Source organism: Tasmannia lanceolata, unplaced genomic scaffold, assembly GCF_043159265.1.
Source record: "Tasmannia lanceolata isolate RefF3 unplaced genomic scaffold, GAP_Taslan_0.1 ptg000012l, whole genome shotgun sequence".
Classification (NCBI taxonomy): Eukaryota; Viridiplantae; Streptophyta; class Magnoliopsida; order Canellales; family Winteraceae; genus Tasmannia; species Tasmannia lanceolata.
The window spans coordinates 32,672,834-32,787,432 of NW_027518689.1; the positions used below are offsets into that span (position 1 = coordinate 32,672,834).

The following is a 114,599-nucleotide window of genomic DNA, read 5'->3' on the forward strand; positions in this document are numbered from 1 at the left end:
GAGAGAGGGTGCCCATTCCCTTATAACCCATCCACATCCTCATCATTTTTCCGATGTGGGATTAGTTGCTTTTGCGTGGAACCCCAACAATCTCCCCCTCCACGCGGAAGCAACGTGGTGGCGGCAACGTGGGAACCACGAGATACTACACCGGGGCTTCCAAGATCTTTTCTCGAAGAACATTCACGCCCTCAGAGGCAAACTGGGGTTACCACGCCCTAAGCTCTAATACCATTTGTTAGGGAATTTTAACAGGGTAGAACTCACGCCTAAAAGCTAGCCATTAGAAGGAGGGTGTACATTCCCTCATAACCCATCCCCATCCATTTCACTTTACCGATGTGGGACTATTTTGCTTTTGCGTGGAACCCCAACAGAATTTAATTGGGGTAAGACTCTATATCATGCTTCCCTCATCTCCTTCAATTGAATTGAATGGAAAGGAAATTCCATTAACCTATAGTTGTTACAAGTGCTCCATTTGATTAGAGACTATATTCGTTACAGTACTCATACGGAGACAACAATACATTATGAAGATCACTCCTTTGTTTATTTCTTATATTGGGCACATAAAAACAAACATAAAACCAGCAATACTAAGAAGAAGAATATAGAAAAAAAACTTACTTCTTGTCCTTCTCTTTCTTGCTACCCTCTTTCTTTTGGTTACCAATGTCAAGGTAATCATCATCATCACCACCATCACCATCATCAATAGCATCATCATCATCATCTTCATCGGTTGGAGAAGGATCAAGACGAGCTGCATCCATAGCCCATTGCATTAGCCTCTCCACCTCCCTCTTCGAGACCCCATCTTCATCAACAACATCATCCTCATCTTCTTTATCAACTTTAAATTTAATGGAGGGATCCTCTTGGAATTCTCTAGAAGTAGAAGAAGAGGATGAAAAGGAAGAACCCTTGAGAGCATAGAATCTAGCAGAGAGATCAGCCCCAAGAATCCTCCCCAATTCCTCATCCCCTTTTTCTTCTTCTTTTTCATGACTGGGAGCAATACTAGTAGTAATCTCCTGTTTACCCAGTAGAAGTGGGGCCTTGGGAGGAGGAGGAGGAGGGGAGGGGGTTTTGAGGGCTTTGAAACGGTGGAGGAGATGTTGATCGAGAGCTTGGCTGCGAGTGGTGTGAGCGTCGATGTTTATTTTGAGGAGGGCTGCGTCCTCCGCCGCCCTCAGCAATTCCTCCACCTCATCCTCCGACTCCCTTCTTCCCTTATTTCTTCTCCCACTCATCATCATCCACCGCTGCTTTACTTTAGTTTTACCAAGATTGAACCAAATAACCTAAAAAACAAAAACAAAAAAAAAAAAAAAAAGATTCAACCAAATAGAGGAAATGCTGCATTTACACTCGGTGGTAGTTTCAACTCTATTTACCGTGGAAGGGCACCATACAGTCCAAAAGACTATTTTGCCGTCCCAAGGTCTACAAACTTCGTATTTGTTCTTGTTCATCTCCACTTTCATTGTACTGCCAGCAGAAAGAGGAGAAAGAAGAATCGGCATTGAAAAATGGAAAAGAAAAAGGAGAAAGAAGAATCGGCACCCAAAAAAATAATGAGATGAAAAAACAGAGAAAAAATAAGGATATGAAGTGGCCTAAATCAGGGTGGAGCCAGGAATTAAGAGTTGGGGGAGGGGCGGCATGGCCACTAAACTAGTTAGGCATGCATGTATAGTCCATGCACCCATAAAAGGAATTTTGCAAGTCATGGGGGGTATATATATGTGCCTCCGCCCCTGGCCTAAATGGTCTTTCGAACCGTAAGCACCATTCTTGGGTGAAAAGAGTTGAAACTAAATATATATTGTAGCATCTGAATGTGATTATTTTGTCTTTTCAGACTTTTAGTACTATTTTTCACTTATCGTCACCTTTTCAATGATATTATTATCGTTCTGCGACTAACTTAAAAACACAAACAACAACAACAAAAAAGATATAAGAATCTCTCTCTCTCTCTCTCTCTCTCTCTCCTCTTTAAGTAGTTTCACAAGTGATTTGGTAATTGGTTTTCACCAAGAAATCTTCAGATTAACTACATCTTCCACACAAAAATAGGATAACAAAATTGATAGCAAAATTTTGGGGGAATTCTTACTGAAAAGTTTCTATCTACGGGATTTTTGGAAATTTTCTAAAAAAATGTAAAGAAACATCCCTGGTAATTTCCCTTCATATATTTAAGAGCACACCACCAAAATAGGCAATGTGCTTCAGAAGGCATGCAGGTAGATGGTTTTGATCATTGATCACATGTTCCGATATGAAGACACCAGGGCCTGGATGCCCACTTCCTTCGCACCTTGCATGTGGGAGTCTCCAGATAACAAAACTTCAAGATTATAACATAAATAAAATTGGGAAAATCTCTCTACATCCTTCAATCTAACACCATAAAGATGGCAAGCACGGCCAAGATCTGGATCACTTATAATGTATACCCAACAGTGGATGGACCATCCAAAAAAATCACCTCTTTATAGTGTCACAAAACAGTTCGCATTAAATGGAAAAATCCTTCAATGAGGCAGTCAAGTTGTTTCTAGGTCAAAGTGGTTTATTGGGTTAGTTGGTGTGGACAGTGGAGGTGAAACTCAAGAATGTTCATGGTCCAGAATTCAATGACTTAGTTTACGATGTCCACGGTTAGAGTTTTGATGGGATTTTTCAATATCAAACTAACTTTGAGATACAGGACGTGGGAGATTTTGCATGGATCTACAATGGTTCAACAGTTAAACATGATATGGAAGTTTAACCCAATAATTCAGCAGCCGTTGTGAAGGAACCACATCTTATCATTATAGTTTCAGATTTCGATTTTTTTGTTTACTCTGGATCTGTTTTATAGTCTAGAGTCCCGTCATGATGGATTTCTAAAGACTAGTGTATTGCTCTTTTAGGTATTAATAAAATTTTCGGATCCGTCCGGGGCCTGGATACACAGTTGCGAGTTTAAAAATAACGTGTAGATATCATTTCCATATATATCTATTGATGAATCGGAACTTGGAGAATAATGAAGGTTGACATACTTTAACATTTTTTTATAACTTCACTTACATTCTAATAAGGCAGCAGCATCCTTAATGAAATGATGCTTATGACATGAACACCACTGTGAATACCTAACTGCTTCTATTGATTAACTATTTGTTTACCACTTTGTTCTTCAACCAAGGAGGCAGTCTTTTCGACATCCACCCACCATTCATAATCTTCGTCGAAACTCTCATCATCCTGCTTGGTATAAAACATAGAAAGCGAAAAGAAAAAAAAAAAGCCCATAAGAAGGTGAAACTGTTAAAAATTTTGGCGCTGAAGGCCAATAAATCATACACGTGGTCATGTAGAATGGACTAACCAGTTTGTAAGGCTCAGGGACTTTTCTCATATTTTCAATCCCATCAGCAATTTCTATGGCTTCAAGCCACCAACCCCTATCCTTCTTGCAGCTATCAGTAATCAGTTCATCCTTATCAAAAGATATACGCCCCACATTTTCATCAAGTTGAAGATTAAAGTTAATATTCAACGCTTCACTGTAATTTCCTGTCCTTGTCCAATTAAAGGCAGACATATAATCAGGGATGGCATCCCTGGGAATTGGACGCAAAGGGGACCTGTAACCTGGAGCATTATTAAACCCAGAAAATTCAAGTAACAAGAGAAAAGTGAATGTGTTTGCAATTAATAGGATTTTTATATCAAGACATTAAGTAAAAATAAGACGGCTTCAATACCTTTGCAATCTGGATCATAACATTTCTGATAATAGCCAGCCCTTCTGAAGTCGACAATGTACATTACTGCACCAAAAATACGTTTGAACAGTTAGTGAAAATAAGACCACAGAAAAGCAGCACAATTTTTTTATTTTTTCCATTCTATATATGGGACAAAAAATAACTTAAGATTTGGATGAGTTTGGATTTGGCAAATCCTAAAAAAGAATCCGTGGATTTGCTAATATATCCTAATCAATTTTAAAATTTTAATTCTTAATCAATTTTGGATGCTCCGGTGAGAAGAGCGACTCATGCCAAATTGATCGAGTAAAAAAAGGTAGGGGCAGACCGAAAACAACTTGGGTAGAAACAGTGAGGAAAGACTTGATAGCTAGGAACATAACAGAGAACATGACCCTGGATAGGATAGAATGGAAGAAAATGATCCACGTAGAAGAACCTAACTAGAACCAGGATTAGAGCCGGGTAGATTCCTTTTACCTTCTTCATGAATTTTTTCTAAAGGATTTGTTGAGTTGAGTTGAGTTGAGAATTCTTTTACATAATAATATGATTATAACAGATAATATATTGGGAAAATATCTGTTAAAGTAAATATAATATTTTATTTCCATATAAAAAAACTTATATTAGGATGGGTAGAATTCAAAACATGGTCCTTGTAATTTTATGATATTATTATTCAAATGAAACCGTGTCAGGTTCTGACATTCACGCCCGTACTCATGCAAAATGGCTTAAAAGCCTAGAATAGAAAAATAAGGACCGGTTCATGAGTGTTAATGCCGAGTTTCCTCATGCAACCGTTAAAATCATGTGACACTTCACCAGAAAAAATTACTAATAACTTGGAAAATGAAATAAACCAAAAACCAGAAATTATGTATGCTTGGGAAACTATAGATTAAATAAAGACAAACAACTCTCATGACCTTGGAGAGAAAAGTATTTCATAACTTATCTATTGTAGCATTTACTTATTGTTATGCAAATTAGAAACAACTGGTCAAACCCGATGTCCTATTAAATTTATATAAATTAATAATATATATATATATGCCACATCAGATCTAGAATGAGAAAACCATGAAAGATGAAGAAGATGAATGGAGAGAGACACATTGAGTTAAAGAGGAGAAAAACACACATTGTTGACCCAATAAGGGCGACTAATGTATATTTATTAGTAAGCTCTGTAAAAAAGATTGGTAAAGTATAAAAGATTAAATAACGTCTTCTCCAACGGCTTAAGCTTTTGGAGTAATTGGTTGTTTGCACAAAAATGAAACAATCCCTGAAATAAATACACACATTACATCACGCTTTGATTGTTAAAGTATTAGTAAGCTCTGTAAAAAAGATTGTTAAAGTATAAAAGATTAAATAACGTCTTCTCCAACGGCTTAAGCTTTTGGAGTAATTGGTTGTTTGCACAAAAATGAAACAATCCCTGAAATAAATACACACATTACATCACGCTTTGACACACCCCCTCAAGCAGGAGCATACATATCACTCATGCCTAGCTTGGAACACATAAGAAGAAATGCCGAAATGGATTCTTAGCAAGAGCCTCTTAAAGATATCATTTGATTGAACTTTAGACTTAAAAATGGGGCATATATCTTCTTACTCATGAGTCATGATTGCATCGCAAACAAAGTGGCAGTCAACTCAATATGCTATGTTCTCTCATGGAAGATTGAATTGCTAGCAATATAGATCACGGCTCGGTTATCACATAACATCACCATAGGCTTATCATCAACAACTTCTCACTCGTAAGACCTTTTACCTACATGCGATATGTGCCATTGCCCTATAGTCGACTTTTGCACTTGAAAGGTCCACAACATTCTGTTTCTTGCTTCTCCAAGATACAAGATTCCCACCAACAAATGTGTAGTAGCATGTAGTAGAATGTAGATCATCTATCAATCAATGATCCATCCCAATCTGCATAAGAATAATAGGTAACATCGAGGTCATATTCTTACGAAGATTGGTGGTAAAAGAGGGGTTCAGAGGATAAGTGTAGAGGAGATGCAGTTGGGTAGGAGAGTGCAAAAACCGGCTTACCACTCCAACAACAAAGGTAATATTAAGGTGAGTGACGGTGAGGTATATTAGCTTCCCAACAAGGCGTTGGTGCCTCTTTGGATCTGCAAATCACATAATACTTTCACACTCGGATCCATAGATGTCTCTGTGGGTTTAGATCCTAAAGATCCTTGTTCAGTGAGGACTGTCACATACTTCCTTCGGGAAAAAACCTATCCCATCCTTTTTCCTAGCAATTTCTATGCTTAAAAATAACTTAGTTGTTCAAGATCTTTTGTCTGAAAAAGTTGTTTAAGCCTCCTTTTCACTTCATCTATCCCAACTGTCATTGCTAGAGAGGACAATATCATCAACACAAACAATTAGTACAGTCATACCTGACATTCTGTGCCGAACAAAGACAAAGTGATCGGCATGGCATCGACGAAACCCAAGGGATTCAACCACGACATTGGAGATTGTTTAAGTCCATAAATGGATTCTGCAATTTACATACCATGAGCAGCAAAGCACAAGGGTTGCTCTATGGATACTTCCTCATTAAGGTCCCCACACCAAAAATATATATATTTGACAACAAGTTGAAACAATGGCCAGCCATAGTAGAAAACAGATATGAGAACACGGACAGAATTAATTTTTGCCACTAGAGAGAGAGTCTCAAAATAATTTATGTCGTATGCTGTATGACACACCCCCTAGGTTGCACAATTTTGAATTCATCTTTCATCTTTTTATCACCCCAACAACATTTATTACGGCACCGAAAAATGCAAAATTAAAAAGATATAAATCCAATTGGGTGACGTGGATCCAATGGGCCGCTGTTGCATCTGGGTTTTTGCAAGTGTGCCTTCAATCTTTGGTCATAAAATACACATGTTATGCATGTTTCACATTCCCGGATGCATGTGCTTGTAGACACCCCATTTTGACCGGACCCAAGTTCGTGCCGATTGTGCAAAACCTCGTCAAACCAGTGAGCTGGGGTCCCAAATTGAACCCTGGAGTAGCTTAGGGTCCCACCAGGTTCCCCTTCAAATTTCGTCAAAATTTGAGCTAGTTTGGGTAGTGAACAATGCCGTGATAGAAGTGCAGTTCAAATCTAAAAAGGGGAGTGAATCATCTTAAAGGTGGCTGTCCATGGGAAAAAAGGAGGCAAATACATCAATTTTTGTAGGAAAATGCGATTCATTTTCGTAGAGGATTTTCGAGAGAGAGAGGGAGAAGAAGAAGGAGAAATCTCAGATTTGGATCTGAGATTTCGAGAAAAATCTCAGATCTGGATCTGAGATTTTCATAAGTTAAGGGGGTTTTTCCATCTGATTTTGGAGAGGCACAAGCAGAGAGGAGGATCTGAGATTTCTCGCTGAAACGAGAGGGGTTTTCGGATTTTTTCATTGAAAAATTTGCAGAGAGAGATTGCAGAGGGAGGAAGAGTACTCCTCCGGCAACGGTGCCGGAGCTCCGATCATTGCATCATCATCCCCATTTTCCATTCCCCTCATCTTCTTCATTGTTTCTTCCTTGAACCCATTCCAAGAGAGAGATTGCAGAGAGAGAGTGAAAAACCAATTTTCTTTTCCGATCGGTCATCCTAGCTCCGGTCGTATCTCCGATAACCCTCGACCTTTTCTCCGTTAAAGCCACCGCCATCTCTCCTACCTCCAAGCTCCAGCCGTATCTTTGCTGGATTCCAGATCTGAGATTTGAAATTCCAGATCTGAGATCTGAGAAAGAGAGAGTAGATTAAGGAAGGAAAGAGAGATCTGAGAGAAGAAAAAACCGATTTCCTCCCTCCGATCATCTTCTCTGATCGTCCATCTTATCCAGCAGATCCCATTCCCTTCATTTCTCATACCCGAAAACCCAAAACCCACTTCAACCCTCCCCATTCCGGCCATTTTCGATCCATAGCCACCCACCGACCAGCCAGCACCTTTACCCAGCTCCAAAACCCTCCATTTTTCTTCCACCGTAACCACCTCTACGCCTCTACCACCACCAAACCCTTCTTCTCCGGTGGTCCCACCGAAAATTCCGAGCAACTCTTGCCAGCCGCCACCTTAAGGCCTCGCTGATCTTCTCTATCTTCATAGATTTGAGAGAGGGAGCGACGGCATCGAGAAATGGAAACGAAATCAAGGATTCAAAACAGATCTGAGAGGGTTTAAGAGTAGAGAAGAGAAAGAGTAGCAAGAGAGGGAGAGAGAAAGGGAAAAATCTCGCTCAAGCCCTATTCCAATCATCTTTCTCAGCTAGGATTCCGGCAATCTTCTCCGGTCGGAAGTCATCTCCGCCATTTCTGTCATTTCACCGGAGCTCCGGCCAATTTTTCTGATCTGAGATCTGTTGAAGGAAGAGGTAAGGGATAATCAAAAGCATTTTATTACTTTCAAAGAAAGAAGCAGCAGTTCTTTTGATACCTTGATAATCCAAAGCTTCTTGCTCATTTTCTCTGTGAGTATTTCTTTCTTCTACTCTATGTGGGGTCGTTATTTGAGATATTTCATTGTTAGTGATATTATCAAATGATAGAATGAAGATGATTAGAGCCCGGTTTTATTGTGCTGAAATAAAAAACTGTTGTGGTTCAGTTTCATTGTGCCTTCTATATCTAAATCTAGTGGTAGAATTTCCAAGATGTTTAGATCACTTTTGTAGTTAAAGAGCTTAAATGTTATATTGCTCATTCCTTTTATTATTGTTCCCTTGGTCTTAATTGCTCGTTAATCGATTATTGAGATGCTATTCATAATCCCCATGTGAGTTGTGATCATATGCATCTGTACTTAATCTCAAATGTTATGATAATAAGATGTGATTTCTTGTTTGATCTTGGATTTTGGTGCTGTGATGTTTTCAAAGTAAAAATAAATAAATAGAGCAAGTCAAGGCGAATTTGCTATGTAAGGATATGGTTTCTTTATTATCCGAATAGGTCATCATCATAGTTCAAGAATTTTTATGAATGAGTATGATAGCATTAGTTTTCTGCATCAGTTCAATTTGTAATTTCTATTTTATGGGCAGCTACAAAAATTTCTTGTGTTAATTTTGCAAAGGTTTTGGAGCTGAGTTCATGACATGCTGTTTACTTTCATGGTTGTTTTATTATTATAAAAAAATATATATATATGATAAGACATTATGGTGTCCGTCGCAGCCCAACCTCAGGGGACTTGCTTAGTCCAAGTAGGTTTCCCCTCTTAGTTTAGTAGACTTACGTAGTCTTTTAGACACCATTATATGGTAGTTCATCTCTTCCTCATTGCAAGGACAATGATAAGGTTACTTGGAGCCCGTCTTTGTGTTTTGTGGCTCACCGTTTTTTTTTGCACTTGAATCTGCACAAGTTGATGTCCCCCTGTATGCACTGAAATTTTTACTAATTGGAATTATCATAATCTTTTGATATTTCTAATACTCTTCTTATCTTAAGCATTGAGTTAGGTTCTGAAGACAATAATGAATGGACTGTTCAGGTGAGATTATCTCGAAGCTTATCATATTTGTTTAATTTTATTTAAATAAATTGTTTTAGGAAAGAAGGAGATCAGATGACTACTCTATTCGATATTATCGACATGAGTACTGTCTGATTTCAAGGCGGGATTAGAAATATTATCATGTGTATTATGATATCAGATGATTACTTTAGCATCATCTGATTTCATCCTCATATTGGGGTGGTGTTTGTGGTTGGCTTTGAAGTGTTTGAATATTGTGTTTACTTTATTAGGCTATCCAGCTGCTGGTCTGGACTAATTAATGTTGTTTATCATTTTATGATTGCTATTCTTGCAGATTGTGCACTCTTTAGTTGTAAATTCTTCTTTGCTTAGTACTTGATTTGTTTATATAAGATTTGAATGGTAATTTGAGATTGCCTAGTAGCTCTTTTCTGCTCTCTTAATGGGCTAGTGCAGTCTTCTAGACTTCTTTAGATACTAGAACCTGTTTTAGGAGACATACTTTGTCTCGTTAGGCAATCCTCCTTTGGAGGCAAGCTTTTTTCCTTTTAGCTTAACCTCAGGGAGGTTGCTTTGATTTTGATAAAGGATGTACCCATAGGAGGCATGCCTTGCCTCATTTAGAGAGCCTTTGAATTCATTCGTTTGTGTGGTGATGTTATCGGGGGAGTCTTTGACTCATTTGATCTTTATTGATGTTATTAGGGAGTCATCTGTCTTTAGTTGTTATCAGTGGAGTCTTTGACTCGTGTTTCCATCTCTTTTAGAGAGTCTTTGACTCATCTGTCTTTAGTTGTTGTCAGTGGAGTCTTTGACTCGTATTTCCATCTCTTTTAGAGAGTCTTTGACTCATCTGTCTTTAGTTGTTATCAGTGGAGTCTTTGACTCGTGTTTCCATCTCTTTTAGAGAGTCTTTGACTCATCTGTCTTTAGTTGTTGTCAGTGGAGTCTTTGACTCGTATTTCCATCTCTTTTAGAGAGTCTTTGACTCATCTGTCTTTAGTTGTTATCAGTGGAGTCTTTGACTCGTGTTTCCATCTCTTTTAGAGAGTCTTTGACTCATCTGTCTTTAGTTGTTGTCAGTGGAGTCTTTGACTCGTATTTCCATCTCTTTTAGAGAGTCTTTGACTCATCTGTCTTTAGTTGTTATCAGTGGAGTCTTTGACTCGTGTTTCCATCTCTTTTAGAGTCTTTGACTCATATATCCTTTAATTGGTGTTAGTGGAGTCTTTGACTCGTGTTTTCATCTCTTTTAGAGAGTCTTTGACTCATTTATCCTTTAGTTGGTGTTATTGGAGTCTTTGACTCGTGTTTCTTTTCCTTTAGAGAGTCTTTGACTCATTTATCTTTTAGTTGGTGTCATTGGAGTCTTTGACTCGTGTTTCTTTTTTTTTAGAAAGTCTTTGACTCAATAGTTTCATTTGCAGTATTATTAGACAGTCTTTGACTTCGTTATCTCATTTCAGTGTTATCAGTTGCTCCTATTAGAGAGTCTTTGACTCGTTTATCCTTTAGTCGCTTTTATTAGAGAGTCTTTGACTCATTTATTCTTCAGTTACTGTCATTAGAGAGTCTTTGACTCATTTGCTCTTATAATAGTATTATTAGAGCCTAGTTTCTCCTTTTAACTCTATGGTTCGTCCCTAGGTTGTTGTTTTGTTTTTTCCCTCCGGTCTTTGACCAAAAGGGTGAAAACATCAAAAACCTTTAAAAAATCTAAAGTGTTGAGTTTATAGCGTAGTTTGAGAGTTCGTTTCGAACTACGTTGGCTTGATCCTCTTCCGAGGTACGTAGTGCAGCTTGGGATTTACATCCCAAGTCCAGTCAAACTTTTTTGTAAATAAATGTTTTAAACCTTCTTCAAAAACCTTTAAAATCTTGTTTTCAAAAGATCTTCCTCTAGAGTTAGGAGTTTCTCCTAGATAGAGAGTTTTAGAGTTAGGTTGTGTCTTTTGATAGGTTGTTTGTTTGTTTGTTTGTTGTGTGCTTGTTTTAGAGTTAGGAGTTTGTCTTGGATTTGTTGTGTGCTTGTTTGTGTTTGTTTTAGAGTTAGGGGTTTGTCCTAGAGTTATAGGAGCACCTCCGTCCGGTCAGTTGGCGATTCACATTGCCGACTGATGACTAGAGTAGGATACGCTAGTCCACCCTTGGTTTTCCTTAGGAAATATAGCCTAGTTACACATAGGTTGTAGGAACCACCTGCATTAGCCTAGGGCTAATCTGCATTTAGTTAGGGCATATAGGGTGTCTTAAAATCCGCAATTCACTGGAATTTAAATAATCGTACAATAAACTTTAATAATTGGTCCGGTCTTTTAGATCGAGTCTAGGATAGAGGTCTAGGTGTCTTAGGCATCCTAGCTTAGAATAGGCGCGAAGAACTACGTTGCCTTGATTCTCGTGGAGGCGGGGATACGTAGGCTTCTTTGGATGAATACCAGACCATCCGAGGACTCGGGCTAATAATTTAGAGTCTTAGGATTTGTTGTGTAGTCATTGTATGTTTTGATGTGTTTTCTTACTTTCTTGTACTGATCATGTACCTTTAGCTATAGCTTGCATGTGTTTGTACATCAGAATTTAGACACTCATTAGGCATGTCACTCATAACCTAGCTATGCTTAGGTGACACATCTTTCATCTCATTTTATGTGTGCTTATTATTTTATCCTCAGGAAATGCATGCTTAGGTAGACGATTCCTGAAGATTGTTCTCATTTCATATGATTTTTACCCAAACTTCTTTAGAGTTAATAATAAATGGCATAAGAGACCAAGTGCTTGCACTCGGACGAATCGGGGGTGCTCTCAGACCTTCCCCATTCGTAACCAGGCACGAACCCATATATATTTCTGGTTATCCATTGCACAGAGGATTTGATTTTAGGGTTCCATGGCATATCCATAGATGGCGACTCTGAGTTTATTTCAGGTATGTCTTGGTTTCGAGTCTTGGCTCCGGATCGAGACATATCTCTTTCTTTTTATATCGCCACTCGTGCTATGCTATGAGGGTGGCATCCGTTTCGAGAGTTCTTTGGCAGAGCTCTCCATTCACGTGGATGATCTAGAGGATGGTGTAGAGACTAGTTTCCCTCACCTCACTACCTCTTCGGATCGGGGTCCACAGTGTTGTTTTCTTGTTGCATACACTAGCGGTTCATTATCTGTCTTTTCAAATTCCAAAATTTTCTTTTATCTGTATTCTGTCACTAAAACTACAGTTAAACAAATTTTAGGTATAGGAGTTGGTGATGGAACTGGTTCACACAAAAAAGATAAACCAACCAAAATTCTTTTCAAGATAACAAATAATACTTGTTGGAATGGGCATTCCTTACCATATACATAACAAAGTAAAAGAAGTTCAACCACCTCGCATGCATCTAACTAGAATCTTTCTTTTACTAAAACTACAGTTCAAAAAATATTAGGTATAGGAGTTGGTGATGGAACTGATTCACAAAAAAAAAAAAAAAAATCTTTTCAAGATAATAAAGTCCACACCAATATGAAAACATTATGCGTAAATTATAGAGGAGATAAGGTTAAAGTAAGAACAAATGCTACCATGATTGCTCTTATGCTCTCTACCAATCCGCTCACAATATCTATTCCTTGACATGCTGTAAACCATGAAGCCATAATCTGAGAACCAATACCAGCTACGAATTCTTCCTAGAAGAGGAACAAATGAAATGAGGAGATAAGCACCCGGAGTACAAACAAAGAATAATAAGATTTACGAATAATATAGAAGCTCCGGAAAGAAAATGCTAGCTAGCTAAATGTTTCACTCATTAAGATCCTCCAAACATTGTCTAGAGAATATTATATCACGCGGCACCGAAAGTGTAGCATTTACTTAAAATAATTAAACGGATATGAGATCCACACTCCTTTTTACAAACAGAAAAGTGCAAAATAAAGAGATGAGTGCCATTATTAAAACTAGAGTGTGGATATCACCTCCCTAGATAAATTATAAAATGGATAGTATAACATATACTAAAATTTCTATCCATATAAAAATATAGAAAATTACTGTCAATAATACAGTCCCAAAATCTAGTCTACTCTCCATTTCAAAAAAAAAAAAAAAAAACTAGTCTACTGTGGGTTAAGGTTTTATCCAAGATAATCATAATCTTTTGCAACACCCAGCTTCTCAACTAAATAGAACTAGGTGTTTTTATTACTAATGAGTTATAATGAATTAACAGACTCCTTTGCTTAAGCTTCTCATATTTCTCATGATCTCTTATACATGATGTTATTTCTTATAAGTATTTTAATGATCGCACTCCTCACTGTATTAAAAGTACGGTACGGCCCGCACCATAGGATGATCCAAATCGTCCATTAGATGGGCCACAGCCTAAATAGGTTGTGCCCCAAAAATTATTTCCATAGGTTGATCCTAACCCTCCGATCTATAGAGGATTAGGATCAACCTCTAACAATCAGATCCAAGGGTTAGGATCAACCTATGGAAATGATTTTTGGGGCACAGTCTATTTAGGTTGTGACCCATCTAATGGACGATTTGGATCATCCTATGGTGCAGGCCATACCGTACTTTTAATAAAGTGAGGAGTGCGATCATCAAAATACAGTAGTGCTGATAACATTTCCCTTCTTATATTCTTATCTATTTGTTGTTGTAAGAAATTTGTGCAGTCTGCCATTTTTCACATGTTCTGTATGGCACGTAACAGTCCACAACCCACTCACACAATCATGCCCACTACCTCCTTGAGCTCTAGGATTCAAGTCCAACAAGTAGCCATTGCATGCTGGTACACGAACTTGGAAAACTTGGAATGTAAAGCATGGGAAGAAGGTCAAGCGCCTGATGATGTATATGACCTACATACATTGGCATTAGGGGTGAATGTTAGAACCATTCCCATATCATCATCTTTTTCACTCCCTAGAATTTTGCATGTTCCTCATCACTACTCTAACCTTTCTTTCTATTAGTATCTGTTAACTTACCTACTTCTCCAAAAGCTTAAGCTGTTGGAGAAAGGCAGTATTTATCTTTTACCCGCACGTGTGGCCCACTTGGCAAACACGTGTACCACTTTGTTGGAATAAAACCAACGAGGTTGGAGGGAGAAGATGAGTTTCAAGAGAAGAAGATTGTTCTCTTGATATCAAACACACAAAGAAAGTAACCCAAGTTGTTGTACTACTCAAAACCCTTCAAATTTCACTTAAAGAACTTACAAATGAAGATGATACATAGTCTAAAACATAACCTACATTCCAAATCCGAATTTAATAAGACTTAACTAATCTTAGCTTCCCTAAGTACCACTAACACACTATCACATGAAAAGTAAATGACTAGCACAATTCCAAAACACAAAACATAGTCCCTAGGCCATTAAATGGCACAAAGGAGATTTCCAATGTGGTCAAGAATCTTCCAAGCCAAGAAGTCAAGTGGATAGATGATCATGATCTAGTGGTCAAGATTAATTTCCAACAGTCCCTCTTAAGCTAGACCACTACAATACCGAGTTTTGCCTTCATCTTGATGAATGTATCAGTCTTCAAAGCCTTTGTAAAAATATCCGCAATTTGATCTTGAGTCTTGCAAAAATGAATGTTGACAACTCCACCATTTACCAAGTCTCGAATGAAATGATACTTGATCCTTATGTGCTTGCTTTTGCCATGAAAAACTGGATTCTTTGTGTCCCACTTTGGGCCGACCATCGCATGTGGATTTTTGCTATCCGGGAGGTTTGAGGTTTGAACTCGAGACCTTTGGCTTTGATACCATGTTAACTTACCAACTTCTCCTTAACTTACCAACTTCTCCAAAAGCTTAAGCTGTTGGAGAAAGGCAATATTTATCTTTTATACTTTAACAGTATCATTTCAAAAAAATTAAATTGGTGTGTGATGTTTTATCCTTCTCGTTGCGTCTTACGAGTATTGTTGGTAGAGGTGTTGTGAAAGGAGGTCTTTACCATTTTATTACTGACCCAAACTGTCCTTCTAGTGTGACTTGATTCTACTGCAGAGCCTTCGGTGCTTAAATCTTGCTGTCCTTCTCATATTATAGGCTATAGCCAGTCATTAAACTCTTTTTTTGTGGCATGACACACTGGGGCATGTAGACTTTCAATCTCTATGTACTATGATTTCTCTTTTTAAATTCTTATGAAAATGGATAAGTTTCATTGCGATACTTGTAAGTTGTCGAAACATATTTGCACTATTTATCCTTCTCGCATGCATAGATGCAGATCTTCTTTTGATATGATTCACTCCATTGATGGTTATCATTTTTTTTGTGACCTTATCGAGGATTACTCTCATACTACCAGGATGTATCTAATGAGAACTAAGGATGAGGTGTTCTCCATTTTTTCAGATGCTCTATGCCATGATCCATACACAGTATGGGAGCCTTATCAAGGCCTTCCGATCTGATAACGGCAGCAAATACACCTCTCGTTCCTTTTCTCAGTTCTTCTAGGAGCAGAGTATTGTTCATCAGTTTTCTTACCCATACGCCCCGCAACAGAACGGGGTGGTTCAGCGCAAGAAAATACACCTTATATGTGCTACTAAGTCTCTGTTATGTGGTATGAATGTCTGAAAATATTTTTTGACCGTGGCTCTTCCTACTGCCTGTTCTCTGATTAACTGTACTCCCTCTCGTATCTTGCAAGGTCATACCATCATTTCAGACACTGCGTCCCCATGATATTTGTTTTTAGGTTGAACCTTGTATATTTGGATGTTTGTGTTTTGTTAAAGACCTTCATTCTACTAAACAGAAACTTGACAATACTGCTGTTTGTTGTTTCTTTATTGGATACTCTACCTCCTTCAAGGGCTATCGGAGTTTTGATCCTAGCTCGCGCCATTTTTATACTACCATGGATGTTACTTTTTAGGGAGGCATTCCTTATTTTTCACCTACCTATAATCTTTCAGTGGGTTAGTGCTCTACATGTGCCTTTGTCCATTATTGTCCTATTGTCTTTGCTCCATCTCCTACACCAGCACCTCCTACTCCACCCCGGGAGCTCTTATGTTCGTTGTCGACAACATGATCGTCCCTCTATCATGACGCTTTTTTCTGCACGCAAAAAGCTCCTCCCGGTATATCTCCTTCGTCTTTACTTGATATTCTTGTTGCATCTACTAACCCTCATGCTGTGTCTGACCTTGACTTGTCTATAGCACTTCACAAAGGAGCATGCAAGAGTGGTACTGCACATTCTATTGCCCACTTTGTGTCTCAGTTCCGCTGTTTTGGTTCATGATGGTTACTTTCAACAACCTATTTTACGTGTATTTTGTTTAATGCTGAACAGCTCGTTTGCCTCGTAGCTATGTAGCTCCGTAGCTAATTCGCTCATTAGCGTAGTAGCTCTTTTATGATATGAGAATTGGTTTCTCTCATCAAGCCTTCCTCACTACCGTTGATTTTGTCTATATTCCTCGAACTATTCATGCCACTGAGTCATCCTGCATGGAAGATAGCTATTGTTGAGGAGACGAAGGCACTTCAATGCAACCATACATGGGATCTCGTCTCACTTCCTCTTGAGAAGAAACCTGTGTGCTATAAGTGGATCTTTGCGGTGAAGCATCGCTCTGATGGCAGTGTTGAGAGGTATATAGGGCGCCTTGTTGCTCGAGGAATCACCTAGGTGTATGGCCTTGATTATAGTTCTACTTTTGCTCCTATGGCTAAGTTGGCATCAGTTTGGGTCATGTCGATTGCCATCGACCAGGGTTGGCCTCTTCACCAGCTTGATGTGAAGAATTCCTTCTTGCATGGAAATCTCGTAGAGGAAGTATCATAGTTTGAAAATTCCCTCACGTCATCGTGGACTCCCCCGAGTCGACTAAGTTTTCCCTTGGACGTGTTCCGCATTTTGCCACCGCGTTCCACGTTTTGACCTATAGTCAATAAAAGCTCCTTTGACTCTCCCGAGTTATGACTGTGTCAACCAAGTAGTTAGCCACATCAACTGAGTACTCGACCACATCGCGTCGAGTCGACTAGGATTATCTTCAATCGTGTTTTGACCCGCATCCGTGTTTTGAAACACTGGGAAGTATACATGACTCCTCCTGGTTCTCTGCTTCAAGGGAAGGAAAAGAAGGTGTGCCGCCTTCATAAGTCAATCTATAGTCTGAAGTAGGGGTGCAACTTGGGCAAGCTCAACCCGAACCCGACGGGTTCAATCCGGGAAAAAGTCGGGTTGGGTTGAGTTTGGATCAAGTTCGGGTTCAGGTTGGGTTTTCTCAACCCGGGTTGAGTCCGGGTCGGGTTCGGATTGAGGGCTTGGGCAACCCGACCCGAGTGATCCCAACTTTTTTAATAATTTTTTAAATTTTTTAAGCTAAAAATCTCGGGTTGGGTCGGGTTCGGGTTGGTAAAAAGGGTTCCTTGGGTCGGGTCAGGTTGGCCTCAACCCGACCCAACCCGACCCGAGTTGTACCCCTAGTCTGAAGCAGTCACCATGCTTTAGCACAGTGATGCGTGACATGGGCCTTCATCATTGTCAATATGATCACACGGTATTTACTCATGACGGCACAATTGGCAGAACGATCCACTTAGTTTATGTTGATGATATCACTCTCGCTAAATAAGATACGACCTTCACCATCCATGTGAAAGGCGCTTTCTCTGATTTTTGAAATGAAGGACTTGGGTAACATGAAGTTCTTTCTAGGTCTCAAGGTCGCTCAATCCAGCAAAGGGATATTTCTATCTTAGCAAAAGTGTCCCCTTAATCTCTTAAAGGATACCAGAATGTTGGGGTGTGAACCCTTTAGTTCTCCCATGGATCCAAAGCTCTCTCTCCATGCTAATAACAGGAGCTACTTCTTGATCCACAGGAGTACTAGCGTCTAGTAGGTCATCTTTTGTACTTGACAATTACTCAGTTGGATATGAAATTTGCAGTCAGCATGGTTAGTCAGTTCGTGCATGCTGCTCGTTCACCTCACTTCTAGAACACTCTAATAGAAGCATTTTGTGAAAGGGACTCGCTGAATGGGCTTACTCTATTTTTGTGCCTTTAGTGTGCCTAATATTTCCGGCAAGTCCAATGGCGTCTTATCTCTTCATGTTAAAAAAGAAAAAAAAAACAAGATTGTTTAGATCCAATACTCTCAGTCGGCGAGGCCTATATTCTCAGTCGGTGAAGCCTTGCAGCACCCCCTGCAGGGGCTTGATGGGATTGTTCAGTTTGGTCCCTCACCCGAGGCATTGTATCGCATCCTTTGCTGCATCGAGTCCATCCCAAGCTATGGACTTGTGTATCGCCATCATGATTAATTGGATATCTCAACTTATACGGATGTTGATTGGGACATATATGCCATTGACAGACGCTCCGCATAAGGATATTGTGTCTTCTTAGAGGGGCAATTTAGTAAATAGAAGAGTAAGAAAAATCAATGATTTATTGCTCTAGTGTTGAGGCAGACTATAGGACTGCTTTTGTGGCTTCGTTCCCTGATATGTGAGTTGGGATTTTATACTAGGAGTCTATTGCCACTTCATTGTGATAAATGAGGTGCTGTCCATATTGCTCTGATGCATCTCTTCATGAGAGAACGAAGCATAATGAAGTTGATACTCACTTTATCAAAAAAAAAAAAAAGATTAGCGATGGGTCATTAGCACTTATGTTTCCTTGTCACATCAACTGGTTAATATCTTTACTAAGATTGTAGGGCCTACTCTTCTTTAGGATACTGGTATATAGCTGGGCATGTTGAACCTATATGGCCCAGCTTAAGGGGAAGTGTATTAATGTGTTGTATTATGTCATATGCATTGGTATGTTTTGAGTTAGTCAATGTAAGTTTTGTTTTACTTTATTGTTTACCCTCAACAAGTGTAGTTTGGTCAATGTAATAAGTTAAGTTTAATATAAGGCAAAGGAATCTCATTCTCTCCTTACACTCTTTGACAATAGTTCACTCTCTTCGTCTCCAGCTCTTCTCTATTCCTTTTTCATCAACCCTAACTGATTCCATCAAGCATCATTTTTAGTAGGATTTTTTCATCATTGTTCTACACAATTTAAATAATTAAATCATAAGGTTCCAGCATTAACACCCACACATCAGTCCCTACAATCTTATTATGGGCTTCCAAGCATCCAAGATACAAACATGATTTCCAAAGGAGTGTTAACATCTTGAACACACTGGCTAATTAGATCAAAACTTATCCTGCAATCAAGTCAGCCTCAGATTTGGCATATTCATTTTTTGACCAAATATGCAATTGAGAAGGAGCAATTGACGCCCCGGACCAGGAAAGGTAATTGAGCAAGTTTTTGAAGTTTCAAACTAATCATAAAGTGTCCCCTTACATCCAAATCAATGTATAAGATCTCACTGGCTTGGCTCAAAACTAGACCGAGCTCACTCCTTTTTGACGTCTCCAAACTCTTAGCACATAAATTGGACAAAGACTCATCAAGCATGTGTTTTTTCACCGTGAAACTCATACATCTGAATTCCATCCTTAATTTCATGTCATTCATTTTTCACTTTTAAAAACTCACTGTGTTTCTTTCCCTTCTAATGACATCAAAATGGAAGAGTGAGATTGCACAAATGTACAATATATAACAAAGCACGCATACATATATATATATATATATATGTGGTTATTCTTCACTGTGATTGTGACAATTGAACACCATCAGAACTCCCAATTCCATACAGATCCCAAAAAAATTGACCTTGCCCTAATCACATTATTGTAACCATAAGGAATAGAATGATAGAAAAGAAACCCTCAGAAGTGAAGATCCTTCCCTCATTTTCTTGATCATAGTTCAAAGCTCGACACCACAACCTGATCTAAAAGACAAAGTTGCTGACTCAGTGTGTGTGTGTGGAGAGAGAGAGAGAGAGAGACAGAGACAGAGAGAGAGAGAGAGAGAGAGAGATCCTTCCCCTTCATCTTCAAAATCTTCTTTTTTGTCGGAGATGAATGTTTTCTTCTTTGTTTTGCAAATTCCATAAGCTATTTGTCACATGTGACCCTTTCTACTTCTTACATATAATGTGATTGCATGGGCTGCAAACAGTGACAAGCTTATCTTAATGGTTGATAGATAAGGTGCAACCTATTACAAGGAAAAAAGAAAGATAGTTAAAAATGGACACTTAATAATGTCCAAAAATCAGGGTCCTTTTGAAAAAAGAAAGTTTATAAGAAACAAAAAGATTAAAAGTCCTATTTACGCTTATTTTCCATTTGTCCCCTTTCTCTGAGTTTTTCAAATGTTTCTTCAAGATTTACCATTAACCCCTGTCTTGCCCTTGACAATTTCTTAGCCTAGCTTGAGTTTTAGACAGCAATCAAATGATCGATGATGGAGATGAACCTTCCTTAAAAGTTCACAAGCCAACATCCTCTCCAGCACAATTAGGTACCAACTTTCCTATGCCTATGCCAATCACTCAGGTCCTCCAAGTTGAAATGCAAAACTAAAATGTGTGATTTCATATCTCGCGCTCAAGTAGGCTTTTCTTCTGATACTTTTGCCTGGAGGAAAGTATGGGTTGTATCGACTTTCATTTAACTGCATTTTCTTCTGACTCTTTGACCTTCTTGCTCCACTGAAATGCAATGGGCACTCTTGTGTTCTCTCGTGTTGTATGCTTGAGTAAAATACCTAGGTTGTCGTGTTGGGTCTGGGAAGAGCTCTGAAAGCCTAGAGAACATATATGTGTCATGTAATTGTAAACCGTTTAGTAACAGTCATAATTTTGCTAACGTGATTAACTAGAGAGTAATGATAAACAAATAACATAATAATAATATTATACAGGTGTGAACAAAAAGTAAATTCCAAAGTGCAGTATGAACCAACCAGATTTTGAGTCTAGATGCTTCTCTATAAGAGAGTGAAAAAGTTCTCTTATTTGTAAGGTAAAACTAATCTGTAAATAAAGAATCGCCACCACCTGATACATTTCCTATAGATGCAATAGATTCCACGAATACATCCACAGCTGGAAATGGTGATCTCCCAGTGCAGTATGTCCCAGGAAAATCACTTGTGAAAGCATGCCTTACAATCTCTCGTGAGTCTATAAAATCTTCCTCATAATTACCATTGACCTGTTTGAAAAGACAAAGTCCAAATTACGAGGCAAAGTGCAAATTACAAGGGAATACACATGCTAGCTATACAAAACTAGATAGAAGACTACCACATGTCAATGGAAGGAAAAAGCTTATAGTATTACAGCAGTTCAGTCACAATCATAAAATCAAGCTCAAGAAGTTTAACATTCGACCAGCATGGTTGTTTGTTTCTAATACAACGGATAATGAAACAATAAATAAAACAGAGTTGGCTCTAATAAAATGGCATGGTTGAACAGAAATTCACAATGAAATCAAAGCAAAATTTGTGCTTTGACATGGTTTCTAGAAGAGATCCACAAGCAAAACAAATTTCAACTACTTGCCCAGAAAGGATAGACTGATTGTAGGAAATAGTCGAGGCATGACCAAGAATCTAATTTATATTGATTTATAATTTAATCTCTCCTGATAGTTTCCATTGGAGCAGCAAATCAAGCTTTGTGATCCCGTTTTGGCTATTTTGAATCAATTTCATTGTTATTTTGCTTGCGGTTTGTTCTTTGGCTGAGGATTTGATCGTTTTTATTGACAATTTCAAGAAATCAAATTGCATCAGTTTTACTCATCCTTCCGGAAGCAACCTCATCCCAACATCAATGTTTTCCTGTTATCATTGCGTAAGGAAATACAATCTTTCAAGCATCTGTTATTTCGCTACAAAGAGCATGGCTCATATAAAGAAGCAACTCCCCAATTGAATCACAAGAAACTACAGAGGAAGAGTTTGACAGTTTTGCCAAAAATGTACTTCGATATTGTTATTTTACTCAATTTTTATTTTTTTTACGTAGAGGTATTTTTCTCAGAATAATGAGAAAATCAAACCATTTACGATACAAAACGCAAATTTATAAGCAGTTTTTAGCAATACCCAATCCATTTGGCGGCCTCGTCAAGAGGACATAATTTATTATGATGAGATCTTAGCTGTGTTCATGCATGGGATCTTTTGAAGTACAAATAAAAAACAGCCAAATGGTTGGGTCTCTATCAAACTGATGTGAGGAATGAATTTCAAAGCCTCCAACAGGAGAAGTTTATAGCCATCTCCTTTAGGAAATAAGACAGCCTATAATATTATATGATAGATGATCAAGAACAATATAGTTGACAAGTGCCTAAATTTTTTGCTCTGTCCGTATCTTACTTTCAATTGATTATTTCATTTGCATCAAGTATCCCCATTTGTCTTATTATCTCTAATGACATGCTACCTACGACTTCAATGCAACCAACCCTAACAAGCACATGCTAATTGCTCCAAAGAGCATTCATTTACCCTGATGACCATAAATATTCATTGTTCAATTTTAAAGTGTCAAGTGCTAACAACACCCAACTAGTTTCCGATGTCCCCCCCTGAGCCCTTCCATGCAAGAATATTAGCTTCCCCACGAATCAGCACTGAGTGACCCACATACATATTTAGAGTTAGACAGATAACACATTTCCATCATCTCTTTTCAGCAAAAAGATATTGATACGAAATTTAAAGCTCGGGTTTCTATGTATAGCAGGGTGTTAATTTAACCCGTCCATACCTATATTAAAGGCATTGACCAATACTTTGATGTATCGGAAAACAACTGGACAAGTTTCAAGCTGTTTTAGTACAGTAATAATCATTTACATTAAAAATTTATTCAACCTTGTAAGCCAAACATTGGAAGTCATTAGGTTACTGTAAAAACAAATTTTGTTTGGCAGGTATGGAGAAACAATGCTAAATAATTTCTTAACATGGCATAAAGCTGAGATAGCAACCCATTCCCAGAGTATAAGCCTACCTCAGAATCAAAGCACAAGGTCTTTTTGCAATCTAAATCCATTTTGCAGATTAGAAGCTTCTTACAGTCAACATCCATTCTGCAGATTAAGGATTCCATAAACATGTGCTGCTCACTCTGCAACCATGGAACAGAGGAAAATAAATTTATTGTCAGAATGCATAGTTGGCATTCTAAACTTTCTAGTTCTGAAAAGGCATACCAAATAAAATAATACTAAAGCTATCAACTGCAGTAGTGTGAATGAATCAAAATTTATGTTTCACATATTGTGCACCAGTTATATGCAAAGATCACCAAAACCACAAACAAAAACAAAACAAGTAATAGTTTAACAAATTCATCAATCATAGTGGCCATAAAAGGTATGGATGATGGGGATGGTGTGATGAAGAAGGTGGTGAGGATGAAGGTGATGAGGGCATCCCATACATGGATCAAGACGATGTGGACGATCAGATTAAGGATGAAATCCTAGATTCAAAAAAGTAGAAGCCTTTGCCATAAATTGCACATTTTCATTTTTGTTCTCACACATGTGATGGGGAGTTGTTAAGTTGTATTTTGTCAGCTACTTCCAGACTTGTGACCAGTGAACCCACTAATTGACTCTTTAAGATAGTAATACCTTTTTGGATGAAATGTCTACTTTATTTAGTTGAATGGTGATTTGAGCTTGGAAAAGGACATTTTTCTAGAATTTACATTTATTTTATTTTTTTGTTATTTTAAGGATTGTAATGTTTTATTTTTGAATTTTTTATTTATAAAGTCAGAAAATTTGTGAGGCTTTTGAAACTTTGAGATTAAAAGATCAGATTCTATCTAGTTCCTATTTCATGCATATGTGATTTGTAGAAAATTTTACTTTTCAGGGATTGTTATTGATTAAGTATTATTTCCTTCATTACACTGTAACCATTCAGCGGAATCTAGATTTGTCACTTTCACTCGAATGCAATTTCTCTCAAGGATGACCTTTGGACGTGGGGTTTACTCTGAATGAGTATTGATAGGGAAAAAATCGGTATTCTCTCCAGATCTCGCCGCGTGTCACCCAACCACAAAAAAGCTTACTGCTTCTTTTTAATCATCACCCTGCCTCCGCATGCATAACCATCGTGCTGTACACGCTACCCCACTGATGGATTGGACGGAATGTACTACCACTGACGCGCAATCCGGTTTCATAAAAACCTGCATCCGAATGATTACAAAGGGGCCCACTCCACCCTTAAGCAATTAACGCCACGTGGAACTCACAAAGGGATATGTTACATGCATCCAGTATAAAAGGGAGCAATTACGTGAAGAAGGGGATCGATCAATCTCTCTCTTTACTCACTGGATAAAAACCAGAGAACCATCCCCATATCCAAGGCATCTCTCCTTCAATAGCTTGGTCCTAACTCAGAGAAAGAAGGAAAAAGGCCTTCAGGATGCTATACCCTTCTTTCTCTATATATCTCCATGGATACTAACCACTCACCACCCAACAGAAAACAAACTCAAGTCTTGGTAACCTCGTTCCCTTTCTTATTATCTTGTTGGTTTACGACCTGGAGATGCAGAAATCTGACTTGAGTGTAGAAGTGGTCGTCCGGGACCAAGCCCGGGAGCCTAACATCATTTTCTGTGATTGTAGATAACCAGCGGCGAGTCTCTACCAGCCGTTCGATCACAGATATGGATTTGTGCATCATCAAGTATCTGTTGGAAAAGTGAGTAGAAAACAATATTTACGCCTTTTCATGGGTCCCACACATGAATGATGAGAAGCGTGATGGTATGATGAAGATTGTAATGATGAACAGGATGACGATGATGATGGAATCCTATACATGGATGAAGAGGATGCAGGCAATGAGATTGAGAATGAAAACCTAGATTCTAAGGAGTCTAAGGCTTTACTATACATTACACACTTCCATCTATGTTTTCATATTTGTGATGTAGACTTGTTCAGCTGCATTTTGTCAGCGACTTGTAGACTCATGGCCACTAAACCATTAATTGGCTGTCTAAGATTGTAATATCTTTTTAGATGAAGGGCCTGGCCTGTAGCTCAATGGTTGAGGCCTTGTATCTCAACCTAGACCTCGCAGGTTCAATCCCAGCTTACCTACCAAAAAGATCGCTTTAGATGAAGGTTATACTATATTTAGTTGATGATTTACACTTGGAAATGAAGCACATTCAAAAAGCAAAATGTTTTTTTAGCACCCATTTCGTGCATATGTGATTTGCAAGAGTGTCAATAGGCCAGAGTCAATCATGAGTTGAGAAAAAAAATAGCTCGAATCTAAATCCTATCCAATTACAAGGTAAATTTTAGATCCAATTAGCCTATGGATCTGGCCAGTTGGCACTCCTGGTGATTTTTAGACGATTTGAAGCTTTTGGAGGATAGTTGTTGAAGATATACTACTTTCTACATTACTCCCTAAACGTTCGACAAAATCAATATTGGTCACTATTGATTCCAAGTGATTTCTCTCGTCAAGAGTGAGCTTTCGGAGGTAAAGTTTGTACTGAATGAGCATCTATTGGAAAGGTGAGTAGAAAACCACGTTTACACCTTTTTCGTGGATCCCAGATATGGATGATGAACAGGGTGATGGTATGATGAAGAAGGTGATGAATGAGGAGATGAATACAATGACGGCATCCCATACATAGACGAATCGGATGTAGACAATGAGATTGAGGATGAAAACTTCGATTTTGAGGAGTTTAAATCTTTACTGTGTGCATTGCATATTTTCAATTGTGTTCTCATATTTGAGATGTGGACTTGTTAAATTGCATCTTGTTAGCTATTTGCGAATTTATGGCAATTGGGCCGTTGATTCTCCCAAAGATATTAATATCTTTTTAGATGAATTTTTTAATGAGTTTTTGGATGAAGTTTATATTTGCTTTATTTAGTTGAATGATGATTATGCATGGAAATGAGGCACATTTTTTTCTAGAATTTATAATTATTTTCTGGTATCTTCCTTAATTTTCTATTTTTATTTTAAATCTTTATTTAAAAAGTCAGAAAATTTGTGAGGCTTCCTCAACTTGAGCATGAGAAGGCACACAATTGAAGAGAAACATGACTAGTAAGAACTTCCTCACAAACCAAATGATAATCCACATCTATGTGTTATGTACAGCATGCAAATCAAGAGCAGCCGACTTTAGAAAACATAAGGAAAAATAAGAAAGAAAGAGAAACCAATGTTGATGAGAATAGGTTGGTTAATTTATATCAGCTCTCCATTTTAATTCCTTAAGTGTATAAAAATAATATATATATATATATATATATATATATATATATATATATATATAGAGAGAGAGAGAGAGAGGATATATGGTTTGTGCGCTAGAGCTCACAAACCATATATCCCATAGTTGTTTGACTTATCTAGTCCAGTCATTTTATAGGTTATCGTTATGGTTATGGGTTATGGTTAGGGTTATGATTTGTGGAGGTTTAAAACGGATGGCTATATATATATATAAGGAAAAGGATTGTACGCTCGAGTGCCCAATCACATGGGTCCCACATTTTTTGTGGTGATCCAAAGCATTCATTTGCAAGGCCCTATCATAGATAGGGTGCGTACCAAAAATCAGCTCCATTGAATCATCCTAACCCCTCCAAAAGTGGAGGGCAAAAATGGGCAGATTTGTGGACAAACAGTGTCTGTCCATTTTGACCTCCACAAATGGATGGGTTAGGATGATCCTATGGAGCTGTTTTTTGGTACACACCCCATCTATGTAAGGGCCTTTCAAATGAATGCTTTGGATCATCCTAACAAAGTGGGCCCACATGTGATTGGGCTCTCGAGCGTACCATAAGCTTGGTACACTCGAGCGTACAATCCTCTCTCTCTCTCTCTCTCTCTCTCTCTCTCTCTCTCTCTCTATATATATATATATATATATATATATATATATATATATATATATATATATGTGAGGAAAATGATTGTGAGCTTGAAGCTCATATAGCTTATATGAGCTTGAGGGCCCAAACACATGTGGGCCCACATTGTTAGGATGATCCAAAGCATTCATTTGAAAGGCCCTTACATAGATAGGGTGTGTACAAAAAATCAGCTCCATAGGATCATCCTAACCCATCCAAAAGTGGAGGGCAAAATGGACAGACACCGTTTGCCACAAATCTGCCAATTTTTGCCCTCCGCTTTTGGAGGGGTTAGGATGATCCAACGGAGGTGATTTTTGGTACACACCCTATCTATGATGGGGCCTTGCAAATGAATGGTTTGGATCACCACAAAAAATGTGGGACCCATGTGTTTGGGCCCTCAAGCTCATATAAGCTATATGAGCTTCAAGCTCACAATCATTTTCCTCTATATATATATATATATATATATATATATATCTTAGATCCATAAATGAATGTCAAACACCATAAGCATATAAATGTAAATGTTATATACTCCCCTCAAGCTCAAGCTCATATATCAATCGTGCCTAGCTTGCAAAGAATTTCTTAAAGCCCGCTCTGACGGACAACCTTGGTGAGAATGTCAGCGAGTTGATTTTTCAGATTTGACAAGGGCAATATCATCTTCAAAACTACCTTATCTCGTTCAAAATGGAAGTACATTTTGAAATGCTGGTTCTCTCATGAAACACAAGGTCGGAGGCAATATGACTGGCTGCTTGATTTTCAGAATGAAGTCTCATAGGGGTATCAGTTTCTACTCCTAGCTTTCACCCCTATTTCTTTAAGAAGAGTTATAACCAAATATGCTCGCGTGTACTATGAGTTCTAGCCCTGTATTATGCTTCTGCCCTTGATTTCGTCATAAAAACCTAATTCTTCTTCCAAGTGACGAGTACATTCTATAAATAAATATACAAAAAGCTAAGTGGAGGACAAAAATTACTGACGTACAATAGGTGAGTGTGACATTAAATGAAAAAGCATACCATATTCTTACATTTGAAACGTCCAGTAGGTATAAGCACAGAGCTCTTTCCCGCCTTTGAAGAGAGAGCTAAACGAAAACAGCGATTTCGAGAATAAACAGCAGTGTCCAGAAAAAGCTGGCATGGGAATTCAGTCGAGCTTGAATCTTTCAAAACATACAATTTGTCAAGTCTTGGATCATTTCCCCGCCCGCTACTAATGCGTGAACATACCTGATGAAATGACATTAAACAATGCCATAGCCATTTTTCATTCATTTTGTTGAAATTTCCAATTATTCAAAAGAAAGGAAGAACTAGACAAAGTTTTCTAAGGAATCCTCATCCTAGATAATTGCTTGGCATGGTAAATATACAAAATTTCATATATTTGAGCATTTCCCGGAAAAGGGAATAATTTCTCCCAGAAAAGTGGAGCAACCATGTATATCAATCAAACACAATTGATAAAAAAATAGATTTATAAGATCAAAAACAGCATCAGAACACTCAGCTTATTAGTTGACCTGAAAAATGATGAACGCATGCTTCCTCGAGTGGATAATGACTGGTTTGTATGGAAATATGCACATAGGGTTACACTTCTACCACTTTCTTGAGTATCACTAGAGGTGACACTTTAAATCTAGCAGGTGAAATATACCTTCAAATGAGATGAAAATGAAAGACCAGGGTTTCTAAAGTGTTGGAAACTAAAGTACATGAAAAAGAAGCTTACTCAATGCAGGTTCTGTTTACATCTATTGACGATACTAGTACCTCAAACCACGAGATAAGACATGATACATGCATAAGTAAGAAACGATAATACTTAACCAAATTTAAATTAGAAATGGAATTAATAATAAATTTGAAAATACCATCTATAAGACTCACATGCTCAAATTTGTAATAGTAATTATGCGACACTAACAAGCAAAAAAGCATGATGGTTAATTCGAAGAGGGTGTCAGATGTTTGAAATATGATAGATATTTTGAACAACAAAAGTATCTATAAAGCATCTGGTACATGTATCAGTATCACACTTGTGTCTAGCAAGATAGGTAGGGCACGACAAGTATCCAGGTACCATAGCTCACCTCACACCCATCAGTTTCTATGGACAAAACCAAATTAGCAACCTCACATACAGAAATATATCTTCACAATTCGAATTTCCACTAAAACCAAACTTATACTCCACTTGCTATCTTGCATATCAAAGCATCCACCTTGTTTAACTTCATAGGACAGAATTAACCTACGGGCTACGGAAACTTTCAAACTCCAAGTAAAAAGAAGCCTTACTGCACCACAAGTCCTCCCAGAACCTATTCCTTCTAAAACCACTCTCACAGTTAAATCCAAGGTTTTAAATTCCAGTTTCGGTTTAAATTCCGATAGCCAAGGAAATTGAAACAATTCAGTTTTGGTTGGAAATTTCACTGGAAATCTTGTAAAATCACAGAGATACATGGAAACATGTGCAAATGATAGAATTTTACAATGAAACTTCAAGAAATGCTAGAAAAAACACAAATACAAAGAAACTATCACGTAAGCAAGACAGAAATCCATAAGGCTCTGTTCACTTGTTTTCCCGCTGCAGCAAAGGAAAAGAAAGAAAAGGAATCTGACGTGGCAAAATGGAAAGGAAAGGAAAAGAAACTGTAATTTTCCCGCGCTTTCTCGTTGTTCACTTGCCCAGAAAGCGGGAGAAAATATGCAGGATACTTTGTACTGGTAAGGTTTAAACGACTATGGTTTAAACCAGCATCAATGTAAAAGAGAAGCTGGAACATACAGATCCAAGCCCTATTTCCCCCTAAAAAAACGAGTATGGTTTAAACCACCATCGATTTAAAGCAGCATCAATGTAAAAACCAGCATCAATGTAAAAATGAGTATGGTTTAAACCAGCCACAATGTAAAAACGAGTATGGATTAAACCAGCAACAATTTAAACCAGCATCAATGTAAAAACGAGTCCGGTTTAAACTAGAATCAATGTAAAAATGAGTATGGTTTAAACCACCATCGATTTAAACCCGTTAAAACCAAAATCCTAATGAAAAAAAATACTCAAAACCACCATCGATTTAAAAGCTTACAGATCGGAGCCCTAACAACCCTAAAAGCTTATAAAACCTCAAAAAAAATTTGCACAAACCTCACATAAATGAAAAAAACAAGAAGGCATTCCACATTTGAAGAAGAAAGAGGAAAAAAAGAAGTAAATGAGAGAGAGGGAGAGGAGATCTAACCTTTTTTTGCCTCGCCGGAGGAGAGAGCTCGCCGGAGATGGTGACGGAGCCGGTGGGTTTCGCAGGAGGGTTTGTAGCGAGAACGAATGTTTCGAGGAGGGGAGCCCGACGGATTTTCCCGAGAGTTTATCCCTCCCTTTTTCCCATCTATTTCGTGGGAAAATTGCAAAGGAGTTGGCGAGAAAATTTGACTTTCCACGTCATTTTTTTACGTTAATTACATTTTCCACGTCCTCCTACCAACTTTCTTGAGAAAGCAGGCGAACGTACGAAAAAGTGGTTTCCCAAGAAAATTTGGGTTATTTTCCCATCCTTTCTTTTCTTGAGACGACCAGTGAACAGAGCCTAATGGTTTGATAACATTAAACATCTAGTGACATGCGTTATCACGCATGTCGGATAATTCAGTACATAGCACCATACCCCATTTCACATGTATGTATACATAGTACATACACCACATTTCACATGCAATTCATATAAATATTGTTAGTGAATGTGTATGCCTATGGGCATATCCGTCTTTTGTACAGTTCTCATTATATATAAATACATAAGTGAGGGGGAGACTCCCTAACTCACAATTTCTTTCCCTCATTCTCTTCCTCAACATGGTATCAGAGCCCTAGGGTTTTCATTCCCTAGGGACCCCCATAGCAGCCCCTCACCCTCCCTCTTCTTTTCTCCCTTCTCCTCTAACCCTAACCCTAACCCTAACCCTAACATCCCCCCCAACCCTCTTCCTTTCCCTTCCCTTCTCCTCCTCCTCCCACTACCCCTCTTCCCTTTCCCCTAACTCTTCCAATCCCTGCTACAGTAACCTACCCCACCGCCTCGCCTCGCCTCCTCGCTACAGTAACGTGCTACAATAACAGCTACAGTAACCCGCTACAGCACCCAAAAAAAAAAAAACCATTTCTATACCCTAGAAATCTGCTCCCGCAACCTCATTTCCTCTTTGTCTTTCTTCTCCTAATGGCTTAAATCTCTTTTACCTACTTTCGTCTTCTTTTCGCGGCTCCGATCTTATATCCCTAGATCTGTGTGTCTCCATCATGTCAGCAAGGGTTTCTTTCATGCCCTATTTATCATTTGTCTCTCTTCGGAGCCACAATCTCCATTATTGATATCTCTGCTCTCCGCCTCGGCATCGTTTCTTCTCGTCAGTTGATTCTTTCTTTGATTATTTACTCATAAATAGCCCCATTATTAAGGATCCCTCTCTCGGGCGGCCCCCTGTGGCTTCTGTTCCTACGGCTCGCCCATCCTCCTCCTCTTATAACCCTCCGTCTTCTTCGATGGATGGTTCTTTTCCTCCCATGACCACAATCAGGCTTGATGGCTCCAATTACCTGAATTGGAAAATAGTTGTGGAGACCTATCTCATTGCTAGGGGGAAGATTTCTATTCTTCGTCGTGACCTCGAATCTGTTCCACATATTCTCAGTGGATGAACTTTCGCCGCGGAGACACTCCTCTCTCGGCCTACTACAATCAGTTTGTTTCCCACTACCAGCAGTTAGATGTTCTTATGCCTCTTACCACTTATTTGACTACGGCCGCGCAGCAGTGTGATCAGATATGTGTCGTTTAGTTTCTCGAGACTTTGGGTCCTGAGTACATGCATCTCCGTCAGCAGATATTTGGATCTGGCACGATGGCCTGTCTTCAGGAAGTTTACATGGAGCAACCTCCTGGGTAGGGGAGATGTCATCCTCTGGAAAGCCTTCTACGGTCTTAAGCAATCTCCTAGAGCATGGTTTGGAAGGTTCAGTGATGCCATTATGCGCTTTGGTATGAAGCAGTGTGCAGTTGATCATTCTGTCTTCAGCTGTCGGTCTACAGTTGGGTGTGTACTCTTGATAGTCTATGTCGATGACATCATCATCACTGGCAGTGATACAGCTGGGATCTAGAAATTGAAGACATTCTTGCAAAATGAGTTCTCTACCAAGGATTTCGATTGTCTTAGATACTTCTTGGGTATCGAAGTTGCATATTCGACAAAGGGGATTTCTCTCTCACAGAGGAAATATATCTTAGACATGCTTGAGGAGACAGGTTGTCTTGGAGTGAAACCTGCCTCAGTTCCCATGGACGCAAATGTGAAGTTACTACCTGAAGAGGAAGACTTGGTAGATGACCTAGGCAGATACAGGAGGTCGGTTGGTAAACTTATCTACCTTACAGTCACACGCCCAGATATCTCCTTTGTTGTTGGTGTTGTCAACCAACATAGAAGTTCATCTCGTACTTCACACTGGGCAGTAGTTCTACAGATTCTTCGGTATTTAAAAAGTGCTCCAGGTAGAGGGTTGCTATTCAAGAAACACGGACATCAGAAGATAGAAGGGTACACAGATGCAGTCATGCAGATTGGGCAGGATCTCCAGCTGATAGGAGATCTACCACAGGATACTGCACATTTGTGGGAGGTAACCTTGTGTCATGGCGGAGTAAGAAACTGGTTGTTATCTCCAAATCTAGTGCAGAGGCGGAGTATAGAGCTATGGCACACACAAGTGGAGAGCTCATTTGGTTACGTTCTCTCTTGTCAGAGATTGGTTTCTCCCCATCATCTCCTTCTCAGTTATATTGCGACAACAAGGCAGCGATTCACATTGCCACAAATCCAGTCTTTCATGAGAGAACTAAACATATCGAGGTTGATTGCCACTTCATTCGGCACCGGATTCAAAAAGGAGAAATATGCACAGTGTTCACTAGATCGGTGGACCAATTAGCGGATATGTTTACCAAGCCATTGAACAAAGCTAAATTGAGTGATAATTGTAGCAAGCTAGGAATGTTTGACATATACATTCCAACTTGAGGGGGAGTGTTAGTATATGTCTATGCCTATGGGCATATCCGTCTTTTGTACATTTCTCATTATATATAAATACATAAGTGAGGGGGAGAGACTCCCTAACTCACAATTTCTTTCCCTCATTCTCTTCCTCAACAAATATATATATATATATATATATATATATATATTGTTAACAGAGAGATTTGAGAATGAAATATTGTGTGTTAGCCTCCTTGCCCTAACACACACATATATATTTATTATGAAAAGAATATTGAAAGACTATAATGCCCTTAGGCTACATAAGCTTATTCTAACACTCCCCCTCAAGCTGGAGTATGAATGTCATACATGCCCAGCTTGTTACATAAATCACTCAATCGAACTCCATTCAACGGCTTGGTAAACATGTCTGCAATCTGATCATTCGTTCGAGTGAACTCCGTTTGAATTTGGCCTGTCTGAATCCTGTGACGAATAAAGTGACAATCCACTTCTATATGCTTAGTTCGTTCGTGAAATACCGGATTCATAGCTATGTGAATGGCTAACTTGTTGTCACAGTAGAGGGGTGCAGGTGAGGAGTATGAGAATCAAATCTCTGACATAAACGACCCTAGCCAAATTAATTCACAGTTTGTGTAAGCCATGGCCCTGTATTCTGCTTCTGCACTGGATCGTGACACAACGTCCTGCTTCTTACTCTTCCAAGATACTAGATTTCCACCTATGAAGGTACAATAGCCATTAGTAGATCGCCGGTCAGCAGGAGATCCGGCCCAGTCTGCATCAGAGTATCCCTCAATCCTCAAATGGTCATGCTTCCTGAAGAGAAGACCTTTCCCAAGAGCTTTCTTCAGATACTTCACTATCTGAATCACAGCTGACCAATGTGATGTCCGAGGCGCACTCATATACTGGCTAACCACACCAACAGCATATGCAATGTCCGGACGAGTGACTATGAGATAGATCAATCGTCCTACTAACCGTCTGTATCGACCAGGATCTTCTAGTGGCTCCCCCTGATCAGGTGAAAGCTTGACATTCGGATTCATAGGAGTCTGTGCAGGTTTTGCCCCCAGAAGACATGTTTCTTCCAAAATATCAAGAGCATACTTCCTTTGGGACAAAGATAGCCCCCTTTGTGAATGTGCCACTTCAATGCCTAAGAAGTATCTCAGAACACCAAGGTCTTTTGTGCTGAATCATTCTGAAGGAAATCTTTAAGGCGTTGTATTCCTGCTTTGTCATTCCCTGTAATAACAATATCATCAACATATACAACCAGGAGAATCAAACCATCCTTGCTTCGAGAGCTGAACACAGAATGGTCTACAGCACATTGTTTCATACCAAATCGTAGGATGGCCTCACTGAATCTCCCAAACCAAGCACGGGGAGACTGTTTAAGACCATAAATCGCCTTTCTAAGGTTACAGACAGTATGCTGCAATTCCCCCTGAGCAACAAACCCTGGTGGTTGCTCCATATAGACCTCCTCCTGCAAATCACCATGGAGGAACGCATTCTTGATATCCAACTGATATAGTGGCCAAGACTGATTCACGGCCAAAGAAATCAATACACGGATGGATGGAATCTTTGCCACTGGAGAGAATGTCTCAACATAATCAATCCCATAAGTCTGAATAAAGCCCTTGGCAACAAGACGGGTTTTAACCTCTCAACAGAGCCATCAGGTAGGTATTTGACGGTGAACACCCACTTACATCCGACTACCTGAGCACCAGGAGGAAGGGAAGCCAACTGCCATGTCTGGTTTTTGGCCAAAGCATCCATCTCAGCCTTCATAGTTGCTCGCCATCCCGAATCAAGCATAGCCTCTTGAGCAGAGTGGGGAATAGAAACCAATGACAAAGATGATATAAATGTTGTATACGAAGGAGATAACCGAGCATAACTTAGCGCATCAGAAATAGGGTGATGAGTGCTACGAGAAAGAGTACGGCTCGCAATGGGGGCATCAAGAGATTCATCAACCTGAGTAGCATCATCAGAGGATGAGGGTAAAGGACCGCTTGCTGAGAAGAGATGGCAGGGCATGAAGGCTCAACTGAAGTAGTAAAACACTTGCGAGTATATACCTGGAAGGGACGCTGAACCGGATCCGGTGGCAAACTGGGAACCGGAACCGGCAATGGCAACGGAGGAGGAGATACCGGTAAAGAAGAGGAAGCAGGAAAGTAGGGAGTATCCTCAAAAAATGAGACATCAGCACTGATAAATTTGCGGCGAAGCTGAGCACTGTAGCATCGATAACCCTTCTGGGTTCGTAATAACCAAGGAAAACACACTTGATTGCCCTTGGGGCCAATTTATCAAGTCCTGGGGTGAGATCCTGAACAAAGCAAACACATCCAAACACCTTGGGAGGTAACGGAAACGGATCCCCAGAAGGGTGTAACACTGAAAAAGGGGACCGATTGCTAAGAACTGAAGATGGTAGACGATTAGCCAGAAAGCAAGCTGTAAGCATAGCGTCAGCCCAAAAAGATTTGGGAACATGCATCTGATACAGAATGGAGCGAGCTATATCTACAAGATACCGTATTTTCCGCTCGGGAACACCATTCTGTTGTGAAGTGTGGGCACAAGACGACTGATGAATAATTCCACAACTAGAAAGAAACTCCTGAAAACCGTGCCGATCAGAAAAATACTCACGGGCATTATCAGTACGTAAACATTTAAGGGAACACGAGTATTGATTTGTAATTTCAGCATAAAATAAACAAAATGTAGAAAACACCTCAGAACGATCATTTATTATATCATCCTGGAAAAATCATCAACAAAAATAACAAAGTACTTCCCAATAAACATAGAAGGAGTACGACATGGACCCCAAACAGCAGAATGCACTAACTCAAAAGGACTACTAACACGACTAACAGAACGAGATGGGTAGGAAACACGATAGTGTTTTCCATACTGACAGGACTCACAATGAAAAGGACTAATAACACCAGAAACAACTGAAGAATGATGCAGACGCTCAGGAGAAGGATGACCTAGCCGGCAGTGCCACATAAAGGAATCTGCTGAGGTACTAAACGCCGTGAGAGTGATAGCATCATCCAGGTAGTATAGGCCATCTATCTCATGCCCCGAGCCAATCGTCTTCCCAGTCGCAAGGTCCTGAAAAACACAATAAGACGGAAAGAATGTTACTGAACAATTAAGGCGATTAGTAATCTGACTAACAGAAAGAAGATTGCAGGGAAAAGTAGGAACACAGAGTACAGATGATAAGGATAAGTGGGATGTGGCTGTAACAGTCCCAGTGCCTGAAATAGGACATCGAGTCCCATTGGCCAAGGTGACCATCTTAGTAGGAGCACAAGAAGTAAAGAAACTAAGAAGTGTACTGTTTCCGGCCATATGATGAGAGGCACCAGAATCAATAAGCCAGGAAGCGGAGTGGCTAAGGGAGCAAGATGGGTTGCTACCTTCTGTGGCAAGTTGAGCAGCCGGTTGTTTCCCTTTCTCCTGTAGGCGCAAAAGTGACTCATACTCAGTCCGAGAGACGAGCATGGTGTCTGAGGGAGCAGGAGTAGGTGCAGCAGGTGTCTCAGAAGCGAAGTGGGCGGCTCGAGCGGGACGTAGCTCGGGATGGAGATCGTAATAGAAATCAATAGAATGACCCTCCATGTCACAATGACTGCAATAACGTGAGCCACGACCCCCATAAGTACGGCCTCCCCCTGAATCTCGGCCAAAGCCACGGCCCTGTCCGCGACGACTGCGACCAAGACCCCTAGCACGAGTGCCCCGAAAGGAACCAAACTAGGCAGCAAAGGCGGACTGGTCACCAGCAACAGAGATAGCCGGATCGAGACGTAGAGAGCGTTGAACGCGATAAAAGATCTCATCCAAAGATGGGAGCGTGCCTAACCCAAGGATTTGTTGCCGAAGAGGGACAAACTCAGGCCCTAAGCCATCCAAAAACCGAGTAGTACGGAGCTCATTCTTATGTTGAGCCAAGACCTTAAGGTCGGTGGATGGGGGATGATAAATATCAATCTGCTCACAAAGACCAACAAAATCCGAATAGTACTCAGCGACAGTCTTATCTCCACGCGAGATACGAAAGAAGTCACTGTAAACATCAGTAATCCGCATGAGATTGTTGCTGCCGGAATAGAGTGTCTCAGCACGCAACCAGACTGCCCGTGATGTATCCAGAAATAGCATGTGACTCGCAATCTTTGGTTCTATACTCTGACAGAGAAGAGACTGAAGCTGGGCATCCTCCTGACTCCACTTATCATACCCAGCATCTTTCAGATCCGGAGGATCCGTCGTGATGAAACGTAACTTGCCCTGACCTCGCAAATAGAGGTGAACAGAACGACTCCAGGCAAGGTAATTAGCACCATCCAATTTAATGGATGTCATAGAGGTCACCGACACCGGAAATGAACCGGAGGAAGAAGCTGATGACAAGCCATAATAAACACAAAAACTCAAATGGGATGTGGGTGAAGCAGACCAGACAAGACACACCACAACAATCACGACACTCACAGAAAAGGGCAACCAAATATAGGCAAGCAAATCACCACGAAAAATAAACAAACAGAAGGAAAAACCACAAACATCCGCCGGAAGTACCCCGAAAAAACAAGCACGAAGCCTCATACTTGTGGAACTACAACAAAATATAGAGACAAAGCTTAAGTCATCAAGTAGGAAGCAAAGAAAAATGTAACAAAGCGGAGCCGCGACCAAAAAGGTGAGAAATGTAAAGGGAAGATTTAGGGCATGAACACCCGACGGCTAGAAGAGAAGAACACTATCCTTATAGGTCAAAGAAGATGGGGAAAGATGTTACAAAAGAAGAAGGGAGAACGCGCAGGGGAGGCAAACAGGGAAGAGTAGGGTTTTCCAGGGGGGGCAAAACAGGGAAAATTAGATTTTCCAGGGGCGCACAGGGGGCAAAGATGGAAAGTTGGGTTTCCCAGGGGGCGCGCAGGGGGGGTAACCAGTGAAGATGGAGGAAGAAAGAGAAAAAAGAAGAAGAAGTTAGGGCATGGGCATGGGCATGGGCATGGGCTTCAATGGAAGAAGAAATTAGGACATGGGCATGGGCATGAGCTTCAATCGAGGAAGACAAGAGGTCTTCAATGGAGGTCCCTAGGGCATCGAGAAACCCTAGGGCTTTGATACCATGTTAACAGAGAGATTTGAGAATGAAATATTGTGTGTTAGCCTCCTTGCCCTAACACACACATATATATTTATTATGAAAAGACTATAATGCCCTTAGGCTACACAAGCTTATTCTAACATATATATTTCTTTTCTTCTTCTTTTTTGAAAGAGGACGTATTTTATTGATATTAAAATAGCAGATGGGACCAGGTGTCCCATCCTATTACATGATATGATTAAAAGCCAGATCGGGCATACCCAAAACCCGAAATAATGCACCAAAAATATAAATATAATTATGTAACACACACTGATATAGCATACCACTAATTCACTTACAATATTGATTTCGGTGAGCATTTCGGTTCTGATATCATTTCAGTGAGGATGGAATGGAAACATTTCGATCGTTTTACGTCGGTTTCGGTGGAAATTTAAAACCATAGTTAAATCCCTGCTTGATCATACATGGTGTCCTCCACACCTCACACCCCATTATCCTAGACATTACAGAGCTTCCCACTCATCTATAGAAAACATGTGCCTTCTAATAATGGCCTTCTCTTTATCGTCCAACTTCCTCCCCAAACCTCCATATACATGCCTAATAAGGCCCTATTCCCCCTAACCACCGGATTATAGATCCCTAGCGCACTACACTTTTTTGTTCTTTGGCCTACGCTCCTCTTCCCACTGTCCCATGTATTTACCCATCCACCCTTCCATAAGAACTCCTAAAACGAGGTCAACATGATCGTCGAGCCCTGGTCCGCCGGAACAATGACATGTTTTGAACTCTATCGATTTCGTAGAAACATTTTTGGTAAGACGCCCTTGCATTAATAGCAGTATTTCCTACAAAAAGGTATACATGCACACATTTGAAAAAATACAATAATTTAGAAATTTGACAAATTATGAGAATCACAAGTTAATTTTATGTGCACGGAAATTGGACATAAAATAGTTTTATTGTTTCATAGCCTTAGCAGCTCCGTGATTGCTTGAAACTTTCTTTGATTTGAGCAGAAGAGTATCACCAGCTTGGTTTTGGGAGGTATACTTTTCCACTTCTATTTGACATGTTTTCCAAATCATAGGACCACTTAAATTTTATAGGCCACTTAAGGTTATTTACCACTTAAATCAATAAGATGATTAGTCTGAAACAGTATAAGAATAAGTTAATAATGTGAAGAATTGCAACTTACACAGATTAGCATCAATATCTTTCTAGTTGAACAATTGAAGCATTGAAGCCGAGCATCAATAATAAATTGGTAATAATTGATAACAATACAAATGATATAGATACTGGGAATTATCCTTTATAATCAGTTCAATAAAAGAGAATTACATTTAAAATGTTATTCTTAGGCACCAAAGACAAAAAGTAAAAAAATAAATTTAAAACTTTAATGTTAGGCATAAAAAAATGAGTTAATAGTATGATACTTCAAAATCACATACCTCAGCAACAAAGGCACCAACATGTAAATTGTCCTTGAAAGCGGTCTCCGGTATGCGAATGATCAAATGACGTGAAAATTTTTCTGCCAAGAAGCATAAATGGAGCTAAGCTTCCAAAGCAAAATATGTGCCAGAATTTCAACAACACGTAAGACAATTCCAGTTGTGTAGCCACAAAATGGACCGATGAAATGGATCAGATTTCATGAGTGATAGGTGCATAGTCTAACAAGAGAACTCGCACATTGAGTAAAATAAACAAGTCAATTATTTCACCTGGACGATCATGGACAAACAAAAGTAAAAGGTCTACCAAGATCATGAGAAAGAAAGATTTATTTCCACAGGATTCTTTAAGACAGTGGAATTATCGGGCGGGGACACATGAAGCCACTCTTTCATTTGGCTTTCTAGAGGTGGGAAGACCACCAACTAAGAGGCATACCTTGGGAATTGGGGTTCTCCTTTAAAAGAGAAATAGTATTGATATCAAAGGCCTAAGCCTCATGTATTTTCTTAAGACATTTGAAAGACTTGGTATCATCAGCAAGATTTATGTGCTTTCACTTATCAACAAATAGTTTAGCAGTAAGATGAAAAACTATGGAACAACAAGAACTCCAGAAGGTCAAATATTTTATACCCACCACCAACCAAGCAGAACAAGTACATACTAATTGTCTAATGACGCCTGGGTTCAACACGCCCTCTTTAGTGATTTGTCCACTTCCACATTCATTTCCATATGAATATATGTGTGTGTGTGTGTGTGTGTGTGTGTGTGTCAAGACCTCTTCAATTCTGTTGGTAACCTCCATGGAAACACAGAACCTTGACCCATAAAACCACATTAATTGAATCCCCCTTGATTACCAAAGCACCGAAAAAATGCACCTTGAAGGAGAGCTAATAAGAATCTTTAACTCCTAACGGGGCAAAGAAACTTGAGGCTACTTAATCAGATGAATTTATTCATACAGGTTAAGATTACTCATGTCAACAACAGGTATCTAGGGGGTTTTCTAGGTGATCCTAGATGAAAACCTAGTCAAAACAAACCCACGAATGATAACTCCAAAACGACATTAAACAAACTTGTTTTGTAAAGATCCAACATGTACTTAAACGAAAATCTATGTCGGCTGCAATGTCTGTGTTGGCCAACGCCTAACTAGATGAAAATTTTTGGGAGACCAAAATATGAGAATATTTTTCTAGAACTGGAAAGTTTACCTTTTATTCTTTTAAAATTGGGACGTGAGACGTATTTTACTGAAGCCAAATGAAGGGTACTCTCTAATTTACATGTAAATCTTAAGTTTACATTTACTTAAATAACTTTACATGTAAATACGTAGCTCCCTATCTTTCCATAAATAATACTATTTCCCAAGGTGTTTTGAACTTCAGATCTGTCCGAAGAGGCCATTTTTCATATGAGATACCTCAAACTAACAAAATGGGGGATTCTCAAGCCCTAAATGTAAGTAGTGTGAAAAATACACACATTCCAGAAGAAACAACACCAACATGTAGAATGGCCAAGTAATACAACCACAAAAGTCGATGGAACTCCCTCACATGAGCTCTGAACCCAAAAAAGGACACCGTCATCATGTTCCTATGAAAAAACGAGCCGAAATGAAGTAATCCTCCTTCAAAATATGTCATGAGCTAAAAGAAAACTCCCATCAACCTAAAAAAACAGGATTTCTAGATACAGACACAAAAAAGTTGGAAGAACTGACCCAAAAGTGCTCAAATTGGAAAAAAGACACTACCATTGTGTTCTTATCCAAAAAACAGCCCAAAATGAAGCAATCCCCTTCAAAACAAGTCTCGAGTTGAGAGAAAACTCTCATCAATCCAAAAAAGGAATTTCTGAATTTTCTTCTCGAAAAATTAGAAAAATATCAAATACCTTCCAAAAATTTCTGAAAAATCACCATCATAATAGAAATGATATGTGCATCCAAGCCATGTAGGTTTCAGGCCTACTCCATGGTCGTAGGAGCATTGACATCACATCAGTCATACAGCCTGATGACATCACCAATGTGTCCGAGGCGGTAAAGGATGTAGATTCTCTTGGGAAAAAAAACTCTTGCTCTAATGTCAAGTTAGAGTTGTAGAAGGAGAGAGGAGATGGAGTGAATAGAATAATTTCCACTATGGTCTATTCTTGTAAATTAATGATAAAACCCTACATGACATATAAAAGACATAAATACCCACCAAATACAATCTCATTCCCATACAATAAATGTTAACTTACCAACTTCTCCAAAAGCTTAAGCTATTGGAGAAAGGCGTTATTTATCTTTTATACTTTAACACTCCCCCGCACGTATGGCCCACTTGGCAAACACGTGGCACATGTGGTCCCACTTTGGGCCGATCATTGCATGTGGATTTTTGCTTATCCGGGAGGTTTGAACTCGAGACCTTTGGCTCTGATACCATGTGGAAACTTTCCAATGTCTCCAAAAGCTTAAGCTGTTGGAGAAAGGCGTTATTTATCTTTTATACTTTAACAATAAATAACCTTTATTTTCTACATTTATGATTTGGGTGTTGTCTTGCTTTATTTTATGTGCATATTCTGTGACAATCAAGTTCCTATCCATATAGCATCTAACTCAGAGTTTCCTTAGAGAACCAACCATATAGAGGTGGACTGTCACTTTGTATGGAACAAAGTAGAGGCTGACATTATCTCTACACCTTCAATCTAGTCAGTGGATCAATTAGCAGACGTATTTGCTAAAACACTCATGAGAATACAACATCAGCCTTACTTCCAAACTGGGAATGAAAAAAATATATTCCCCAGCGTGAGAGATGTGAAGATATTAAATTATAAGGACATCGATGTAGTTTCCCATCTTAATGAACTATTTGATTAAAGGAGAAGATTCCCTCCCTCCCTCCCCTCTTAGATCCTTTCACACTTCAATCGCAGAGGGTATGGGAGCAAACAACTATAATGAGGGCAACATCAATGACTTTCCAGTTTTTTTATAATTGATATTTGTTGTTTTTTTTATAATTGATATTGTTATTTGATCTTTGAGACTTTGAGCATTGATATGATTTTGTATCTTTTATTAGTTTTAAGATTATTACCCAATGTGCATGGGGATGAATGGGAAATAGATAATTAGTGTGTGATGAGTTTGTTAGCAAATAATTAGTACTATGATAGTGGATAACTAATTATGGTAGTTTCTATTGAAATTAATAGATTTGTATGAAAAAAGAATAATTTGCTATTTTATTATTCTGTAATTTATTTACAATTTTTTTATATTTTTTGATATCTATATCTATCTGTATATATATGTATGAATCATACGATTTATGATCTGAGATATAAAAGATTAAATAACGCCATCTCCAACAGCTTAAGCTTTTGGAGTAATTGGTAGTTTTACATGGTATCAGAGTAATTGTCTGGGTTCAAACCTCCTTGATATTAAAAATCAAATGTAATGGCCCACCCAAAAATCACCATTCAAAAAAAATGGGCAAGCCAAAAAAAAATAAGAGGGGTCACATGTGCCACGTGTAGGCCAAGCCTAAAAAAGAGGGGCCACACGTGAGGGGGAGTGTTAAAGAGGAGTGTCAAAGTATAAAAGATTAAATAACCGCATCTCCAACAGATTAAGCTTTTGGAGTAATTGGTAGTTTTACAGATGCAATTCGGCCCCTCTTACGATTTACGATTTGATTCCGATTTTCAAAACATTGAGCTCACCATCAGATAATGATTAGGATGAAAACACTAACACTAGACCTTCTAATGGAGGGGTATGATGGAGCCTCTCCTAGTGAGGGGCAATGTGGGAGATGGAGATGATTGTGGGGATAGTTTTGTTATTGAGAGCTATAGGTCCCTTAAACCATTCACAGTAGAGAAAGGCTTTGATCACGCCATACAAGACGGTGATCATGGTGCATGATCTCAACCACAGCCAGGGAAATGGTTAGGGCATATATTCCAATGACGTCAGAGGTATCAGCCCAACAATGAAGACAACTCCCTGTATGTTCATTCTCATTAATGGGTTAGTAGTTTGACGGACACCTTGGAGAGTATGAGCATTGGTGATGTGAGTTCAAGTGGTGTCGGCATTGACAGTTCTACCAAGCATAGCCCCATATGCATATGGACTATTGGATACATCTTTTGAGAATGGGTGGGGTTCATGTGTGTGGCTATGGGAACTCCTACAGCACTGCCACGGAGACACAGTCGTAGAGTGGTTTTTTATAATAAAACTTTTTTAAATAAAAACACAGCTCGTCTTCTCTCAATAAAAAACCCTAGCACCTCGACCCTACACCCACAAGCATAAACCCCCATCTTCTTCGACTCTTAATAAAACCTTAACGCCTCGACTCTACGCCCTCAAATCTTTCATGAATATATATATATACTCAACTCAACTCAACAAAGCCTTTGTCCCAAACTAGTTGGGGTCGGCTAAATGAATCCTTTAGAAAAGTTTCATGAAGAATGTGAAAGGAATCTATCCGGCTCTAATCCTGGCTCTAGTTGTGTTCTTCTACGTGGATCATTTTCTTCCATTCTATCCTATCCAAGGTCATGTTCTCTGTTATGCTCCTAGATGTCAAGTCTTTCCTCACTGTTTCTACCCAAGTTGTTTTCGGTCTGCCCCTACCTCTTTTTACTCCATCAATTTGGCACGAGCCGCCTCTTCTCACCGGAGCATCCAAAGGCCTACATTGGATATGTCCAAACCATCTTAAGTGGTGCTGTCTCATCTTATCCTCAATTGGTGCCACCCCTACCTTTTTACGAATGTCTTCATTTTTAATTCTATTTATCCTTGTGTGGCCACACATCCATCTAAGCATTCACATCTCCGCTACACAGCATTCGCATCTCCGCTACATATAAATCTAAATATATATTAAATTTTAAAATAGTTTATTTTATTTAATAAAAATTACCGAATCAACGAATCCTACTTTTTTAGATTTACAAAATCCGACACTTCGAATCCTTGTCGGATCCCAACACGCAAATCCAAATCCATGCAGCAGAGCTTGTCAATGACAGAAGATATTATAAACAGCTGCTTATTACTCAATAGTGTACTAAGTCATATGAAGACTTAATTATAAAATCACTGCTGACAAAGGTACATATAAAGGCAGGATATCAATATACCTAGTAAAAAGATCATACCTTCAGTAGATGAATCAAGCTCTATTATCCACTCTTGGTCTCCTTGGATAGAGTATTTGTCCAATATGGCATAAAAAATTAATGATATTAAGAGATCGACCATTTCATCTCCATTTTTTTCTGCATTGACTCTCTTACTGAACTCCAAATCAAAATATAAGTGGCAAGGAAAACCCTGAAACAAATATAGTCAAAATTTGAAGACAACAAAAATTTATCAAAATGATCGAAGGTCCACCAGGAACAATAACTTACTGAATATATGAATCTCGGAAAAAGAGAGCATCTCCAAGACAGAAAAACAATACACAAATGTATAACCCATCTTAAAGATCAAAACACAAGCAACAAAAAGTTTCAACAAGTGTAGCTTCAGTACACTGATAACTAAGAGGATAGAAATACATCTTCAAAGTTTAAATCATAAAAATAATGGCAGGCAAAATCAGCATTCAGTAAACTTAGGAGAAGATAAATACCAAAGTAATCTTGGAAATATTCAAAATCAGACATTATCTGTCAATTACTTCATATGATTCACAGCAGCTATCATATTGTTTATGTGCAGAATCATGATTCACAATGTATCAATTTAGATTGCAGTAAGCCACTTATAGTTTTGAGTAAATTGTGTTATATTTTTATCATGATATGTATATTGAAACTCACATTAGAAACAAAAACAATGCAGTCACAATAGATTAGTTATTGATTTCTGAAGCCCATCAAAATTCAGGAAGGAACCGTGTATCTTTCATGCGGGTTCGTAATTCGCTAGTTTTGGTGAATTGTCGCGAATCGTATTACAAACCAATTCAAACCCACCAGTTCGCAGTACACGGCATTGAGTGAATACTGAATACGTTCATTAGCTCATTTGATTGTTCAAGGAACAATGTGTTTGACCAAGTCTCTTTCTATGATTTGTTTTTCGTGTTCTAAAATTTTCCTTTAATCTATTATCTGTGAGTAAACTAACCAATTCTTTCCACTGTCTAGTTACCTTTTTCCCCTTTGTCTTGTGTATTTAAGGAACTAAAGACAAAGGGGACAATTAGTGGTGGGGTTGAGTATAGTGGAATCTACAATTTGGATCATAGTCATGAAAGTGTTGATCTTAATTCAGAGTTCTCTCCTTAGCTATGGCATTATCGACTCGTTCACCCGTCCCTTCGTAGTTTAAACTTTAAAGTTCGCAGTTCCTAATCATGAGTTTATTTCCACTTTACATTATGAAGCATGGGAACTAGGCAAGCAACATCTAAGCCGTTTTTATTCTAGATATGGTAAAAGGAAGTTAGCCCCTTCTTATTGGAGTATAGTCCGAGGCATCCTGGGATATCTAAAGGGTACACCATGTCGGGAATTGTCCTTAAGCAGAGTAACCACTTGAGGGTTGAAAGTTTCCCTAGTGTTGAGTGGGTAGGATCCCCTTCTTTTTTTTCTCTTTTGTTTTTCTTTTTTTGAATGGTAAGGGTAGGATCCCCTTCTAGAGGCTCAACTACTGGGTATTGAACTTTTTTTAGAGGGAATCTTGCTACTTTGAGAAGCAAGAAGCAATGAGTAGTTGCAAATCGTAGTCCAAAGCTTGAGCATCATAAGATGGACCACACTACACGTGAGTTAGTGCTTTCTCACATCTCAACGAAAAGGAAATGTTGTATGGCTTGGAAATTTTTGGTGTCTCATGCAGAGAGTTTAAAGTTTGGCATGAGATGCGCATTTGTTAAGCAAGGTTGTCTTAGCCTACTCTGCCTTTGTTTCTACTGCCTTTTCGACTTCTTGCTTTTTTTAATAACTATAACATGTTTGGAAAAAACAAGCCGATAAAGATGTTTTAATAGCCAAGTAGGTAATCGGCTTTTTCATGAGCAGACAAAGTACACTGAAGTGGATTGTCACTTCTTTTGGGAAAACATTACTAGCAAGAAAATATCTACTCCACATGTGAGGTCTAAAGATCAGTTGGAAGGCATTTTTATAAAAGCTCTTGAACGAAATGAATTTTGCCTAATTTGGTCCATGTTGGGAATGGAAGATATTTACGCTCTACCTTGATTGGGAACATTAAGGCATACTTGTAGTTGTTTGGTGTTTGAGATTATATCAATAAATATAGCAGGTGTCGTGAGTTTCAGTTTTTCACACCATACAAATTCCCTATTCCCTTTTTCCTCCTATTCTCTACTCTTTCTCCCTTTCTTCTCTTCTTTCTTTCTTCTCTTCTTTCTTTCCTATGCATTGCTCCTTTGATTTATACTTCCTACTTTTTTATTTTAAAAAAACAACTGAATAGGGAACAAAACAAACTGATAAGATAGACAATGAGATAAAGAAATTAGACGGCAAGCAGCTAAACTGAGGCGTATTAATTGTTATATTTAAAGCACATATTTTCCTCTGATGAGATGACTAAACAAAGATCAGCACCTCTTGAATAACTTCATAATGGTGGCGGAATTTGGGATCCATATTTTTGTACCTGAAACCATAATTATCAGCACAATAAACACAGTATGAAATGCAGATGCATATTTACAAAATGATTACCTATTAAGGAAACCAATAGAAGGCACCAGTAAGAAATGTGAAAACACCGAATCGAGCAAAGGGTTACCTTTGCCAGAACTCCGTATATGTTGAGACAAGGAACCTTCTTTGTCCATTCAAATGATCTTGATAACTGAAAACATGAACTTGTGAATGTGTAGTAGCAAATCTCATTGCTTGATCTTGCTTAGGGAAAGTAGCCCACACTTCATTCCTACATAGACAACAAAATGGGTTGACGCAAATAATAAAAACAGAATTACCCATGCCCAGAATATAAAGATAAAATAGGATGTATTTCCAAAATGCAAAGTCAAAGATCTCTACCGATGGCGCAATTTTTCAACTAGATACCTTAAATTCAGATCGTTCTGTTCTGAGCGATCAACATGAATTTCACGTAATAGTCGCAATAAATGTGATGGTCTTTTCACTGGCACACCATGTGGAGATCCATAAAAGACAACTGGAGAGATCTGCTTGCCACTCTTAAGTCTGATTGTTTTAATTGTTGATGTGCCATGCTGAAAGAACAATGTTTAGGTTAATAACCAATAACAAATTATTTTCAGTTAAGATATCATGTAAAATAAAGAAGCATGAAACCCCTATCAATTGTTATAAAATGATGTTATGAAAATAGCAATCCAATAAAAATGATATATCATGAAAAATAAACAAGTATGAAACCCCTATCAATTGTTATAAAACAATGTTATGGAAATTGCAATCCAATATAAATGATACTTGTGTTCAAATCGCAAATAACAAAGCTTTTTCTGTTTTTTTTCATACAATTCACAGAAAGATATAAACCACAAATTAAGAGATTGAAATTGAATAATCATCTATTTCTTAGACACACTCATCGATTAAGTAGTAACTATGAAAACTGTCAACAACCAATCAAGTTCGTCATTTGACCTCCACGCATCTGGGATAATATTTTCGAAAAAGGGAAATATAAAAGTTACAAATTCACAAAGGCTAAAGCATCTTACTATCAAACACCAATCATAATGAATCCCAATGTCAAATCCAGATAATAGAGATGAGTTTGTTCCTCCTTCAACATGGAATAGCAACAGAAAAACCATATTCAAATCCAATCAATGGTCATGAATCTAAGGTCGTTTCTTTCTCCTCTAGATAAGAGTTATGAAAAACTCTAAACCCCTTCAATCTCTCTCCCAAATCTTTGAATGTTAAATTAAGACATTTTTTTACTTTGGGACTTGCAATCCCCAAAGAAGCTAAAGAAACAAAACAAATAATGGGTTTCATGGAAACGATTCTGCGCAAACCATCATTCTCCTTTATTTGAATTGTTTCACGAATTAATCTGTACTATCAGATTTGAATCCTACAATACTAGCTAAAAATGGTTTGATGATGCAATTTGAATTACTTTTACACAATTCAAATTTGACTACAGTTATAAGAAATATAATGAACCAACTAAACTTAATATTGCAGCAGAAAATATGTAGATCTAAACTTAGGTGGATAGCCACTTTAATGTATATAAATGCCATCTGTTAGTGAATGCAATATTGATGTAATGCATGCATGATTTTGATAAAATGCAAATGGTGAATATGATTGAACTTGCATTTAAACTTACGTCTAGGTGTGTGTTGTCTAACTTAAGAAAGACATGCTTATAAAAAATCTGAAATATCTAGCATGTAGGTTTCAAGAATCTTTCATAAGCTGGACCTAGGCCAACTCTCAACACATGTTAAGCTTGTTATCTTCAACAAATGATCGTGTTAGTGACTATTTGCTGGTTTTTGTACCTCGTTGCATATCTCAATCATTCAAATATCAAGCAATGAACTCTTATTTTGTTGGATCTTAAAATTAACCTTGGGCTGGAGAACTACAGGCATTTCACAAGTTTTTAGTTCTACTCTAACACACCTTATTGGAAAAATAAGTCCACTTACAGATTTGCATTTTATAAATAGGTAATGAACAAAGAAATAAGAAACAACCATAGCACTTTCTGTCTTGAAATTCTACATATTCCACTCCAGATTGCCTTGTAGAAATGATAATTTGCGGTGTAAATAGGCTCTTGAAGACTAGATATTAAACTAAGTGCAAGCAACAAAAAAATACATAGCATCATTTTCTAAACTAATATCAAGAAAAATCAATCTTAAACATGACAAGAAAGTAGTGAGAGAGTAGTAACTTTCTCCATGTGAAGCTGCTCATTTGCTGAATTGTTTTTCCAATGTTTGGCTGAAGCCGGAGACAAAAAATTAGCAACAGTGGAGGACTCTCCTGTTGACATAGCCGCTTTCCTTAATTTTACTCGACGAGTTTTTCTTTCTTCTACAGCAGACTCTGCAATATAACGAAATAACTTTCTGAATTATATTTTTTTAAAAAGATGCAAGGAAACTACTACCAGAAAAACATCAAAAGAATGCAGTAATTTATGAAATTTGGTGTTGCATTAAGCACTATCACAAACCCACCCTTCTTTTTTAATCTGCTTAGAAAGTCTTTCAGGTACTCCAGTACATCAACTGGAATACGTTTAAATTTCCTACCAAATGAATCGTTAAAAAGACAGTATATATAATGTCATCCCACATATATTATCAAAATATCTATGCCAAAAATCTGCAAGATGAATGAAACTGAACTTGGGCCAATAGTAGTTAGAGCATGGATTGACAGAACAGTTCAATATGACAAATATAGCCCTAGAGACTCGTGTGGTTCACAATGGCCTCAGCCAAGCCAGGAGGTTCAGAGTGGGGTCACGCCTCAGTTCAGACATTCGGGCAGTGTTGTGGGGGATTGCATAGGATAGAAATGTGCAAGTGGACCTCAGGCGTGTGTTTCAGATGTGGCGAGCAGGGCCACAGGATAGCCAAGTGTCCTCAGATGGAGACAGGGGCCTGATCAGTTCATGGATCTCAGACGACTAGGCCAGTGCAGAACAATGGCATTGTGCTCCTGTCCTGATGTATAATCAGCCTCCTCAATGGATTGCTCCAGCTCTTCATACTCTGGCAGTGCCTCGTCAGTCACTATATGTTGTGTCTTTGTATCTGCCATCTCTGGCTGTACTAGAAGATCTGACTGATGAATGTCTGAAATAGGCTTCTACCTGTTTAGGCATCAAGAATTTGAAATTTGTCTATGATGGAATACGATAACACTGTAAAGAAACCAACGTTAAACAGAATTATGAGCACACCGTGAGTTAGGTTGGTGGGTGTCTTAGGCTACCGATTTATATAAAAAAACACACACGGAGAACCAAAAAACAGATAAAGAGAGAGGAAGAGAGAAAGACAGAGAAAGATAGAGAAAGAGAAAGAGAGGGGGAGAGAAAGAGAAAGAAAGAGAGACGGAGATAGGAAGAGAGAGAGAGAGAAAAAAAGAGAAAGAGAGAGAGGAAACGAGAGAAGATACCGACAACCATGTTGATCGCCGGAGAATCCATTTTAGGTTGAGCATGATCGGTTGCGGAAAGGGAAGGATAAGGCCGTGGCAAGTAAATGATATAGTGCACCTTTAGCGAATCTTGTATGTGCATTTCATATTGAAATTATAAAAACTTGCATTGTCTTTTAGCATGATTTATTCAAATATGTTTGTCGTAATTTTTTTTTTTTGAAAGTGGTTTGCAGTAATAATTATAAATTATTTTCTATGCATTGCCGGGTATATTCGTAATTGCACGACACCGGTATTTGTGAAAACCGCACGTGGTTTGGCTCTGGATGGATGGTACGTGTTTTGGGCCCGCCAATGGGATAAAAACACGTTAGACCTCTAAAGTCAATGGAGGTAAAATAATAGACCCTGACGACTTGTATCATATATTAGACCGTGGGATGCAGTGTTTGTTGACGACCATGTCTATCAAATGAGCATATGTTCATATTTTGTCTGCTCCAAAATAGCATGATTCGTACGTTGATATTGTGATAGTAATACATTTGAGTTTACACATCCTGTGATATATAACCATTGAACTCTAGTTTTTAGTTTGATAATAGCATTAGTTCTTATTTTCCAAAATTGCATAGACCATGTTAAAGGTGTGCTATATTGCTTACTAGCTCTCGAGCTTATATGCGGTAACATAAACTTTTCCGGATACTGAGACTGATCACGGTCAGGGATCCACCCAGTACTTGCGGGATTTTCTGGATTAGGATATATGTGAGTATTTGTATTGATAGAGGAGTGTTGTGAGTACTAAGGGATAAATCAATTGAATAGTTACAAATAACATCCAAATTTTCTCCCAGCTGGATTCTAAATTATAAGAATCTGCAAACACGTATGGAACAACCAACATTAAAAATATAGCATAGTATTGATAAATCAATTGAATAGTTACAAATAACATCCAAAGTTTCTCCCAGCTGGATTCTAAATTATAAGAATCTGCAAACACGTATGGAACAACCAACATTAAAAGAAGAATATGCAATGGAGAATTTCAATTTCAGATTAATCAATAAAATCTTTGTGAATAAGAGAAATATCAGCGTCCATGGAGAATTAGGTTTCGGTGCATTTTCTCATGTAAGAAGAAAGAAATTAGGTTTTTAAATGGGAGGGAAGATGAGTGAAAAGCTTACGAGGGGTAGAGACTCCACACTTGAAGCAGTCGAAGAGACGATCGACATCGTCCACGGGATCTGAAGACATCTTTTCGCATTTCCTTCCCCAAAAGCCCAAACTTCAATCTCTCTCTCTCTCTCTCTCTCTCTCTCTTCTAAACACGGATGAGCGGGAAATTGGTGTTACTTTACTCTAATACCCCTGTATTTTCAACTTATAACGATTTGTCTTCACACCAGTGCCAGTGCAACACTGCAACGGATCACTTCGGTCGGATCCACCTGTGTCACAGTGACGATCCATTCAAATTCCTTATCGGTTGGGTCGGAGTCAGATTGTTCTTCGGATCTTACTTTCCACGTCAAGATCACGATCTATTTCAATTTAAACCGTCCATCGGAGTGTCTTATTATGTCCCAGTAAGCTAAGTAAACAATTAATTTTAAAAAAAAAAGATTGAATGACAGTCCACTATTAGTGTCTCTATGCATTTTCTTCAACTAAATTAAAAATTTATCTATGTTTAATCTATGTGTATAATAATGCTTGTAAATAATAAAACTAATTAAAATTACATGCACAGATATAATGCATAACCATTATCAAAGAATATGATGCATAAAGAACAAAACCCCTCTCTCTTTTCCTTCACGAAAGTATGAAATGAAAACTTTGACTGGATGATCCTAGACCATTGATCCATCTAGCATCATTTAGGGTTCTTCCAAGAAAAGCTAAACCATCGATTTTGTCAGTCCATTTTATAGTTTGAGATGTCTAGATGGGACCAAGATCATGTGGGTCCCCTCGTGATGTTCTACATACATTGACTTTCTGCCTAATCGCTCATATGTAAATAAATTAGTAATTAAAATGGGCAAGTGGTGATGCATGCATGCACGCACGAAAGATTGAAATCCATGTGTAACATATTGACCTATTGAGAGAGAGAGAGAGAGAGAGAGAGTTGCTTACCTGGAAGCATTTTAAGAGAAGCAAATTACAAATAAAAAAAAATAGAAGATAAGAAGACACGAACCTCACTCTAGAGTGCAATAGAGAAATTTGTACGTCTTTGTTTACATGTAATATAGAGTTAGAGGGGGAAGAAGAAAAAATGTAATTTAAAAAAGTTTTAAAGGGTATAGTAGAGTGGTTATTGTATGTAAAGATGTGGGAAGCGAGGCAAATTAATTATTCTTCTTGTGATACTTTCAAACTTAAGGGGGTGTTTTTTTTCTTTTCTGGAAACGGTCGGTCCTCATCTAATAGATATTAAAACAGAGATTTGTTTACCCCTAAACAGTAGGCGGGACTCCGCTTTGTTTATAATATAAACTAGTAGATAAAATGTCACGCCGCAATGTCCATTAATTATCATTTACATTCTTAGGAGATGTATAAAAATATTGAATTATCATTTACATTTTGTCTAAATGGATGACAGTAGTCCATTCAATCGGGTCAAAATGAGGATTTTTATATGACTGCTCCCCTCAAAAAAGGAAGAGGGGGCTATAAACAAGCGTCAATGAATCATACATCTTTCGTCAATATTATTGTTAAGAGTAAATAAACTACAAGTATTATTTATTATTTAAAATCCAGCGGGCCTAATTGATGTAGAATACTCCATAAACAAGATAGAAATAAACAAACAATACTATGCAGACTTTATTTTAAATAATATTATGCACTGTTTATTTCTATAGTACCTTCTTTCTTAAGTCTAACTAGAAACATAGAGCCCCCCTCCTCTCTTCTCCCCTCCCCCCCCCCCCCCCCCCCCCGGATTCGTTATAGTTCCTCCTATTATACTCCAATACCGTGCAAAGAAACACACACACACACACATAAAAAAAAGTTGGATTTCTTCCATTCGTAGAAACAGCGAGGAATATTTTTTGCAATTCCTTCAATTTTTTTTCTTACCTCACTGTTTCAAAAAGCTTTACACAAGAATCATGAAAACAATAAGGCTAAGCTCTGTTTGTTTTGGATTTTGAGTCAAAGCTGATTATTGTAGGCAAAATTAAACCTAAATTTGAGTGCAATAAATCAGTTTTGGGCTCACAATCGGATCTATAAAAATCCAAAGATCGATAGATCGTTATAACTTGGGGAAAATTGAACCCCTCTCTAATAGAGTTTATAAAAAATAACCCTTAAATTTTGGATAATTACCAGAATCACATAATATTTGGATAAAATTACTTGAAAAAAATGTACACCCATTTTACCCCGTCCCCTAACAACATTTTTAAATAATCTAGTGGATGATTGTAAGCCACTGATCAATACATAAAATAGATCATCCAATCAGGGAGGGACCGAAGGCCAATGTATCAGAAAAATGGTAGCCCATGAATTAACATAAATGATCACCACAAAGTGCCACATCTGAGTTTTTGGACTCTTTCGCCAAAAATGGTAATGTGTGACCATGTCTTCCCAACAACTGGGCAACCTACCTACCGTCAAAACATTTTGGACCATTAATATAATGGTTACCATCGTTGAGATGCTATGTTCTAGAACTTACTCGACTAAAACAATAGTCCCATGATTAAATAAAAGGTAAATTAGGTAGGATTTTTTTTTTCAGCCGTTTCTGGTAAATGACGAGAGATTTCCATTGATTATCCAAAATCTAGGGTATTTCTATATTGAGAAACTTTAGTCAAGTGATTGTTTTGGTAATTTCACCTACAATCTATAAATGGGAAAGTGAAGTCCCCTTGCTTTAATAACAATAGCTCCTCTCGCAAAAGGCATTTCGCAGTTGGTCTGTTGCATCTGACAATAGCCACAGAGGCTCACTTTTCAGCAGATTTTGTCTTCATTCACGAGGTGTGGCTGTTATCAGATGCAACAGACCGTCCGGGAAATGCCTGATGCAAGATTTTATTTAGATTAGTTTCCTCCATTCTCAGATGATATAATGGAATGAACATGAGTCAGCTTTGGAACGTAGGGTATATCCACTAACTATCTTTAATACCTCACTATCAAAACATTGGAATATTCTTTTATACTTTCTATTTTTTTCTTTGTTTTAGTTTAACGACAATTAACTCAACCATTATAATAGAACCCTGGTATAATAATGATAAGTTAGCATCGGTAAGATACATAAATAATTTAAAGAGAAGTTGTTTACTGGTGCAACCATCATCTTTCAATATCAATTATTTACAAAATTAACAAACCTTCAATCGTCTTATTGCCTTAACTTAATATAAAAAAATTTATGACTAAACTACTCATTTTATATTAAAATAGTTAAAAAAATCATTTTTGTAAATAATAATATAATCGTTTTAGAAACAATATAGTTAATGGCTTCCAAAGAGGCTTTCATGTCCCATTCGCAAAGAAGGTTAAATTAACGCAATCATACATTCAAATAAGAACAATTTTGGTGGCATCAAAGAGAGGGACGGAGGCACATATAGCATGAGGAGGGCCATGGCCCCCAATGACTAGCAAAATCTCTTTTATGGTACATGCCTACATGGCGTGCACACGCATGCTTGGATAGTTTAATGGCCATGGCCCCTCACAATGGCCAATGCAAGCGAGTGTAAATTAGTCCCCCCCCCCCAAAGTGTAAATTCCTGGCTCCGTTCCTGATCAGTTTTAGATTTTAAAAACCAATTGTGAGTGCAAAACCAATTTTAATCCTTTATTTGTACAGTATGAGGTTTTGGACTCACAAACAGCTGTCAAAATCTAAAATGAACATGGCCTAAAATCCATTGCATGCTTTCAATCAAAAGTCGTTGCATGTGGTATTTTATTATGCATTAATTGTGCATGCATTCAACGACTAAAAACATATATTACTAGATATTAGGGTTGTTTAGTTAGCATAATTATTTTCCATTGCTGCAAGACCTACCTAGTGGCCCATCTAGATCTATCCTACTACGTAATAGAGTGGGCGTGCCTCATTGCATTATAATGTGGTCGCCCGTGCTGAAATGTTACTCTATATAATATTTAAATAGGTGATGATAAATGTCACCCTTTTCAGATGATCCACCCTATTTTAGTGTTTTTAACTTTTTACGGGTATCAAACCTTAATTATAGTGTTTTTATGAGTGTTAAAAATTTAAGGTGGTTTAAAATCTACATGGACCAAAGTCAGCCATGCAAAAAGTAAGTAGATGGAGTCTTGGATGGATGACATCAATCGCATATTTTTTCATTATTAATCTTGAGCAATTATAGATACAAGTCTTGCTCCCTTGCGTGAAGAGCCGCAGAAGCTAGGGCTCTTCATTGGATCCATGTCATTTTCAGTTACATTTTAAAATAGGTTGAAAAAGTAAAATCAGTTACATTTGATGATCTGGATCCAATCAAGAGCCCTTTTTTGGCTCTTTATGTAGGGGCTCCCTTGTATCTATCATTCCTCATTAATCTGTCTTTTCACATAAAATTAAACTACTAATTCTATGATAACTAAGCTACTACGTGAGAGAATCAAGCCATCTCTTAAACCCTTGTCACATCCGAAGGGCTTTCCTCCTAAAGCCTTTCTATTTTCATTACTTTCTTAGAAACCTGTTTTAACTATTTTGTTTACCCAGTATGTAAATGAGAACTTTTTCCTTCAAAAGTATTTCTCCTATTTGTATGCTTGCTACTTGAAATTTGAGAAGGAAAAATAAGCACTTAACTTGTGGATATGTATGCTTGTTACTTGGAAAGGAAAAATAAACACTTGTAGATATATTATTATAAGAGGAAGACTAAACTGAAGGGAGCCCTTGCAAAAAAAGAGATGAAAGGACTCTCCTATTGGCTACACATCACCATCATGCATTAATAACGGCTGAAAAGTCAAACACGATGGTGATGTGCAGCCAATGGAGGAGCCCTTTCACCTCTTTTTTGCAAGGGCTCCCTTCGTTTAGACTTCCTCTTATTGTAATATTATGGTTTATGTGGTCCACATATATGCTAATTAGTTATATATTAGTGGACCTATCAATAGGGCCTAATGGCAAATAAATAAATAAATAAATAATGAACCTTACATGTATCCCAGTCATGATCTATTAATGGGACTAAGATGGAGAGGCAATGTAAAAATAATCAATGAATCACATATAAAGTAATAAGTTTTTTACTAGTGGGGCCTACATAGAGGGCCTAATGACCAAAAGGACACTGTAACCCACATATATCCTAATCAATAATCTACTAGCAAAGCCCATCAGCCAAAAACTAAAGAGGCCCACATGTATAATTAGTAGTTATAAGGCATTTAGAGAAGGCCTAAAGGCCGAAAGAGTAACAGATCCCACATGTACACTACTCACTAATATTTTAGGTGGACTAAGATATAGGGCCTAATGGGCAAAAATCAATTGAGTCCTGAAAAGTAATGAGGTACATACTGGTGAGGCCCACGTGGTGGGCATAATGGGCAAAAAATAATAGACACTACCCTATATGTACTAATGATTGGTGCGGTATGGAGGGCCCAGCGATAAAAAATATAAAAAAATAATACGAATCATATGCAATAAAAAGTTATATACTAGCAATGGGACGTGAAAAGAGAGCTTAATGGTCAAAGAGTAGTCCTGTGCACAACCAATGTGGGACTAAAGTGTTTGTCTAAAATAAAAAACCGATGTCAAAATACAAATAAGACAAAAGTCAGATAAGATCTTGAAATACAATATTTTAAAACTTATTAGAAGACATACTCAAATCCTTTCGATAAAATAACAAATATATCATTACTCTAATATAATTGGTAAAACTATGATGCCTGTTCTAGATAATCCTAGATCTAGCATGTCTTATCATCATCTTCACTAGGTGGACTAAGATATAGGGCCTAATGTAGCTTAGGTAAAAAGAATAAGAGACAGGGCCTAAGCTATAGTATGTATGTATTACATGTACTACTTATAATACCTATACTACTTTATCAATAATTAATATTATAGTATGTATGTATTACATGTACTACTTATAATACCTATACTACTTTATCAATAATTAATATTGTTCGTGGCCGCATTTTACATAAGCTATTAGAGATGTTATTTACCATATATGTTTGTCCACCTCTTATACCCCTAACCACGTGGTTCCTAAAAAAATCAAGCACTTTGCCCTTGTCTTGCCTATGTTTATGGTCATGTTTCTGGTACACACAGTTTTATGCATGTCTGTCTAACAAGAAAAAAAAAACCTAATGACCTTATATTACCGCTGCCAAATGAGAGTATGGTATTGTTGTCCCACATGCATTTGCTATGATGACATTGTCACTACCATCCTAAAGTCCATGACTACTTCAATCACCCCCAACGAATTTCATTGAAGAGACCGATGAGTATTTCCAATGTACCTATATATTATAGTATATACTTGCATACAATATGCATTTTGAATAGCATTGTTGTTCACATCTCTGTATTGTGAACAATATTACCTAAGAAGTACTCGCCTCTTAAATTGCTAGATTTGTGTATTAGGCATTGGAACAATGTTAGTTTCCTCATTAAATTATTAAGACATAAGAGATTATAAACTTATAGAATTAAGTCAATTAACTATTGAGGGATGCTATACTGAAAGGCGCCCTTGCATAAATAGGAGGAAAGGGCACCCCCATTGGTTGATACTTAATAAAGTGCATTTATGATATGCAAAAGTCGACGAGCATTTAGTGCCCTTTGTGAAATTGCAAGTTGCAACCATGGTTTTAAATTTGGACCGAAATCTGAAATTTGGACCGAAATTTCGGATTTCAGTCAACCCCGAAACCGAAATCGGGCATACTTGAAACATTACACAATTTCACGTTTGTCTGAAATTTCAGGAAAATCAACTAAGAATCTGGATTTTTTAAATTATATAATATATTTCCGAAATTTCAGCCGAAATTGCCGAAATTTGGTATAAGATAAAATATTATATTTAATGATGTCGTCAAATTTCGACTGAAATTTCGGTTTCGGTGAGGACCGAAACGCGTTCCGAAACCAAAATTTGGAACCATGGTTGCAGGTGGCAACCAATGAGGGGCGCCCTTTCCTCCTATATCTGCAAGGGCTCCCTTCACCCTAGAATCCCTCTTTAACTAATAGAGTCCCAATCGTGCCCTTCAAATTAATGTTTTAGTGTAGAAAAAATCGCAAGGCCTCACCCGAGGCAAAGTAAAACCCTCTTTTAAATTTGGCGGGGTCTGTCCAACTTCTTTCAAGGTAGGTAGAACCGTAGAAGCACAGCTCAGAACACAAATACACACATAGACAAACGTCTCTCTCCAAAAAAAAATCAGCAGTTACTTTTCCCTCTCAACGACTCTGTGAAATAGAGGCAGATTACAACGTCACCCTCTCCCTCAACCAAAATTCAAATTTCTACTCTTGTCTCATCTTCTCAGAGCCACTGACGTTAGCCCAAACAACTGCTACAAATCAATCACAAGGAAGCACATAAATATGTCTCTTCCATCCCGTCTTTTTTTAGGGTCGGTTATTCTTCTTCATCTCTATTTCTATCTTTCCCAACTGAAAGAGGGTTTCTTCTAGACCAAAAATGGGTGCGGATGACGTGCCTTGCTGCGAGACCATGTTCTGGGTTTATCTCATAATTTGCTTAGCCCTAGTCATTTTGGCAGGTATCATGTCTGGTCTCACCATCGGTCTCATGTCTCTCAGTCTCGTAGATCTCGAGGTCCTAGTCAAGGCCGGCCTCCCAGAAGACAGAAAGAATGCTGGTCTGCTCACTATCACCCATTTAGGGTTTCTTTGTTTACCCCTGAAATTATTCGCGTAAAATCTTAGATGCGAATCGTCTTGAATTTAAATGTGATTATTTGCAAATAATGGTTCAATACTTCAAAAAATGACATAGTTAATGGCTTCCAAAGAGGCCTGATTGTCCTTTTTGCTAATAAGATCAAAATTAGAATACTATGCTTTTCAAATTAGGACTAATTTTAGTGGCATTCAAATAAGCCCTTCAATTACTCATTTTTTCAATTACTATATTCTCTTTATTTGATTTCTTGCGCAGCTAAGATCCTGCCTGTCCTCAAGAATCAGCATCTGCTCCTCTGCACATTGCTCATTGCAAATTCAATGGCAATGGAGGTACCAAATCTGTCATCCCTTTCCTATTCTCTGACTGGTTTCGTGTTTGTATTTTGAAATAACCTCAGATTTTGTGTTTCTTTAGGCACTGCCCATTTTTCTCGATGCACTTGTCCCTGCTTGGGGGGCAGTACTGTTGTCTGTCACCCTCATCCTTGTGTTTGGTGAGGTAAATTGTTCAAAGGATTTCTTAGTTAAATTGAATTGGAGTACACAAAGGGTCTACTGCCAATCTTTAATTGCTGTTCTGGACTTGTTTTGTTTTGTTGATGACTTGTTTCCTTGTGGGGGAAAAGAGCTTGATATGACGTGACTGATTTCTACTTTTTAGATTATTCCTCAAGCTGTGTGCTCTCGCTACAGACTGAGAATTGGGGCAAGAATGGTTGTATTTGTTCGTTTGCTTCTGTTGGTCTTCTTCCCAATATCTTACCCCATTAGTAAGGTACTTTGTTTTTCTGTGTATTTGGAAAAGGTTATTGTGTTTTGAATACAGTAATTGATAGAAATCAATTGTGGGTTATCGATATTGAATTAGGAGATTTCAGTTACAAAATGCCTGTCATCTTCAACTTTTCTTTCTTCTGTTGTTTTTTTGTTTCGTTAAACAAATACGTGCTTTGTTCTTTGTCCTTTGAGTTATATAAAATACCTAAGCTATCCCTTCATGACTCTTGATAACTTTGACACTGCATGGCCGTTGATATTTCCATTTGATGTCATGTTACTTCTCCCACTGCATGACGGTTGATATTTCCATTTGATGTCATGTTACTTGTCCCACTGCATGACCGTTGATATTTCCATTTGATGTCATGTTACTTGTCCTTTATATCTTCTATAACTCCGAAGTGCTTTGGGAGGTGACTTTAATTGTAGATGCATTCCATAGTCATGAATTTAGTTGTTTTTTCCTCATTTACGTTTGGGACATTTTCAGCTTGGGGTTGCTTTTTTTCTTCTTTGTTCTTGCAAGTATTTTTTCAATGCCATGATGGATTGATAAATGCATCCAAATAAACTATTCTAATGCAATGAAGGTTAAAAGTCTCCAATTAACTAGTTAACGTGGGAGTAGCTCATGAAATTGTCAAAGAATGTGTTGAATAATACAGAATCCCAGAGACATTATATCTTCCATCCATGGCAGAATTTGATAAAATCGTTACAACTACAAACAGAAGAGCTCTTTGAGATGTTTGCAATCACATCACATATAGTTTATGGGGCTTTTTTCTCACTTCATGTTTTAGGTCTGGTAATAGCAGAGACTGATTTCCAAATAATTCACCCCCTTTGGCCAATATGCTTATATGATTTGACCGGACAGCCTCCCATTTCAAGATATAGTATTCCCAACAATGGAAATGTTACCCCAGTATCCTGATTTCATTATGGGTCTGTTCCAGTGAGGGTAAATAGGGGGTAAAACATTCGTTTACCCCCTGTGCAAAACTTAAGCGTATTCCAATAATCAAAATATAATCAACTTTCCTCGTAAGTTATTTCCGTGCTACCATCTATTTACCCTGAAAGAGGCAAAATGGCATACACTCAAGGAGGTAGTAATCAAATTACGCCGTATCATGTTAAAATGACCAGTCCTCCTGTCATGGAAAATGACCCTATATACCCTTATGACATAAATATGATCAAAATACCTCCATTCGGGACAAAATGACTAGAATATCCTCGAGTCATGGAAAATAACTAGAATACCCCCGTGTCATGGAAAATGACTAGAATACCCCTATAACATTAAAAAGATCAAAATTTGCCATATCGGGTAAAATGACCATAATGCCCCTGCATCATGGAAATGGCCGAAATACTCCTATATGACCAGAATACCCCTGCATCATGGAAATGACCAAAATGCCCCTTATAGGGTGAAAATGACCAAAATACGCCTGAGTCATTGAAAATGACTAAAATATCGACATGAAACGAAGAACATACCCACCATATAGGGTAAAAATGACTAGAATACCCCCGAGTCATGGAAAATGACTAAAATACTCCAATATCAGGTAAAAATGAACACAATACTCTGAAGTCATAAAAATGACTAAAATACCCCTATACCATAAAACATGATCAAAATATGTCATATCAGGTAAAAATAACCATGATACCTCTGCATAATGGAAAATGACCAAAATACCTAGGGTGAAAATGACCAAAATACCTATCATAGAAAATGACTAAACTACCCTTTATGATATAAAAATGATCAAAATACCCCAATGCAGGGTAAAATAACTAGAATACCCCGGAGTCATGAAAATGACTAAAATATCCTCATGAGAAAAATGATCAAAATACGCCGTATCAGGTGAAAATGACCAGAATACCCCCGAGTCATGGAAAACGGCTGACATACCACTATCCGGTGGGTGAAAATGACCAAAATACCACTAAGTCATGTAATATGATTAAAATACCCTTATGACATTTACCCTCTACAATATGTGGTCCTGGAACGCTAGAAATAATATACCCTCTTTGTATTTACATGGTAAGTAGATTACATCGAAATGATTTACCCTGAAATGGATTACTCCCTCGTATTTACCCTCACTGTAACAGACCCTATATGATTTAGAATGCTTTCCTTTTGACTTGATTTTATGATATTAATATTCTGTACAATCATTTGATAAACATAATATTTTATTAGATAGTATTACTTTGTAGGAGGACATTCATTGAGATTTTATATTCTTCAGTGGTTTCTTTAATTATACAATCGCTGCTAAGCTTATCAGTATCTTTTCATGACCATAAACCTTTCTTTTTCTAGAAATTATCGTTCTCCAAAATATTTTGGATTTAGTTTAGCATGTTATAGACGCGCTTTGCTCACAATCATTGTTCTATTTCTATTGTGGGCAGTTACTGGATTTGCTCTTGGGGAAGGAAGACTTTGTACTTTTGAGAAGAGCAGAGCTAAAGACATATGTAGATATGCATGGAAATGAGGTTAGTCTTTGCACCCCCAGCCTTTTTTTTGAAAAGATAACAGGAATTAGATGTTATGAAAAAACGAGCTCAGTCTCTGATATTCTTTACTGATGGTATATCATTTTTAAATGAATCCTTGTAGAATCTCTTCATGGACATCTCAGTGGCAAAGTTATTTGTTTACTATGATCCACAGAATGAATATATGTTAGTGTAGATTTCTTACGACATCTATAATATAAAATAATCTCCCAGCACAATAGAAAATCTACTCATCTAGCCAGGTCACATAACAAGACAAAAGCGTTACAGTAAATAATAATTACCAAGTGACTGTGATAATATTCCTTTAAAAGGATGGTAAAATTGCTAATCAGAAGGATTCAATAAACTAGGGAGATTCCAGTTACTCATATAAAACTATTGAAAAAAGGATTACAGATATTTCTATGAAGGATGGATACATATTTCTTGATCATAAGCTTTCCACAAGCTGTTGGACGGAGAAGTTTAAGTTGCTTAATGCTAGAGTAGAGTTTGCCTTTGGTGATGCATCTGTTTTCTCATTCTATTAAACCGTGATACCAAACATATGGGTGAATCACCCATCCCAAATAGATGAAAACATAGAGAAACACAAATTTATCAGAGAGCCTCATTCTTATAAGAAGGCGTCAATTTTTATACTAACAGATTCTATTTTCGGTTTACATGTTCGATGTCATAATCATACCTAACAGGTTGTTTCTCTCTACTCCAATAAGGAAACAACGTAACAGATGATCTGTTAAAAGTGGTAATGCAAGATTGAACTGTTTAAGAAATTAACATTATAAAGATATAAATTTCATTTAGTTGGCTTTTGATATAATTTGAAACGAGGATTATGCAATTAGACATGGTCAAATCACTTCCTTACCTTGCCCTTTTGTCTTTTGAGAATGTGCTTGTTCAATTTTAGAAACCGGGTTATACACTCTTTCAAATAGGCTCTTGCAAGATGTTGCTTTTCTCAAGTTATGACACATCACATTCCAATGTCATTGATAGTGGCTTGTCGTTTAATTGATATGCTGCAAGGCTCCAGTTTCTTGGTGCAATAGATCCTTAAGATTGAGATAAGTATCATCCCACCATAAAAAAATAAGACTTAATGCATCTACTTAATTCATCAATATGGTATCTGGAAACAATTATTTCAAAACTCAAGATCTTTATTTTGTAGAAGGGAAAAAAAAGATATTAAATGAAATCGGGTGATGATATTTTCACCCCCCCCTGCAGTACTTGCACACCCTCCTTATAACGTGATTTGACATAAAGTTGCCCACTTTTCACGTCGAATCAGGTTGTAAAGGGCAGTGCACGTAATTCAGGAGGGGGGGGGTGTGAAAATATCATCTCCCAATCTTGAATAGGAACTTTGGTATCAATGCATTGCACTATTGCTTTATCTTGGTATCTTGTCATTAAACTAGAACGTTATTTTTTCAGCCTGCTATAGTGTTACTTTTATATAAAACTGTAACTTTTCATGTTAATAGCTTATATTGACATATTATTGTTATGAATTTCTGGATTCACAAAAGATTTCCAAAATTGCTATGATGTTTCCATAATGTGGTGGTGCTACAAACTTAATGTTCTTGTATTTATTATTAGGCTGGTAATGGCGGAGAGTTGACACGTGATGAGACTAATATAATTACTGGAGCTTTGGATTTGACAACAAAGACAGCCAAAGATGCTATGACGAGCATATCCGAAACCTTTTCCCTTGATATAAACGCTAAACTTGACGTGTATGTGTCTTAATTGTTTGATATTTGTTGCTTACTTTTACGTCCCTCTCACATTGGCAACTTTGTATCTTGTTAGGGATACTATCGGTCTAATAATGCGTAAGGGACACAGTCGTATACCTATCTACGTTGGAAGCCCTACAAATATTATTGGCCTTATTTTGGTACGAAATTTTATTGATGCGTATTTAGAAATTCTAATTTTCTTTTTGCAATTTATGGAGATGGAATGAAATATTAAGAGTCGGGAATTGAAATCCTCGATAAGAAGTACTTGTCAATTATACACACACACACACACACACACACACACACACACACACATAGCTGATTTTTTGGGCACACCCTATCTATATGAGGGCCTATCAAATGAATGCTTTGGATCATGCAAACAATGTGGGCCCCCTATGTTAGTGAGGTCTAGCTCATATAAGCTTATATGAGCTCTAGCTCACAAACATTTTCCCCTATAATAAATACTCATTAGTAGGAGTTCTACCAATTTTTTCTATATGTGAAATTAAATGCAATGACACTTTGAATTCAACTATAAGAGAGTTTATACACTGTAAATATCCACAACCATTTGGATGCATCATATCAGTTCTGTTTAATAGGGTTATTTAATTTGTTTTATTTGGATTAAATAATGAATGCCATCTGTAGATATTCCCATTGGCACACCTTTGTTTGCTTGTTTTTCATATCGACAATTTGGACATTGGAATTTGTTTTTCTTGGACATTTTAAAGTTCCAATGAGAAAATATAATATTTTACAATTTGTATGGAATGATAAAATTTTTATAATGATCACTTCAAATTTTTTTTTTATAGTAAATGCATACCAAGTAATAGTGAAGAAGAGGTGAAAAGAGGAGAACAAGAATGAGATATCGTTTGGGTTGATGTGAAACCCCAAGACTTACAGTATTATTATATATAAAACCCAAATGCAAGAAATTAGAAGTCTGCTACTCATAAGTGACATATGTGATGGGGCCTACCCTAATTTATGTATTATACTCATAAGCGAACACAATAAGATTCTTGACAACATTCTCCCTCAAAATCTCAGTGATCTTGGCATGCACCTTCAACTTAGCAATACTCTGACGTCAAGTCAATGTAGCGAGCAGTGCATGGAGTCCAATACAATTTCTTCCTCTTCTCCATTAATTTCTTCTTTGTACTAGCATATCTAGAGTTGTTATCAATAATAACCTCTAACACTTTTTCCTCTCAAACCTCCTCAATTATATCATCAATAAGCATTGATAACATGTCGCCATCCTTTATGGAATCAGATGCATTAACTGACCTAAGAAATTATTTTCCCTGCCGTACTATTTACAAAAAAGAAGAAGAAAAGAACACATGTTCTTCCCATTGGTCTACGCATATGACATATTAATGCTTTTCTAACTTCATACTTGAGGGTCCATGTCCCCATCCCATGCATAAAAGGGAGCTTAAAGCCAACCCCAAATGCCCCAATTGCCTCACACATAGGCGCAAAATATGGGCTATTCATAACATTAAAAGAAAGAGTATTTCATAGACAAATCACCCTATCTTTCTACAAACTTAATTTCCTTCTTCCTTCCACCTAGTGTTATAGTTTTTCAAGCCTTGACTGTGTCAAAATGATCAAAGAGACCTCTCATCCTAGGTGATTGAACAGCACCACAATCAATGGGACTCCCACTATTTATGCCTCCACTACTTGAAGTATCAAAAGTATTTGGGCTCCCAATCCCTTCCAATGTCCTCAAGAAGATCATTTTTTCAAATTATTTTATATTTAAAATCATTCAAAATATTTTTGCATGCTTATTAAACTTCCACTGGGCACTTATTGCATGGTTTTATTGGTGTGTCCTCTCCAATTGATGTGTGAGGTGGTTAATGCATCCAGTGGATCTTTGATCAGAAAATATACAAAAGATATAACCCCTAGGTTATCCCCCCACTTATTCTTTTGCATGCTTCCATGCAAAATCTTTGTTCTTACCTATCTTACACCTCAACAAATACAAACCGCTCAAAAAACCACAATTGGGAGGTAAAAACCTTAGGACTGGAGGTAGTAAGGGAAAACCCTACAGAAAAACCCTACGGAATTAGGGATATTTACTCACCTTTAGGAATGATCGATCATTAAAAGCACTACTATTAGCTTCATTTTGATAACAAGATTCCACTAGAAGTGATAAATCTTGATTCTATTAAGAGCTGGAGAGTAATCAAGAAAAACAAGATTTTTTTAAATAGCCTCCCTAAAACCTCAAATCTCTTGAAAATCATCAAATAGGTGATTATGAATGATGAAATGAGTTTCCTTTGCTTAATCCCTATGGATACAATCCGCATAGGCAACTAAGATCACAACGTACTCTTGTCTCCATACAAATACAATGAGATCCACTACATAATCCTCTTGTCTCCATGCAAATACAATGAGTACAAATACAATGAGATCCTTTTTACTTTGGCGAAATCCATACTTGGTAACAACTGAATTAAGTTTATTGAACCAAGCATGAGGAGACTATTCCAGACCATGTATTGCCTTTCTTAACTTACAAACCTTGCCTAACTCCCCTTGAGTAACTGACCCAAGAGTTTCCTCCATATAAACTTCTTAATGTAGGTCACCATGAAGAAAGAAGTTTTTAACATCGAGCTTCCTTAGTGTCCAATCGTTATTGGTTCCAATGGAATGAAGTTAAACAACACACCCAGCACGCATGTAAGGAAATAAAGGGAAACAACACTTTATCAATCTGTTGATCAAAACAGACTTCTCTCAATTAAAAATTGGTCATCCTGACCAACCCTGTACATAGTGAAAAAAAAAAAGCCTTTTCAGACCAAAAATTCCTCCAATTTGTGCAAAAGAAGCAAAGCTTTGGTAAGTTGTATCTGCAGGGCGCCATAAGTTGGTTATCAAAGTGACTTGCCTAACAAAGTTGGTAAAATCCACAAACAATTTAGTTTCAGTTCAAATAGTCTCAATACTACTCACTTTCTTGTATTGGAGCTTGCCTATGATCTTAAAACATCCATTTTCATGTAACATATATCTGTTGTTGGGGAAGTGATGTTGACTCTAACTTCTGGGTGTAAAAGATTTCATGGTTTACATACATTACTCCATACACCCTTGTGCATGTAGTTGAACATAGGACATCTAGTTTTAGAAAGTTTTCCCATAATTTTTATAGCTTTGCAGTCTTAGTTTGGGAGTAGGACTCTTTTTTAAGATTTAACTTTTCTCTTCTGCCGCATTATGTTATGTTTTTTTAAGCAGGGAAGTCTATTAATACCACTTCTTCAATTCAATCATTAGTCAATTAAGATTAGTTTGTTGTAGAAACTTTTTCTTTGACTATCTTCTTATTGAAGTCCCTCACCTTTCCTTTCAATGTGGCCTTTATATGACGTTTATATGTTTTTCTTCTTTCTGAAAGAATCTGTGCATTACCATTTATCTTGTTTTCAGGTTAAAGATTTAATCAGTTGCCGTCCTGAAGATGAAACCCCCATTAGAAAGGTTACTATTAGAAAATCCCCTAGGTATGGGCATTTTGAAATTAAACTGGAACTTCTCTTAAACTTGTGCTAATTTTACCGTCTTACACCTTTGGGTACTTTGTTGGCTTAGCATTCTCTTTGACAATCTCTCCTTCATAGTAAAAATCAATTAAGAGTTTCAAATAAGCACGTGCTTTTGGATATCTGTATCTTTTTCCCTCTTTTATGGTATTTGATGTAAATCTGTCATTTTGAGACTTTGACAATTTCTTATATTGTTTGACAATCCTATGGAAGTTCATACATACATACATTACATACATACATACATACATACATACATATATACGTTCCTTTATTTCTTTTTGATCCAACACATTCTTTTATTAAGCTATATATATATATATATATATATATATATATATATATATATTTTCCATTATATGTTTCACTCATTCAACAGGTGGACTTTCAAAGTTCAATTCAAATATTACTTCTCTCTTTTGTAGCTAGGCAAACTTTGAGGCTTTTTTTTGGTAGATAACCTTTAGGCTATAATTCTGTTATATTGCAGATGACATACAATGCACATATAAATATATCATCCCAACCTTTGAGGCTTTTTTTGGCAGATAACCTTTGAGGCAGTGAATTCCTTGAGAGCAAGGAATTTATTTATTTATTTTTTGAATGGTGAGATCAAGGAGGAAAATAAGGACCAAGATTAATCGTGAGTTTCCTTTTGGTTATATCTGTAATGCCTTTAGGACAATTTGCTCTTTAATTATATAAACGGATAAATTCTTTAGTGGTAAAATTATTTTCAATGGAATAAAACTTACAAAAATAAGTGGCGGAGTCGCATTCTAGCTGGGTTTGATATATCGTGGGTCTTTCCTGCTAAACTCTTGGAAGTGTTGGAGAGTTGGTATGGAGTTCCTTGGAAGATAAAAGGGAAGATCTTATGGAATTTATCCTTCCTTGCCCCCATCTGGATTTTATGGAAAGAGTGTAATGCTAGGGTATTTAAAGGTTATTCCAAGGGGCCGCAATTTATTTACAATAAGGTCATTGCTTCCGTTATCTCTTTTGCGAGAACTTTTCCTTGCTTTAGATTTGTCTCAGCCTATGATCTTTGGTTTGGTTGGAAGGAGATATGTCGTGATTTTGAATGGGAGTCTAGAATAGTTCAAGATTGGGAGCCTTCGCCGGCCAGATTTCTCAAGCTGAACTTTGATGGTTCCAGTTTGGGAAATCCGGGCCCTTTTGGTATAGCAGGAGTGCTTAAAGATGATCATGGTTCAGCTGTGTGGGATTTTTCAGGTCCCATTGGTTAGGTAGATGCGAGTGAGGCTGAAGTGCGAGCTGTTCATCATGGTATTAAATTGCTTGAGAATATTGACCTTGAGAAAGTGGTGGTAGAAGGAGACTCGCTTAGTGTGATTAGATGGTTGAAGGAGTCATGTTCACATCCTTGGCGGTTTGCATCTTTATTTGACGAGATCCAGGATAGTGGCGTAGCCCAAAAACCAAGATCAAACAAAAACCAAGAAAGAACAAGTAACAAGAAGAACTCGTACGAAAATCTCACGTATGCCGTGAAGATAAAATTTTATTCAATCTCAAAAACTCTCTCAACTCCAATCTTACATCTCCTTTATTACATTTCGAAAAGATTTCCAAGATCTAAAAAGTTAGCTAACATTATATTTGCATATCTACCTAAAGTTTCCCTAGGCTAAAAACTAGCTACAGATAAGAGAAGCAACTATAGCCTATCAAAGGAGATCTGAATCTGAGGAAGTCAGTGAAGCAGAAATGAGATGGGACAACTGTCTAGTTGGCTTTTTTCTTGGAAGAAGGCTCTACTACTTAGCCCTGAGGGATCATCTAGCTCGAAAATGGAGATTAAAAGGAGATCTGAATCTTTACGCCATGAACAATGGATTCTTCCCTTTCAAATTCACAAATCCTGATGATTGTGCCCAGGTCTTAGAAGCCCCAACTCATTCCTACGGAGGTAGGCCGCTTATTCTCTGGAAATGGTCAAAAGAGATGCCTTTTGAAAAACCAAATTTAAAATCCATCCCAGTCTGGATAAGATTACCCGGGCTTCATCTTAAATTCTGGACTCAGAGGATTCTCAGCAAAATAGCAAGTGGAATCGGAACCCCCCTTTATATGGATAGCCAAACGGCGGAGGCCACAAGATTAAACTACGCCCGTATGTGTGTTGAGGTTGAAGCTGGATCTCCTTTGCCTGTTTCAATTCCCATCTGAACCTCTTTTGATATTACTCACCAGCCTATAGAATATGATTGAAAACCAATGTCCTGTAGCCTTTGCCAAACCTTCAGTCATACCCAAAAAACTTGCCCCCAACAATCCAACAAGGAGAAAGAAACACAAGGAAAAAAAATTTGGAAACCAATTCAAAAGGAATCCCACACTAAAGATCTGGACCAAAACGTGGAAGAACCTGCTCAGGTATCCCCAAAAGCCCCCGCGAAAGCATCTCAGATTGAATCCACTTCCACGAAGCCTTTTACTACCATCAACTCATTCTCTATTCTCCAATCTGTAGAGGATGAAGAGGGCAATGACGAGAGAAATAATGAAGAAAGAGAGGATGAGCCTCATGAAATAAAAGAAAGATCTGATGAAGAGGACAGTGATGAGAGGAAAAATGAAGAAAAAGAGGATAAGCCTCGTGAAATAAAAGAAAGATTTGACAAAAAACAGAATGAAGAAATCCAACCCTCGGGTTACTCCTCGCCCACAGAAGAAAGTGATGCTCCTCAAAAGGCCCATCAAAAGGCTCAAATTTCAGGGGAGATCCCTCTAGATCCATTGTACTTAGATGACTTCTCCTTTAACCAGTTCCTATATAAAAAATTAGATGATGCCACCTTCATGACTGATGCTCTGAAGAAGCTCAAATCAATGATCTCAGAATGCCACTTTGAGGGTCTCACAATCCATACCAAAACGGTGCTTCTACGAGGAGTTGAGGAGGAGCTAGCAAGAGATACTCACGACGAAAGCACGTCCTGCCAACAAGGGATAACTTCAAATCCTGAAAAGGAAAATTTTTTCATTGAGAAGAAGGATAAAGAGGCTACCCAAGTGATCCCAGAAGCTGAACCAAATGAAACATGGCAGGAAGTTCATAAGAAAAGTTGGCCAAAACGCTCTCAAAGAGCCCAACATATCCCATCCAAATTAGCCGATTATGTAATTCAGAAGTATTGAGCATCTTGATCTCTTAGGCTTAGTGTCTGCTGTCTCATATGTGTGTTGAGCTTTGGTTCATCCCTTCCTTGCATTTCCCAAGTTAGGGTATGCTTTGTGCTTTCCTTGTATCATCTCTATTTTGAAATAAATCGGTAGGGGCTCCCGCAAAACCCCAGCTTACCCATTAAAAAAAAATAATCTAGGAAATAAACTAAATAAGAAAATGATAACCCAATTTTAAGAATCAAAATATTAAGAGAATAGGAAATTGCATTTTTCCAAATCTTCAAGTTTGCATGATCTTGCAAGTTTCCCATAACACACTTTTCCACTATCCCAGTTATGTAAACTTGCAAGTTTCCACCAAGATTAGGTCCTTATTCATGGAAACTTTCCGTATTTTCCACTTGTGAAACTTCCACTTGTGAAGCTTCCCAAAATAGCCATTCTCAAAATTTCCTGCTAATTTTTGTATTGCATCCCTGGTGAGAAGAATTTGCCCTCGAATTCGATACATCATCCTCAGACAAATCTTCTTCGCTTCCCCGTTTCCACCATACAATCTTGTAGGGATTTCGATGATCTGTGAAGTTAATATGTAACGTGGTCGAGGTAGACTCCGATTGGATGTTCTCACAACTGTTGTGGTAAACTATGTCAGCCACGGTACATGTAGTATGGAAAATAATATTTTTGAGCCAACCATTTGAATTGTCTTGAGGTAAAACCATTGCCTTTTGAGTGACCAAGGCTTCCCCAACGTCGCCAAGTAGTTCTAATATTTTATCCTCATCCTCGTACTCATCATAAATGGGTTGTAGTTCCACTATATCATCTTCATCCTCGTACTCATCATAGATGGGTTCATCTTGACCTTCCATGTCTATATCAATAACCAACTGCTTGCCTTCTCGATTCTGTAGAGTTTGATAAAGAAACTGAAGACATCTAGAAGGGAGGAAGGCTTCCTTCATTTTCTTCTTCATCTTTTCCCAAGTATTGATTTTGGATTTTCCACGACGAGATCGTGTCACTTCCAATTGTGTCCACCATGCCGAGGCTCGTCCCCTCAGCTTCAAAGCCACAAGTTGGACTTGCTTGTGGTTTGGAACCCCTTTGAACTCAAATATTCTTTCCACCGTGCGTAACCAATCCAAGAACTCTTTCGCGGACAATCCACCATGGAACTCGGGCATCTCTATTTTCAGTCCAGATTCCCAACTACGGTTGTCTCTTTCACGTGGGTTCACTGGAGCCTCCATTTGCACCTTGTCATGGAAAGGGTTCAGTCGGGTATCATCTTCCTCTTCGGTTTTCTCATCTTGGCCAGAGTTTCCAAGTGAAGAATCCGGGCCGTCAAGTCTTCGACTTGTCTTCGAAGCTTGGCAAGTTCGTCTTGTGTTTGAATCTTCGCCATCGGAACGATGCGAGCGCCTCTTCTATTCGGTGGCATATCGATCCGTTGCCAATCGTAGGAACGAAGCCGCTCTGATACCAATCTCGCGCAGCCCAAAAACCAAGATCAAACAAAAACCAAGAAAGAACAAGTAACAAGAAGAACTTGTACGAAAATCTCACGTATGCCGTGAAGATAAAATTTTATTCAATCTCAAAAACTCCCTCAACTCCAATCTTACATCTCTTTTATTACATTTCGAAAAGATTTCTGAAATTCTGAAGGACAACACACAAGAGTAAGGAGACCACACAATGATTTATAGTGGTTCGGTCACAACTTGACCTACTCCACTACCCAAGTACTTGGTCTTTCCTTGGGATTTTCTCCACTACGGTGAAACTCCTCAACGCCGCCTCACAAAGCGTATACAACAATCACCACCTCAACAAGGGGACACACCCTTGGATACAAACCACCTCCGAGGACGTTCTTCTTCGTTGCACCACCGCCTTGAAGAAAGAAACTCCTCTTTGCAACTCCAAATACAAATAAGGAAAGAAGAAAAGGAATGTAAAGCTCTCAAGCCTCTTTAAGGCATATACAATTCTCAAGCTCACAATAAACTCTCAAGGATTGAAACTAAAGGCTTAGGGAAGTACCTCTTGACAAGTAATGGATGCAAGTTTTTGAATGTTCGAGAGGAAGAGGAAGAATCCTTTTGATTTTCAAAGAAGAGAGCACAAGGTTTGATAAATGTTCAAAAGGTGTAAAATAGGATTTTTGATGAAGTATAAATACCCATGGATGATTTTGAAACCCTCAATGGCAAATCCGTAATAAAACTGGGTAGGTGGGGTAGGTACACCTACCACTGTCACATTCAAACGGCTCTATCGCCAGACCGTCGCGGTCGACCGGGCCACGACGGTCGCCCGCCCATATCGGGAGCCCTTCTTTATTTTTAAAACTTTAAACCGCCATGGTCGACCGGGGTCGCCGCGGTCGCCCGCCGACGACAACCTGTTTGAAAACTTTTTCGCGCAAAAACATTGCCGTGGTCGACCGACCTATGGCGGTCGCTCGCCCTGGGCTAATTTAAGATTTGAAAGTTTTGGCTCGAAAACATTCCGAGGTCGACCGGGGGTGTCAAGGTCGTCCGCTGAGACCAACCTGGATGATTTCTCAATTCTCATAATTGAGAAATCATTCCGCGGTCGACCGGATTGGCCCGGTTGACCGGCCCGATAAATTTCTAGATGTCCTGGAATTCCAGGTTCCATCCTGCGGTCGCCCGGCCTAGCCCGATCGACCGGCCCTACTTTAAATCTTGTTTTTAAAATATTTGTGCAAGGGACTTTGGGCCTTTGTCTTTGGGCTTTAAACATGTGTTTTCAAATACATTAATGCACTTACAAAAATAGTTTTAAAGATGATTTGAAAACATCAAAACATGCAAACATTAAATGCCAAGAGTACTCCTATGCATTCTAAACATATGAACCTTGAGTCTTCTTGATCTTCAATCTTCTTGGGTGCTTGCATGAGGTTTTGTTTGTCTTGAGATAGTCTTCAAACATGTTCTTGCACTTGTGGTTCCCTTGATTCCCAATACACCATACGGCTTGAAGGATAACCACCAAGACTTGATTTTTCTCCAAGACTAGCCCTTGTTCTTCTTGCTCCAAGTGTTGATATGAATGAAACAAGTCTTAATCACAACACTAGAGCAACCATTAGCAAACTGCCATCAATTTGGGTTTGTTGATCATCAAAACAAGAGAGGGAGTACCCTTGGACTTACAATTTCCAAGATCTAAAAAGTAGCTAACATTATATTTGCATATCTACCTAAAATACTAAAGTTTCCTTAGGCTAAAAACTAGCTACAGATAAGAAAAGCAACTATAGGCTATCAAATCTAGGAAACAAACTAAATAAGAAAATGATAACCCAACTTTAAGAATCAAAATATTAAGAGAATAGGAAATTACATTTTTCCAAATCTTCAAGTTTGCATGATCTTGCAAGTTTCCATAACACACGTTTCCAGTATCTCGGTCATGTAAACTTGCAAGTTTCCACCAAGATTAGGTCCTTATTCATGGAAACTTTCCGTATTTTCCACTTGTGAAACTTCCACTTGTGAAGCTTCCCAAAATAGCCATCCTCAAAATTTCCTGCTAATTTTTGGATTGCATTAGATAGAGTGGCATGCACCAATTTATCATTTTGCCATGTCCGCAGATTGGCTAATTCGATAGCTGACTCTCTTGCTAGAGTAGGGGTGTCGAGGGCAAAGGTGGAGTTGTTTGTTCATCTTCCTCCATGAATCCTATTTCTGTCGTTTTCTTATGTATCTCTTTTGGCACTAGAAGTTTTTCTTCTTCTTTTTATGTTTCTTTTTGTCCTTGTTCTCTTGTAACACCTCAGTCTTTTTTAATGAAATTTATTCTTACCATTCAAAAAAAAAATAAAAAAAATAGAACTTACAAAAGTTATAGTTTAGTTACACCGTTCTTCAATATGCCTTCTTCATCCAGGGATGTGAACATCTAGTAGTTAGTCACTGGCTTGTTTTTGAAGTCATCAGAACATGCAAATTCAAATTCTGCTTCAGTGGAATCAAAGCTCAGGTCTAATGATGAAATGGTGTAAACACAAGGAACAAGAGATGGAAGCAGAAGAAATCAAATGGATGAACAACTCTTCTTAATTTTCTTTTTTTCCTAAACATTTGAAGTTTTTGGACAGAAAATGAGGTATAGAAGGGTGCAATGGATAGGGATTTACAAGCATAGTTGGAAATTGGTGGAATCAAGGTTTTAAATTTCGGTTTTGGTCAGCATGGAAACTGAACCATTTCGGTTTCAATTGCAAATTTAAGTGGAAATCTTGTAAAATCACGGAAACGTATGGAAATATGTAAATGATAAAATTTTAAGATGAAACTTTGGAAAATGCTAGAATAAGCACAAATACATATTAAAAACCATCACATCAGCAAGAAATCCATCTATAATGGTTTAATCACACCAAACACCTTGTGACATGTGTTGTTGCACATGGAAGGAACAAGAAAGTCAGTAAATAAGTACAATGTAATGGAGTATAAGAAAGTACAATGACCAGTCGTCCCTTCAAGGACCCCAAGTTTATGTAAGGACGACATAGAGTTATGAATTGGTATTGGTCCCATGCTGATCTGACATCCAATGCGTTAGATATGATTACTTTGGTGTGCAGTCCAATGATGTTGTCTACCAAATATCATTATCTATATTAATGAAATGAAATGTAAAGTAAAGTAACATAAAAAAAAACATTTCTCCTTTTTTTTTTGCTTAGTTAGAGACTCATAATTTGTATGATGCATAGGCTTTGAAATTTGAAATTCCCGTGAATTCACATTGAAATGAAAAGTGGTCCCACATTCGATTCAGCTAGGATGAGCCCAAAAGGCATGTTAAAATGTGTTTCTTCGATTTGCAAGGTTTTTTTTTCCCCGATTTATAGCAAATTAGAGCAGATTTTTTTTTTTTTTTGAGATTTTTTTTTTCTATATTGTAAATCGGAACATCTTTCCATTTTTTTGTCAGTTCGACCATTTCGGTCAAATTTTGGTAATTTCGATCAAATTTTGATCGAAATTTCATCGGAAATAATGAAGTCAAAATGAATCCATTGAGATTTCATTTCGGTGGGGATGAAACGGAAACTTTTCGGTCATTTAGTGTCGGTTTCGGTGGAAATTTAAAACTATGGGTGGAATCATGAGGTGGGTATTTGAGAAGAGAAGACATTTTAAAGGTTTTATAATATGGATTTGGATGGAGTGAGATTTCATCAGCACAGAACCTGGTGAAGTTTGTCGGGCTTCAAATTTTTTTGGGAGGAATATGTTTTGTTAATTTTCTGCATGTTAACTGTGTAAAATTTGACATTAACAATATCTTACTTCTTGGTTGGGTGGATTATTGAGTATATATACAGATGCACACACAAATACATAAATACATGCACATTCGTGCATGCATATTCTACGGTTCAAAAATAACTCTCAACAACTTAAGTAACTTTATTAGCATTCTCTGCATTCATGTGGATAGCAATAACTGTATGGATGTGAATACGTTTTCTCTTCTGTAACAAGTTTACTTGGAATATTGTTTGTTAACTAGTACTGTTGGGTACCAGGGTCCCCGATTGTTTGCCACTTTATGATATACTGAATGAGTTCCAGAAGGGTCATAGTCATATGGCTGTGGTTGTGAAGCATGCGAATGATGTTGGGGCAACCATGGAAAATGTAAAAGACAATGGAAGTATGTTAGAAAAGAGGACGAACCGGAATGGAAAACACAAACATGCAGAAAAAGGTATTGATGAATGCTGATAACAATTTTGATGACCAGATAACTAACACAAAAATAATTTGAAACATGATTGATATATTGGTTGCCTTTTTCTGTCTAATGCACCAAACATTTGGGTTATTTACTGTTCTGATCTCTGTATGACAATTGATGAGTATATATAAAAATGTGCAATTTGTGGGCTCTAAAACAGAAATCACATAACTTGGCAGGAGAGGGTACTCAATTAGCTCTGGATGAGAATCTGAATATTGTTACAAATGGTTCCTCTGTGCTTAAGGAGCGAGGAGTGAATGAATGTATTCTTGATGTTACTGCGGATTCTTTTCCAAACTATTCATTAGGGGAGGTCATTGGAATCATAACAATGGAAGATGTTATGGAAGAATTGCTACAGGTTGGATTTTTTTTACTAGTTTTAAGTTTTTTAGAGTGCTTCGGTTTATATTGGTTTATGTGCCATATTTCTAGCTTCATTCATATTAATTCTTCTATATATCTGTCTCTGTTCTTTTTTTTTTGCTTGTGAACATTATACTCACCCATTGTACCTTTTCTCTTGAAAAGATTTTCTACATTTGATTTATGCCAAAGTTCTCAAGATACTCTGGTAAGATTTTGTGTCAGGTGCTTAAATCCTTGTGGGCCTGTTTTATTTTTTATTTTTTATTTTTTCACAAGTAAAAAAAAAACTAATGTTAACATTTATTTGTACACAGACAAATATTCTTTCACAGGACCGTTTGGTCCATCATATTTATGAATGTGCTTTGCATTTATACATGAATTTAAAAGACAATGCCAGATTAACTGGCTGATTTTTCTTTTCTTCTTGACATGGTCCTTCCATAGTGGTTATGTTCCATGCTTGAATTTCTTTCATGTGTTAATACATTGAGGCATTGATTATTGATCATAAAAAGTGGAGAAGGATTTGGATTATATTACAAAGTGAATCATACAACTTCCTTTGGATATATGCATTATGTAACGATAAACATGCTTCGTATTTATACATGAATTTAAAGTTGTTTCTAGTTACCCCTTTTCTCTTCTCAGGTTCCATCTACTTTTTTCTGTTTCTTTGCCCTTGGGACCAAAGCTTGCATAAAACATAAAAATGCACAAACATAAATATGTCTGAATTATTTACTCTCAGAAATTATGATCTCCAAATAATAGAGTAATTTTTTGCAATTTTATTTTTGGTGGGTACTTCGAGAATTATTAGTTTATTACCAAATTTGTTGTTAGAAAGTTCTTACTCATGATAATGGATTTTCTTGTTCCGCGATATGTGGCGTGGTAAGGAATATCACTTGATTATGGCTTAACACTTAGAAATACCTTCAAAGTATGTCTGACCCTTGACATCCAGATGTGGTAGATGCCACATTGGTGCTTGTGATTTTATCTCTCAGCTTTTTGAATCAAAGTTATTTTTGCTGGTCTTATATGTAACTATATATACATGCATGCAAATGTGTGCGTACTTATGTATATTCATGATTGCTATTATCCAAATTGATTTCTTGAATTCTAAATGAGGCCCTTGATGGATCCATTTTTCATAAGAGTTGATGCTTGTAAGCCATCTACTCATTTATGTAAGATACACGGATTATAATTTGTATGTGTGTCAATTATCTCTTGTGAAATGACCTGATACTTTTGTTTGGGATTGTATTTGAAGGAAGACATACTGGATGAAACTGATGTGTATGTGGATGCCTACAACAGGTAAGTGACAACTATTTCATTTCTTAGTTTCTTCTTAAGTTAGGTTTTAAGGATTTGCATGTACCCCTGAATTTTCCCAGGATAAGGATAAATATGATATCCCCAAGCACAAGAAGAATGTTAGCAAGGTCTCCTGCTGCATCTGTTTCTTATTTTCAACGGAGAACTCCAATGGCGTCTCCACTTTCCTCATATCATCATACTCCTATATTGCGGTCACCGATTTCCCCATATATTCAAGTGCTAGGTCCGACGCCAACTCTATCTAGCTCTCCAGGAAAATCTTTACCAAATTCCCCAGCGGGGCTCACAGGTCCTGGTCACACCTCACCAGCCTCCCATCGAGTAAGTGAAACATACAACCCATTTATTGATGTATACCATTAGTGCATCATGAGATAGATCTGATGGTCAATGCTTCTAAAGACTTCATTCCCTTTTTTAAAAAAAAATTCTGACTTTGTTTTTCTTTGAGACAATCCATAGTGTGGCAAGAGATTGATATTTTAGACTACTTGTGAAATATATTGTAGGTCAATATACTTCAAGACATTGAACTTCTTGGGTCCCTCTATAGTGGGGATATCATTGATGTTTATGATTATTTATATTGAATAAAAAAAAAACTGTCTTTGATTTTGCCTCTGTATGTGAAAACTTTGGCTATCTGTCATTGGACCTTTTATTTTTCAAGAAGCTTTTCCCAAACGAGAGGATTCTGTTTTGAACATCATCATGATTAGACTGTCTCTCCCTCACAACATACAAACATTTGCTTTTCAATCTAAATAGGTGTTTAACCAAATTTCAGATATAAATTGGTTATCCAAGGACTCATTTAATTTACATTGCGCTAACAGGTAATTTCGTTTCATTATGATTTTATCTGTAGATCTTTTTAGTTAAAAATAAGTGTCAAAATTTTCAGATCTATGTATCCATTCATTTTTGTTGGTGTTGCATTTTTCTAATTGGGATAAAATGTTTATACATTTTGCTTTGGTAAAGATGAAGCAAAAAATTAAGAAAATGTATGAAGTAATTTTGCTTTACAGTTCATAAGGAAACCTGAAGGATTTTCTCTAAACCCTTAATACATGATGAAATCAGCAAAAAGATCATTAGAATACAGTGATTACACCACTATAACTTGACTTGATATTGTTTGCCCAGTGAGTATTGTTAGTCAGTTCATGCATGCTATAGAACACCTCACTTCGAACTTGTTTATAGGATCCTATATTATTTCAAGACTGCACTTGGGTGATGTATTTTGTAATAGAGGGTTATTTTGATGCAAATTGGGCTGGTTCACATACTGATGGCTGATCCTCTAATGTATTGTACTCTTATTGGAGTGAATCTTGTTACTTGGAAAAGAAATAAATTATAATCCCTATTAGTGAGTATCATGTTTCCCCCCCTTTCTGGTCTCTTTTATTTGCAATTATAACTTGAATAGAGTCTCCCAATTGTTATTTTAAATTTATTATTAATTCCATCATTTAAGTTAAATCTAGTTGGGTTTTATGATGTTCTATCTCTCTCTCTCTCTCTCTCTCAATATATATATATATATATATATATATATATATATATATATATATATATATATATATCATGTGTCTCATCTCATGGCATTGGACCCCCTTATCCGTATCAGTGTCCTACATTCTGAAAAATGCCGAGCTGTATATCCCTCCTTGTGTCCGTATCCGTGTTTGGGTATCGTAGCTTTAGACACAACCATTACCGGCATTTGCATTTTCCTCTTAAATCCTGGAAAATCAAAAAAGCAAAAGACAGATGCTCCTTTAACAACAAAGTTAACCATCTCATTATGGGTTATGTCACTATAGAGATTGACAGCTTTATTAGTTAAGCTCTGATATTGGTGTTCATTTAGAGACCTCAATAACATTATTTTTAGCAAGAGTACCATTCAAATCATGTCAAAGTTTGTTAATTTTGAATGTGTATTTTTTTGGGTTGCTTTATTTTATTTTTATTTTGAGAGATGTAGTAAGGGCAAATATGTACTTTTGTGTCCATGGGCATGTTGGTCTTTTTGCCTAGCTTGCACATGTGTGAGCCACACATGTTTGCTCAATCTTTTCCCACTACCTCCTATTTCAAATTCAAACCTTACTTGGAACTCCAAACCCACCCACCACTTCCCTAAGCATTAAAGACTCCACTTTCCCATACCCACTACCACTTACTTAAGCTATTTTCTCTTTACTTTCCATTGACTAAGTCTATTCTCATAACTTCACTTTTGTAGAGATTCTCGACTAGCAAGACCTCCATTGAAGCTTTCTTCTTGAAGCTTTCCTCTTGAAGCTTTCTTCTTTTTATTGTTCTTTATCTTGTAGTGTTGTTCTTTCTATCATATGTTGAAGCACATCTCTTTTTGGGCATTGTTCTTCTTCTACTTTGGGTTATTGATCTTGGGCTAGTGTAAACTTTGGTTTCACTGTTTGAGAAGAGGATTTTCCAGTGTTGTTAAAGCAATCTTTCTCTATATGGTATCAGAGCAACAAGAGTGGTAGTTGGTGTTAGTCTAAATTTCCTTGGTGAAGAAGTTCAATCGGTGCTTTGAAGATGGATATGAGTGGAAGAGTTAGTGGACTCGGTATTGAGTTACTAAATCAATCAAATTACAAGATATGGAGAACATGTATGGAGTCTTATCTTGTGGGAGAAGATTTATGGGAGGTTGTTTGTGGAAATGCCGTTGTAGCTCCAGAAGATACACAAGAAAATGGCGATGTGTTGAAGGCGTTGAGGATGAAGAATGCTAAGGCCAAATTTCTTTTGAAGAGGTCTATTTCACATGACTTGTTTGAGCACATCATTGGGTGTAAATCGGCGAGTGAGATTTGGACTACCCTTGATGGATTGCTTAACAAGAAAAATATGGCTCATCTACAAATGTTGGAGAATGAGTTGACAAATACTACACAAGGTAGTCTCTCTATTTCTCAATTCTTTTTGAAGATTAAGAATCTTTGTTTGGAGATTTCTCTATTTGATCCAGAAGAGCCTATTTCGAAGGCACGAATGAAGCGGACATATTATTCGTGGGATGAAGAGAGAGTATATTCCTTATGTTATATCAATTCAAGGATGGGATCGACAACTATCTTTGGTGGAGTTTGAAAATCTTCTTGCTTCACAAGAGTCTTTAGCTAGACAAATGACGGGTTGTTCAATATCCGGGAGTGAAGGAGAAGTATTGTTTTCAAGCAACAAGAAGCCCTTCAACAAATATAAAGAGAAGAATTTTTTTTCAAGTAAAGGTGGAGATGAAGGAGGATCATCTATTATGGGTAATGAAAACCGAAAAGGGTATCAAGTGTTACCGATGAGGTAAACTTAGGCATATACAAAAGAATTGTCGTGTGAAATTGAAGGATAGCAATGTAGCGGAAAAAGTTGATGATCCAAAACATGAAGAAGGTCGGGGTACATGTTTCGTGGCGTAAACTACTACGGTGGGTGCTTTAGCATCCATCAATTTTGAGGATGATTGGATTGTCGATTCCGGTTGCGGGCATCATCTTACCGGCGACGAATCTAAGTTCTCAAAGGTTCAAAAATATGAAGGCAACGATGCTATTATCACGGCGGACAACACTATACATCCGGTAGAGAAAGAAGGGGTCATTACCATTGTTGGAGCGAATGAGGATCCTATTACACTTAAGAGTGTGTTTCATGTTTCCGGCATGAAGAAGAATCTTTTCTCAGTGGCAAATGCGGTTAATGCGGGAAATTATGTTTTGTTCGGGTCTAAAGAGGTGAAATTTTTTCGGAATATTTCAAGCTTGAAGGCAGATGTTGTCTACACCGGCAAGAGAGTTAAAGATTTGTTTGTTTTATCGGCTTCAACCTTATATGTTGATAAAATGAGTACAAATGATGGTGTTTCAATTTGGCATGCTAGATTGGGTCATATTAGCATAGATAAATTGAAGGTCATGGTGATAAAGAATCTAGGGCCTGTTCAGTTGCGTGCAGGAAATGGAAAGGAAAAGGAAATGATGTGGCAGAAGGAAACGGAAAGGAAAAGAAATTGCTAAGAAAGCAGTAAGAGTGCGCATTCAGTTGCCAGGAAACGGAAAAGAAACAGTAAAGAAACAACAGAAATGTGCATTCAGTTGCCAGGGAAACGGAAAAGAAACATCACAGAATATGTTCTTTACCACATATTAAGCAAGTTATGCCCCCTAAGCCTACCAAATAGTCCACTAATACAAAAAAATACTCAAAAAAACTTAAGAAGCAGATTTTAAAAGCAATATAATGGAACCAACAAGAAAGAGGGAAACCCATGGTAACACCCTCTGTGGCACCACCTCTGCCCTTTCATTTCGCAACTCCTCTACCTCCTCAACCCTTTCGCTGCTCCGATGCCTGGCTCTCTCCAAATATGCGTCTAGCTGTGACTGAGCCTCTGGCAACGTCCCAAATGAGCGGTAGCATGCTCCGCTAAATTTGTCAACTTGCTCATGACACTCTGGCCAAGTGTAGTAAATCCCAGGCCTCTTGCCATTAAAGACAGCATAGTACTTCTGCTTCCCCATACTCACCTAACAAAAAGACAACATATTTTCGATGAAAAGATATCAAAGCATCATCCAAATGTCAAAATAGAAAATATGCACCGTCTGTCATTAACCGCCATCCAAATGTCAAAGATCCCATACAGATAAAAATAACTACCGCCATAACTACTAACATCCAAAATAAAAGCTACCACCATAGCTACCAACATCCAAAATAAATAACCACCACCCAAAATAAAACAAAGACTGTAAAGTTCATATAACAGTAACTACCACCATAACCATCACCCAAAAAGTGTCATAAAAGCATTGTTCATATAACAGTAACTACCACCATAACCACCCTCAATCATCCATCTGTTGCCTGATGAAACGAGCCATCTTCCTTCGGATGTACGACCTCCTCTCATCCTCCTCGTACATGATGAAAAGATGCGCTTGAGATGGATTTATTGTGAGGTACTCCGTGGTCCTCAACAAGATATCATGCGAAAAACCCCCAACCCCTCTAACAGCTTCGCGAAGTTGTGCAAGGTAAGCAGGGGCATGATCACCTGTGAGGGCATGGACAACCTTGTCCATGCTTGTTGAGAGACGTGACATAGTATCCAAATATGCCCCACCCTGACGAGTCCTCTGTCTTCAAGTACCATCCCGTCTTAAGGGAGATGTCTCACTACCACCATTAGTAGGATCTGCTTCTGGAGATGGTGGGTGGTGAGACATGGGGGTATGGTCATCTGTAAAGTCATCTCCAATGTCATCAAGATTGACTGGCTGCGAACTTGCTATGCTTGGATTCTCACGCGTCCTAGCCCCGGCCCTTTTCGCGAACTCATCTCCAAAGATTTTGCACATATCGTCATGCAAAACATGATGGGTAGTGAAGTGTTTCTTATGTTTTGGATGAGCCTGTGAGAAGGAGCATAAAAAATAAGAAGATATTGGATATGCTATTACTATAAGAAGATTGTATCTTAAGAGGAAGTGTTTCTTACAGCGATGTAGTCATCGTGGACCTCTTTCTCGCAGGTGACCATTTTGGTGTCATTGTCCCAACCAAAACCGCTTCTACTGAGGATGATGCAAACACTCTTGTATGTTTCTTTCATAGTCTTGATGCGGTTTATTATGTGCTCCTTATTGAGTTGGAGGTTGAAAAAGGCATTCATTGCAGTGGCCGCAGCTACATAAGCATGATCCTTAAAACCATTTGGGATTTTGTACCCCTCTGCGATTTGAACTAGAAGGGTATCTACGAGCACCTTGTCCATTTGGTCATTCCAAATGACATTCTTCCCCCTCTTCTGTGAGGTTTGTGGCGCAGTTGTCATTCTGATTCAATATACACATATATGTTCGTTAGGAGTCATACATCCATATAACAACCTGAGATGCATAACAACTTGAATAAATACACATACAACCATCAAAAGATACAACATACATCATCCAAAACAACTAGCTACTATCTTCCTTCAAAATTTTAATCCATCACACTAATAACAACAGAGTTACTTGAATAAACACACATACAACCATCAGAACATAATAAAGTTACTCGAAACAGTAAAAGAGTCATATAACCATGAAAACATAACAAATTTACTCCAACCATATATGGAGTGAAACTATAATCCCCTAACGTCAATGACGTCTACTGAAATCATTCCACATCTGTGTGTTAAGCGTGTTTCTAATTTCCTCTCCTGCTCTTTTGTCATCATCCCTTGATTGAGGAGGATCTCGTGGTATGTCCTCATCTTCCACAGTTTGTAGCAAGAGTTGTCTAGCTAGAAAGTTGTCCACATCTTCTAGTATTGAATCATTAGGCATGAAACGCCGAATATGATTATGGATGCAACAACATGCTAAGAAGATGTCAATCTGCTTCTCGATATTGTACATTGGTTCTTCATTAAGAATATTAAAACGCTTCTTCAAGACGCCAAATGTGCGCTCAATGACATTTCGACAGGACGAGTGTCTATGATTGAACAACTCATTACTAGTCCGTGGACGCCGCCCACTCCACTCACTTAGGTGGTATGCGGTCTTACGATGCGGGGTAATGAAATGTCGTAAGAGAGGGTACCCGCCATCGGCGAGGTAAAACTTTCCTACAAATAAAAAAAGATTATATATCAGCAACTAGTAATAAGTGGGAACTTGTTTACTAGAATGTAACTATGTCATATACAATGTACCTGGAATAAGTGGAATCTTGTCAGCCCTTGTTAATGCATCCGCTAACACTCTCGAGTCGGAAGTCGAACCCTCCCATCCGGCTAGGATATTAGTGAATTTTAAGTCAAAGTCACAGGCAGCCAAAACATTTTGAGCTATAAAATGCTTACGACAAAAGTAGGCAGGTTTTCTTCAATACGTACTTTAGCACGTATGTATGTCCCGTCTATTGCACCGATGCAATCCTTGAAATATGGCATCCACCTTGGATTCCCTTCAATCTGCGATGGTGTCTCACCTGTCGGTGGTTTGATGAAGAAATCTTGCATACCCAAAATTGCCTTTAGTACTTTGTTGAAATACGTCGAAACAGTTGCCCTTGAACGTCTAGCACATGCTCTAATAGTCCCAACCCTCTGATTATGTGCCACAATATGCAAGAAGATGGCAACTTGCTCCTCCACCTTACAATGAATTGTATCTTGTAGGGTTCCCGCCCGTTTAAATATTTCAACAAATTGACGAAAGCAGCTGACGTTCATCCGTAGCAAGTTATGACAATGTTCATCTGAATCGATTACAAAAGAAATGAACGTACGACGCGTTAAGTAATTGCTTTCATAGGGAGCTCTGAGAAGATACTTTTCGTAGTACTCTTTCCAAAGTACTAACATAGCAGCAGCACCAGCCATTAGTAGTGCGACTGCTTGCCCAACTAACTCATTCCTACGCTCCAACTCATCTCTTCGCATCAACTCTTTCTTCATCCTCCTTGTAGGACGACGGGGCATCTTACTCTAAAGAAGAAGTTAATAACTCAATGGAAATGACAACACAATAAAAAACAAGGCATCTTAAACACAATCACAAACAATCACACATCCATAAACCCTCCATAAAACCATTCATAAACCCCCTACTCCATAAAACTCTCCACAAATCACACATCCTTCTATAAACAACCACTCCATAAACCATCCATCCATAACCTATCCCTCCATAAATAATCCATCCATTGATATCCATCCATAACCATCCTCCAAACACATACAAGCACATCTACCTAAATACATTTATAATAGAAATGAAAGGGAAGAAATTAAGTGTGAGTGTTGATTACCTTGCAAAAAATGGAAAAGTTCTTGAAAAGGAAGCTCAGATGAGGACACGAACAACCTGCAAGACAAAGAAGAGCAAAAATGAATGAAAGGATTAACAGGAAGCCATCCCTCCACAATCCTACATTAACATCCATTCACAAACCATCCCTCCACCACATCCATCATTACAATACCAAGATCAAAATCATATGCAAAACCCTAGTTTTTCAATCGTATTTTCAATCGGATCCAACAAAACATGTCTTCTAATATCCAAAAACAGAAAACATGTCTTCTAAGCCCCAGCACAAAATGATGTGGTAGTATCCAAGCCCCAGCAAAAAGCAGATGGAAAAGGAAAAGAAAGGGAAATGATAAGAAAGCAACAGTAATGAGCATTCAGTTGCACACTACTGGAAAAGAAAATGAAGTTGAAACCCACATCTACTATTGAAACCCACATCTAAAAAAAAATGGATCGATGAAATGCTACTATTGAAAGTTTGAAACCCACATTTAATAACCAAAAACCCGAAACCCACGTGGATCTTGATAAAATCTGAAACCCCAAATCAGCCTGTAAACAAACTTTTGTAAAATCTCATATCTCCAAAATCCGAACCCTGCATGGATCTTGATAAAATGTCAAACCGACATGACAACCCTAGCAAAAAAAGTGGGTTTCAAAACGAATGAAAATAGCGGGTTTACAGACGAAACCAGAGATAGTTCTTTTACAGACGAAAAGAAGAATGAAATCCACAAAAAAACAAAAAAAACGAGGAAACTTGAGCTCGATCTTGTGGCCGGAGGGAAAAAAAAATGAAGAAACGAGGGAGAAAGAGGTGAAAGGGATGAAGCTTACCTTATGGCCGAAGATTTATCGTCGGAGAAGGAAGAGGGAGGCGAATGGAGTCAAACGAGGTAGACAACGAGGAAGAGGGATTATTTTCGATATTTCCGGGTCTGCCTTTTTGCGCTCCTTGATAATGCGATTCCCACGGATTTTATCAAAATCCGTTGATTTTGAGCGGATTTTGCAAAGCGGAAAAAAGGCTTGACACGTCAAAAGTGACGGATTCCACGTGGGACGCGCCTTTTCCAAATCCAAGCAACAAAACGACCCTTTTAGCACACTTTCTACTGAAAAGAGGGTATTTTCCTTTTCCTTTCTGCCAAATTGGCGCAACTGAACAGGCCCCTAGTGAATGTGCTACCAAATTTGAATTCCTTTGGGAGTTGAAAGGTGTGTGAGGGTTCTCAATATGATAAGGCACATCGTCTTCCATTTGACAAGTCTCTTTTAAGGTGCAAGGCCCCATTGGAGCTTATCCATAGTGATGTAATGGGACCTTGTTGGACACCTTCGTTTTCTGGCTTCTGCTATATGTTATTATTTGTTGATGATTTTACTAGATTCACTTGGGTGTATTTTATAAGGGAGAAATCCGATGCATTGTCTAAGTTCGTTGAGTTCAAGAGGACCGTTGAAGGTGTGCTTCACAAGAAGATTAAGCGGTTGAGAACCGATAATGGTGGGGAATTTACTTCCGATGAATTTTCTATGTTTTGTCGTGATCATGGTATCCAAAGGGATCTCACTTGTGCATTTACGCCTCAATAAAATGGAGTGGCGGAGAGAAATGTTAGACATCTTGTGGAGACTTGTAAAATTTGGTTGCATGCAAAGAATTTATCGAAGGAATTATGGGCGGAAGGTATGGCATGTGCAACTTATGTGATTAATCGGGTGCCTCTTAGTCCGATTAATATGAAGTCTCCTTATGAGTTGATGTTTGGGATGAAGCCTAGTACCAAGCATTTCAAGGCTTTTGGTTCAATTTGCTATGTGCATGTGCCGGATGAAAAGAGAACCAAGTTGGATGCCAAGGGGAAAAAGTGTATTTTCATTGGGTATGATGAAAGGAAGAAAGGTTGGAAGTGCATGGATCCTACAACTCACAAGTCCATTGTTTCAAGGGATATTGTGTTTGATGAAGTCTCTTCTTATTATGCTTTGGATGGTGGTTCTACTAATGGTGTGGGTGTAGGTGAGCACATCCTTGTTGAGGTTGAGCCTCAAGCAACAATGAACTTGCCGGTCTCACCAAATGCTCCAATTGAATTTGGGTCTTCTTCTTCTTTGCCTATGGGGGAGCAAGGTGATAGGGGGAGTGATGTTGCATGTCATGATCAAGAAGATGGACAAAATGAATAAACTAATGAAGAGGAGTGTAGTGCATCACATCTTAGAAGATAAAAAAAAAAGATTGTCAAGCCGGCACGGTATCGGGATGAAAACATAGTGAGCACTTATTCTTGTTTCCTTTCCGGCCCATTTGATGACAATAAGCCTTCTTGCTTTGATGAAGCAAAAGGGGTAAGAGAATGGAATGATGCTGTGAATGAGGAGATGAATGTACTTGTGAAAAATGAGACTTGAGATCTTGTTCCTAAGCCTAATGATGTGAATCCGGTTACATGTAAATGGGTGTACAGATTGAAGCGGAAAGCGGATGGGAGTGTTGATAGGTTCAAAGAATGGTTGGTGGCTAGAGGTTCTCTCAAAAGTATGGAGAGGATTACAAGGAGACCTTTAGTCCCGTTGCCAAGATGGCTTCCGTTCGAGTTGTAATTTTATTGGCCGCTTGTCATGGTTGGAAATTGTTTCAACTTGATGTGAAAAATGCATTTTTGTATGGTGAGATTGACAAAAACATCTACATGGAGCAACCGTTGGGTTACAATTCAAGTGATCATTCGAATTATGTTTGCAAGCTCAAGAAAGCTCTTTATGGGTTGAAGCAAGCTCCAAGAGCGTGGTATGGTAAGATTGCCGAATACTTACAATCTTGTGGTTGTTTTGCTTCTAATTCCGATTCTAGTTTATTTGTGAAGGAAGAGAAAGGGTTGCTTGTTATTGTACTTCTTTATGTCGACGATATGATACTTACCGGCAACAATGATGTTGAAGTTGCAAAGCTAATGGAGGAGCTATCTATTCGTTTTGAAATGAAGGACTTGGGAGAGCTAAGTCACTTTCTTGGCTTGGAGGTGGAAACTTTGAAGGATGGAGTGCTAGTTTCTCAAAAAGGCTATGCTGAGAAATTAGTTGGAAGATTTGGGATGAGTCAAAGTAAGCGATCATCTACTCCTCTCGATCGATAAGGCGTGAAGAAGGCAAGCTTCTTCCGGATCTTCGGTCATATCGTGCTCTTGTGGGTAGTCTCATTTACTTTACTATCACAAGACCTGATATTTCATTTTCCGTTGGGCTTGTTAGTCGCTATATGCAGGCGCCACGGAAACCACACTTGGAGGCGGCAAAGAGGATTTGGAAGTATGTGAATTCTACCCTTGACTTTGGGTTGCTTTACAAGAGAGGGGTTGATTTTGTGTTGAATGGATTTACCGATGCCGACTATGGAGGGGACTTGGATGATCGGAGATCTACTTTCGGTTATGTATTTTTGTGTGGATTGGCGGGTGTTTCTTGGTGTACCAAGAAACAAGATTCGGTGTCTCTTTCAACAACGGAAGCGGAATATAAGGCCCGTCGCTCTTACGTCACAAGAAAGCGTTTGGTTGCTGCGGTTGATTGAAGATGTTCATTTACCTATTCACAAGGCGACGACTATTCTTTGTGACAACCAAAGTGCACTCAAACTTGCCACAAATCCGGTTTGTCATCTAAGAACAAAACATATCGAGATCGAACATCATTTCATTCGTGAAAATGTGCTAGATGGTACAATTGGTGTAGTGGAAGTGAGGAGCAAAGAGAACATTGCCGACATCTTTACCAAGTCACTTTCCAAAGGACCATTTGAGCTACTTCGGGGTAAGCTTGGAGTAGTTTCCAAAAAATCACTTTAAGGGGGAGTGTTAATTTTTAAAGTGTATTTTTTTGGGTTGCTTTATTTTATTTTTATTTTGAGAGATGTAGTGAGGGCAAATATGTACTTTTGTGTCCATGGGCATGTTGGTCTTTTTGCCTAGCTTGCACATGTGTGAGCCTCACATGTGTGCTCCATCTTTTCCTACTACTTCCTATTTCAAATTCAAACCTTACTTGGAACTCCAAACCCACCACTTCCCTAAGCATTAAAGACTCCACTTTCCCATACCCACTACTACCACTTACCTAAGCTATTTTCTCTTTACTTCCCATTGACTAAGCCTATTCTCATAGCTTCACTTTTGTAGAGATTCTCCACTAGCAAGACCTCCATTGAAGCTTTCCTCTTGAAGCTTTCTTCTTTTTATTGTTCTTTATCTTGTAGTGTTGTTCTTTCTATCATATATTGAAGCACTTCTCTTTTGGGCATTGTTCTTCTTCTACTTTAGGTTATTGATCTTGGGCTAGTGTAAACTTTGGTTTCACTATTTGAGAAGAGGATTTTCCGGTGTTGTGAAAGCCGTCTTTCTCTATAAAGTTCACTCTTTCATGTGCGAGGCATATCAAGGTTGATTTCCACCATATTTGCAGATAACTTCTTGATGGCATTGTTTCCCTGTCCTAACAATGGATTTGACATTTTTTTAAATTCACCGCGTTTTAAAATCTAACAAATAAGTGCAGCCATTTAAAATGACTAATTACTGCAAGAAATTGGATATGGCAAATTATATTACATATTTCCATAATTTTGGTGTTGAAATTTGAAAATGCTGTTTCCATGAGAAAATCAAGGAGAAGAAAACGACTGTTGAGTTGGCAAAAAACAAAACTGCGAAGTTAAAAAAAGAAGTGAAATCATTTGAAAATCCAAGAAAAGCTGGTAAAATAGTAGTAAATGGTAAAGCTAATAATGTTTTATAAGTGAAAATGATAGTGAACTGTATTATTGTTCTGATAGACACATCCCCATCTTTGCTTTTAAACCTGTTCATTGATAGTTATGAACTTACTATATCCAGTCTGTCATAGTTGATGAAGGGTTTATCTATCAAAAGAAATGGGTGTAAATAGCAGCTCGTAAAAAAAGAAAAAAAAATAGAACTCTAATTAAGATGCTCGGAGAAACAAAAAGGTTTTCATATAAAATATAGTAACAAAAAACTAATTTACTGAAAAAGAAAAAAAATCTTACTCAAATAAATTTATGGCAGCTATCATGATTCCCATGGATCTAAAATTTAAAACTACTGGTATCATATATTCTAAGAGTTTAGTTTTAGTTAGTGACATTTTTCTTTTCCTTTCCATTCCCTTACTTTTTAATTTTTGTAAAGCTTTTATTGAGTTTCTTTCGAAAATGTACAAACTTCAAAAGAAAGTGAGATTAATTCTCAGGTTAATTTTTGGGAAGAAAGTTTGCCGCTATGCCTATTGCTTAACATCAATTTCTACACGACAAACTATAAGCTTTCTCTGACTCTATTGTGTATCTGAGTTTGAGAGTGTTAAAATATGTATTCTAAACTCTATAGTAATTCTATAGTGTTAAAATATGACGCTGCTTGTAGTTTGTGCCTTTTCTTCAACCTGAGAATATTTCATGTAAAGTAAAACTGTAGAACTTCAATATTTGCAAGAGTATGTATAAAGAGAGAAATTATATGATGCCCGACCGTGAAGTCCCGTCAAGGTGGTAAGTCAGAGGTACCACCCTTGATATTTAATCCAACAGCAGCCTCTTAACAAGTGGTCTGCTGTTGGATTAAATATCAAGGGTGGTACTGCTTTGACGGTACTTCACGGTCGGGCATCATATAAAAACTCGTATAAAGATAACAAAAATCCATGTTCTAATAATACTGCAAAAAACATCAATACCGTAAACTGTAATTTTGTTTCTTTAGTAAAGAATATGCCATTTCTTTTCAAATATTTTGACATGACTTGATAATATGTAATTTTGTGATAATGGCATAATAAAAGATCTACTTTCTTTACTGGTTTCAGAATATAATCTTCTTGAAGCCATTAAATCATCAGCCGTATTGACTTGCTTGTTTAAATCCCATGTGAATCCATGCTTGTAAGGAGAAAGAATTGGAATCTTTCTCACAATAAATCTGTTTGCTTTGTAGGTCTCAAGAAAACCATACAAGAAGCTCCAAAAGCTTGAAGAAACATAGAGGTCGGTGCTTTTAAAGATGTTATTTCAAGCTTGATAGCAAGTCTCAAATATTTAACTGTGCCTGGTCGTTTTTTTTTTTTGTTACAGGATGGATTATCAGAGGCATCTTATAATTATTATTCATTAAGATGAATGGAGAATCAATACTCACAATGTTGTTTTGTAATTGATTACTACAGTGTAGTATTACTATAGTGCAGTACTGTCCTCTGGATCAATAGTTGCAAACTACTCTTGAAACTGAACAATTAGATCATCTGTACGATAAAGCCATTCTGTAATTGCAATGCTTTTCTTGTCATTTCATTACTTTTTCCATTAATAGCAAGATTTAGCTCATATATTTTGTTTAGAGAAAGTTCCTTGAAGCTTGTGTTATGTTACTGAAATGACATGCGGATGGCTTTTGTTTCATTTTAACATCCACCTATCTCCATACATGGACAAAGTCCAATATGCCCTCATTTTCTTCTGCATTTTTTTCTAGTTTTTCATCTCCTTCATCAGCAATCTCCACCACTGCCGATGACCGGCAACCCGAATGTGGAGGAAGAAAAAGATGATGCAGAAGAGGAAGAGGAAGAGGAAGGGGAGGAGAGAGGAGAGAGGAGGAGGAAGAGAAAGAAAAAAGGAGAAAGAAGAATCAATGTTGGAAAAATAGAAGACACCAGAAAAAAAATGAAAAAGAAGAGGAAGTAGAAGAAAAAAAGAAGAATCGACGCAAGAAAAAACTAAAGACGTTGGAAAAAATAATAAAAAAAGGAGGAGGAAGAAGAATGAAGATTTGGGTTCGACTCGGTGAGTTATGGGTGAAATTTGGTGAGATTTAAGTTCGACTTAGTGAATTTGGGTGACACTGGGTGAATTTGGTCGAAACCAAATTGTCCTAGCCAAACCCAAATTGACTGATGTGTGCACAAATAAATCCCTAACTTTTAGGCTTTTTAAGTTGATTTACTTTTTGTGGTTGCTTTTAGGATTGTGATTGTTAGTTTCCAATCATCCCTACTTATCTTTTAGTATTGCTATTTTCCACATATCTCTAAAAAAATGTGTAAACGTGTGGGTGAAGATGGTGTATTTAAATGGCATGTTTATCATTAATAAAGAATAAGAGAATTTACAGCAAAATAGAGACTATGTTTCTACGCGAGTAATGACTCATCTTGAACCGAGCCGTTAGGAGGTCCCGGTCGCCTCGAATCAACCATCCTCTTTCCTATTCTTCCTTTTTATTTTGTTTATTTGTGTTACGGCCGATTAGGCACGTAACATTGACCTAGTCGTACCCAAATGACCGAGTCGAACCCAACTTGACATAGTTGTACCCAAATCTCCATTCTTCTTCGTCCTCCTCCTTTTTTTTCTATTTTTCAGAAGTCTTCCATTTTTTTTTTCTGGCGTTGGTTTTTTTTTTTCTTCCTCTTCCTCTTTCACTTCATCTTCTTGTCCTTTTCTTTTTGCCGAGAAATGTCAAAAAGGTGTCACCACCTATTAGTTCAACGGCCACCCGTGACAAATGGGTGTCACAAACGAACTTGGAGTCGCCACTTGGCTGAAGAAGCGGGGTGGAACCGTCTACTTGTTAGCCGATTATATAATTCTTCTGAATTTTATATTAATTAAAAATGCAATTTACTTAAGAATAGTGATGGTAAGAACTGTTTGATTTAGGCATTTATGCCCTGTTTGGATTGAAGGAGTTTTTGTGAGAAGTTTGGAAAAGAAAATATATTTTTTTTTCATTCTTTGATTATACACAAAAAAAAAAAAAAAAAAAAAAAAAAAAAAAAAAACTAACTTGAACCACCACATGTATAATTAGTTAATAATTAACATGAAAGGGCCCGTTTGGATGCCGAGAAGATATTGATTTGGATTCCTCACATTTGCAGCCCTTTTTGCGTAGTGATTTAGATCCAGATCAAATCGTTGGATTCCCAAATCAGCGACTGACAGTGAAAAAAATCAGATTTCCAAATATGCTGTGGAAATAAGTAATTAGAAATCCACAAATCTGGCACTTTACTTCACCCTCTTTGCTCCTCAACCTCTCCCCTCAAGTAGGAAGTACGCCCGATCTACTCATTTTGTATTCAAATCTCAATTTCAAATCCAAATACAAAATATGAGGTATCCAAATGGGCCCTAAAGTTAATCCCTACTAAGAAATTAGATATTCTCTTCAAATCTGTCCCTTTTACTCTTTTCCCTTAATTTTTCTGTTTTCTAATAATTTTTTCTTAGCTTCTCTTCCAAGTCTTAAATAAATATCAATGGGTTTCTTTGCAAGTCTTCAATGAATATTTTAACTTATCAATTCTACAAAGTGGGGTCATTTTGAAAGAAATTAGTTTAGTTCATGATCACAGAAGTTGACATTCTAATAAGGAATTACTCCTTTGGAAGAATGCTACGGCCAGTCACAAAGTTCCCCAAGACATGGGTTTTGCATATGGACGCAACCACATTGGAATTGTTTTACTATAAGCTGTTTTCTACTGCAAAATTCGTTGTATCTAAGGTTTTTTGTGACTTCTTGTAGAGTTTGAGAGAGAGCTTAGAGTTAAGGATAAAGAAGGTGTTTTACTTGTTTGGAGAATATTGAAAGAGACAGCAAGTCTGAAATGATATTTCCACTCCTCTCCCAGCACTTGGAATTCTTTTGTTTGTCTTTTTTACCAATTGGTCTAGATTTCAATCTACTTGAGTATAATATTTTAACTCTTGGATTTTGAGAATTGAGTTTGACTCCAAAACTGATTATTGGACTCGAATTATCTTTAATTTTGAGTCCAATAATCAGTTTGGGGACTCGGAATCAATTCTCAAAATCCAAAAGGAAAAGGGCCACAGCAGAAAGGATCACTGCCACTTCAAAAGGATGATCCAAACCGTTCATTCGTTGGGCCATGCCGTAAACAGGCCGTACCTTGAAAATCATTTACATAGGATGATCCTAACCTGCGATTGGTAGAGGGACTGCAGATTATGAAAAATTCTACAGATCGGAGGATTAGGATCATCCTATGAAGATGATTTATAGGGTACAACCTATTTACGTTGTGGCCCAACAAATGAGCGGTTTGGATCACCCTATGAAGTAGGCCCCTCTATCCTTTTTGAAAAATGCTCAACTCTAGGCTCCCACCATATAAACTCTAAAAAATAGGATGACTAGTTCCCAGGGGACATGTATAGATCGGAGGGCGAGGGTTCGGATCATCTCATGAAGATGGAGGGTTCGGATCATCCCATGAAGATGAAATTCGTTCACAGCCTATTTATATTGGGCCCAACAAATGACTGGTTTGGATCTTCCAATAAGGTGGGCCTCACTATTATAGTTCAACACGATACGAATACCCTTATGCAGTTATATGAGTGACTAAGATCAACTACTCCTTAACGCCTATGCGGGCCCCACTGTGAAAGGACTTGATCCACAGACAAGATCGCTGCTCATAAGGCCAATGATTTTTTCGCCCGCTTTAGGATAATGCGCCCCCCTTGTAACGTGATATTAAATTCTGCCCACAATTCACCTTACAAGGGAGGCGCATTATCCTACAGGTGGGTGGGGGGGGGGTGAAAAAATCAACTCCCTTAATTGATAAGAGTTATAATTTAAAGAGCAAAAGTTAGTAGTGGCAGCCCCCCAAGTTCTAGAACGTAAACGACAAGCACGCTAGCATTTCTTGTCCGTCCACGACGTTTTCCACAGTCAAAATCTGATGAAACCATCGAAGAAAAAATTGCAAAAGAAGAGACAGATGTCGCAGAATTATTACTCACAGAGTCCATCAACACTCCCTTTCGAATTCTCCAAATAACACGCTACGAATGAAATACGTTAAAAAGGGCAACAACTGAAAAGCAAAATCTCAAAGCAAAAGAAGATAGAAAATGGTTGTAGTAGAGGGGGAGAATCCGATTCCGGGAACGGGGAATCTCTGGTTCCCTGGAATCACAACAACAGGATTCCCCGTATCGGCACGTGCGAAGGAGATAGCTAAGAGCCGTGATGAACTTATCTTGCTATTGAGGGACGTGCCGGAATGTGATTACGAGCTCTCGCTGACTGATCTCGTGGAAAAGAAATCGGCGGTTGAGGATTCCGTTTCCGATTCAAAACGAGTCGAGCAGATCGGTAGAAAGAATCGGTCGAAGACGAAATTGAAAAGCGCAAGCCATGGAGTTCTGTTGAATGTTTTCGTGCCGGTTTCGTTGAAGCGTGGTTTTTCCAGATCGGTGTCTTGTGTTTCGGATCGGTCTAGACCGGTGTCTTGTGCTTCGGATCGGACATCTATCGATTGTAACAATAGGTATAAATTAAAAAAAAAAGGTTCGATTTTTATTTAATTTTTGGTAGGATTATTTATTTGATTTGATTTGATTTTTTTTTTTTTGTTGCAGAGAGAAAGAGAAGGAGAGGGTTTTGCCTGGCTGCTGGCCGGTCATTTGGGAGAGAAGCAGATCAAGGCGTGAAGGTCGATAGTGGAAAAGACGAAAATATCCCTGTTCTTCTTGCAGAATAACAGCAGTACCGATTGTGAATAAGATTAAGAGCCGGTAAAAGTAGAAGTGGGGGCCACTTGTTCAATAATGTCCCATTCTAATCTTCACCAATGAGAGGATCTCGACCCTCTAATTTGTGTGGAGTTTCCGGATCCAACGGTTCTATTTTTTATTTTATTTTCTAACCAATTAGGGAAGCTCACATTGTAAGTTACAACTTGTGGTGGGCCCCATCGAATATGTTTGTGGAGTCTGGACTCTGGAGTAGGCATACCGCAGGCCATTTGTTTTATTTTAATACTTTAACACGTATAGATGTGTGTTTTTGCTGACTTTTGAGAACATCTGGTAAAGGTCGGTGAGAAGTCACGATAGAAAAATATGTGGGGAGAGATTGCTTGCGTGCTTAAATTAAATTGTGTGTAAAGAATGTATTGTGTGCAAAGAATGTAGACTAGGGCTGCAACAGGGTCAGGATGGGTCGGGATTTTCAAAACCCTAGCCCAACGCTGGATGCCACTATCTCGGCCTTGGCCCGCCCTGACCCTGAGTCAGGGCCGAGAAACCTCAACCCATTGCCCGCCCTACAGGGCTCAGCGCGGCCCTGGCCCGCCCTAATTGGCCCTGACCCTGATTGACCCTAGTGCAAATACTTGTTAAGAGTGCCAAAAATAAAGCAACCACATATCATATAGAATAAAATGATCAATAAACAGAGAAGGGGAGCAAAATAAGACAATATGAATTCAACAACATGACGGTCACCAGAGACAATTAATAATAATAATCTAAAGAACCATCGACCTGAGATTATAGAAAACATTAGTAAAAGAAACATGCACAGATGGTTCAACTCTATAGTAGAAAACTTAGGGTCGGACCGGGTCGGGCTGACCCGAGGTATTAACCCTGAACCCGACCCGACTCGACCCTGAGTCAGGGCCTAAAAAATGAACCCTGACCCGACCCTCAGGGTTGGAAAATCTAGCCTAGACCTTGTTCGGGCTCAGGGTGGGTCAGGGCTGACAGGGCCAAACTTGCACCCCTGATGTAGACAGTAGATTCGCAATGTAATAGATGTGGGTATTTTAGGTGTGATTATACAACTATCATCCTAATTTAGTCATGATCCATTCTCATTAATGGAATTTGGACATAAGGTTGTCAATAAGACTTTCATAATTTGATTTTGGAAAATGATCCAGAAATTGTGTTTTATTTCTAAAATCACACCTCTTCCTTCATCTTCCTCCTCATCTTTTTCTTCTCTTATTTTTTTTTTTAGTTTTTTCATCACCACAGCCGCCGACCACTACTGCAACTCTGAAGAGGTGGAAGAGCAATATGGGGAAGAAGATGAAGAAAAAGAGGAAAAAGAAAAGGAAGAACAGTAAGAAGAAGAAAAATATGAAGAAAAGAGGAGGAAGATGGAAATAGAAGAATGAATGCCAAAAAGAATGGAAGCCATCCGAAAAAATGGCAAAGGTCATAAAAAGCCAAAAAGTGGGGATCAAATCAAGAAAGTTCGAGTCGAGTAGGAAAAGTTGGGGTCGTGTAGGAAAAGTTCGGGTTGACTAGAAAAAGTTGGGGTCGAGTGGGAAAAGTCATGTCGGGAAAAGTTGAGATCGTGTTAGGAGAAGTTGGGGTCATGTTGGGAAAAATTCGGGCCGTGTCGATGTCGATTTTTTCATTTTTTTTTCGGCGTCAATTCTTCTTTTTTCCTTTTTCCTCTTCTTTGATATTTTTCAATTTTCTATTTTTTTGGCTTCAATTCTTCTTCTTCTACCTCTTTTCCATTTTTCTAGTGTCTTCAACTTTTTTCGGTATCCATTCTTCCTTTTCGTTCTCCTTCTCCTTCCTCCTCTTTTCGTCCTCTTTCTCTTCCCCTTTCTCAACTTTCGAGTTGTATCAACGGTTGTAGATGGTAGTGGAGATGAAAAAACAGAAAAAACTAGAGAAGAAGAGGGCATTTATATGCATTTTATGCACTTGAGCAGTCTTTTGGACTGTACGACGCCATACGTTTGGGAACCAAACTTCAATCACCATCGATCAATAATTTCAGAAATAAAGAACAATTTTTGAAGAGATTTCCCTTTGATTTTTAGGCATCATAAATGAAATGACTATATGTGATGCTATCATTCCAATCCTAGGGCGACTTCAAAAAATCTTTAAAATATTTTTTGGTTGCACGAAAGCTGGGCTTTTGTAGGTGTTTAATTGAGTTTTGGGTGCCATGTCAATCAATCATAAAACTATTTGGTTGCCATTTTAGGAATGAAATCCCTGAAGACCACCGGGGATGTCTCCTCCTTGTCTGACATTAAACTCCCAACAAAATCCAAGCAAAAAGCTACCAAAGATATTCTTATAGGATTAATGCTTTTTCTATTTTTCTGTGTGTGTGTGTGTGGGTGTGTGTGTGTGTGTATCTATATACTATATATCAGAAGAGAAAAAGAGAGAAGTAATTGAATTTCTCCCAAAATTCTAATAGAATTACATATCACTTTTTTTAACTTTTTTTTAACAAAGGCACCCATTCAACCCACATATTTTCAATCCTACCCCTTCCTCTATGCTTTTTAACAAAGGCACCCATTAAAGCCACATAATTTCAATCCTACCTCCCTCTTTTATGTTTTTTTACAAAGGCACCCATTAGAGCCACATAATTTCAATCCTACCCCCATCCATTATGCTTTTTTAATTATGGAAACCTCTATAGATTGGAGGGCTAGGATCAGCCTATGGAAATGATTTTACGGGCACAACCTATTGATGTTGTGTTCCATCACATGGACGGTTTGGATCAACCTATGATGTGGTCCGTACAGTTCTTTGTCGGCCCGTGCATCACACGGGGTTTTTTACTAGTATTTATATATAGCAGAAGAGAAAATGAGAGAATTATTTGAATTTCTCCCAAAATTCTAATAGAATTACACATCACTTTTTTTACTTTTTTTAACAAAGGCACCCATTCAACCCACATATTTTCAATCCTACCCCATCCTTTATGCTTTTTAACAAAGGCACCCATTAAAGCCACATAATTTCAATCCTACCGCCCTCCTTTATGCTTTTGTAATAAAAAAAGTGGACAAGTCAACATAGGGATGTTTTTTCTTTGCAAAATTATGGATTGGGTACGTATGTTACATAATAGTACGGATTTTTGTGAACATATTACATAATACTATGGATTTAGGACGCCTTTCAAAATATTGACGAATTCCGGGCACCTTAGGAGGCACAACATATTATGGAAACCTCTATAGATTGGAGGGCTAGGATCAGCCTATGGAAATGATTTTACGGGCACAACCTATTGATGTTGTGTTCCATCACATGAACGGTTTGGATCAACCTATGATGTGGTCCGTACAGTTCTATGTCGGCCCGTGCATCGCACAGAGTTTTTTACTAGTGTGTGTGTGTGTGTGTGTGTATATATATATATATATATATATATATATATATATATATATATATATATATATACTACTAATATATAGCAGAAGAGAAAAAGAGAGAATTATTTGAATTTCTCCCAAAATTCTAATAGAATTACAAATCACTTTTTTTGACTTTTTTTTAACAAAGGCACCCATTCAACCCACATATTTTCAATCCTACCCCCTCCTTTATGCTTTTTAACAAAGGCACCCATTAAAGCCACATAATTTCAATCCTACCGCCCTCCTCTATGCTTTTGTAATAAAAAAAGAGGACAAAGTCAACATAGGGATGTTTTTTCTTTGCAAAATTACAGATTGGGTACGTACGTTACATAATACTACGGATTTTCTGAACATATTACATAATACTACAGATTTAGGACGCCTTTCAAAATATTGACGAATTCCGGACACCTTAAGAGGCACAAAATACTATGGAAACCTCTATAGATTGGAGGGCTAGGATCAGCCTATGAAAATGATTTTACGGGCACAACCTATTGATGTCGTGTTCCATCACATGGACGGTTTGGATCAACCTATGATGTGGTCCGTACGGTTCTATGTCGGCCCGTGCATCGCACGGAGTTTTTTACTAGTGTGTGTGTGTGTGTGTGTGTGTGTGTGTGTGTGTGTGTGTGTGTGTCTATATATATATATATATATATATATATATATATATATATGAGGAAAGTGAAGCTACACCACCGGTGTAGCTAACTTAGCTACACCGCCCGCTTAAAATACAATTGGCCCACATTGTTTTGGTGATCCAAAGAATTCATTTGATTGGCCCTCACATAGATAGGGTGTCCACCAAAAATCAGCTCCATAGCATCATCCCAACCCTACGATTTGTGGAGGCAAAAATGAACGTGTAAAAACCTTCACAAATTTGTCCATTTTTGCCTCCATAGTTTGAAGGGTTAGGATGATTCTATGGAGCTGATTTTTGGTGGACACCCTATCTATGTGAGGGCCAATCAAATGAATGGTTTGGATCACCAAAACAATGTGGGCACATTGTATTTTAAGCGGGTGGTGTAGCTAAGTTAGCTACACCGGTGGTGTAGCTTCACTTTCCTCTATATATATATATATATATATATATATATATATATCAGAAGAGAAAATGAGAGAATTTTGTCCATTTAGCACGTCAATGTGGATGATTTTTACCGTTTTTTGCCCTCCCCACGTATCTGTACATACTATCTATGTGAGGGTAAAAAATGTATGATTGTTTGGAATTATTTGCAAAATCTGTGGCATTAACACCTCGCTGGTAATTTCGAATCTTGATTTGCTAGCCACCTTCTCCAAACACTATGTCTCGCCCATCCTTTTCAATTGTATGTATTCAGAGATTTGTCTTATTAGATGTGATGAAAAAAATGTTGCTAGCAATAATACGTAAAGAAAGAAGTTAGCAATAATAATCATTACATAGTAAAGTTTGGGAGGGAAATTACGGACAACGGGTACCTGGATATGACAATTACGGAAAAAAACTACAAAGAAGAGGTATCAAAATATGACAATTACAAAAAAACTGTTTGTCCTTATTAATTTTTTGAGGATATTACGAATTCCGCACACCTGTAAAAATATTTACAAATTCCGGGCACCTTCAGACGAACAACAGATTATGGAAACCTCTATAGATTGGAGGGCTAGGATCAACCTATAGAAATGATTTTACAGGCACAACCTATTAATGTTGTGTTCCATCATATGGACGGTTTGGATCAACCTATGATGTGGTCCGTACAGTTCTTTGTCAGCCCATGCATCGCACGAGTTTTTTTTACTAGTATATATATATATATATATATATATATATATATATATATATATATAAAATAAGCTGGGATGAAAAGATGAGGGTTTTTTTTCGATTTTTTGAAAATCACCTGAGAATTACATGTCACATTTTTTGACTTTTTTGAACAAATGCCCCCATTCAACTCATATAATTTCAATCCTACCCCCCCTCCTTTATGCTTTTAACAAAGGCACCCATTGAATCATATAATTTCAATCTTACCCCCCCTTTATGCTTTTAACAAAGGCACCCATTAAAGCCGTATAATTTCGATCTTACCCCCTCCTTTATGGTTTTTTAATTAAAAAACTATAGGGTGATCTTGACCATCCGATTTAAGATAAGAGGAATTATGGAAACATCTATAGATTGGAGGGCTAGGATCAGCCTATGGAAATGATTTTTGGGGCACAACCTATTTATGTTGTGTTCCATCACATGGACGGTTTGGATCAACCTATCACGTGGTCCGTACCGTTCTTTGTTGGCCCGTGCATCGCACGGGTTTTTTACTAGTACTAATATATAGCAGAAGAGAAAAAGAGAGAATTATTTGAATTTCTCCCAAAATTCTAATAGAATTACACATCACTTTTTTTGACTTTTTTTAACAAAGGCATCCATTCAACCCACATATTTTCAATCCTACCCCCTCCTTTATGCTTTTTAACAAAGGCAGCCATTAAAGCCACATAATTTCAATCCTACCCATTTTTCGTCATTATTTGAAAAAGCAAATCATGATTTGCTAGCCACCTTCTCCAAAGGCTACGTCTCGCCCATCCTTTGCAATTGTATGTGTTCAGAGATTTGTCTTATTAGACGTGGTGAAAAACTGCACGGAAATACTATTTCTTGAAAGGTGGCTAGCAGTAATAAGTACCCAAAGAAGCTAGCAATAATAATCATTACCAGTAAAGTTTTGGAGGGAAATTACGGACAACGGGTACCTGTATATGACAATTACGGAAAAAACTACAAAGAAGAGGTATCGAAATATGACAATTACGAAAAAACTACTTTTTCTTAGTAATTTTTTGAGGATATTATGAATTCAGCACAACTTGAAAAATATTTATGAAATTCCGGGCACCTTCAAAGGAGCAACATATTATGGAAACCTCTATAGATTGGAGGGCTAGCATCAGCCTATGGAAATGATTTTACGGGCACAACGTATTGATGTTGTGTTCCATCACATGGACGGTTTGGATCAACCTATGATGTGGTCCGTACAGTTCTTGGGTCGGGTACGGGTCCAAGATTCGTGACCCGTAAATTTTCCCGGGTCATTTTGACCTCGCCCGTGTCACCCGGACCCGTACGGGTCGGGTCAAACCCTCCCATATTTTTCAAAATCTTTTTAATGGGCCCAAAAATTAATTTCTTCAAATCTTTGAACTGGTTTATCCCCCACAGTTGGTGGACCCAAAAATTAATTTCTTCAAATCTTTGACCAAGGTAGGCCCCACCTGTATTTTTCAAAATGAATTGTACGCCCACCTCATGATCCAAACCCTCCATTTGATAATCCTAGCCTTCCGATCTTAAGAAAAACTGCATATTACGGAAACCTCTATAGATAGGAGAGTTGTGATGATCCCATGGAAATGATTTTTCGGGCACAACCTATTTACATTGTGGCTCATCAAATGAATGGTTTCGATCATCCTATGGTGTGGGTCGTGCATTAACATTAAGGCCAAATTTTAGGCCCCACCCATATTTTTCAAATGAAGTTTGCAGTCAACGCCATAGGATGATCCAAGCCGTCCATTTGATGGGCCGCGACGCAAGTAGGTTGTGCCCCCAAAATCATTTCGATGGTATGATCGCAACCCTCCGATCTATAAGGTTTCTGTAATATGCAGTTTCTCTATTGTCTATCATGAGACGCTAAATATAATTTTTCCCACTTCCCGTGAATCTCACGGGGTGTCCCACTAGTCTACTAAAATAAGCTGGGAGGAAAAGCCTAAGTTTTTTTGAATTTTTTGAAAAATCTGTGGAATTTACACCTCACTTTTTTTGACTTTTTCTAACAAAGGCACCCATTCAACCCTCATATTTTCAATCCTACCCCTCCTTTATGCTTTTTAACAAAGGCACCCATTCAACACACATGTTTTCAATCCTACCCCCACCTTTATGCTTTTTAACAATAGCACCCATTCAACCCTCATATTTTCAATCCTACCCCATCCTTTATGCTTTTTAACAAAGTCACCCATTAAACCCACATAATTTTAATCCTACCCCCTCCTTTGTTAAAAGCATTAGAAAATATTTTTAGAAAAATATAAAATACATATATTTTTAGAAAAAGTATATGATACTTTATTTATTTATTTTTAGCTACTTTTTTACTTATTTTTTCTACATGTTTTTTAAATAACATTTTTTCGTATCATATACTTTTTTTTGGCTGTGTCATGCATATTTTTATTTTTTTCACACGAAAATTAATTATGAAATTTTGTATCATATACTTTTTTTGGCCGTGTTGTGCATAATTTTATTTTTTTAACACAAATTAATTACGAAATTTTTTATCATAAGCTTTTTTTCCTCCGTATCGTGCATATTTGTTTTTTATAGAAAAAGTAATTAGAAAACTCTCTCTTTTGCATTTTTTTCATGGGTGATGGTATTTTCACCCCCTGCAGTACTCGGACATCCCCCTTATAATGTGATTTGATATAAAGTTGCCCACTTTTCATGTCAAATCAGGTTATAAGGGGGGTGTGCACGTAATGCAGGGCGGGGGTGAAAATATCATCTCCCTTTTTCCACTACTTGGTACGTGGTTATGCATACTTTTTTGCTTATTGTTTCTACATATATTTAAGTAATTTTTTTTGTTATCATAGTCCTTTTTTTGCCGTGTCGTGCATTGCACGTCAGGTATCATACTCCTTTTTTTTTGCTGTGTCATGCATCGCACGTCGTGGTTAAAAATATTGTTTCTACATATTTTTAACTAATTTTTTTTTGGTATCATAGTCATTTTTTTGGCAGTGTCATTGGGTATACTAGTATATATTATATATATATAGCAGAAGAGAAAATGAGAGAATTATTTGAATTTCTCCCAAAATTCTAATAGAATTACACATCACTTTTTTGACTTTTTTTAACAAAGGCACCAATTCAACCCACATATTTTCAATCCTACCCCCTCCTTTATGTTTTTTAACAAAGGCACTCATTAAAGCCACACAATTTCAATCCTACCCCCTCCTTTATGCCTTTGTAATAAAAAAAGTGGACAAAGTCAACATAGTGACTTTTTTCTTTGCAAAATTATGGATTGGATACATATATTACATAATGTTATAGAATTTTGTGAACAAATTACATAATACTACGGATTCAGGATGCCTTTCAAAATATTGACGAATTCCACCCACCTTAAGAGGAATGACATATTATGGAAACCTTTATAGATTGGAGGGCTAGGATCAGCCTATGGAAATGATTTTACGGGCACAACCTGTTTCCGTTGTGTTCCATCACATGGACGGTTTGGATCAACCTATATGTGGTCCGTACAGTTCTTTGTCGGCCCGTGGATCGCGCGGGGTGTTTTTTTTACTAGCATTATATATATATATATATATATATATATATATATATATATATGTGTGTGTGTGTGTGTGTGTGTGTGTGTGTGTGTGTGTGTGTTGTGTGATGGAACCGTCCGGGGTTTCCATCCAAACCGTCCATGTGATGGAACACAACAAAAATATGTTGTGCCCGTAAAATCATTTCCATAGGTTGATCCTAGCCCTCCAATCTATAGAGGTTTCCATAATATGTTGTTCCTCTTAAGGTGCCCGGAATTCGTCAATATTTTGAAAGGCGTCCTGAATCTGTGGTATTATGTAATATGTTCACAAAAATCTGTAGTATTATGTAACATATGTACCAAATCCGTAATTTTGCAAAGAAAAAACTTCACTATGTTGAATTTGTCCACTTTTTTTATTACAAAAGCATAAAGGAGGGGGGTAGGATTGAAATTATGTGGCTATAATGGGTGCCTTTGTTAAAAAGCATAAAGGAGGGGGTAGGATTGAAAATATGTGGGTTGCATGGATGCCTTTGTTAAAAAAAGTCAAAAAAATTATGTGTAATTCTATTTGAATTTTGGGAGAAATTCTAATAATTCTCTCCTTTTCTCTTCTGCTACTGTACGGACCACATCATAGGTTGATCCAAACCGTCAATGTGATGGAACACAACATCAATAGGTTGTGCTCGTAAAATCATTTCGATAGGGTGATCCTAGATCTCCAATCTATGGAGGTTTCCATAATTAAAAAAGCATAAAGGAGAGGGGTAGGATTGAAATTATGTGGCTTTAATGGGTGCCTTTGTTAAAAAGCATAAATGAGGGGGTAGGATTGAAAATATGTGAGTTGAATGGGTGCCTGTGTTAAAAAAAGTAAAAAAAAGTGATGTGTAATTCTCATAGAATTTTGGGAGAAATTCAAATAATTCTCTCATTTTTTCTTCTACTATATAGTATACTAGTAGAAAACCCCGTCTGACAAAGAACTGTACGGACCACATCATAGGTTGATCCAAACCGTCCATGTGATGGAACACAACATCAATAGGTTGTGCCCGTAAAATCATTTCCATAGGCTGATCCTAGCCCTCCAATTTGTAGAGGTTTCCATAATTAAAAAAGCATAAAGAGGGGGTTAGGATTGGAATTATGTGGCTTTAATGGGTGCCTTTGTTAAAAAGCAAAAAAGAGGGTGTAGGATTGAAAATATGTGGATTGAATGGGTGCCTTTGTTAAAAAAGTCAAAAAAAGTGATGTGTAATTCTCATAGAATTTTGGGAGAGAATTATTTTTGGGAGAAATTCAAATAATTCTCACCTTTTCTCTTCTCCTATATATATATACTAGTAAAAAATCCCGTGCGATGCACAGGCCAACAAAGAACTGTACGGACCACATCATAGGTTGATCCAAACCGCCCATGTGATGGAACACAACATCAATAGGTTGTGCTTGTAAAATCATTTCCATAGGCTGATCCTAGCCCTCCAATCTATAGAGGTTTCCATAATTAAAAAACCATAAAGGAGGGGGATATGATTGAAATTATGTGGCTTTAATGGGTGCCTTTGTTAAAAAGCATAAAGGAGGGGGTAGGATTGAAAATATGTGGGTTGAATGGGTGCCTTTGTTAAAAAAGAGTAAAAAAAAGTGGTGTGTAATTCTCATAGAATTTTGGGAGAAATTCAAATAATATATATATATATATATATATATATATATATATATATATATATAATTTTTTTTTTTTTTGAAATAGCGATTTGTATAAAATGAAAAGGGAGCACCAGAGAAGGGGCAACCCAGAGAACAAAAACAAGAAAGATACAGGAAAGAAGGAGAAAAAACAACAAAAATTACAATATTAAACTACGGGGGAAGATGATTGAACCAGAGAATACTCTCCCCCCTAACACCCTGCTTGACTAACACATCCGCCTTTTCATTTGCCGTCCTCTAAACGTGTTTAAAGATAATAGCCAAACCCGCAATAAAATCCTCAATTTCATCAAATAATGCCAAAAATCTCCAAGGAGGAGCTACTCCACCCTTCAACCACCGAATCCCATTCAATGAATCCCCTTCAACAATAATATGGTCCAAGACTTCCCTACTCAACTTTTTGATCCCAAAATAGGCCGCTTTGACTTTCGCCTCCGAAGAATCACACATACCAATAGGGCCAGAAAAAGCCCAAAGTATCTCACCAAACTCATCACGACAAAGGCCTCCCACCCCTGCCGGACTCGGGTTTCCAAAACAAGCACCATCAAAATTGATTTTCAACAATCCTAGCATCGAAGGCTCCCATCTTTGGACTATGTTAATTTTCCTCTCACTACTAGAGCACACTTCCCTCTAACCTTCCCAAAGATCAAAGGCCGATACAAAACGAAATGATGGAAGACATCTAACCCACGATATGACCAACGCTATAATCCGCATGTACAGATAATAAGGTGATTTGGCCGTACCCTGAAACACCCTAGAGTTTCTTTCCTTCCAAACCACCCACCACGTAACTAGCAAACACAGATTCCACAATAATTTCCCTTTCTTTTTCCACTGCACAAACCCCCATATACTTAAAAGATTCTGAATAGTTCTAGGGAAGACCCAAGTGATTCCAAACCCCAGAAAGATACATCTTCATATGATCCTGGTGAAAGAACAATGCATGAACAAATGATCCACAGATTCCCCATCCTTAAGACAAAGAGGTCAGTGATCAATTAGACACATCCCACGGTTTCTCAAGAAGTTAATGGTTTGTATCCTTTGACGACAAACGGCCCAACCGAAGATACTAACCCGAGGTGGGCAATGAAAATTCCATACCTTTGCTGAAAATGCAGGAACAAAAGGAGGCATCAGACCATTATAGAAAGATTTGACAGAGAAAATGCCAGATGGTACCACTGTCCATATTCTTTTGTCCTCACCCCCACTTTTTACATAGCACTTATTAAGGAGCGGCCGAAGCCGAGATTCATCCTCACTTTCCCACTCAAAAAGGATTCTTCTAAAGGCAGGACACCATATCAACTTACCACCACTACGATCAAAACAATCACAAACTAAGGCTTCTTTGTTAACAGCCACCCTATACAGCCTAGGGAACAAGATCCTTAACTGCTCATCTTCACACCATACATCACTCCAAAACTTAATTCTATCACCACCATAGACCCTGAACCTCACTTTTAAATTAAAGGAACAAGCTAGTTTCAGGATATCTCTCCATGCAGTCGACCCCTTTTTCTTATATTCGTCCTTTGATTCCCACCCACCCGGAATACAACCATACTTACTACAAATCACCTTAGCCCATAAATTAGACTACTCTTCCCCAAATCTCCACAACCATTTCCCCAATAAGGCATGGTTAAACTCCCTAAACCTCCTAATGCCCAAACCTCCAAACTTTATAGGTACACATACATCCCTCCAGTTTACCAAAGAGATACCTTTCTTCTCCTCATTCCCACCCCACAAAAATCTACGCTGGATCTTTTCAATGCGCAAGGCAACACTAACCGGACACATGAAAAGAGATATAAAATATATAGGCAAATTTGCCAATACATCCTTAATCAATACCAACCTATCTCCCCTAGACACAATATTTCTCTTCCAAGTATCCAACTGTCTCCCAATCTTCTCAATTATCGGTTCCCAAAAAGTTTTATTAAGTTTACTAACTCCCAAAGGTAAACCTAGATAAGAAGCAGGAAGATAATCAAGATCACAGCCTAAAATTGCGGCCATCTCAAAAGCCTCAGCCGAGGGAATATTTAGGGCATGCATTTTAGACTTGTGAAAGTTTGATCTTTGACTAGAGATAAGTTCGTAACATCTTAAAGTAGCTTTCAAATTAAGCACTTGATCCTTGTTAGGTTCACAAAATAGAAGGGTGTCATCCGCAAATTGTTAGTGAGACACCTCCACATTATCACCCCCTATTTTAAAACCCTTAAACATCTCCAGGCTACTACCTTTAGCCAATAATCTACTAAGAGTTTCTGCCATAATTACAAACAAGAAAGGGGATAACGGATCCCCTTGCCTAAGACCTCGGGAGGATTTGAAAAAATCTTTGGGAGACCCGTTGATCAGAACCGAGAACCACGCTGAGGACAAACACACCCTAATCCATTGGCGCCATCTTCCCCCAAATCCCATTCTATCGAGAGGCACGTCCGTCAAAGATTAAATATGGGAATTCCATTGCCTTATTTTGAGTTAAATATCGCTTACACTAGAAGCGTAGCACTTGATTTGGAGCATCCGTTAAGGGATTCTGATTCTTGTCTCCTTATTAGGGAAGCTTCCGTGGAAGGGATGGAGGGTTGTGTAGGGTTAATTGAAGGAAAGAGGGCTCGAGAGGTGGATAGAATGGTAGATCATACTATCGAGGTGAGTAAAATATTAGGAGTGAAGTATAGAGGCCCGGTGGAAAATTACCGTGAGATGATAAAGTCGGCAGAAATTAGAGAGGTGGAGGGGGATGAGGCTAGGAGGTCTAGCTTTGCTGAGTCTTCTAAGAAGTCGCTTAGGGAGTTAGCTAGATTGAAATCCGAGGTAAATTACGAAGGGAAAAAGAGTGAAGTGGAGGTGTTGGTCTCTCCCACTGCTAAGAAGATGAGTGGGAGAAAGGGGAGGAAATTCATCATAATTGGTTCTTTATGAAGATTCTATCATGGAACATCAAAATTGGTTCAAAGACCTTGTTAGAAAAGTAAGACCAACTCTAATATGCATTTTGGAAACAAAGCTAGAAGCAACAGATAGGTTTACCTTGAAGAGTCTAGGGGTAAGGGGGATTGGAGTTTCTCGTATATGGGTTCCAATGGGGCCTCGGGGGGTATTCTCGTTGCATGGGACGAGCTGTGTTGGAAAAGTGTGGATGAATGGATAGAAAATTATTCACTTTCCGTTGTCCTCCAGCAGGTCAAGGATGCATCAAAGGTTGTTTTCTCTGGGGTTTATGGGCCTTCCTTAAGGGTGGAAAAGAGAAGGTTTTGGGAGGAATTAAATGTGGTTAGGGACCGGTGGGCCTATCCATGGTGTATAGGCGGAGACTTTAATGAGATTAGATTTGTATGTGAAAGAAGCGGTTGTAGGAGATCAACAAAAAACGTGGTAGCATTCGATGATTTCATTGCAAATCATGAGCTAGTTGATCTTCAGTTGGCTGGGGCTCGTTTTACTTGGAATAGAGGGGAGAGTCAGAGCAGGATCGATCGGATCCTTAATGTCCCGGCTGGTTGAATCTGGTTCCTGATATGTATCAAAGATCCCTGATTCACTCGGTGTCCGATCATTGCCCTATTCTTTTAGATCCTAGGCTTGCATCTTGGGGTCCTCCACCGTTTAGATTTGAGATTGCATGGTTGCAAGTTCCTAGTATCGAGGAAAGGTTGGGGGAATGGTGGAGTTTTCTTAAATCGGAGGGGCCTTCAGGTGTGGTAATAGGTCGTTGTGGACCTCGATCCCGAGGACAGTGAGCGAGGGACGCGAGATCCCCCGTCAATCCTCTGAGACCTCCACAATGTGAATGAGAGCTCTACCAAGGAACTCTCAAAATGATGCCACTCACAGCATGGGTGGCAACGTATATGTATGAGATACCTCTTGATCCGGAGCAGGAGCCTCGAAACCAAGATGCACCGAAAATAACTCAGAGTTGCCATCCAGGAGAGCCGGCCCTGGAACCTCATAAAATACTCTGTTGCAACGGATAACCAGAGATACAAAAGGTCTGTGCCTGGTGATGAATGAGGAAGATCCGAAGAGCACCCCCAATTCGCCCAAGTACAATCACTTGGTCTCTTATGCCATTTTCAATTAACTTTGAAGAGTTTTGGGCGAAAATCATGTGAGATGGGAACAAGCATCACCGAGAAGACGTCTATCTAAACATGCATGACCCGGGGATGGGCAAAAGAAAATAAACATCCAAATCCTAGCTCATCGCATCTAATCCTCACTCATTACATCTAAGAAAGCAGTTGGCGATCACATGCATGGCTATAACTAAACAGGTAATGACAAATATAATGAGATAAGAAAAACAGCAAAGATCTACATTTAGACAGATAATCAAGATAAGACGAATGAATAAACGCTATAGTTAAGCAACCAAAGCAGTAGAATAAATACACTAGCATGCGAGCCTATGCAAGAGATAAGGATAAGAAAATAGTGATCAATCACATGCGAGAAGAACAAACAAACTAGAAGTAACACATAAGAAATCTAAGACAAGCATACAAAAAGCTAAAAGATGCAAGAAAGGAAAGGGATCAGAAAATCGACGGTATGCGATAATAAAAAATACCAGGGAAAAGAAAATGGAATACAAGATAGGCTTAGAGGGCGATTCAAAAGGAATCAAGCCCAGCGATCCTTATCTGCTGAAGATCGGACAAGTCTCGCGATCGTCATGACCTATCGTTGGGCTCAGCGAGGACAATCCCTGTGAATGGGTCACGCTACGTCATCGCCCGTCCCAAAACTCGATAAAACGTCGGAAAACCGATGGAAACCGGAAAAGCACGATCAAAATAAAAAATGGAATGAAAAGGGGGGCTCCGAGTGACCTGGCCATCACCATCCTCGCCCATTTTTGTTTTTGTTTTAAAAGGTTTGAAGATGCTTGAAAATATTTATTAAAAAGGTTTGACTGAACTTGGGTGGACCCAAGCTACCTACGTATCCTGTGGAAAGGGATCAAGCCAACATAGTTCGAAACAGCTTTTTCAAAAAATATTTTTGATGTTTTTGACGATTTTTTTTGTTTTGGGATTTTTACTATTTGATTTTTATGTGTTTTTTTATCCCTTTTGATTGAAAAAGGGGGTTTGGCTCAAGAGGTTGCCGTCCGTCATAGCCTTGACCCGAGAGGAGTGACGAAGTGTTCCCAATATCGATGGGATCCCGAAATGCAAAGAGTATCCCAAGGAAAGTGAAGAGAGTAATCCCAAGAAGAAGACAAGGTGGAACCCCAGAATCCTATAAGAAATGACGACTTCAGAAAGAAGGGAAAACCCCTATACCCTGTAAGAATCCCAAGAAGGGAAAAATGATGTGAAGGGCAAAGGGTTGGCTCAAGAATCATTCCGTCATCACTATAACTCGACGGGAGTGTTCCCAAAAGTCGGTGGAATCCCTACACTCGATGAAAGTTCTAAAACATAATGAGAGGAACCTCGAAATGAGCTCTTTAATTCAACAAATGGCCAATAAAATCTCAAAAGTAGAGGGAATCTCGTAGAAAAGTCATACCATCGATTTACGACCAAAATATTCTCATATGTAAAAAGAATATACTCAAACGACATCAGAGAAGACTAAGACACTGGTGATACCAAAGATAGGTGTTAACGGCATGGGATATATATATATATATATATATATATATATATATATATATATATATATATATATATATATATATATATATATGAGGAAACTGTTGGTGCGCTTAAGCTCACCAACCTTATGGTGCGCTTAAGCGCCCAATCACATGGGTCCCACATTTTCTGTGGTGATCCAAACTATTCATTTGCAAGGTCCTATTGTAGATAGGGGGTGTACCAAAAATCAGCTCCATAGGATCATCCTAACCCCTCCATTTGTGGAGGACAAAACTGGGCAGATTTGTGGATGGGTTAGGATGATTCTCCAAAAATGGATGGGTTAGGATGATTCTATGGAGCTGATTTTTGGTACACCACCCATCTATGTAAGGACCTTGCAAATGAATGGTTTGGATCACCACAGAAAATGTGG

The 114,599-nt window shown here is 38.0% G+C and overlaps 5 protein-coding genes across 11 annotated transcripts; 2 read left to right on the plus strand and 3 right to left on the minus strand.

The window, feature by feature from the left end:
* Window positions 1-431: 431 nt before the first annotated feature.
* Window positions 432-1,544, minus strand: LOC143887890 (uncharacterized). The gene is made up of 2 exons (XM_077392131.1): window positions 1,401-1,544; window positions 432-1,307 (listed from the first exon to the last, which is right to left on the minus strand). The coding sequence occupies exons 1-2, from the start codon at window positions 1,527-1,529 to the stop codon at window positions 627-629; spliced, it is 810 nt and encodes a 269-aa protein (XP_077248246.1). The 5' UTR covers window positions 1,530-1,544; the 3' UTR covers window positions 432-626.
* A 1,443-nt stretch (window positions 1,545-2,987) lies between these two features.
* Window positions 2,988-52,454, minus strand: LOC143887203 (DNA primase). 4 transcript variants are annotated; one of them, XM_077391304.1, is made up of 14 exons: window positions 52,319-52,454; window positions 49,900-50,054; window positions 48,054-48,223; window positions 47,767-47,913; window positions 47,580-47,631; window positions 45,150-45,324; window positions 39,935-40,017; window positions 28,229-28,441; window positions 23,267-23,383; window positions 21,293-21,449; window positions 12,881-12,988; window positions 3,771-3,836; window positions 3,392-3,657; window positions 2,988-3,267 (listed from the first exon to the last, which is right to left on the minus strand). In XM_077391304.1, exons 1-14 carry the CDS (start codon window positions 52,386-52,388, stop codon window positions 3,166-3,168), a joined length of 1,881 nt encoding a protein of 626 aa, XP_077247419.1. In that variant the 5' UTR covers window positions 52,389-52,454; the 3' UTR covers window positions 2,988-3,165. The 4 variants fall into 4 exon arrangements, with proteins under 4 accessions (XP_077247419.1, XP_077247420.1, XP_077247422.1 ...); XM_077391305.1 differs by lacking the exon at window positions 12,881-12,988; XM_077391307.1 differs by lacking the exon at window positions 2,988-3,267 and having other exon boundaries at window positions 3,410-3,650.
* A 6,988-nt stretch (window positions 52,455-59,442) lies between these two features.
* LOC143887206 (CBS domain protein with a domain protein (DUF21)) lies at window positions 59,443-93,763 on the plus strand. Of its 4 annotated transcripts, XM_077391313.1 has the most exons (15): window positions 59,548-59,807; window positions 59,958-60,056; window positions 60,356-60,432; window positions 60,518-60,601; window positions 60,764-60,877; window positions 63,328-63,414; window positions 65,059-65,198; window positions 65,275-65,362; window positions 68,703-68,776; window positions 77,562-77,743; window positions 77,953-78,137; window positions 79,434-79,480; window positions 79,561-79,825; window positions 93,375-93,424; window positions 93,512-93,763. In XM_077391313.1, exons 2-14 carry the CDS (start codon window positions 59,963-59,965, stop codon window positions 93,420-93,422), a joined length of 1,485 nt encoding a protein of 494 aa, XP_077247428.1. In that variant the 5' UTR covers window positions 59,548-59,807; window positions 59,958-59,962; the 3' UTR covers window positions 93,423-93,424; window positions 93,512-93,763. The 4 variants fall into 4 exon arrangements, with proteins under 4 accessions (XP_077247430.1, XP_077247428.1, XP_077247427.1 ...); XM_077391315.1 differs by lacking the exons at window positions 59,548-59,807; window positions 59,958-60,056 and adding an exon at window positions 59,443-59,538; XM_077391312.1 differs by having other exon boundaries at window positions 59,548-60,056.
* Window positions 84,061-85,401, minus strand: LOC143887204 (uncharacterized protein At2g29880-like). Its single transcript, XM_077391309.1, has 2 exons — window positions 85,050-85,401; window positions 84,061-84,963 (listed from the first exon to the last, which is right to left on the minus strand). Exons 1-2 carry the CDS (start codon window positions 85,383-85,385, stop codon window positions 84,694-84,696), a joined length of 606 nt encoding a protein of 201 aa, XP_077247424.1. The 5' UTR covers window positions 85,386-85,401; the 3' UTR covers window positions 84,061-84,693.
* Window positions 93,764-97,141: 3,378 nt separating the features above from the next.
* On the plus strand, window positions 97,142-98,274 carry LOC143887205 (uncharacterized). The gene is made up of 2 exons (XM_077391310.1): window positions 97,142-97,749; window positions 97,841-98,274. Exons 1-2 carry the CDS (start codon window positions 97,331-97,333, stop codon window positions 97,920-97,922), a joined length of 501 nt encoding a protein of 166 aa, XP_077247425.1. The 5' UTR covers window positions 97,142-97,330; the 3' UTR covers window positions 97,923-98,274.
* Window positions 98,275-114,599: the final 16,325 nt, after the last annotated feature.

What these genes read in the sequence shown, in the direction of transcription:
- LOC143887890 (XM_077392131.1), bottom strand. Translation starts at nt 1,529, where the DNA reads ATGCCGATTCTTCTTTCTCCTCTTTCTGCTGGCAGTACAATGAAAGTG. An exon ending in CTGTATGGTGCCCTTCCACG is followed by an intron (nt 1,308 to 1,400) that starts GTAAATAGAGTT and finishes TTTGTTTTTTAG; the next exon opens with GTTATTTGGTTCAATCTTGG.
- LOC143887203 (XM_077391304.1), bottom strand. Translation starts at nt 52,388, where the DNA reads ATGTCTTCAGATCCCGTGGACGATGTCGATCGTCTCTTCGACTGCTTC. An exon ending in GTGTGGAGTCTCTACCCCTC is followed by an intron (nt 50,055 to 52,318) that starts GTAAGCTTTTCA and finishes GTTATATTGCAG; the next exon opens with AGTCTGCTGTAGAAGAAAGA. An exon ending in GTTTCAAATGTAAGAATATG is followed by an intron (nt 23,384 to 28,228) that starts GTATGCTTTTTC and finishes CCATGGTTGCAG; the next exon opens with AGTGAGCAGCACATGTTTAT.
- LOC143887206 (XM_077391312.1), top strand. Translation starts at nt 59,876, where the DNA reads ATGGGTGCGGATGACGTGCCTTGCTGCGAGACCATGTTCTGGGTTTAT. An exon ending in ATAAACGCTAAACTTGACGT is followed by an intron (nt 65,199 to 65,274) that starts GTATGTGTCTTA and finishes GTATCTTGTTAG; the next exon opens with GGATACTATCGGTCTAATAA. An exon ending in TATGTGGATGCCTACAACAG is followed by an intron (nt 79,481 to 79,560) that starts GTAAGTGACAAC and finishes GAATTTTCCCAG; the next exon opens with GATAAGGATAAATATGATAT.
- LOC143887204 (XM_077391309.1), bottom strand. Translation starts at nt 85,385, where the DNA reads ATGACAACTGCGCCACAAACCTCACAGAAGAGGGGGAAGAATGTCATT. An exon ending in TCCACGATGACTACATCGCT is followed by an intron (nt 84,964 to 85,049) that starts GTAAGAAACACT and finishes TCCTTCTCACAG; the next exon opens with GCTCATCCAAAACATAAGAA.
- LOC143887205 (XM_077391310.1), top strand. Translation starts at nt 97,331, where the DNA reads ATGGTTGTAGTAGAGGGGGAGAATCCGATTCCGGGAACGGGGAATCTC. An exon ending in TCTATCGATTGTAACAATAG is followed by an intron (nt 97,750 to 97,840) that starts GTATAAATTAAA and finishes TTTTTGTTGCAG; the next exon opens with AGAGAAAGAGAAGGAGAGGG.